The following is a 144,179-nucleotide window of genomic DNA, read 5'->3' as shown; positions in this document are numbered from 1 at the left end:
CAGTGAAGCTGTGATGTTTTAATTTTAATGGTGGAAACCTTTGCAAACAATGTTAACATTTCACCAATTATGTCACGTTTCTACACACCCTTAGTTTGCTTAATATAATTAACATCATTCAGGTCACCCTTCCGCCCTCCCTCTCTTACTCTTTACTCCCTCGTTCCATTCCCAAAGTCCCGAGACATACCCAGAAACTCATCACACATATTCTCAATGCAGCCAGATGTCAAATTGCCCTCCTCTGTAAAAATCCAGATCCACCTCCTCTCTCATCTATCATTAATCACATATGGCAGGTGTATCATGTGGAATATATTACCAGTATCCTCTGCCATACTCCCATTCAATAGTGTCTGGAGTCCCTGGACTGAGTACTACGGGACCTCTCCTCCTCTAGCTTACTGAGGCCCCCTGTCCTTTCCTATTTAATCCATTATACTCTGCTCTCCAGCTCCTTTTCCCTTCTTCTTGCACTACCTTGGCTAGTGACCCCCCCCCTTTCCTTCCCTTCCTTTCCCCCCTCTCTTCTCTTCCTTTCACCCCTCTCTCTTTCTCTTTATACCTCACTTGCATTACAATTAATAGTTCTCAGTTCTATGTTTTTGACACCACTTGAAAACTGATCCTTGCACTAACTCATATGATATATAAGTTTCCCTCTCTTTGTCTTTCTTCTGGAAAAATAATAAAATAATAAAATGTTTTTTTCAAAAAACCCCCAGAAAAATAAGAAAGCGCAGGAATGTAATTGCCTCTTTGTAGAGGGCAACCTTCTACTATGCCAGGTATCTTGGACTTTCTATTATTTCTGGTTAATATCTAATGCTCATAATCAGGGCAGTAACTAGGGCTGTGCAGCAGGGGCGACCGCCCAAGGCGCAGCGCTGAAGGGGGGCGCAATTTAGGAATATTTTAGGTCAGTTTGGTTAAAATTGAGTGCTAGGGGGGCGGCATTTCTCTTTATCGCCCCGGGCGCTAGAATTCTAAGTTACGGCTCCGCTCATAATGTTAAGGTTTATTAAAATGACTATCCTGTGAAACTGTGATGTTTTCATTTTAATGGTGGAAACCATTGCAAACAGTGTTAACATTTCACCAATTATGTCACGTTTCTACACACCCTTAGTTTGCAATTACAGTCCATAAAATTATGATTTCATTTTTGTATATGAGAGTATCAAACTCTATTATAGTATAGAGTTACCGGTAAGCCGGTAATTCTTGTTTAAATTTACTGGGCCCAGACCATTGAACAGAAAAAAATACACCCAAAACATATTTACTTCTGGAAAGTAAAATCTGGAAAATGTTTGACTTTATTGAATAACTTTTCAGATGTTTTCATAACTAGCCCATTAAAATAAACAAAAAAATTGCCTTCACTTAAATGCACCACTTCTGAGATGCGGGTTTATCTAATCTTAAAATGAGATAAATCTAATGTCAAAATGTTGAAAAGCTCCTTGTTTATTGGTATCCATGTGTATAATGCTCAGATTCTGTTGCCAGCTTGAATGTCTAAGGCCGGGTTTCAAATCATCTTTCAACATCCAAGAAGTTCTGCTGTTTTTGGCCCCATATACACAAGATTATTGTTAGGTATAAACTTTTGCCAGGAGAAGTTGACGATGGAATGTCTGGATTATTTAAAAGTTCAGAAATCATACCCTCAAAAAATAAACCAGGTTTCACATGTACTGTATGGAAGGTGGAAACTAGCAATTTAGCATGCTGTGTTATCCTACCTAATCTCAGTAATAAATGTCTTATATTATGGAGGACACTTGCTGTACAGCGTTGCCATTTAATAATTGTAAAGTTACTCTTGAGTTAAACATAATCAGAAAGTCAAGACAACTGTTCATTTCTTCTTTTTATGACAGCTTTTGTAATTACCATTTTTACAGGATTTTCAGTGAGTTAGAGAAAACATGAATATTCTCTGACTGAAAGCAATGCATGTATTATATCAATTATTCATTATTTTAATATGTCTACATGCAGGTTCTATACATTTTAAAATAAATAAAAATTCAAATATTATGACTTTACATTGGGACAAAACGTACAATGGGCGGCTAGGAATGTGCTAGGTGTGTGCTAGGAGTGTGCTAGGTGTATGCTAGGAGTGTGTGCTAGGAGTGTGTGCTAGGAGTGTGCTAGGAGTGTGTGCTAGGGGTGTGCTAGAAGTGTGTGCTAGGAGTGTGCTCTGTGTGTCCTAGGAATGTGTTAGGAGTGTGCTAGGTATGTTTTAGATGTGTGCTAGGATTATGCTAGGTGTATGCTAGGTGTGTGCTAGGTGTGTGCTAGGAGTGTACTAGGTGTGTGCTAGGAGTGTGCTAAGTGTGTGCTAAGAGACACCTGGTTTATGTGTAAATAGCAATTTGTGTCCTTATTTAGAGTTTGATGCATCTTACACCCCCAACATACAAGTAAAAAATGTTTGCGAACTTTCATGCAACTGTTATATGTCTTGAATATCTCCCGATACTTACACTTCTAAACACAGTGGTATTTCTGTGTCAGGCGTATATTTATGGTCAACGATAACATAGAGATGAAGTGTTAGTAGTAAATGCCAACATCACATTACCATATTTGTGATCGGAGTGATCATTTATAATTGGCGGTATGGAAAATGGAAGTGACAGGATTTGATAGTCTTACAATGAATGCAGTATGATAAGTGGCAGTATGACATACCACCACAGCCCTCTTCCACCACTGTGTGTGCACAATATAATGTAATGAAGCATCATATATTCAAGAGAAAATAGTGTATTGACAGTTTTAATAATTATTAATACAGTATTATTAATACAGTATTTATACAATTAATACAGTATTAATAATTGTTAAAGTTGCACTTTCCATATAAAATGTAAATAATTACAAACACCCCCGAATCCATTGTTTACCGCTTTATAAATCAAATGGGAAATTTCTTTACTGCAGTAGTCTAAAAGGAAATAACAAATAGGTAATTCAAATAGGAAGCTGCAACTTGACATCATTTATGCAACACTAGTGCATAGAGTACTATAAGCTGCAGGGGTTAGAATCCAAGCAGACAATCTGGAGTGGTTAGGTAACGCTGCTGGTGTCATCATGTGTATGTGTTTTTACACCAGACCTCTGCCTAAAAGGCATCTCCGGGCTTTCGTCTAATGTTATTATGTCGTATCTCTAGGGGCGTGTTATACTTATGTGCTTGAAAATGCAAATGTACACCATAAACATGGATGTATGTCTAACGCTAAATGAGCCTCTTAATTGATTTGCATTTCAGAGTTCATTAACCATTTTTCATAGATTGGTCTATATTTGTATGTTACCATTTAAAACATTAGTACTACTAATAACAGATATTACTACATTTAATCATGTAAATTATATTGCTTGGACTTTTACTTTCAGTTCTCTGCAGCATGTGGTGATCTTGAAAGAAGATCTTCCGGTTTATCTCTCCCATTCATCACTTACATTAAACTTTCTGACGCCTTTTATCCAGATAATTAGATGTCTGCAAACATTTATACTGTGCTTTAGCTTATCAATTTCAACAGAAAGCACCACATGTTTGCATTGCAACTGGTCTACACAGAAATTAATAATCATTCAGTATTCTCATCAGAGGTTTGCTTCTTTCTGCCCGGAAATTCTAGTCCTGGACATGTGCTGTGAGTAATTGGCTGGATATTGCAACATGTATGCCTTGAAAGTAATAGGCCTATTGACAACAATTGGTCAAATTATATCTTCAGTGTGACAAGTTAACACATTCTATGCAAAAAAGTTGTTCACAGTTTAAAATTATATCTAATATATAAATGCTTAGTGGCGTCTGTGTGTGTGTGAAAAAAAAACACCAAGTTGCAGCCCCACCTGCTGGGCAGAGTTATACACTGAACTACTAAATTCTTAGTGTGTGTGGGAAAAAAAATTCAAAAAGGGCTGAAATTTGGTAGGGCTCAAACTCATTTTCGTGAGGTAATTTTACCTCATGAACACACATGTGTAGAGGCGTGCGTTAGTGTGTGTGTGTGTGTGTGTGTGGAAAAAACTATTTTCTTAGAAAGGGCTCATCCAATTGACCTGAAATTTGGTATACTGACATTATTTGACAAAAAAATTAGAATAGTCAAGTCAGTTAACTTCCATCATCCCCCCTTCCCCCCGTGGGAGGGGTAGTAAAGGCTAAATTTACGAGTTGAGGGGTCAAACTCATTTTCGTGAGGTAATTTTACCTCATGAACACACATTAAAAAGGCCGCTTGCGTCGGGAAGTAACGCTCTTCCCCTGAGGAGGCCTGGGCTAGGCCCAAATGCATGACAAGAAACTTTTTAAGACCTTAAGTAGCTTGATTTGACTAGAATGCATGAGTATCATGCACGGGTTAACTTGTGTATATATATATATATATATATATATATATATATATACATATATTTATATTTAAAAATAGAACCATTGATTATGGAAAAATATATACATCATACACCCGATACATCACATGTATTTGATATTCCAGAAAATGTCAGAAGCTGTTGCCAGTTGGGTGCTTGTTTTGAGAGATACCCAGGAGGTTCAAGAATGCAGTTGCTTGGGTCCCAAGTGTGACCAAGAACTGGGTGAGGTGAGCTGGTTACTGGAGGCAGGTAAGTGTGCTAATGTGACCAGCAGCTGATAGAGGCTGAGGATTGAGATAAAGTGACAGTTCTATATCAGCTGCTAGGGCCAAGTTAAACTACTGCCTATGAACTAACTGCGCTGAACTCTAAAGTTGAAAGACATAAATAAAGATCTACTTTATATATTTTCATCAAATGAGATGACCTGGCAGCCATTCATTGCAACAGCGTTAACGGTACACCGATACAACTGCTGTTTACAGACTTTGCTGCATATGTAGAGGCACCTGTTTGCTGTTCACCCACAGGAGCCTGAGGTGAGAGAGACTGAGTGACAGCAGAGTAGTTGGCCCAAGGGTGCTACAAAGGTATGCATAATTGAAAAAATTGATTTGTGATGTTACCTAGTTACATATTCTGTTGCTGGCTCTGGTTGTTTACAGAGAAACTGCTTTCAGCTGATAACAAAAACACTGTCAGCTGCTACTGCACACAGCAATGATTAAATGAATGATTTGTGTGGTTTTCCTCACTTAGTGCAATGTAACTTTCAGTCTGTGATCTGCTATTTTCACAAAGTTTCCCATGTGATATCACCCTTAAAGTTGATGATATGGGCAAGCACATTTTGCGAGAGTCTCCCGGACTCCCGGACGAGTGTGGCAATCTCCCGAATTCTGCCCACTTCACTAGGAGAATTAGATCCCAAACGCCGCGATTCCAGATGAATCGCGGCGTTTAGCCCCGCCCCCGTCACAGGGGGCGCGTCCGAAATGATGCGATTTTGGCCGCCCCGCCCCCTCACGCCCCCCTCCACTGGCTGGCTCCCGGAAGGGAGCTAAAGAAAGTAGGTAAGTATGGGCAAGCATAGTGCAGATATGCTATATTTACATTTAGGCACCTGCAACTGATGCTCTCTGCTTTGTACAAAGCTCACAGGCAGTCTTATATAATAGGGCAAATCCTTTGTACATTGAACCTGAGTGTGTCTCACGTGTTCAATATGCAAAAGTCATAAGTAAACACAGACAACTTATATATTTAAGTCTCACACCTCTCATTAACAGGCCTGTACTTAATTAATGAACACACAGGACCGAGCCTTGGCTGCCTATTAGTTGCCTACTATCCTGAAAATATTTGCACTCCTCCTGGAATCCCAGGAAGGAATTCTAAACTCTTGGATCCCTGCTGTGCTGCAATAAAATATCCACTACTTTCCGCACACAGATAGAGATGCACTATAGGAAAAAAGCCACCACTCTCCAGCACACAGAGAGAGTTGTGCTACAAGAGGTGCACTAAAAGTGTGTGTGTCTGTCTCTCTATGTCATAGGTGACAATTCTGAGAGACTCCTGATTTTGGAGAGCTCCTGGGAAGGTAGGTTAACCTCCCAAATATCATTTTCATTGGATTCCTTTTTACTAGAGGATCCACAGTGGACATTATATTCAATTGCTGATTGGCTGATTACTTGGCTGTTTTCTTTTTATAAATGTCTTATATATATTTTTTACCTCTTTTACATTCTACTTTGTAATATTATTATATTTTTTCATTTTTATATGTATTTATACCATGTATCTTCTGTGATCAATATGGTATGACTTACATTAATTGTTCCACTGGTCAATGGTAGAACACCATTAGATATACTAGTTAGTGACCATTGGTCATTGTTAGGAATCAACTAGTTTTGTTTTAGTGTTATATAGTATGTGTAATAAAACATTTTAATCAATAGATGAATCAGTATTATTGGTGAACCACATCTGCACTGAGGTCCTTAACTACATTTTGGCATACCTATTTAGGGTTCATCCTATCAGTCAGTGAGCGCCTAATTATTTTTTCTATTGTTAACTTTGAGGGAGGGATACCCTTTCTTAGTGCAGCTCTTGCAACATTAGAAATAGAGCGCAACCCTTTCTTCCCTCTGGTTTCAATTTTATATCCGCTGGGTTTTACTCTTCTAAACTTATCATTATGACATGTAATAGGTATAGTGATCCATTAGGGTTGAGAGCACAACGTGAAATCAGATCCAATTTTACCTTTCCTACATTACAGACCCATAACACATCAGAATTTAAAGGTACCAATTATTGTCTTCTCCTTTTAAACTTTTAAAAATTGGTTTGTAAATAGATGCGCACATGGTGGGATATTTTCAGTATGGAAAAATACCTGGCTGAAAAAATAATCCCTAAAGGATTAAAACTCAAAAAAGTCCCCTCCTGTTATAAGAATAACCAATCATTTATGACCAATTGACAAATCATCTTTGATGATTGCTCTTATAAACTAATGTCCCTACTGATTGCCCAACATAAGCAACATCTAAATCAATTAGAAAGGGAGATTACCCAAATAGACTTTGCGGTAAGCTCCATAAAAGATGAACCAGTTTTTAAGGATTTTATCAAGCTCATGAAGGGTAGGCTAGATAAAAAAGAAGAAGGGATTATACACACAAAATTTTTTAAATACATGCGGGACAAATTTGGTATTAAATGTAGGCCAAATACCACCCAAAAACGCTCAGATACAGTAACAAATCCCCTCACAACCAGGAATTCAAAACTCAATAACGGAAAGACATACAGGAAGCTTGGTTTAATCTACCAGCAATATATGACTTTATTACATCAAAACAAAAAGATTACGCCCACAATTTATTTTGGTACTAATGAGGATACTATAAATACCACAGATACATCATCTCAATTTATAGTGAACAAAGTTCTGATTATCAAAAATTAGCAATACAATCATTTGAAGTTGGTTGGTTACATGACCTAGCTACACATATGAAACGTATCGGTGATACTGTGAATATCCCCAAGACACCAAAACACAAAAAGGATGGACTTAGTTCCCCTAACAAAGATCAAAACAAAACACTATACTCTACGCCATTACCCAAACCAACCACTGGCGAACTTAACTCTGTACCACTCGATCAGAATATTGAGTCTCCTAACTCCATTACAAATATCAGTCATTTTTTGGGCTTAGGCCTGAGATGTCTGGAGACGTACTTACCCACTAAGAGACACACGACCCCAAAAAGAAAGCTAAACCAACTAGAAGAGGGGGAAGGGGAAACCATTGGATCAAATCTAACAAATGTAGAGAGGATATCACCCCAATAGGGATCTTCAATCTCAGTGAACATAACCTTTCACCCAATGACAAAGGATTGAAATTCGCTCCAACCAACACTATTAACAAATTTCAGACATTTCTAGATATTCACCGTTTCATCCGAAAACTGACTTTAAAAAGGTAATACCTCAAATCTCCATATATACATATTTCACTCAAACCCTCATCCCAATTTTACCCTAAACACACCAAAAGCAGCGAATTACCACGTTTGAAAACATTGGTATTCGCTGATCAAGACAGAATAAACCTCCAAAAACATCACCCACGAGTAAATCTAAACAGTGGTGAATTGGAAGCCTTGGAGAGACTCCAATCCCTAGACCATGTTGTAATCAAACCAGCTGATAAGGGAGGTGGCATTGTTCTTTTGAACACAGCTGACTATCTATCTGAAATTGCCAGATTACTATGAGATTCCAGTACTGCATTCTAATCCTACAGAATCTTTCTCCTTAGCAATCACGAACATATTGAAAAAAGGTCATGAGAGGGGAATCATTAATACGAATGAATATAACTATATTCACAACCCACATCCAATTATTCCAGTTATTTATCATCTTCCCAAAATACACAAGAGTCTAGAAAACCACCTGGAAGACCTATCATTTTAGGAATAGGTTCTATTACAGCTAACTTATCACACTATATAGATACATTTTTACAGCATTTTGTCAAACAACAAAAGGCATATCTCCAAGATACCACTCATACCCTACAACTGTTGGAGGAGGCCACTTGGAAATCGGATTTTTGGTTGATAACCTGTGATGTGTCCTCCCTCTACACAGTCCTAAAACAGCACCTTGGATTAGAGAGCACTAGATACTTCTTGGAGAAAGATTCCTTCCTTGCCAATGACCAAATTAAATTTATTCTCACCAATATAGATTTTATCCTAACACATAACTACTTCTGGTTCGAGGATCGTTTCTACCTACAACTGCAGGGCACAGCTATGGGCACCAGGTTTGCAACACTAGCTTCAGATGACAGCTGTTAGAAAACAATTACTGTGTGGATTCGCACTCTAGCTCCAGATGACAGCTGTCATAAAACAAATACTCTGAGGCTTTCCCAACCCTGCAATCAGCCCTACAGTCAGAAGTCAGAACTTTTTCTCTCAGTTCTACTAAACACTTGCAGGTGCAAACTTTTGTTTTGGAATTCTCTGCTTGTGCCATGAAGAAGACTTGCTTAGTTTGACTGTATATCACGATCCTACCTTCTCCAGTCCTCAGCTTCGTCTCCCACTATTCTACCTTCTACTTCAGCTTTCTACCTCACCACCAGTCCTCTCAGGAATAAGTAGCTTGGTTGGACGTGGTTTGTTTCTGGTTGATACTCCAGCCAAATGATACTTTCCTTGAGCTGCCAACACTGTGACAGGATTGACCATGTACTTTTGCAGATAGCTGGTTATCAACCAATCTGCAGCCAGAAAATGGTCTATTTGCATGATTGTGAAGACTATAGATATCAAACACATTGATGTTGGTCTTATTGTATCACTGGAGATGAATAAGACCGGTATACTATAGAGGGACTGGTATTGTCAGATTGTTTTAAGGTTGGAACATCTTCAAACTATTTGTATTAGAAATAACTAGGGGAATGCATCTCTTCTTTCATGTGTCTCATGGCCAATCGCTGTAAATTGATGCAATTGTCTTGAATGCTGGCTTTATATAATTAGATTGCCCAGCCTATTAAAGTTTACACAAAACTTCTCATCCTATGTGTGCTTTGTTACACACATTTGGCCTAAGCGTGAATTCTATATATGGGTGTGTACAAAATGTAGAGGATATTTATTTCAATTAAGAGGCTTACCTGTATTACAACACACAAACAACTTTGCATGCTTGGTTATTCTGCTAAGTGTTAATTAACTAATTGCTGTATACTGTATTACACATGTGGTGTTAAACCTCCCTATCACAATCAGATTTTCATTTTGCATTTCTAGTTCACAGAAAGATAGTTTCCAGCAAGAGCTGGGATTACATTTGTTCTAAACATTAAGTAATAAGTGCAGTAGTAACAGAGAAACACTGGACTACAGCCTGAAAACAAGGTAATAATTAAATCCATATAATTAAACATAAACATATGCAGTGTAGTGTGCTTCTACAAGATTATCAACAAATGCAAATTAACATTTTTACTTACACTTATATATTATGATTTTTCAGATGTCACATTGTATGCAAAATATACAGCTTGCTTTGCTATGAAATAGTTTTAAAAAGTTTAGAGTTTTCACGTGCACTGAATTATAGAATGCAGACATATAAGAGTATGTATTGGGCACTGTCCTTTTCAATACATATATAGGATTCAAATCATTCAAATTGTGGTATTCTGACAACAGTGTGGTGTTAGTGCTTGTTACCTTCAGAGAAAAGAGAGAGGTGACCCTCAGAACAAGAATTACAATAATCCAAGCACACACTACAAAACTCTGCATACCATGGAATACTGCTGATCAACCAGTGCTTTGATTCTGTGCATCAGATGTTTTAAGCTGCTGAGTCCCTTTTGTCTCTTGATGTTTTAACATAGATTTTTTTTTACTATTATATACCTTCAAACATTTCATCAATTAAAAATAAATAAATTATAATGTCAGTTGCACATTTTATACAATTTTAAAATAAATTTGATATAATGCTGGTGTAGTAGCACAGATTAATCCAATTCCCACTGCTAGTTTGTATTTAAAGGATAATTATCTTTTAAGTCACTAATTGAGAATATGTCACTCAACAAATACAAATAAAGGTCAGACTATTTCCATGGAGGAGTCTACCTAAAGGCACCCCTCCTTTAAGTAAGGTATCTTCCTGGTCTTCCAATGCCTAGGGATAGAAAAATTTAATAGATATTTATTAGAGACGTACACTGAACCCCGTGTTTTGCTTCTGGTTTTGGATCTGGATTAACTTCATGTTTTGGTTTAGGTTTTGGCAAAACCGCCGTTGCTTGTTTTGGTTTTGGATCCCTATTGTTTCCTAAAATACCTATTTTTTTTGCTAAAACCACATAATTTTGCTTTTTTTTCCCCTACATTATTATTAACCTTAATAACACAAATTTCAAGTAATTTGCAGTCAATTTTGACCACCTCACGGGTCACAATATTATATATATATATATATATATATATATATATATATATATATATATATATATATATATATATATTTCATATATATATATATATATATATGTATATATATATATATATATATATAATGGCAAGAGCCCGCTACTGGTGAAGCACACGCGAACAACTTCTTCCTTTTTATGGTTCTTTATTGTCAGGATGGTAATAATATTTTGATACCGTATACTTACACAGCAATTATGGAGACCCTATACGCTTACTATGCATAGTCCAGCTCTCTGTCCAGATCAGCCAGCTAGCCCAGCGTTGATCTCCCTGAACAATGAAACAAGCAGGGTTTTATACCTGACACTCCTACCACACCAGTTTGATGGGCAGGTAACACACCCACCTTCCCTTTAAAAGGAAACGCCCATCCCTGGCTCTGTTTAGACTAAGAAACACCCTGTCTGTTTGCTGAGAGGAAGCAGCTTTTAAATCAGGTAAGTTAACACACTCCAAACTACACATATGTTTTTACCTGGTTTAATTTCCACCTAGGTGCATAACTGTGCCAATGTTTTATTCTGTTTGTATACTTTATCTGCCTCTTGTCAGAAAAATGCCTCCCTTTGTTACAATATATATATATATATTATATATATCATAGCACATCTAGGAAACATTGGCACACAGCAGTGGCAGAAAAGAAACGTGGTGCATGATGGAATTGTACTTGGGCCCAACCATATGTAAGCTATTGAAAAGGACATGTACAGTCTAACAAAGCAAGCACTCCAGCGACAAGCAGTGCCACATTTGTGGCTGAAGTGCTTAGTTTGTTTGGGCCTTCACAAAACAAGCTAACAATGGGCTTAAGGCACCTAAGCCTTAAGCTGTTAATGAACTCTACTGTGGCAAGTCATGCACCAGTGGAAGCAGTTCTTGCCAGTGATAAGAAGAAGGCCATTGTCATGCCTGGGCATAAGACCAAAAAATCCACCTTTATGTGTGGAATTATTTTTACACAAATCCTGACAACAGTTGTCTAGCCATTTGTAGCATTGTAAAGCCACAGTCAGTAGAGGTAGGGATCTTAACCATCTAGGAACCTCATCCATGTTACGCCATTTGAAGCGAGTTCAAGGAAAGCTTTTGTGAAAATCAGAAAGTTATGCTAAAAAATAACAACAAGCAGTCCAGCATCAGCTATCTCCCTTCTCTCGGCTAGATCCCAGCACCTGCAATCCACACCCCCAACACCTTAATCATCAATTTCCTCACAAGTGATGGGAATTACTCCTGCATCCAAGTTTCTAAGGTGAATGACTCCTCCCCTATCCAGAACTCCTCAGATGAATCCTTGAGCGTTAGTCCCACTCCTGCTGCTCCTGCTGCTCCTGCTGCTGGGGGTGGATCTTCAACCCAGAAGCAGACCAAGAAGAAGACTACTAGTAGTTTACAACAATTGACTGTTAAAAAAATCCTTTGCAAGAGGAAGCACGTATGAAAGCTGTCACCCAGATGCAAAGTGGATCACAGACGCCATGGCGACTATGCTTTTATTAGATCTGCGTCCAATATCCACTATTAATGCAGCTGGTTTTAGACAGTTACTTGAGGTCTTACCAATTTCCATCACGACACCATTTTACTAGAAAAGCTATTCCTCACCTCTACCAGAAGGTTCGTAAAAATGTAATTATTAGGCTACAAAATGCCATTCTACCCACTATGATATGTGGACAAGTGGAACTGGGCAAACTAAAGATTATATGACTGTGACAGCCCACTGGGTTGGTGATTCGCCTTCACCAGCAGGAACAGCAGCAGCATGTACCCAAGAACGTCACATTTTTTAGAAGCAGGCTACTCTGTGTATTATCTGCTTCACTAAGAGGCTTATTATTATTATTATCATAGATTTGTAAGGCACCACATTGCTCCACAGTGCCATACAGTAGGGAAGACAAGGGCATACAAAAACAGGACATACCTAAAACAAGAACAGACAAGGCAGACAAAATGAATGGAGACATAAAAACAAAGGGTATGGAGGACCCTGCTCATTAGAGAGCTTACATTCTAAAGGAAGAGGGCACAGCTGATAGTTGTAAGGGGGCATTAGTGTGAACAGTGTTATTGAGGATAAGGTCACCTCTAAAAAAGAGATGGGTTTTCAAAGAGCATCTAATGATTTGAAGGCTGTGGGAAAGTCTGATTGAGAATTCAATAAGTGGGGAGCAGCACGGGAGAAGTCTTCAAGGCGGGAGTGAGAGGTGGTTATCAGAGACGAGACAAGGGGCAGGTCAGTGGTAATACCGCTGACAACCAGTTTGAAAAACTAAGGGATGTCATTGAAACATGGCTTATCCTGCTTGGACTCTCCTGAGGATATGTGATTTCTGAAAACGCCACCAATATTGTTAGAGCATTACAGCGGGGGGAATTCCCTTACATTCCCTGTTTTGCTCACACAATCATCTTGGTGGTACAGAACTTTTTATAAAATGACAATGACATGCAGGAAATGCTGTCTATGTTCCGAAATATTTAGGGTCATTTTCGGGATTCTGCAACAGCATGTAGAAGAATGCAGCAGCTGCAAGAAAAATAGTATTTACGGGGAATGTACTTTAGTCCAGCGCAGTGGAGAATACTTTCCGTGTTGTGCAAGGTGCTGAAACCACTCGAAGTAGTCATCTGTGAAGAGAGTGCAGACACTGTTAGCTTGAGTCAAGTGGTTCCCCTAATTAGACTTTTTGAAAAGTAGGCAGAAAAATTGAAGGCGGAAATTAAACAAAGCAATTCCGCTAATTATGTTGGACTTGTAGATTAAGTACTTTATTCGCTTCGCCGGAATCCAAGAGTTATCAACATCTTGAAATCGGATCATTACAATTTGGCAACTGTCCTCGATCCTAGGTTTAAGAGCTATCTGTTCTCTTTCTTTTCAACTGACCCAGATCTCAAGAGATGCAATGAGCTCCTGGTCAGCAAGCTGACAGCTCAAGTGGTACATGACACAATGATGTTTCCTCCTTAAGTTTCTCTGGAAATTGCTGCTAGGAAAAAACTTAGCTTTCCCAATACACCCAGTGGTGATGCAGATAAGTCTGCACAATATTTTGACATTTGGTGTCATCTAAAAGAATTGCTCAAACAGCTCTTCCGTAAAATGAATTACAAATTCCATGTGGAAGGCCATTACCGGCAATTACATCAAAGTACAAAGACTTCTGTGATGGTGGATTCCAGCGGGGATGAATTAGTATTATTTGAGGATGATGTACACACTGATGAGGGTGAATATGATGACAGTGTAGATTGCAGGTGCTGAGATCTAGCTGAGAGAAGGGAGCTAGCTGATGCTGGTATGCTTGGTAATATTTTGGGTAGAATGGCATGTTGGCAATTTTATGTTTTTCTACAGTTAACTTTCAACTTTATTAGAGAGGTGTTTTTTTTTCTTTAAAAAGGTACAAGCTTTTTAGTTTAATTTTGGTTTCACTCACTTAAAACCACTATGCACTTGAACATAGGCTTTAGCACATGATGTAGAGGGATTAGTATCATCATGACTGAAACTGGAGAGTGACAACAACACTGCCACCCCTCCTGTTTCTGTATGAGCTATGGTACAGTAAAATGTGACTGGAGACTTTTAATTTCACTGTCAGCCCGATTATTTTAATTTCTGTTTCAGAACTGAACACTAACACCTCTGCTATTTCTGGGTGAGCTATGGCACAGTACAATGTAACTGCAGATTTAGAAGATCAAGCCTGCCAGCCCTATTATTTCTATTTCAGAAATGACAATTAGCAATGGAGCTCTTCTCTTTGTGTATTACCTATATAAAACAGAACAATATGGCTGCAGATTTAGAACACCAAGCCTGCCAGCCCTATTATTTCTATTTCAGCTATGACAATTAGCAATGGAGCTCTCCTGTTTGCGTGTTAGCTATATGACACCGTACAATTTGACTGCAGATTTAGACCAACCCTGCTAGCCCTATTATTTCTATTTCAGCAATGACAATTAGCAATGGAGCAATGGAACTCTCCTCTTTGTGTGTTAGCTATATAACACAGTACATTATGTGACTGCAGATTTAGAAGACCAAGCCTGCCAGTCCTATTATTTCTATTTCGGCAATGACAATTAGCAATTGAGCAATGGAGTTCTCATGAATGTCACTGGAGACTTTGAAGAACACTGCTACCCCTCCTCTTTCTTTTCTATCTATGACGCTGCCCAACTGCACTAGAGACTGCCAAGAACTGTGCTACCACTTCTGTGTCCCTCTTTGAAATGGCACTGGATCGCCGTGGAGGGCGGTACTCATAGAATCCTAAACTTGCGAGATCTGACAACGTAACAATGACGTTTTGCCTTGTTTTAAATTCTGAGGGCGCGCGAAAGTACCGAGCCGAGGTCGGATCTGCTAAGTTCATGTGTGTTTGGTTCTCGGGGGAACTGAGCCTGAGCAACTCTAATATTTATAGGTTAGGTTTCATCAAATATTTAAACTTAGAGCTACCAAAGATGCCAAACTCATTTTTTATCTATCTCAGCTGCTTTTTCCTCGCCCATACTAACAAACATCTAAATGAGCAGAGTAGACATTCTTGTTGGTTTTTTCTGCTATTAAATTCTATGTTTCCTTGTTAATGGAGGGTGCTGGAAATTACTTAAACAGTTTTACTCTATTTTCTCCATGACCTACACCTCTTCTAGGCATGATAAAACAGTGCCATTGGGAACTGAAACCCAGTAAATAGAAATATACAACAAAGAAATAAGAAAAAACATCTTCCCATATCTCTCTCTGTGACTGCACCAAATACTTCCTGTCTCTACAGGAAATGATACAGAAATTGTATTTTATTTCAAATCAATGGGATTGTGAAAAAAACACGTCATTAGAATCTGTTGGTTTGATGGTTGATTTGACATGTTACATTAACCGTCACTGCTTCTGTCGTCCATTCTGCAGAATTCTGAGTTGACAAATTCTGGATGTTTCATCTCAATGTTTTCAAAAGTAATCCCCCTCTAGATCCATCTATGAAAAACTAGCAAATATTTACTTAATGCCAGGTATAGATGACTTGCATTAGGTAAACACTGCAAGACAATCTATTTTTATTCTCTTTTTTCACAATCTGTATTATCGTTCTACTATTCTATTTCAAGAGACAGATGAAGAACAACGTGACCCATTTAATCAGAATATTAACCGGCATTAATCATCTCTCTATTTAACTTTAGATAAGACCTGCATGTCACAAACCAATCAGCAAGGTACAAGTGCCTGTGCTACAGATTGCAATATCATTTTTTATATTCAAACCTGATCAATTGTTTTTGTTTATTAACAAATTGAGTTGTTTATCAGCTTCTTTGGCTCTTTTCCAAAGTAAGGGAGCAGCTGTTAAAATGTGAGGAAACATTTTATGAAAAGATAATTAATCACATTAAGGCACACAGAGGTTCTGTCAATCTACATTCTGTTCAGGTAATTTGTTTTTTTTTTTCCATATTCTGAAATGATTATTTTGAGCAGCCATGGAAACAATAAATGCTTTGTTTTCTGTCATTTTTATCATGTCCGTTTTTGTTTCATGGTCATTACTAAATATTACTTGATTTTCAGATGCTGTAGAAAGTTTAAGTTTTCAGTGGAATTATGTGAGATAAGTAATAGAAGAATATTTTAGTTACCTGCACTTACCTAGACTCAGGGGCTGGTTGGGCTGGTGGGCATCCGCCCACTTGGGCTGATCCCATAATGGACTAAATTGGGCTGGGTCACTGGGCTATCTGCATTTTGTTTCTTTAAAATTTTCCTTATAGGCTGTTGAGCTGAATCTCGCATTCCGTGCTAAAATTTGTCAACCAGCCCCTGTCTAGACTCTTCCAATAATGTAACCTGGCAGGTAACACGGTGCCTGATCCACTCTCCTGCTGAGGGATAGCTTTTATTACACCATTTAGTGGAATTATCAATGTCTCAGTCAGTAGAGAGGATCCCCTGCTCGCAGAGCCGTAACTAGGGTGGTGCGGGCGGTGCCATCGCCCAGGGCGCAAGCCCAAGGGGGTGCGGCAGTCGCCCGCTACCTGCCTCTGTTTCCTCAGCCTTTTAGTTTTGTATGTGCGTTCCACTAACAGGAAGTCATTTCTCCCAATATCACAATCAACATTGGCAAATCTCAAAGGGTCACAGGTTGCTCAGTCCTCAGGATGTACCTTACACAAAGAAGCAGAAGGCACCAAGCAAAGGTGAGAGAGGGGCAAGGTTTTGTTATGTTGCAATCAGGATTATATTTAAAGTCTCTCTCTCTCATCAAATTAAACAGATATAAACTCACTGAAAGTAACCATGTAACAGATACTTAAGAATAATTTAATCCTAGTTACACCATTTATAACCTGAAAATAGTATGACTTCCAAATGGAAAATATTTGTATATTACTCTAAAGCAAACAGGTATTAAAATATAAGTGAGCAATATATGATGGACTGCTATATGCAATTTTGAAAAGCAAAGAGCAAAAATATCCAATGATCAATAAAAAAAATACATAACAAAAATGATGATAATGATTTAAAAAAAAATAAAAAAATTAATTAATAATCTTGACATATATTTAAACTTTGTTGTGTGGAATGTGACAAAATATTCAAAATGTTTCACTATTTTTTACACTTTGAGGCATTTTGCAATATTATAAATACATTGGGAGGGAATATAAACTAAAAGTTCAGGTAGGGGCAGCAATAACTAATATCAGGGATGGATAAGACAAGTTTACATATTATCTGACATTTCCCCCAGTGAAGAGATGTCAATCAGTATTACTGATAGCAGATAATAGCTGGAGGTGAATGAGGGGGTGGTCGCCTGTGAGACCCATTGTACCGCACCTTACATAGGAGCTTCTTCTTCTCCTCCATGCTTTTGTGTTCATGTTTGGGGTCCGCAGACATGTAACAGAATTCTTTCAGTAAAGTGCTAGCCACACCCCCACATTAGGTTGACCACATTCACTTGGCAAATGTTACTCCCACTTAGATAGGGGGCGCCGGTGCCCTGTCTCGCCCAGGGCACTAAAATGTCTAGTTACGGCACTGCCTGCTCGGACCGATTTTCCAAAATGTTAAAGAGGAAATTTACATTTATATAGTGCATATGATACTGCTTGCAACTGTATTATACAGTATCAATTTTCATTTTTCTGTCTGCGTTACTTAATTAACAATTTCATTTGGATTACTGCAGGAAAGATTCCTCTATATCTGCTCTATGTTGGCCATGAATATACACACGGTTACACCCTAATGTACCTCTAGCGCAAATGCTACTGTTCTAGAATTGAGCGCATTTTGAGGTCTCTCCGGCTCAACATATGCACATAGATACACTTTTTGAACTGCGGATTTTCCTACGTACTTTAGGAGCGCAAATATCTTTAAATTAGCCCCCTTTTACATAAATGCCTGCTTTATATAAATTGAAGAAAATAAATGGCATGTTGCTGATCATTAAGGTGTTCCTACATTAAATGTACTGTAATAAGTTAATTATTGTGGTGGCAAATTATGTTATGCACATTTTAAGGGTCTGTTTCAGGAAACAATAATTTGAACCATAAATGGATTTGAACTATGCATGACATTTAGCAAAGACAAAAAGGTGCATGATTTAGGAGAAAGATGAGATTTATGGGGCATTTCTAAAATTGCATGTGATGCTATCCTGTTTTCATTGATAGAATCTACTATATCCCATCAACGCATGGATTCATTTTAAAGAGCTTTGCTATTATAAAGTTAATAGTTTACTGCTCATGTTCTGCAGATAGACATTTTTATTTTTACAAAACACCCTATTAAATAGATTCAGGACATAAAATGTAGGTCTACATTTAATGAGACTGTCACACAAATTGATGAATGGAGGAGCCTTGCATACAATTATTTTAATGCTTTCCAATAGAAATAGCTAGGCCTGTTTTTTTATTTTTTGAACAGCTATTTAAATTCCAGCTGCATGTTTATATATAACAAAAAAACTGCTAGTGCTTAGGGAGTACTTACCTTGATACATTTAAAAGGCATAGCAATGACTATGTTGAAATTCAGACTGAATTCATTTTTGACTGTCGGGATTGGCTAGATAGGGAAGACTTTGGTGCGAGTTGTCTAGCTTGACATGTATTGCAATATATGGAACTAACATTCCCTGTGTTTAACAGAGAAAATAGCTTGAAGTAGCATTAAAAATTAGTTAGGTGAATGCAGATGATCAATGCTTCCGTTATATATAATAAAGAATGATTAAAGTGAATTAGTTGTGGGGTTGTGGTCACCAATTTCTTTCCACTAGCTATTTATTGTAAAATCGATTTCTGGTGTATATATTTTTATTAGGTTTTGTAACTTTGCAAATTATTGATCTTCAACTATGGGTCTAGTATCTCTTTGCTCTAATTTAGATATTTATTTATCTTGCATCAATTTATTAATGAACTTCATTGATACCATGATATTAATTTATGGACCGGATGGGGTCTATAAGTGATGATCAGTTTTCTCACGCTCTAGCAAATCAGAGGCAAATCTTCCACTTCCACTTTTCTTTTACTCCATTGCAGTTCAGTTAGGAGCATGTTATGCAACGTCCTTCAAGGGTTTTTTTTTTATATTCCTTGGATTTCTTTTGGATTACTACAGGACAGAAGAAAACCTGATCCCTATGGAATTACAGAATTACAGATCTGTACAACAACGTGTGTTTTTATAGGGCTCTATCTGCCATACTGGTGCTTTCAGTCCCACACGCATCAATATGCTCTAGCAATTAATGTAGTTACAGTTGTAGTTTTACACACTTAACAAATGTTTTTCTTACTTTAACATATTACGCTACCCCAGGTTTTACATAGTAGGCCTCACATGTTTTTTTGTGGGCCCCAATCCTTAGGGAAATTAGTCCCATGTTAACAAGGCTTGGGTTGGCTCACATTATGACAGAGAGACCCCATGCTGTGGATCTCCAAGTTATGGTAGCCCAGCACAGCTTTTGTGTTTGTACACCAGTATAAATGGAAACCAGACCAGGCGATAAGCACAGGTCTTCCTTACACATTGTGTAAAAGTGAGGATAATTTTTTTTTTTAGTTATTGATAGAAACCTTTTTTTAGACACACGCTGAAATATCTTTGCAACACGCAACTTTTGGTGCATGTTTTACGACTCCTAATAAGTGTCTCTGGACAGGTTGCCTACTCTGAATAGACCACGTCTCCAGGGGGCATGTCACCAGGGCTGCCAAGAGAAACTGTGGGACCCAGCACATGGAAACAGGCAGGGCCCCAATCAATCTCTCTCCTCAAGGCCCGCTGTATGCAGAGATGTAGCATGGAGGTTGGGTGCCAGGGCAAGCATATGTAAGCATCAGCTGAAAGAAAAGAACATTTTTACTTACACAAAGATTAATGCCTTGGCTCTGGTCTTTGTGTCTCAAGTTGATTTTCACTGTCCTGAAAGTCTGTGGAGAGAGGGTAAGATTCAAGAAGATGAGGAAGAGTGAATGTGGCAAAGAGGAGGGAAGTAAATAGAGGACCAGGGAGAAAATAGTCCACATTTCAGGCTTTACCAATTAATATACCTACCAGGAACTTTGTGACCCTTTAAAGGATGATCACCTCATCCATTTGATTGAATAAGAAGCCGAGAGTAAGGACTCACTGCAGTGTCCAGGACAGTTAGGTGGATAAGGTGTCCTAAATCTCATTAAAAAAAAGTTGTTGCTCAATTAGCTCAGTGCATCCAGTGCCATTCCCCCGCTGGGTCTCGAGTTTGGGTAGATATTGAATCTGTTTCCCTACATACAACATCCACACCTGCAATTCACTGGTCTAATCACTCCAGTTGGACCCCAGAAGCTCACTTTCACCCTACAATTGATCAACAATTTATAACATAACCACTTTGCTATGACCTCTCATTCTACTTTGCTTTGGCACAACCCCAACCTCTCCCCACGCCTTAATCCTGATTCCTGATGCCTTCCACTCTTGGGTGAAGTCAAATATTAGCTTCATTAATGAGTTACCAAAAAGTCCCTACATTAACACCTGTCCAAGAGACATTTTGCCTCCCTTTATACACCTTCCATCAAAACCTACAAATGACACATTTTTACCTTTACCCTTTGGCAAGGATCTCTTTGAGACCCCTAACCACATTTGAAGGACTCTGACTGTTCAATCCCTCATCCCGGGGGCTCTTCTTGTCCCTGTACCATATAGCGCTAAATAAGAGCACAACAGCAAAACCTTCCCATGATAATAATTGGGAGAGTGATCTTTGTAGGGAGCTAGATGAGGAAGTCTGGTCAGACATCTGGCTACAGATAGTCAAATCCTCTATCAATGTTCACATCAAGGAAAATGCATATAATTTGTTATACTGTTGGTAGCTAGTCCCAACCAATCTACAGAAGATTTACCCTAATCCCCCCCTGCTGTCAAGATGCAGGGTTTTTTTGTCAAATGTTCACACTCTTATTATCTCTTTAGCTGATGCTGCATTCATCTGCACCCTAAATATTCTGTACTCTCCTATCCACATCCAGATGCTCCAAAACACGGTAACAAACATGTTAGACACAGTGCTGCCACCTGTCTTACAGCTACTTCCTAGAAGAGGCCAACCCCAGCAAGCATGTCTGCACTCAAGGCAAAAATTTTAGACATATATGAGATGATATTGATTACCAGTGTCCTGAGGAATTTGTCAACGTCATTCTATGGAACTCGGAACCCTTCGATTCAACTCAACAATACCCCCTAAATCAGTGGTATTTATCTTGTTGGTGGATCTAATGATGCTTAAAATACAATATTTGCATTTTAAGGTATGCACAGCTCATATACAATAGTAGTTTGTAGTAGGGGGTGATATCAGTTGCCACCTCAGGCAGCAGGATGGCTAGAGACACCCCAGATTGTAGCGAATGTATCTAGATGTTATGTGTGACAGAACACTTATTTGTAAGTGGGCTCTGTAATTTGTCATTCTCAAACTGCTATGTTTCTGGAAGGAAATAACAAAGTATTCTACGCTGACACAAAGTTGAAAGAAAAAAAAACATTTACCCAATTTTATTTTAGCCTTTTTTTTAAAGAAAATAAATCTGGCTCCATGTCAATAACGATTCAGCTACTTTTCAGCTGCTAGAACAAAATGTACTATATTTGTTAAATGACAGTAGTTCCCGATGAATACTTAGTGTGCTGAGTTAGTGAGGAGGAATAGTTTATGTCAGGCTAGATACAGTTGACTTCAAATAATCTAAAGAAGGAAGCTGATGATAGATGGACAATAGCTTGTTTCCTCCTTTTAATAAAGCATGATCAGGAAATCAGCAAGTAAAACGTTTAAACATCTAAATTTAGCAGAATTCCTCTATAGGGAAATATTGTGTGATTCCAACACCTAAACTTATAAGCCTGTCAGATGAAAGCAACATCGGTGTTCTTCACGTCTGCCGAATAAAAATAGCTAAAAACTCCTGACCCAGACAGGGGTTATTATGGGAGAGGCAGAGATTTCCATCACAGACCGCCAAGTTGTCACAGCAAACTCCATCTTAAATTAGTGCTACATTTCCTGGGTCACAAGTTCCCAGAACAGAGAAATATAGGTAATATAAACATTTTGATTGGTAAATGCAATGTGGAATATTTTTTGTTTGGTACTTAAAACTCTAATGAAAAAAAACCTCTGCTACAATATACATTACCAATGCCTTAATGAACATATTAGACCTTTATTTCTTTCTTGCACATGTTATATAACAATGGAGTGAACTATAGTTAGTTTTCGTCCTCCACTGTACAGGAGACCCAAAATATTACAGCTACAACCAAGTAATTTCAAAGGAAAAGGTGTGATAACAATATCCCTAATTGGTGTGCTAAATGCTATATTAAAATGGCTGTAGAGTGAAACCAACATGACCCAGTTCTGATGACGGGAAATAGCTGGATTGTTAAATTCACAGCTATGTGGGGTGCTTAAAATGAGAGTACCCACAACAAATGGTGTTATGACACCTTAGAGTAGAGTTATCAAACCTTCTAAATAGAAAGAGTGGTGGTATTGACTTTAGTTACCAATCAGATACTAGCTATCATTTTCTAGAATTTACTAGAGAGAAAATAACTACATTCTGATTAGTTACTATGGGCAACAACTCCACTTTTCAATTTTAGAACGTTTGATAAATCTACCCATTGTGTCAATTTTGTATCTGCTTTTGTGAGAATATATTGTAGCATATGAATACGTATGTTTTGTACATGAAGCAATAGATTGTAGATTGTTTTTTTCATTAGAAAATAGAGATATTTTTCTCATTCCCCAGCTGGAGGGAGGCATCATCATTCTTACAATGCAAAGTACAAGAGCTGTTTGTGCACCTTAAACATTCCAGCCGGAGAAAGTTAAATATTCTGTGTCTTAAACAACATGGAGGCCTGGGCATGCAGACAACTATAATATTTTTTGTATGCATTTATTAGGCCAATCTGATGATCAATCAGCTCTTCTTCGTGAGTCATGCTATTGCTTGTGCACTAAGCCTGGAAGACTTATTATGGTGCACTAAGCCATGAACAAAACACAGCCACTAATATGTTTAATTTCATTGCTTCTGCTCGTTTTGATTTTGTTGATATCAATAAATAGAATTTACTTTGACTGTTGGGTGGATACAGTGGATTCCTTGCACATTGATGTGCAAGAAAAAGACTTTCCTACTTCTACCATATCAAGTATCTAACAATCAGGAATATTCCTTATGAACGGCTCTCAGCCAATCATATGCTGCCTCTAAGACACTCTGTAAAAGGATATGTACAATGGTGCTATTTCTGAGAGTCTGCTATTGTTGTCTGTTAGCAGTGAGTCCAATGGGGAGGTAAATATGCTAATATGCTACTTAATACCTACCTTCATTAATTATGACTCAAAGGGTAGTTTCCAGTTTAAACCCAGCTCTATTTCAATATCCGCTCAATTTACTCTGATACACACAGTACAATATGGTAATAATAATATTCATATCAAGAAAGATTTTCCACAAAGTTTCATTTAAGATAATATGTATTCTTATTAACAATAGGTATTTTCAATAACAGTCTTTACACTTATAATAACACAGTGTAGAAAGCATAATATATAAAATATCCTATAAAATACATTGCCTACTTCAACTGTTGTATCATGGATTTCATTACAATTCCCTTGTTATCTAGATTATTTCAGCTCCTATCAGCAAAGCACGTGGCCCACTTTCAGACATCTTTAGCAAAGCACATGGCAAAATAGTGTCCATTTTGTCTACTGTCTGCATATACCATTCAATCCTAATTGCCTGTGTTATACTAATCAAGGTATGTAGATTTAGTACACAGTATTTTAAACGCATGTCTTTTGCAGTAATAATCTATGAAACAAGTACAGTGAAACATTAAACTATCTATACAACTATGTTAATTACAAAGCCAGTATTAGCAATAGTAAAACTAGAACTCCAACAGTAACAGCATACATCAGCGGTGGCCAACCTGTGGCACTAGAGCCACATGTGGCTCTTTGAGCTTTGAAATGTGGCTCCTGGCTGGGAGCATCAACAATATATAGTTGCCCAGGCACTGGTGGGGGCAGGCTGGAAACCATTAAGCTGCTCGACTGATCGAGAGCAACCACGTCTTCTGAACAAGGCAGGGAGGTCCAATCAAGGAAGGAGGAGGAGAGAGTGTAATGGAATGTGGGTAGGTTTTATTGGCATATATGGAGTATATGGGAAGATGTGATGTCATGTGTGGTGGTTGATGGGTATTTAAGGGGTATGAGTGGAGATCTGATAGCATGTATGGCATGTGGGGACGTCTGATGGCATACAGGGAGGCTGAACGGCACGTAAGGTGCATATGGGAATATTTGACAGCATTTCTGGGGCATGTGGATAGATTTGATGGCATGTGGAGAGGTCTGATGTGCATGTGGGCAGGCTGATGTGTATGTAAGGAGTATGTGGGGAGGTCTGATTGCATGTGGGAAGATCCGATGGACATATGGAGAGGTCTGATGGGCATGTGGAGAGGTCTGATGTGTATGTAAGGGGTACGTGGGAAGATTCAAAGGGCATATAAAGAGGTCAGAAGATCACTTTAAGAGATCTGAGGGATTGTGGATACAGTAGCAGTGTGAGCTACTATGAAGACACTAAAGTAACCCTTTGAACTGCTCTCCGATGGACACAGTAGCGAGGTAAGAGCTGAGCAGTGCAGAACTGTGCTAATTTGATGATTATTCTAAACTTTTTTGCAATGTTAGATATTTTATTTTTTGCTTAGCAAGATATTGTAAATTGTTATGATCCTGACGTCAGGTAACTACAAGGACTGGGCTCGATACATACCTGGGAGCCGAAGTTCATATAGTACAGCCAGATACTCCAAAACTCAATGAATTCAAAGATCTGTTTGACTGTGATACCATTGGTAAACTCCCTGAGAAGTTCCATATGTGGGCCACCTGCTCACTGACAAGGGGGCAATCCAGACCCTAACAGATGGCTGCCATTCAGCAAATGCCGTTTCCTGAGGACAAACTCAGTCTTCTGCAATTCCTGGGAATGACAAACTACCTGTCAAAATTTCATCCCAACTGCAGTGAGACAACTACACCACGGTGACAGCTCCTACATGAAGATGCCGATTGGTGCTGACAAGAGCAAACCAGGCTTCAGATATAAAAATAATACACATGTTATCGTGCCCTCCAGTGCTTCAATGTGAAGTTATCAGTGGTGATCTCTGCAGATGCCTGACAACACGCACTGGGTGCTGTTTGCCTCCAAAATAACAGATCCATAGTCTTCTCCTCCAGAGCATTGACTGAGACTAAATCATTTGCACAGATTGGTGTTAGTATTTGCCTGTCACAAGTTCAATGACTTTATATATGGGCGTCCTGTCACTCTTGAGACAGACCACTTATCGCCATACTGAGGAAGCCTTTGCATAATGCTTCTGCCTGCATGCAAAGAATGATGCTCAAGTTGCAGAGATAAAATCTGGATGCCGTATACAAGCATTGCAAAGAATTATGTGTAGCTGGTGCCCTCTCCCGGGCCTACTTACCTCACACCAAGTGCCTACAAGTTGAGGATGAATATAATGTCATGTCTGTGCAAATACTATCCTCCAACTGAAAAGAAGAGCTATAGCATGAAACCTTAGCAGACAATCTGTGCCAACAGCTATCTGAAATCATATTACAGGTTTGGCCCCAGTCCTTTAGGGAGCTCTCACAAGATTTGCGCCCTTTGTTTGTCATGAGAGACAAGCTTACTCTGTCTGATGGAGACAATTCATAATACCATTCACCCTGCAGAAGTACTATATAAAGCAGCTCCACCAGGGGCAAATGGGCCTTGAAGTCACCTAGCGCAGAGCCAGAGAGTCACTATATTGGTCCACCATGTTCAGGGACATTGAAAGAGAAATCTCCATATGAGACCCCTGCAATGCTGTCAAAGCACATCAACCAAAGGGACCTCTGCAACTCCACAAGATTCATGACTTGCCCTGGTCTGTCACTGCTGCAGACATCTTTAAATGGAGAGGAGAGGAACATCAAATTTTGGTGGACTATTTTTCAGGGTGGTTTGAGATTGACTATCTACCCAATCTCACCAGTGCTACTGTTATTGTCAAACTCAAGAGACACTTTGCAAAACATGGCATCCAATAACAACTCATCACTGACAATACCATGCAATTCATGAGTAGAGAATTCAAAAACTTTGCAAATACCTGGGACTTTCAACACTCTACCATCACTGTCCTCAATCAAATGGGCTAGAGGAAAGAGCTGCTCACTCAGCCAAACACCTGCTGGAAAAATGCACACATGATAGTAACGATATCTTTGCAGCATTGCTTGACCTAATGCAATGGTTTACCATCACCTGCCCAGTGGTTATTGACACGCTGCACCAAGACTCTCATCCCAAGTACTAAGCAACAATTGCAACAGCAAGTACAAACATTCGGTACTTACCTCAAACCTGCTGTCCAACAAAAGAAGTTATGATCGAGCAGTACATAATCTTCCTCATCTTGTACCAGATCAAGTTGTGCAACTGTAAACTCCTTTTGGATATGATAGACCTGCCACCAACCTCAGAGAATCTGCTCTTCTACATGGTACAAGCTGAGGGTGCCACATAGGAGCGCAACGTTGCCAACTGCTGAGTGTGCATGAGGAAGATTCTCCAGCCCACAATCCAGCTATGGTTGACCCAGAACTCATTCACACTTTACAGGAGTCAAGATCTGATGGGCCCATGACCATACCTTCAAACTCTAGGCTATCACTTGACCTGCCTGAATACTCAGGTGGGCTTTTAAGAAATAATCAAGTGGTTCTTACTATCATCACAAGGTTTGGTCAGGTGTCCAAGCTTAACCCAAAATTCCAGGACTATGTAACTGAGTGGTAATTCTTTCATGGCCTTTTCTCCCAATATCTTGCCGCCCCATTTTACCCCATTTCCACTTTAAGCCTAACCAAGTATCTGTATCTTGAAGGGAAGGATGTGAATGTATGACCTGCTATAGCCTGGCAGGAAGTGAAGTTGTTGGCTAGGGATGCTGGGAAGTTCCTGTTCTCTGTTCTGCATTCTAGTTAGGCATGTCATGCTGAGTAAACACATTGGGCCTGATTCATTAAGTAAAGTAAGGCAAAAAAAAGAGTAAGTTTTCTCCATGTTTTAATTGAAGGGGTGCAAATTAGTTTTTTATTTTGCACATAAGTGAAATACTGACTGTTTTGTCATGTAGCACACAAATACTTGATAGCTTTATTTTTACACTAAACTTTAAAGTTGATCTAGGACATGCCTTACCCCAACTATAAATCTGCCCCCCCCCCCCAATGCAACATGGTTTTGCCAAGGTGCAAAGTTACTCCTTTTTTTTGCTTTACTTTCCTTAAGGAATCGGGCCCATTATGTTTCACCCCTGAGAGTTGTCACTCCTGTCTTTCTACACCCACATCTACAATAATGTGTATATTTCTATTTCCAGATAGTGAATGAATAGTGACCCACAAATGGCTATTAATTTCCTAAGGGAAGGTGCAATTCGTGTCACTGGAAGTTGGCTCACAGAATTTCATATGTAAAAATAGGCAGGTACATGCTTTTCCAGCCATTGTTTTTAAGCATGTCATATAAGGTGGCATGCTTAAAAAACTCAATATTCATGCTCAATATTCATGCTCTTTCTTTTTCAGACATATCCCAGCTAATTTCATACAAAAAGACAAAAGGAGCTCAGAACTAATAACTATATATTTTATTATTTGCACTCAGATGATTTTATCATATTAAATATACTTATCAGTAATTATGAATTATGTAACACCTCAAGCTCACAAGTATACAGTTGCTGGAATATAGTGGTCAAAGCCTGGATCCCATGTTCATTATAGCGACCGCTATGACCCTCTAATGCTGTGTCCTTACACATCAAGGATAGGGATATTAAAAATGTGCCCCTGGCTTTATAGAATATAGCTACATTTAAAAGTTAGGAAGAAAAACTAGTTTTCTGAACGAAACCCAAAATTTAATTAAGCAAGGTATGAAAGGTTAATGAGTGAACATTTATAAGTATTTTGTAGATTTAGTAAGCTTTCCTGGCTACAGTATAAGGTAATTAAACAGCTTAACGAAGATAGTCATGTGAAAACCCTCTGAGGACAGATGTGGTAAAAGCAATGCACTGGTTTGTAAAAATCATGCAATGTTTTTCTACACTTTTAAATGCAAGACAATTGTAAACTACTGTAATTCTGCTACATTGCAATTTAAAGAGAACATATACCTACAGGATGCTTTAACAATGTTTTCTTGTCAAGGGAAATTTATGGGAAGAATCTCTTGCATTGCATAACTGGTGAATAAATATCAATAATTACACAAGGTTCTTTCCTTGTGCATACACCTGGAAGAATACTACTACTAAAGAAATACCTCCCAACAGTCCTGATAATCACAAGGCAAAAGGAGAATGGCTTCCAGAACAGATGAATGGTCGTGGTGGAAATAGATGAGTAGATCTGGGCATTGTTGGGTCAATCAGGATGCAGCTTATTTTGCTGTGAAGCACGGCCGTTCCTAGGTGCTATAAGAGTGGGCAACAACTCGGGGTGATTCACCCTCCACATTATAGGCCTGTTTTGTGACTTTAAATTTTTCAATATTAAGCTGTGATAACTGTCACACTTCATCAGCTGTGACAAAATGCCCCCTGTTCCTTCGTTACCTCTCCCAACAGCTTCTTGACTTTTAAGAGCAAACTTCATGTTTTGTAATATTTTAAACCTGTAAAATAGGTAACCTTTAGTTCTCCAGTCAAACTGGCAGGCATGTTAAGACTTGTTGTTCCACAACAGCTGGAAAGCCATATTTTATATGTTTATTTGATTACAAAAGTCCATATGTCAAAAAGAAAGATAAATATTAGGAGTGTATAGGTATTCAGTGCCCCCAGTAATATAACAAAGCAACCATACAGCCCCTGTAGTGTACTAAAGTAATCATAGTGCCCCCATATTCTAATAAAGTAATCATAGTGCGCCCAGTAGTATAATAAAGCAACCACACAGCCCCTGTAGTATATTAAAGTAATCATAGTGACCCCATAGTCTAATAAAGTAATCATAGTGCCCATGTAGTATAAAAAAATCAAACATAGTGCTACCGTAGTATAATAAAGCAATCATAGGGCTCCCATAGTATAATAAAGCAATCATAGTGCTCCCGTAGTATAATAAAGCAATCATAGTGCTCCCGTAGTATAATAAAGCAGTCATAGTGCTCCCATTGTATAATAAAGTAATCATAGTGCCCCCAGTAATATAAACAAGTAACCATAGTGTCCATGTAGTATAAAAAAATCAAACATAGGGCTCCCGTAGTATAATAAAGTAATCATAGGGCTCCCTTTGTATAAGAAATGAATAACAGTGTCCTCAGTAGTTTGTCCAAAAATAATAGTGACCCCAGTACTTTTAAAATAAATATTAGTGCCCTTTGATATCAAATAATAAATATTTATGCATTCATTTATAATTATGACCCCCATAATTTATAATTAAATGGTGCCTTCCTAATAAATAATTACCTAATATTTTCTTCCTTTCCTGGTACTCTCCATATGGGTAACAACAAAAAAACCCCTATGGGCTAAATGGACAGCTCACTGAACCTGACACAATAATTAAGCTCATGTCAGCCAATCAGTGTGGGTCTGTCAGTCAGGAGCCGGTCCCTTACAGCACTGACTATTTATTCAACCATACAATGCAAGAAATCAATACAAAGTCAATATTTAACATGTGGATTTTTGGAATGGAAATATATGGAAAATGCAACTAAGGACTTATTACCTGCACAAATTACTTACATATGGCATTTGAGTGTGAAAAGCATAATCAAAACAAAAATATCTGGTCTGTCTAAAAATTACTAAAATCCCCCAAAAACTATTTCACAGTCACTATGAATCACAAAATAATGCTACCACTAAGATTTAGTTCAACATTAACACTCTTGTCTGCAGATATTTCCTGATCAAAATGCAAACCCAACCTAATATAATCAGAATTACTGTTAACCAATTACCTGCATAAATGTAGGGTTATACAATCCAAGCCCATCTGACACTTTAAGAACAAAAAGATAGAACATTATTAAATGGGATTAAAATATCACAATGCTTATTGTTATAGCAAACTGACATAAAGAAATAAATGCAGTGAAGTTTACTCAAATAACTGTCAGGCACTGTCCCTATACCGCACAGGGACGGCCACCTTCTCTCTGCCCGGAAGCCGTGTCTCGTTGCCTAACAACCACACGCATTAATCCCGGCCACCCGGCAGCTCCTCCTGCGCATGTCACATTTCTAGAAAAAGGGACGCTATTCAGAGACCTGGCGGAGGCTGCTTACATTACGGCCTCCAGTAATTACACATCCTCCAGCCCTATTATAATGATTAGGGTGCAGAGTATTAGGTCTGACCAGCTCCAGGCATTTATGTTATCTCCTTTTGTTTGGTCTTATTCCATGGTTCCTGACTCGGCTTGTCCTTGTCAGGATCTGCCCGCAAGCCCCTTGCAGTGCATACTGCTTTGCCTGGCAGCTCCTGCCTCCTGGACTATCAGACTTTATTATTTGTGTTCATTTTATGTGTTAGCAGCAGTACCTCTGATCACCAGAGGTGCTGCTCTTGTGCTTGCTCCTAGTTCCTTAGGAGTTAACACTGCTTCACTCATTATCCCATGCACCTGGGTGTGTTCCATTTATACCTGTCTCTCCCAGCATTCAGGGCTGGTTATTGATGTTACTCTCTGTTGTCTCATCCTGATGTTATACTCTGTGGTCACTTCCCCCTGTTGTGCTCCTGGATTTATGCTGCTTGAGATCTATCTCAACATACATTCTGCTGACCTGTTTCATATGTGAACCTAGGACTTACCTGTGCATTTCCCTGTACATGCTGCCTGGAATCTTTCCTCACCTCCCATTTACCTGCAACTGCTGTATATCTAGTAATTTCTGCAAGCTCATTATTTCATCATCTGTTCATACTCTCCAGCAATAAACATTGTTTGTTTTTTCATCTTATCCATGGCTCCTTAGCTGTATTTCTACATTGATTCGTGACAGTCCTGACACTGCTCCTGGATTCTCCTTTTGGCTCTGCAAGTCCTCTCTGGTATTTGACTCATGCCTGTCAGACTATTCTTCTCGATACTCCTCGTGTACTTCGCAGACCGCTCGGCTTCCCTGACTATCCGCTTACCTCCATCTATCTCCCTGAATGCCCTCCTGGAGAACCGTGACCTGTGCGTCTCTCGCAGCTAAACCTAAACTCCCTTGCGGGGGTTCCTGGTGAAGACAAGCGGCTCGTTAAACTCCGTGCCTCCAGATAAGGCTGTGCCAATATCAGCAGGTAGTTCTACATTCCTGACAATAATGCAGAAATAAAGCCAGGACACTGAAGAACTATGTCCCCTTTCACATAAGCTGTAACCTGCTGAAAGTTTAGAAGGTTTAGATAATTTCTCAGTAGCAGACTTATCCCCAAAAGATGACAGTTTTCTACATATTTCACTGCTTAGTTAAACCTTTTTCTTTCTTGCCCAAAAACTCCTATAAAACAGTCTGACATTTCAATTCTATCTAATATGATTACGTTATATTGATTCTTACGATAGATATATCATGCCTATAGGTTCCTTATGAGGTTTGTGCATATCATTGATACATATCATCTTGTTACTTTCAGAGCTTACAAATATATACAGGGGTATTATTTATAATCATTTGTTATGATAAGTATTCCTTTGATCAGCTATGTTTCTCATGAAGAATATATCACAACTCCCAAATTTGGAATGCCAGGAGACAGGGGGAGGCCACATCGCTATTGGGGGTATGACAACATCCCCTGGTGGCATTTACTACCAAACTTTGGTCTTTTGCAGATGTAAACCAAGCTTGAAATTCTCCTCCATCTGATAACAGGAGATCAAACAAATCAACAACATGACAGAGACAATAAACAGAAAACCACAGTAGTCCCTGGTGGGCCTTTAAGTAACAATTGACAAGAAAAGGACATTGTGGGAAACAATGACATTTTATTTTCATAATGATCCTGATCAGGCTATGATCATGAAACAAGGCACGTTTGCTTAAGCGAAAAAGAAAACCATACTACAGTTCATTATAGCTTTAACTTCAAGTGGTGAAATGCCAACCACATTAAAACAATCATGTACACAAGGACATTACATGTGGGAAAATACTATAGTTACAACAACCTCTTGTTTATTTACATTTCTTTATTGTTTGTTTAAGTTTTTTTCTGTCAGCACACATACGTGTTACACTGGTTGAAAGTTCCTAGGGGGATATAATCTCAGGGTTCTAATCATAGTTGGCACCATAATGAGGAAAAATACAGAGACATAGAATTTATGTCTGTGGAAAAAAACACCTGGATAAGAATTATTGTACTAATAAGTAGAAATATATTGCAAGATAAAGGCTATTGAATAAAAAGAGAAGGGTTTAGATTTGAAATTGAAAATGCTAAATTTACTAATTAATAACAAAAATCCTATTAGCATGAACAGCAATATAATAATCAGTAATAATCAGTAATGACACTTCATTCAACCTGTTTATGGCTTTTGCTTTTGCATGTTACAGTGTGTGTCTGTCCAAAGTGGCAGAATCAAAAGGTTTACTACGAAACATAGCAAAATACAACTGTTTTCGAAATAGATATAACCATTATTCTGCCTCTGTGGAGCTCCCTACTGAATCTGATTAAGTTACAGTTTAAAAAATGTGGCTTCAGCAGTCACTGAGGCTAATTTACAGCTAGGTACAAACTTTGGGTGCAGAACAAGCAATCCATGCTGCATAGCAGGATGTGCACATCATCATCATCTATTTATTTATATATCGCCACTAATTCCGCAGCGCTGTACAGAGAATTCATTCACATCAGTCCCTGCCCCATTGGAGCTAACAATCTAAGTCCCCTAACATACACACACAGAGAGAGAGACTAAGGGCAATTTAGTAGCAGCCAATTAACCTACCAGTATGTTTTTGGAGTGTGGGAGGAAACCGGAGCACCCGGAGGAAACCCATGCAAACACTGGGAGAACATACAAACTCTACACAGATAAGACCATGGTTGGGAATTGAACTCATGACCCCAGTGCTGTGAGGCAGAAGTGCTACCCACTAAGCCACCATATTGTCCACATGCAACTGCATGTTCGTGTGCTGCATACACATAGGAACCATCTCTGTTTTTACACATCTGTTTTCCCCTCACATCTGTAAATCATGTTGTACATTTCACATTTCCCCTTGCACCGTAAAGGCTTTTTTTCAGGTGCAAGTTTTCCAATCAGCACCTGGATTTGCTCCGACCCAGTGGTGGAACTGTCACTACTGCAGGGAGTGTGGCTACTCAGCGGCCTGGAAGTGAGGGCACCCCGGCAGTGCTACTCATCTGAAAATCTTTGGGATGGGATTAGTTAATGTTATGGTCAACCTTAAAAGCCGACATTTCCTGTGTATTTTTAGCTTTCAAATAAAACCTTAAAAACAGTAAAAATGATCATTATACACCTACCTCCCCTAAAGGCAGCAGACTCTAACAAATTTAGACTATATTTACAGCTGGGCCGATCAGGGCCATCTTAACAACATTATGGGCCCCTGGGAAAAGCAGTGCACCGGGGCCCCTACATATATGTATAGAGATACAGATATAGATATAGATATATAGAGAAAGATAGATGTACTTGCTCAGTGACCCTTGAAGGTTTTTTTTGCAGGTTTTTTCTTTTGCAGGATTATTTATTCTAATTAAGAGCCCTGCCTATGGGGCCCTCTTGCCCGTGGGGCCCCCGGGCACCTGCCCATCATGCCCAATGGAAAAGATGGCCCTGGGGCCGATAGCTATTACCAAAAGAGTGACAAAAATGTTGCCCCCTCCACTAAATGTGACCAGTCCCAGCACTGTTGGTTTCCCTAGCCATTCTGGTGAGGTGGTAGGAAAAAATGGAAAGTCCCACCCCCAGAGGTGGCAACTTTGCCTTGAGCAAGGGACCTTGAGATCTATATTATGTGCCATATCTGTGTTTGAATGTTTTTATTAAGTAAATTGAGGTTAGTTTACAAATTAGCTTATCTGCAACTGAAAGGGGCAAAATAAGTCACATTGTATCAAATATAGAACCCGTTCTCTTTGGGAGCATGTGAAATTTGCCCAATTCACACTATGCAAACGGAAGTAAGCTCAACTCATCATCAGGCCCTAAACATGCTTACTCCACCCCTGCTAGCTCATTTAAATAATCCCATCCTGCAAAAATAAACTAATTTTTCCACTTAAGTGCAAAACTTGATACTGTGCAAAACTCCAACCAACATGTAACTTTTAACAATGTCAATCATACACATTTACCATATAGTAAATGGAGATTTATTTTCCAAACCAATTATTATATATAACAGTAACAAAAGCATGGCACATTTGATAATCACCCAAATCTGCATCCTGTACATCTTAATTACACAGTCTACAACACCACTCTCATGGGATAAGTCAAAGTAGTTAAAAAGAAGGACTACCCAAGTAACAGGACAATGTGTAACTTCATGTATTACTGCTGTAGCACTTTGCTGGCTGGATATACTCAGAATGGTAATAAAGAACATGACATTGCCAGTCATCTGTGTGGACATGAGAACACATTTTTGGCTCTAATTAGAAAATGAGAAATTGTTGAAATGAACAGTAGAATTTCAGGAAGCTCAGTGTTAATGATTAGTTGCATTAGTACAGATAGAGGAGGACTGGCACAAAGTGGTTTGCAGCCCAGGCCATGTCCTCTTATAGCAGAATAATACTAGTAGGATACCAATCCACATTATTTGACTTCCAGTCCCCATAGGGAAATGTCACATGAGTGATTAAACACCTTTTTTCAAGCACTGTGCTAAATCCCTAAATTACTTATTCACAACAAAACTTACTTTGTTTATGTAGACTTAACTATCCATTCATTACTATGTACCAGTGCTTAGAAGCTGGTGTCTTAAGTGCTTGAATGACTTTCATTATACTGGCAAGGCTTAAGGTTACCATGTCTTCCTCAACTCAGGCCTTTCAATGTCCCTTTAATCAGAACTGCATGGATATAATCAATAATCCTGTATGTGTTCTTCAGGAAAGCAGCCATAGTGTGAATAAAGAAAAAGTAATAACCTGCCCTTTACCTGATTACCTTAATGTATTATACTAATTTATATGAATAAACTCCTGTCATAGTGAGAACAAATCAAATGAATCCAATATTTATTATCAATCTAGAAAATGTGTTTAAATATATACAAAATAATAATCATGATTTGCAATTCATAAAATACACATAACATTACCAAAAAACATTGTTTCAATATAACAGAGAGATCCTTAACGCTTGTATTAAATGAGAGCTATTTGCATTGATTCTATTACGGAGAACTAACTGAACTATGCAGCAGGACTTGGAGTTCTTTGTGTGGACGAACACAGCTAAATGACTGCTCTGATCAACACCCTTCCAAATTTCGCTGACGTGTGCGGCTAACACCTTTGGATATTACTAGTGACTATATTCAGGAAACTTACTGGGACTGGCAGCTTCGTGGAACATTGTAAAAGCCTAATCCACACTAAATACACAAAAAAAGCCAGATCCACACTAAATGCACATAAACACATCCATACTGTGCCAGACCCACTAAATTCACAAAAACACACTTGGATCTTGCTGGATCCACATTATAGTCATAAAAAACCACCCGTATCCACACTAATTCACAGACACACACATCCAGATCCACTCTTAATTCACAAACATACCTGAATCCATGCAAAAATTCATATCCACACTAAATTCACACAAAACCACCCAGATTCACACTAAATTCACACAAAACTACCTGGATCCACAATAAATTCACACAAAAACACCTGGGTCCACTCTAACTTCACACAAACCCACCCAGAATCACACTAGATTCACACAAATACACCAAGAGTCCCAGGAAATTCACTCAAACACACTGTGGTACAGGTATACAGTGGTTCCACTAATGATTCCTAATAAGTGACCATCTACAAATTAAGGGGCATATTTAAGAAATCACGGTAGTGCACTATCGTGCCCTTACCGTGGAAATCATGTACCGATGTGCCCTCCGCAAATTTATTAAAGGTGGATCGCAGCAGATATTATGGATATCTGCTGCTTTGCACTCCATCATTTTTGCGAGCAGTCACCATTCAACATTATGGTGACTGCTCTGGCCGCGATCTAACAAGTCCCGAAAAAATGTTTTTTTCGGGAACTTGTCATGTTAATGTACTCCAGCTGAAGCTGGCGTACATTATCAAAATTGAAAAAATCCAATGCTGTCAGCTCTGCTCCGAAGAGCAGTTCTTCAAACTGCCCATGCGCAATTGAAGAATGAAGAGGAACGAAGATGACCAGTAGGAGATCCTGAGACAACGCGTCCGAAGACGGGGATAAGTATGATTTTTTTTATCAGAGAAACAGCAGTTTTTCGGAACTGCTGTTTCTGTGATCCGTTTTTAATAAATTTGAGAAATAGTTCAATCCTTATCCATGCGATAAGGATTGATAACTATTTCTCATTTTTGCCGATAAATGACAAATGTGCCCCTTTAACTGTTACATTATTAATATTTTCATTTATACAACTCTCTTCATATCTGCAGTGCATAATATAATAATAATCGAAAAAACGTTCATTAGGAAACATAAGAAGAGACATTGATTGGAATACACTGCAATTGATGCCTGCTTTTAACACTGCCTAAACTGATCCTTTAAACAGCTATTTTAGCAGTTTAAATTATCATAGTTATTGACTTATACGAATGGGAGATTGTGATATTCCTCTTGCTTGGTGCTGCACAGGACACCATGAGCTGCATCTACACCTGCATTAATTGTATGGTATACGTTATCTTATTTGTTGTTATCTAATTATACAAGACACATATTTCTTGTGTAGCTTTTGTTACTAAGTGCTATTGTACCATTTGCTTTTTTGCAAATAGCTACTCTTGGCTACATTCGACTGACAGTTACTGATAGAAGTATTTAAGATCTCACATATCGAAACTCTGCTGTTTTGAATGTTACATGTGTATTTTATGAGAGTCCATCCTTAATTACTAATTTGTTAATCTGATGATAATTTTCTATATGAATAATACACATTGAATTCATTTGTTTTTTTCTGTTTTCACTATCACATGAGCCTATTAATATTAATATAACATAGAGTAATACATTTAAATAATCGGGTAGAGCGCAGAATATTATTTTTTTAAACTAGATCATTTATCTTTAGCCCCATTAAGAGGGATTCTTTTATATTTTATAGGGAGAATAACTATTACACTAGCTCATTGTCTAATATCATTATAAATCCTGCCAACCAGTTTCATCTCTTGTGTTTCATCTAAATTTAATTATTCATACGTTTCACTTTTAACTTGTCCACTATTCACTGAAATCCTGAAGTCATGATACTTAACAGAGATAAAGAACAGCTGCATTCCCTCTTAACAAGGTTCTTTGTTCCACTTGGTATTGCATCCATCCTGTTTTTCAGTTAAGGCAGGGTGGAGTACATATTGTAATTGACCTAGTTTTAACCCTAAAGATATTGTACCTATAACTGTACATAGATAAAAGATGTAGCACACACAAGAACATGTTTTTTGAAGGTTGAAATATCCTTATACGAAATGAAACATTTAATTATCTGCTGTAAGAAACAAATGTTTTAGATTCACTTACTCTCAAATTCGGCTGTACCATCATGACACATTGACAGACAGATGGGCAGATAACATATACGGTGATATAGTAAATCAAAAGATTTACTTAACTTCGATTATAGGTTATCAAACAGATACAAGTGCGTAGAACCAATGATGAAAATTTTAAATTCCAGTCTTGCGTCAATGCCCACAATATGCTCCAAGACCTTTAAAGAGAGATAACTGGGGCACTTATATTTAAGTCTACTGGATAGATTTCAAAGTACTTCAGTTGAGACCTGTCTTTTATACTGATAATCAAACCCCATAAGATTATGCTACTTAAGCATGCACTATATGATCATTACATATAACGATATATGGCAGCAGCATTACATAGCAAAGGTTATTCAAGGGTGCAGTCCTTCTTGAAAATTATTTTGCTCCAATCACATATTATGTGTAATCATATCTACCTTGGTCTTAACATATTTTATAAACTTTTCTCTGGAAATTTCTAACATAGACAATATTAAAGGAGAACAGAATAAAATATCCATACTACTGAAAAGTTCCAACAGTGCAAACCACTCTTTTAATGTTGGAGGGGATGGAGACCTCCAATATACCAGGATCACTGCTTTTGATGCACAGTTGAGGCAATTTAATAAAGTTTTTTTTATACGGGGATAGTGGTAGGTGGTCCTATTAAGGAGCCAAAAGTGCTGGTTATCTGGGTTTTCGCCTCCTAGGATTTATTTTGAGGTAGAAATCACCCCATTCTATCAGGGGAGGGTTTTAGGGCACACCCACCAAATATGGAGAGGTATTACCAGGGTATCGTTGCACCTCCAACAAGTATTAGGGACCCCAGGGAAGTTTCTCGCCAGAGAGTTAGGGCAGCAATACCATCTGGTCACAAATTTATATTGCTTTTGTCCAGTTATTTTCAACATCTGTACAACTCAGATCACATTACTAGTCCTTTATGAATTTTGGAAGAGAGCTAAAGAGGTTCTCTATAAGCAGTTTATAAATTATTGACAGTGAGATGGACATGCAGAAGATGTACCCATAGGCTCAAACACTGTGAGTTCCCCGCTTATAAACTTGTAGGAATAAATTGAAGTCAGGAAATGTTTTATTTAAACATAGTGGAAAATTTCAGAGTTGGGCAACAACTAATAATACCCAAGTATTTTAAAATATTTTTAAATGTTAAATATATTAAATATGCAGCTTCCACTATCATTTTATAAATGTTCGTCATGTGTTTATGTAATTTTGCACAGAAAGTCTTATTTATTTGTATGTTTATTTTATTAAAATGAGCAAAGCTGTTATTTTGCTTTTTTTGGTTATAGATTCAAATGAAACCGTGCCCTGAGCAGACAGATTATCATAGCATATGGTAGATAAATTTACCAAGCAATAATAATGATGGAACCTGTTAGTTGCAGCACATTAGGGCCAATTTGCTAATATCACTTTTAGGTGCAAGTTTTCACTGAACCACAGAAATCAGATTCTTATTTTATTTAATTTTTCATTCTTGGTGAAACTAATTTGCTCATACGGCCTCCAGTACCACCTCTACACAGACAACACACAAATCTACCTCTTCTCCTCTGAATTCCTATCTACTATCTATTGTGAGTATTTGTCTCTCTGCTATTCCACATGGCTGTCCCAAATAATACTGAACATGTCAAAACCAAAGCTTACCATATTCCCTCATCCCAGTGTCACAAACTTCCCTTAAATCTCCTAAAGCGACAAATATGCAATTTCCTCAGACTCCCCAGTCTGCTTCCTTGGTGTTACCTGTGACTCCAACCTCAAACTTACTTGTTACATTCAGTCTTCTCATAGTCCTGTCACCATCATTATTGAAATATTGCCAGAATATGGCTTTTTCTTACCCAAGAACTTACCCAACCAAAACTCTTATTTACTCGGTCATTATCCATCGCCTTAACTATCTGGCATTCCCTTCATCCTTCTGTTTTCACTGCAATCCATCCAAAATGCTGCGGCAAGATAATCTTTTCCTCTCTCCACCCCATACTTGCCAACATTTCATTTTTTTTCCCCGGGAGCTGCTAGTAGGAGGTAGGCGTGTAGGGGGCGGGCCCCCAAAAATCGCGTCATTTTAGCCCCGCCCCCGTTATGTAAGTACGCAAATAGCGATTCCCGATGAATCGCGGCGTTTGAACCGTATTCTGCCCACTTTTGGGCAGATCAGGGAGATTGCCACACTCTCTCGGGAGCCTGGGAGACTCACGCAAAATTCAGGAGTCTCCCGGACGTTCCGGGAGAGTTGGCAAGTATGCTCCACCCCACATCTGCGGCATCACTGTGCAAATCCCTACACTTGTTCTTGGGTTGTTTGGGGGCTATTAATTGAATGTGGGGCTGAGTTTCGGGAGAAGGAGGGCTATTTATTACCTGTAAATACTAATAATATAATGTCTGGGCTGGTTGGTGGGAAATAGGTATATTAAATGTGAATGCTATTAAATTAATGTATGGGTTGATTAGGCGAATTGGCTTTATTTATTAAATGCAAATACTGTTAATCTAATATTGGGGCTGGTTGCAGGGACAAAGGACAATTTATTAAACATGGGTGTTATTGATTTAGAGGTTAACTCATTGCTAGACTTTCCATTTATCATGTACTTATCATTTTTCCAAACAGGACCACAACATTCCAGGACTCAGTCAAGCAACAAATGAGCTTTAGACACCACCAGAGCCGGGTAGCTACAGCAGCAAGAACAGGTAGGAAAGAGCAGGACTGTCTGACAACTGTTCTGATCCTGTTAGGGCAGTCCTAATTTTAGGACTGCCTCTTCAGGATTGCTCAGTCAGGACTTTGTCCCAATCTATGTGGCAGGGCCCAGATTGTGCACGCTTTATATACACTACACTCTTTGTATAATACACAATAGAGTTAGGCACGTCCTCTGTGAGCTGACCACGCCCCCTATAGTAGCTTGCAACACACCCTCTGGTGGTCCTTTACCATGGCATTCCCTGGTGGGCCCTTCATACTCCAGCCCGACACTGGGCACAAGTGAAGCTTATCATGTCATAAAGCAGACAATAAGACTGAACTTGATCTTATTCTTTGTGCAGATGTCAGGCACCGGACCCACTGATTACCGTGGCTTGTGTTGGCGGGTGCCATCTTGCCTGTATGAACTGTGCATGTGCAAAATCAGCCCTTTTCAAAACTTCTTCTATTCTCTTGATTGATTGCCTGTCAACTCTGTCTATTTTAAGCACCTGTTTCCTTAAATGAATGCCAGATCTTCAGGTCTCCTCTATTGTGAAGACGTGTTCCAGTCTGGCTCCTGTTCTCCTGCTGCTGCAGAGTGTTACAACCTACACCTGCTCCCAGCTCTCCGGTGTTTCAGCACTATCCTTCTGCAGAGTATTACCACCTTTACCTCCTCCCAGCTCTCTGGTGTTACAGCATTATCCTGCTACAGAGGATTACCACTTTCAGCTCTCTGGTCTTACAGCATCATCCGGCTGCAGAGTGTTACCACCTACACCTGCTCCCAGCTCTCTGGTGTGTTAGCACCATCCTGCTGCAGAGGATTACCACCAATACCTGTTGTCAGTTCTCCGATGTTACAGCATCATCCGGCTACAGAGTGTTACCACCTACACCTGCTCCCAGCTCTCTGGTGTGTCAGCACTGTCCTACTGCAGAGAATTACCACCAATACCTGTTGTCAGTTCTCCGATGTTACAGCATCATCCTGCTGCAGGGTATTTCTACCAGTCTCCATCTCCAGCACATCGGTGATTCTGTTCTCTATCTGCCTGCAGACCATCCCACTTCCTCATGATCCTGACCCTAGCGGCCTCCTAGCTCCACAAGACCTCTGTGCCTCATCTACCTGCAGAATATACTCATTATTACTCCTATCAGCAACCATCTTACTCATGTGACTTGGTTCTCCTCTCAGTCTCGCTTGTGACCCTCCTTGAGAACCGCGACCTGCTGTTAGGGAGCCGCTAAGTCCAAACTCCCTTGCGGGGTTCCCGGGTGCATACCTCCCTCTCCGTTAGTCTCTGCGCCTCTTGGTGGGTAGCATCAACTCAAGCTGACCATACCGGTTCTTCCAGACCCTAGAGCGTGACACCAGAGCAGACTATTTCCACATCACGTGACCTCCCTCACACATAGGAGGGAAACCATGCAGAGACGGCTGCCCATATCAGATCAGAAGAGGGACATGTAGTCTACACCACCTGGTACTTTACTCCATGGGAAAGAGCTGCTTGATTCCTACTTACTTCATTACAACAAGATAAGACATGTTTAGGCAGCCTCTGTTATGCAGTAATGTGCTTCAAAGTTACTGTCTACCTTGGTTCCACTTACACATATGAACAAACATTTTCTATCATGAGGTACATTGAAAACAACAAATACAACAGTTTAATGAATGGAAACATATCTGCTAAACTGTGTTGTAGCTATTCTAACCTTGCACATAACTTTCAAAAACTGGTAGAAATTCTGGTCACCCAGAAATCACATTGAAATGGCAGATTTGTTTGTTATAGCTTGTAACACTCGCTGACATGTTGTTACAGACTGGTGTCTCTTCGATTAAATGCAGATTTAATTTATTACTGAGAATAAGGGTAATGTGCGGCCCTCCAGTAGGTTGGAGGGTGACACAGACATCACTTGAAGTATATCAGGTTGCCATCACTGCCCTTCACAGATAAGTAATGTTCAGTGTGTTCCTTCCAACATAAAAGCATAAAACCACTTGCAATCCCCCCTTCCCCCTCACCCCTTGTTTCAGGCCACGACATGGATGTAAAATGTAGGTAATGTAAATATGAAATATTAGAGATGACTGCAAAGTGACAGGGTGGTATATGAGAGAGTTATGTAGACCATGGCCTTATCTTTGCGGAGTTTGTATGTTCTCCCCGTGTTTGTGTGGATTTCCTCCGGGTACTCCGGTTTCCTCCCACACTCCAAAAACATACTAGTAGGTTAACTGGCTGCTATCAAATTGACCCTAGTCTGTATCTCTATGTCTGTCTGTCTGTCTGTGTGTGTGTGTGTGTGTGTGTGTGTATGTGTGTGTGTGTGTGTGTGTGTGTGTGTGTGTGTGTTAGGAAATTTAGACTGTAAGCTCTAATGGGGCAGGGACTGATGTGAGTGAGTTCTCTGTACAGCGCTGCGGAATTAGTGGCGCTATATAAATAAATGATGATGATGATGATTATGAGTGGCCAGAACTGGTAAAAGTGAAAATATGGCTTTCTCTTTAGACACCTGCGTGGTGTTGAAATCCCCTAGAATGAAATGTAACCTGAACCAAACAACATTTTACATTTTGATCGAGACAAACCTTCTCGTTAATAAAATATGGGCTATTTATAGAACCATTTTTAATAATAATTTCACAAATAATAGAGCTCGGTAAAGCGTCACACATAATGCAGGGTGTGGAGGAAATATTCATTTCCCATGCCCCCTGTGATTCAGCTCAGAAGTGGCTGAGCATAGTGGGGAAGGAGTGGAGCTTATCAACCGAATCCACAGATCAATATTTACAACAGATTAAAATTGCAACAAAAAAACTAGTGCTTCACCTTCGTCAGCTCAGTCCTGGCACCTGACAAATTGGTGCCATTTGGGAGACGTCTGAAAAAACATTTTTGCTACTTTTCAGATGCTCTTTTTTGCACAGCTTTTCTTATTTAAATAAATTCTCCGACATATTTTTTCGTAGGTAATACCTGGAAGTGACACCAGCAAATCTCTACAGATGCAACAGGAAAATGTTTATTATCAGTTCAAAGGTCACAAAGCGAGAAATATATTAGGATCTCTTTCGAAAAAGCTAGTCAGGGTGGAAGGAGTGGATAATTATGAAACATTATTTTTGACATTCATTTTAAGGGCCCCATTTAGAGAGGAGTACAATTTTGTGGCCGGTGCAGTCAGGTAAAGTGCGAGCCAGAAAATGATGCATTTTGAGCAGCAATATGCACGCCTGCTCAAAATACTGTGTAAAAATGAGGCCGCATGATAATGTAAACATATTTCTTGATACTACTGCATACTAAATATGCCACATTATGTTTGGGACATGGTCAACATGGTGCGTTGATACATACATTATAATAAAACATTACATTTATCAGGCCCTCCCCATCACGCCACCCCCCAGACACATTACGCCAACTCCAGTCAATTGTAGTTATCTATGCTCTGATGCTGCTGACATCCGTCAGGGTGGGAACTTCCTGTAAAGTGAGCAGGGAAGCTCTTTGTCTCATGAGATTTATAAATCTCATGAGACTTAGAGCTCCTCTGCTTGCTCTGCAGGCTGTGTCCAGGACTGGGAGCAACTATCAGATTCCTCCTGCTAACCAGAGCTGAATTAAGACTCGGGGGGCCCAGGGCACTTAAGATAGAGGGGCTTCTATGATGTAATATGGTTATTAGACACATTTTTAACAAATACACAGGTAATACTGTGAGCACTACTGTTAGGTGCACACAGTTCTGCCTTCACAAGCAGCACAATGTGAAGCAGGACATATCTCCCAACTGTCCTTGCAATCAGACCAAATCCTAACTAAGCGGGACAGTCACCCACCAAATTCAGGACAGTTGGCAGACTGCCCTGGTCTCTCCTATCTGTCTTGTCACTTTCACCACTTGTGGCTGCTGGTGCCTTAGATCAGTTGCTGCTTGTCTGGATCCTGGAATGTTGGGGACCCGATTTGGAAAAAAAAAATGAGTACATGAAATTTAGAAAACTCCAACCAGTCCCGGTGTTATATCAATATAGCACCCACGTTTTAAAATTAGGCCTCTCTCCAGCCCCAACATTAATATAATAGTATTCCCATTTAATAAATAAACCTATTTCCCTCCCTCCAAACAACCCAGCAAGAAATTAAATAGCATTTACATTTAATAAATATAACCATTTTCCACAAATTAAAAATCTAATCACCCCATCTTAAATTGATAGCCCTCCACTATTAAATTAAATTACCCCACCATCACCCCACAAATAAAAGAGCACCCATAATTAGCCCCCACTTGCAATTCACCATTAGATTAATAGCCTACATCCCACATTATATTAAGATCCCCCCTTCCCTCACACATTATATTCATATATTGTCCCTCTCACACTCACAAATTATAGTCATCTACTGTCACACACATACACACACACTATAGTCATACACTGGCCTACACACACATACTATAGTTATACCCTGTCACACACAAACTATAGTCATACACTGGCACACAAACACAAACTAACCCCCCCTCCCCTTACCTTGTTTGATCCAAGATGGACTCTGTGGTCTCTCTTCGGCACCTGTCAAGTGGTGCGCGTCCCATGTGACATTGAGCCATTCATAGGGGAGGAAGGGTGGGAAGGGAGACTTCCACCAGGACTGTCATGCCGGAATGCGGCATGACAGTCTGTGCACCGAGTAATGGGGCTGGCCAGTTTATAACCGGCCCATCTAGCCATCGGCCCTTCTGGCATTTGCCAGAACTGCCAGATGGCCAGTCCGGCCCTGCTTGGGGGCTTTAGACTGAATAAATCAGTTGGCAGATCAACATACAGACTGTAGAAAAAGTAGATTCCATCTCACAAAAGTATGTGCGCCTCTGATAAAGGAGGCACTGTGGGTATTTATAGACTGGTAAAACAAACATGGTCAGGAAAATCAGCTGTTGTCTTCATTATATTTTCTGTAAAATGACTTTTGTCTTGTCATAGGTATGTGTAAAATGTCATTTTACCAGTGATGCTGTTTATCAAGTAATTCCTGTGACATATTTGCAGCCCATGTAATAGGTCGTTGTGTGACTTTTATTTAAAGTCTGGTTTGGAACAAGAGCTATTTATACCAATAGTGCAACTAATAAATACTTTAAAACTCACTGAAAAATAAATTAAAAAAAAAACCTCTCCTCACTTATCAGGACAAACTGTAAGTCAGTCGGGACAGCGGGACAGTCCACTGAAATCCGAGACTGTCCCGCTGGAGTTGGGACAGTTTGGAGTTCTGCACCAGCAATCTCACTGTAGAATTTTTTTTCTTAAAAATGCCAGAACTGTGGTTACATTACACCAAGGCCAATCATGTCACATGTCTAGATGAATCTTGCCTAACAAAAAAAGTCCTTAATATTTAAATATTGGCCGCTATCTATGCACCTAACAAATCATCTACACTATATTAACTTTGGGATGGACAAGGTTACAGCCTTTCAGTGTAAGGCACTCACTCTCTTTCACCAGACTCATTTTACGATTGTGGCTAAAGTGATAAATATCTATCTCCTCTGCGAATGACAAATTACACAGCTCCTTACAGTTCTTCTCTTCCAGCGATCTTTAGTTCTGGCACCACCCACCGCTAAGACACCTCTGGGCAATTACCTAAATCTGCCTAGTGGACGCTCAAGCACTGCACACATTACATAATTGCAGCAATTAGAATATCGCCTCCTTCCCTCTGCTGCACAGACACAGGCAGAAGTGACAGCTCTCGGAGGCTGTGGAAAGTGAGGATGTACATACAATACAGCATGTCTTAGGTCACACTTCCAGCTAAACTCTGCGACTGTTCAGATTGACTCATCCTGAGGAGCAGCAAGAGATCACAGATGGCTGACCGGCACTATATAGACGGCTCTGACCTGCAAGGAGATCATGACAAACAGGAGTGGGGCTATGTGGAAGGTTAGTTTATACTTATTTTATCATGCACTTATCCTAAACTGAGTAGAAGTGACAGCCTATCTGATCTACATACTCCAGAAAGTGTGGTTTATACTATGTGATGGAGGGGAAATAGTGTTTATTGGAGTTTTCGAAATTAACACCTGTTGTTCAAAGTTCCTTCTGCGCTACTGTTAAATTGGTATTTCCCAAAAACAAAAAGGGGGGCAATCTAATCAGTTGTCTGCTAAAAATTTATTGGACCTCTTTCGAATTGCTGCAGTTTGACCTTTGTATTTGGATATAAAACACATTGCTAATATTTACAGTGCATCATTAACTAGTTTAGAAGGAGTTAAAAAACCTGTTGTACCACTTTCATATTTAATGACACTATTGTGCTGGAGCAGAAACATACTTTTGTTCTCAAAATAGAAAAATTAAAAATACACAGCAAGCGTTCAGAGCTCTGAGGCTTGTTCTTTCACAATCATCTAACAAGTGATGCTAAAATACAAAACACACTATATATATATATATATATATATATATATATATATATATACACACACACACACAGAGACAATAGTCCATGCTATGCATCATATTGTTTTTAAACAGTGCAGTCAGTTAGTAGAATTAATATTAAGTTAGTTTCATATATAGCTTGACAACACAACCTTCCTTCATTAGTTTTACAGGAGCTTTACATCCTCTTAGACTGTAGCTTTTTCCTTGTATCAATCCCCCTCCTCACATCATGACACTCTCCCTATCCTCACTACCAAAATCACACAGTTCACTGCCTTACAACCATCAGCTAACTAATCTCCTGAAATACTTTTGAGCCCTGTGAAGAAACAAAATATCTGAATAGCTAATGAAGTGAGGACATCCCTAGTGAGAAGGGGATACATTGTGATTATAATCTGGTGCACAAATGTACTTTAAAAAGGAAGACATGGAATAATTTATTTTTAACTAGAATACGTCAAATGATGCAGTAAAGCAATGATTTTCACAATGTGTTCCAGATAAGAAGTGTTAAAGCTTATGATCCTTTCATTAGAATTCGGTTTAAAAAGTTGATGAAGCAGATATTGGTAGTAGTAAAATAAGAATTTTTAGCAAGAGAGTTATTTGTTTGTATAAAATTGTTAAGTTGTGCCAGGTAGTTTTGAATGAGGATCAGGTCTTTTAGAAAGTTTCTGCAAAAGCCTGATATTTTTGCGTGTTTGCTATCTGCAAATCAGTTTGTGAAGATCTCTCAAGATCTGTTGTTTTAAACAAAATTGTCTTTATTAAAATAAATAAATAAATATACATATATGAAAAAACAGATGATGAAGGACTGCGCCTTCAGGTGTAGACATGAAATAAAAAAAAGCAAAATAAATAAACAGTGCAATATAAATTAAATCAGTCTGAACAAAACCAACTCAAACCTTTTATCAAAATACTACACCATATGGTATTTAATATTTATTCTTTCCTATCTGGCAAATGATTGAGATACTGTAAAGAACGATGATGCGAATTGTATTATTATTATAAGAACATACTAAGCGGTGTAGCATCATAGCTCTGCGGACGAAGAAGGCGTTTTAGAGACAGCTGAGCGGCCTTTCGCTAAGACCAAGGAGTCATCATACAGATAAGCTGGTTATATTTTCACTTTTGGTACGCTTGTTATCTTGGAGTAATTTGGACTCCTATCTTGTAATATTCACCACACTGTATGGTGTTCAAGGTCCTTATTGATACACGCTGTTATATGCTGTCACCATTGGACTTCACTACTATTTATTTGTTTATTTATTTATCCATGTATATATTTTGTATACGTGAACTATACGCGGTGTCCCGTTAGAGGCACTATCTAGATATTTACCCTTTGAGTTGGTTTTGTTCAGACTGATTTAATTTATATTGCAGTGTTTATTTATATTGCTTTTCTATCTCATGTCTACACCTGAAGGCGCAGTCCTTCATCATCTGTTTTTTCTTATGTACCCGGACTAACCATCTGTTTCTTGAAATTTGGCTGCCACACATACTTTTGGAGGTGTTGTTTGAATATTACTTTCTCAGGGTTCAGGAAATCCAAACATCAGGTTAAGTGCCACATAGATATCTTGACCCATTAATATATATATATATATGTTAAAATTGAAAAAAAAAATCCCAACAACCTGCCCGATTGTACGTATTTAAATTGTTAGAGATTTATAGACATGAGTGAATCGATTTGTCTGAACTTCATACCCACTGGTAGATAAATTTGCAACTAGGCTCTGATTTATGTAAACTTTGGAGTGTAAAAAAAGTTCATAGTTGTTCTGGAATTTTCATTATTATTTACATTTTTTTAAAATTAATTATCTTGCCCCTATTTTTTTAATATATTCTTTTTCTATTTTTAAAAAATATATTCTTATTTTTTAGCAAACATGGGACTGGAAGCCCAAGTCCAGCTTGATTTCCACTGCACATGCGGGAACCAGCAAGCTGGTTGACTCTTGAGCATAGGCTCCCACACTGGTCTGGCGAAGCAGAAAGATCAGTCTTACTGCTGCCAGTAAGAGCATCACTCAGCTGCAAGGTGAAAATGCATTGGTAAATAGCGTCGAGGAAGATATTCAGTCGTATAATGTCTTCCATATGGCCTTCCACTTTAAACAGACCCCTTATTATTTATAGATAAAATACCTCACTGTATGCTCTGAGTATCTGCCTTGCTAAATGCTTTGTACTCAGTATCTACACTAATTAATTCCCTCCGAAGTAGCACCGGGATAACTATTATAACGTTATTATTATTATAGGGAGCTGCGAGCAAAAAACCTGCGTTTAAACTACCGTAATAACTGTATTTAAGCGCACTATTTTACCGTAATAACGATAATAGTGCGCAGGCCAATTTACTTTTTACAGTAACGCGGCCAATTGAATTCCCTCCAAAGTGTCTGAGTCAAGTTCAAACCCATCAACATAGCCTTGACCTTGCCTAGTAGTTGCCTGGAGATATGCTGAGCTGAGCACTAACAGTAGAGTCCGTGAGAGAGTTGCATTCAGAGAATCACAGGCTAAAGTTCTGAGAGTGGAGTGGAGTTGTATAGACATCAAGTGCATTTAGGGCGTGCTGGCACTGATAATGCGCCAAGTCTGAAACTGTCAAGTCAGTCTGTTTAGTCAGCAAGGAATGTGAACATGCTAATAGAGCCCCGTTACCTGTAACCTGTGTGATGCACCATGTCTAGTGAAGGGATAGCCAGACATTCCTGTGAAGTGACGGACCTGATTTTGAGAGATCAGGTGATCTGCCAGCGAGGACAATTTAGAGCTCAAGGGGCAGATTCATTTGTTCTTATTATGGTAAAAAGTAACACAGATTTTTGCTCACACCTCTATGGGGCGCAAGCAGAAATCAGCGATACTTCAGTAAATAAAATATCGCCATTCCAGAGGCACCTTGTGCGGATTGTTTTGGAGTTGAATCTGCCTCCAAGAGTGAGAGTGACAATCCCCAAAGCATGGAGTGTGAGCTGTTGTGTAAAGCTTTTGAGACACTGTCCATTATATATTTGCAACTACGTGAGTCCTGGAGGAGTTCAGTAGAGCAGTGAACTGTTTTGAGAGATGTTCTGGTGTCCATTATTCAGACAACTGTGATGAGATCTGTGTTGTATGTCTGTAGACCGGTTTTGAAACTTGCATGTGTAAGGGCCCCTTTTCACCCTTCCAGCACACAGAGCCCGTGGACAAGAGAGACTGAGCTAACCAGAGGAAGAGACAACAGACACATACATCACACTTAAGTCAGACCAGAGAAGCATACAGAAACTTACTGCATGACATTATATTTTAACCAGTGAACTGCTACTGTATTCCCATGTGCCAAGTTTTAGATCCTCCCGTCCAGGACATTCCAGAGGGGAGGTCAAGTGAGAAGTGTGGGAGGAGCTTGGTGATGTGATCGCATCACAGTGGCAGAATTGCGCAGTGAGGGGGGAGCCCTCGATGACGCAAATAGTGTCATGAAGCCCCTTCTGCTGGAGGGTTCCTGTTCTTCTGGGAGTCCCGGAGTAGACCAGTATGTTTCAAAGAGAATATCAAGAACCTGTTATATGTACTTTACTAGAGACATGCCTCCCAGTTGTCCTGATTTAGGCAGTACTGTCCCTAATTTAGGGGACTATCCCAGTGTCCTGACAGTCAAATCAAAATTAAAACAAAAGGATAAAGTTTCAATAAGATGCAACTTTCCAAATAAGGACAATGCAATGAGAGATCCATATACTAAGAAAAATGTTTTAAATTGACTGGTGGAACATTTTAAAATGCTACAAAGAGATGAGACAAACAGAAAATCAACCAAAAGGAGGGTAGAATCAAAAGTTGTCAAGCAGCCAAATCAACAGTGTATCCAAACATGGCCACAGCATAAACTGAGTAATGTCCTTTATACGCAAAAATCAAATCTGCATTTCCTGTGCTTTGCAAGTGACAAAAGTAGATTTAACTTTTTTTTTTTAGAGTGATGACCAAATAAAATATCGGAAAATAATGACCGTCTGTTGATTCTCCGAAGCTAGAGTTAGTTGGATCAGCTGTGAAGCATCGTGGACTTTCTCATGCTGCAGTTTAGAAAATGGAGGTGGCAAACTAGAATTTATTGGGGGTTTAATAACACATTAAAGAGTAAGAGAAGCAGAGCAGCCCAGGGCTAGGAGGTGGGGCACCTTTATAATATGTTACTAGGGGGTCTATTTACCAATGACCGCATAATATGAATGAAACTTTTCAATCCTCATCGCATAGATGCTGATTGAAAAGTTTCTCATATGTATTAAAAAATCAACACAGGAACAGCCGTTCCGAAAAACGGCTGCTCCTGTGAAGATTAACACTTACCTGTCACTGAAGTCTTCTCTTCTCCTCACTCTACGGTGCTGCTCGCCCCTCTTTCAATCCCTGTGCGCATGCGTCGACCAGTAAACTCGGGCACGCGCACAGAGATCCCTGTCTGACGGAACCTGAGGCAAGTGTGGAGGGATCACATGATCCCTCCACACATGCGCTGTGCAGCCCTGCTCGTCAGAGCAGCGCTGTTTTCAGTGAAACTTTTCAATTATGGTAATGTACACCAGCTTCAGATGGCGCCAGCTTCAGATGGCGTACATTACCATGATTGAAAACTAAGTATCAGTCATTGATACATAGCGTTACTGAGCACTTCCCATACACTGTTATGGGGAGTGCTCAGTAAACCGATGAGAGAAGCAAAGCAGCAGATATCTGAGATATCTGCTGCGATGCTGCAATAATACATAGTCATTTAGTGGTAAGTCCCCGAAAACTGCTGTTTTCGGGGATTTACCTCTAAATTAGAGGGGAGAGATCTTTGATAAATAGGCCCCTAGGTGATAGAGCAGATTTAAGATAATGTAACGTAGACTGAATACAGTAAGGGTGTGTTTTCATAGTTGTAAACAGATGCAGCCCGAACAGAGATGTAGATACCCATGTTATATGTGCTATAATTGCTGGTGCCTGAGGGGTGGTGCAAATACACCCGGATGCTGATGACAGTTGCTAGCGGATTCTGATCAGCTGATTGCGAATTCAGCCTCTAAAGCTAATAGGCTTTCTCTTTATTGAGCTTTCATCTATTCCAGGATTTTGCTACCTTGATATGCGAGAATGAATATTATATCTGATGTATTATATCAGGCCTAATAGCGAATGTGTTTTTTGCTACTAAAACAAATGATAACATTTTTTTCTTAGCTTGGTTGTGTGTATGCATATGTGGGATACACACAACCAAGTTGGATGTGTGTATGTATAACTGACGCGTATGATACAGGCGCACGCTGAACACATCTTGCGATGGATGTGCCTCAGCATGTAGGTGTAAATAAACCATTTACACTTGCTGTTTTTTTTTAGGGTAAATTACATCCAATATGTTTCCAACTAGGCATCAGGCCCATTATGTTCAGAATAAATGTAACCCTTCCTTGTGGAATGACAATATTCACACTCAGGGCTAATAGATTTACTAAACTGCGGTTTTGGAAAAGTGAAGCTGTTGCCTGTAGCAACCAATCCGATTCTAGTTATTATTTATTTAGTGCATTCTACAAAATGACAGTTAGAATCTGATTGGTTGCTATAGGCAACATCTCCAGTTTTTCAAACCCGCAGTTTAGTAAATATACACCCCAGACTTCATTCTAGGGAGGAAACATATGTTGGAACACGCGGTAACATTTAGCAGATAATGTTGTCTAAATCTTAAGTAACGACAGTGATTTTTTTCATGTTGTTCTCCATGTTATCAGTGACCCTGTTAATTATTTACTATTGAATGCCTGTCTTGTTCATAGACTGCTTCATAGCTACTATCAATATATATCATCCTTTTAAATAAACAAAGGTTAGAAAGAGAAAAACCTGCATGTTGTTATAATCTACATCTACACCCATCTTCTTTTGCAGAAATGCGAAGGTCCCTTTAGTAGCAGTACCTATTCTATGGTCTACATAATCCTCATACATGTGTTTCTGTGGGAGTTATATACATTCCTTATGGTCTAAGGTCCAAAGTGTATGTAAGACTAGCAGAATGTATTGCTTACCATAATGGGTTATGATCGTTGGCAATAGGATTTAAATACATAACAATGTAGATAATACGTTTTTACAATAATTGCTTCTACATATGTACATTTATGTAGAGTAAAAAGTATGCATTTATTGACTGTCATACCATTTTGCATTACAATTTAAGCCCATCTACCAACATTTGTGGGCTAATTTTTAAAACACACTCAATAGTTTTTTAACTTTACAATGTTCAGAGTGTAAAACAGAGGGATCAATTTATCAATCCATTAAGATTTCCTATGGATGCTTATTGACACAATTTGTAAAACAAAAATTTGTCACTAGTGCAGCAGGGTGATGCTCAGCTCCCTGGCGACTGGCTGGCAGCAGTAAGAGGAGTCTTATAGGTCGGCCAGTCTGGTGTCAATCTGCTTTGTGTGAGCCGGCTGGTTAAAAACAAAAAACAGAAAAAAAACCCTGTTTTATCTCCTATTCACTTTTTCACATCTCAAAAACAAGAAACAAATGTCAAAAACCAGTACTGTTTCAAGGAATCCCATAACTGGAGCTTTCTCCTTTTTATGACCAAGCCAATTTTTAAGCTTTCAGAAGCATCTTTTTGATTGGGAATAACTCTATTATTTTTTATAGTTTACTAACGTGAATTTTGTATTGTTTTTCTTGATAAGCATGCTGCCCTGGGTGTAGGTACAATTCTGGACCACCTTAGGGCAAGTACCACGTGTTCAATTTTATATAAATTCTATATAATTTTTTGATGACGCAGAATTTGAAATAGAACATATGATCCCTTCTGGGACCTCCCCGACGCTAACAGTCCTTGGTTGAAATTCTAAAAACAGTGTATAATAAAGGTGACCCTGCAGCTTGAACCAGGGTTCACCAGACCGTTAACAAACCAGAAATGTACAAAAATGTCAAGCGCTTGACATTTTTGTACATTTTTAGAATTTGAAATGACTCATGTTCATTATAGATCTTCCATAAGTTCCACCTTGTATTCAAATTGCTTTGCTTGATTGCATACTCCTAGACTCTTCAGCCAACCACAGCAATACCAGTCTGAGGTAGACCTTTTGAAAAGACTGTACATCTTTTGCTTGAATACCAAAAATATATTGTATGTAATTTAATGTATGTACAAACTGTGAATCATCTGATTGCTCTAGTTTGAAGGCATCTGACCTTGAAACAGGACCTTTAGAATGAGTTTATTTAGGAGGTAACCCACAGCATGAGTTATGGCCTTGTGACCAGCAGGGATATTGTTGGTTATAATATACTGGAGGCATTAGTTACTTACTATGTGTGGGGTCATTTTTAGTGTTCTATATTGGCTGGACTGCTGGTAACATGCGTTGGACATTGAATTACTAACAGCAGGGGATATTGTTTGTGTAATAAATAATGATGTATAGCTCTACAGGTGTATTGTGTGAGGTCAGTGCTGGTATAATATATTGGGGGCATTGCTAGCATAGTATGCTGGGGGACCTGCTAGTATAATGTGTTCCAGGACTGCATGTTTAATTTGTTATTGCTGGTATAATGTGTTTGGTGTACCGCTGGATATAATATGTGATTAATTTCTGGTAGGTATATGTGGTAGTGCTGGTATACTTTGTGTGCAGAGGTGCACTGCTGGCAGAATGTGCTTAGAGCATTGTTGATTATAATTTGTGAACAGGAGCTAATTAGTATATGGCATACATGCCCACATTTAAGGCAAGGGGAGATCCAGGTACAGAGTATGTGTGTGTGTGGGGGGGCGGGAGAGGGGGGGTGACCATGCATATCACATCATTGCGGCTGCACAGTGCCCCAATTCAGTGCATCAGTCTGTGGGGGGCATGTGGTATTCACCAGGGAAGTGGGTGGGATGTGGGAGGGTGCACTGGTCTCCTGGGAGTCTGGTAGAACTGCTAGAAATTTGTGACTCACCCAGACATTCCAGGACAGCAGTTATCTATGGTATATGTGGAATTTAATAGAGTAAGGAATGCCGCTTCACTTAACACAGAATATATCTCAAAGCAATAATATCCTTATTGAAAATTTATTTTTAACACATTAGAAATCCTCTAATTTTTCATATCTTAAAGGGAAAATAATTTAACGTTTAACAGCCTATGCCCTTTTGGAGTATATTTACACACTCAGGGCCTGATAAAACTCTGAATGCAATTTAAACACTACTTGCGATTTAAAAATTGCACGGAACTGGAGAGGTGTTCCAACCATATTCAAAGCGGATCTCAAGATGCATTTTGATTTTGTCTAAATGTAACTTGCTGTATGTAGAGACTGTAGTATACACACAGTATATACACAAGCGTATGTGCAATATAAGGTCACACCAGAACACATACACTAAAAATTATTTTCACAGTATAATTATTAATAAAAATCTGGATTGTTAATTTAACATTAAATACATATATCAAGATTTTAATGCATACTGTACATACAATGCATCTTTATGGCCTATCTTACTTGCATTCACATTTTCTGTGCTAACTAGTCCCATGGATATGTGTAGTTTTTAAAACAAACACTATACCGTGTGTTCCATGACAGTGGCAAATGATATGGCTGAAACGTACTTACGAGAAACTCAGGACTTGAATCTTCCTCATCTGTGATGGAACGCACTCATCATGTCCTTACTGCACATTTCCTATGTTAGTCTGCCCCTTCCCTCTCCCATTACGCCCTTCAAGCCGTAGGCAGTCATCAGTGTCATTTGCGTTTAGACATGAATTGCATGCAATTGCGTTCATTGCTGCAAAGTTCGTGTCTGCACAGAGCTATTTTATTTAAGATACCCCTACGCAAATGGGCGTACGTTTGAACATGAATCAGGCCCTCTTGTGCATACTTGCCTACTCTACCAGAGTGTCTGGGAGGCTCCCAAATTTCGCATTGTTAAACCCTGTCCTTACTAAGCCCCCTCCCACACTTGCCAGCTAACCTCCTATCCTGGATCAGACAGCAGAAGTTGGGAAGTATTGCTCACTGTGTTCAAATCGAGGTGAAAATCAGAAATATTTTTTTCAGGCAGCTGCACAGCCTGAAAAACTCCTTCTTGATGTGATCTTGCACAAAAAAATGCTTTTTTTTTTGTGTGTTTGCAAAAATGCACTCTTAAGTATGTCCAGATTGCAAAAAGCCCGGGAGCTGATTTCATATGTTACGTAAACACAAAGATTCCATTACTATAGTTGTTATAGCTGTAGAAATGTTTGATATTCCTAGCTTTTACTATACTCTTTTTAGATTGTAAACGTTCATGAACATGGTCCTCTCTACCATTGTACCACTTTGTAGATAGTACATGTTCTCCATCACTATTGGTACTACCAACATCTCCTGTTCTCCCCAAGATGAATGCTTGGGTGCCACCTTTGACTCCTCCCTCTTCTTCACCCCCCATATACAATCCCTTGCCCAATCCTGAAGCTTCCATTTCCGTAATACAGTCCGGATCAGACCCTTCCTCTACATTGATGCCTCCAAAACTCTCATCCGCTCTCTGATCATCTCCCACTTTGATTGCTGCAGTCTTTTCCATACTGGCCTCCCCCACATTCATCTCGCTCCTCTTCAGTCCATACTCAATGCTGCAACCCAACTAATTTTCCTCTCTCGCTGGTCTTCATCTGCCTCCCTACTCTGTCAAGCTCTACACTGGCTCCCCCTCTGTTACAGATTCATCTTCAAACTCCTCACCCTCGCCTACAAAGCCGTCTCCACTGCTCCTTACCTCTCCAGCATCTCCATTCATATTCCGTCTCGCTCTCTACGGTCAGCCAACGACTGCTGCCGTCTTCCCATCTGGTCACCACGCCTCACTTCCGCATTCAAGATTTCTCCTGTGCTGCCGCCCGTTTCTGGAGCGATCTACCACTTTCTATCAAGTTATCCCCTAGCCTGCTAAGCTTCAAACGCTCCTTTAAAACCCATCTGTTCAGGGAAGCCTACCTTTCCTCTGTCTAACCTCTCCCCTGCCCTGCGTTTCCCCTCTTCATGATCCTTCTTCACTAACCATTTTATACCTCACTCTCATTCTTCCTCTGCTCCTACTTACTCTTGTTCAGCTCTCCCCTCTGAGTTCTAATCCACCCTATCTCCCCATTCTGTGTCTTCTGTTAGTCTCTCCCTCTCCTCTAGATTGTAAGCTCCCTTGAGCAGGGCCCTCTTATCCTCGTATCTTTTTCCTCCTGTTTACATTTGCCTTCGGCTCCCTGCCCCTGTGTGTCCTCTTATCTCTTGCCTTTGTTACTCCATCATTGCCCTGATCCTGTTAGTGGCGCCCACACTGATGTACCCAGAGTTTGCCTCTGTTATTTCGCTCCCCTCCTCCCTACAGCCCTTTACCATTTATCTTTGTTCTGGAATTCACTTTTAACTCTTTGCACTTTACACCTGTTCTCAGCTGAGTTTGTATTTATTGCACTTTTTTTGTAGTGCCCTGTATGTAGTGTTCTGTTTTGTCACATGCTCTATGTATGTCGCAACGGAACCTTTGTGGCACCTACATAGTAACCTATTTTGGATCTCCTGCGATCCTGCACTTATATTTGAAATTAATCCAGAGTAAGCAACCGCCAATCTGTTTCAATTGTGAAAATCCCCCCAGACTCAATATTGCAGTCCTATTTTTACCCTATATCCACTACTATCCTTCATTTTAAATTAACGGTCTTATCCCTGGATACACCTTTACGCTAAAAATTTGTCTAACCCTTTCTTAAACATATCTATTGAATCTGCCATCACAACCTTCCCTGGCAATGAATTCCATATATTGACTGCCTTTACTGTAAAGAACCCCTTCCTTTGCTGGTTGTTAAATTTCCTCTCTTCTAACCTTAGGGGATGACCACGTGTCCTGTGTATGGTCCTTGGGGTAAAAAGTTCCCATGAAAGCTCTCTGTATTGACCCCTAATGTATTTGTACATAGTGATCATATCTCCCCTTAGACGCCTCTTTTCTAAAGTAAACATGCCTAAACTGTCTAACCTTTTCTCATAACTTAATGACTCTAATGACACCTCATAAATAAAAGATAATAATAATAATAATAATAATAATAACTTTATCTATTATTATTATTATTAATTCACTTCTACAAGTCACTATCTGTAAAACTGAACAGTGCTATGGAATTTGTATGGCACTTTATAAGCAATAATTATAACAACAAGACTGGATTGGGATAAACTAAAGGACAGTGGTGAGTAGAGATGCTTGGATTATTTGAACCAGTTCAAAATATGATCAAATTTGGCCTGTTCGAGGGACTTAAACTTGTTTATAGTATGATTTGGAATTTTGGGTTTGTTTAATTTGGGTTTGCAGTTTAAAGTTAGAATTTGAGGCTCTAAGTTCTAGTTCGCAGTCCTTCGACTTTCCATAAAATGCCACCACATGTCTCTCACTTCAACGTCTAATGTTCTAATAGTGAGATACCTCTGGCTAGTGTAGATAGAGCTGTTAGTGGACCGAATTCAGTCTTTGCATTATCCACAGCTCTATTTGCTGTTTGTTGATGAGCGGAGTGTTGGTATGTGACCTGATGGCCCTGTTGCTGTGTACATTATCAGTAGATAATCTTATCTAGAGGCAGAACGAGTTGGTGAGTGGTTCACTGCTTCTTCCTTACAATCTTCAATTTTCAGTCTGCAATGATATGTTCAAGCATAAATGGCTAAACTGTATAGCAGAGATTGTGTTAAGGCATATACAGGTGCCTATGGTGACTTGCATTTCCCTGGCACTTCTCTAGATCAATCTCACCTGTCATCTGGCAGAAGACATTAGTAACGGCTTCTGATCTTGTGGCTACGAACAGTGATGGGTGATCAGGCTCAAACAGGTTCAAGTCGGCTTTTTCACAAATTTTTAGTTTATCTATCTAAGGTTCTATAATTTATTGCAAATTTTTAATCTTTAAAGCTGATTCAACAAACCAGTTTGAGGACCATTTTGGAACAAATTTGAGCATCTCTATTAGTAAGGACTGATGATCAAAAGGTTCACAGTGTCTGTGAGAAACAAATTGTAAGTTGAAGTATAGGATAGGTAGATACATAATTTTTAATAACTTTATTATTTATCAAATTTAATATAATTTAAATAAAGTGTTTAATATTCACAAATGTTATTCAAGTGTCTTGTTTTTGTATTGCCTTCTTATTTTGTTCAAAGTTGTAATGTGCCTTTTGAGGTAAAATGTATTCCAGGATGTCTGCTTTACAAAATGTTTGAAAACTCCAGTCCTCAAGTACAGGTCATGTTCTGAAGATGACCTCAATCATGGAAAGGTGAGTTAATCTATTTGGCAAGGTCAGAAATGATATCATCTGTTCCCACAGATGGAAATCCTCAAAATATGGCTTTGGGGGTGTTTGAGGATTGAAGTTGAAGAAACACTGCTCAGACAATACACTGATTTAGACAGTACATGTATGTCGTGAACATAGAGAGCTTGCAGTTATTTATAAGGGATAATTCATAACTGCTGTGTAAATAGGTTGTATCAAATGAATCCATTGATAAGTTTAAAGTGTAAAATATAAAGACAGAGAGTCTGATGTAAATGTGTTTGATGGCTTTGCACATCCCAGTGTGAGGAGATAAGCCTGCCACTTTTAGCAGCTTCCAGGATCTCTCACTGTTAGCTTTAGACACTTGAACAGACTTTGTGAGGCCGATCACAGCTGTTTATCCTGGTAGGCAGCATGTGAAAGCCTATACAGGTATATAGAAATATGACCTTCAAAGAAAAATGTTGTCATAGTCAGGGCCTGATTAAGGTAATGGAGGCCCTTGGGCTAAGGGGTCCTCCATTCCCCCGTGAGGCCCCCCCTGTGATCCTCCCCCCTACCCCCCCTCCCCCTGGTGAGCCGAGCCACCCCCAAGGCACTTACCTCCTTCTCCTGGCATTGCAGTCCTTCCCCGGCGTGTTGTACGCTCCTTACTTAGGAGATCTCGTGAGAGTGAGACTCACGAGATCTCCTCAGTAAGGAGACTACAGCGAGCCGGGGAAGGACCGCAGTGAAAGTGCTCAGCAGTATTGATCGCGCCGGGGGTGCCCCCGACCGATCAATACTGCTGCAGAGCACTTTCAAGGGCCCCCTGGATGCCCGAGGCCCCTGGGCTGTAGCCCAGTTAGCCCTAGGGTTAATCCGGCCCTGGTCATAGTTCATATTTTGGGAAATCTGGGTGGTACTCCATACTGAGGAGCAGAAAACACACCAGGGTTGTGAATGGCAAGTATGGGGAATATCTGTGAACAGCTAAAATCACATATCTTTGGAAAAGCTATGTCACATTGTCATAATTCCGTCATGTTTGGTATTTAAATGTGCAGGAGATTATGACCGGTTTATTGAACGGGGAGTTATTTCTCTGGGAAATATCTGTGAAGAATTACCCACAGGTCAAGACTTTGGGAATATTTGTGAGCAAAGTATAGTGACACCCAGGGGACATCCCTGCCCCCTATTAGCATTAAACACTGCCCCTGTGAAGACCATCCCATATCTTGTTGCTTATAAACTGGTGTTCTGAAAGAACAAACTGTCAGAATTTTTGGGAAATCAGATCACATTGATAAGCTGACCATCTTCCTAGCCAAATTTCCCTTGGCCAGAATGCAATTCATGTAAGTGCAAATCTGAATGTAACCCTTTTTATTTTAAACTGTTTTTGCTTGTTATGTCAATTAATTGTTATTCATTATTTTTCTCTATATCTGAATGCCCTGTATTTTTGTATATTAAATCTATAATTTAATAAGTTGAGTCCTTGAAACTCTAACGAATTCATTAGCCTATTAGAAGAAGAGACCACGTTAACCGTTGGAATGCCAGTGTGTGATTTGTTGATACATTTTATTAACAAGCTGAGTGTGCTTGCATTTACATTTGTGTAACAGTCTGCAGGTGTGAAGAGTTAACCCTGTGTGTGCTGGTGTGGGTATTGCTAGTTTGTGGATAGCTAGAAACCTGTGTGACAGTGTGGAACAGTATATTGGGGTCCTATTGCCCGTTTTCAATAGGTGGTAGCAGAACCTGAAGTGTGTGGGGGTGTGAGAGCGCTGTGTTTGGGGGCGATTCTGTAGGTCTAGAACCTGTGTGATAGGTAGTGAGAGACTGCGGGCTGAAATCGTGTGTGACCTCATACAGCGAACACCCCAAAGTCACGGCAGCTGGGAGCATGTTCGTGACAATGTATTGCACTTTATTTCTGGAAACTTAATTTTAATGTTGTTGTCTGATAAGCATCACATATTGAATGGAACTACTATAATCTATGTTATGGTTTTGTAAACTTACTGTGCAGTGTATTGAAGTGATGCCAAAATAGAAGTTAGACAGTCAAACCTAGTAACCGGTCCATTGTCTGCTGTTGAAATCTGATCCCTGCAAATAAGAGGCGACTGTTTAAATGCATTATTATGGTAACTTTTCAGTCTAGGATCTGTGATCTTTTGTTTACCTGCCTTAATAACCATCCAATACAGGCCTAAACTGAATGGCTAGATAATGAAATCCTATCTACTTTGCATTTTCACTGGACTTTCATTTGTAGGAACAAACATTGTCATGACAGAGTCAGATTACGACTGCATGGGGCTCTAGACAAAATACTAGTTTGGTGCCCCCTGCTCTGATCAATCCGTACCACTCTATCTACTTATTATAGACACACCTGATACATATTGATCTCTATACAGGTCAGACCTGATACAAACTAATCACTATACACAGGTCACGCTGACATCACACACACTGATCACTATACAGCGGTCATGCTAATATCACACACTGATCACAATACACGGGTTACACAGATATCGAAGCTAAAATGAACTCCTTACAACAAATCTGGAAAATAGAAAACATATGAACTTTTGCCACAAGAATATCCTGCAATAGGAAGAGGGTTCCCAAGAATCCCTCACTCCACGGACTGGTGAAATGTTCTTTTCAGTAGCAAACTGAATTTATAAAACAATCCACATGACAAGGCTAAACTCTCCAGGGAATTAAATTACCATGTGAGATCTCATACCCTTCTCAGCAGACTGTTCCAAATGTCCCTTTTGATATGTGTTAATTATTGCCAGACTTATACTCAGCGCTTCTCCTTCCTATTTCTTATATATGTTCAAATTGCAGTTCTAGTGGGGAAAGAGCATCTCACAGTTACATCACAAATGTGCAATAATTTTGGCAATAAACTACACCACACACATACTGGCCCACTCTCCCGGAGTGTCCGGGAGACTCCCAAATTCCGGGTAGGTCTCCCGGACTCCCTGGAGAGCAGGCAATTCTTCCGCATACTGCCCACTGCCCAGTGAAGTGGGCAGGAAGGGAGCCTCAGTGACACAACTTGCGGAGAATTGCACCATTTTGGCCCCACCCCGTGCCAAAATGTCAACTATGTCGCGGGAGGGGGAGGGGGGGGGGGGTATTTTGGGGGGCAAAATTACACGATTTGTCGGGACCTGCCCCCTCCGAACTTCCCTGGGGACAAAAACTCAATGTTGGCAAGTATGACATCATCCATGCATTACAACAGTAGTAGACTGTATCTGTTTCTCCCCTGTGACATCATAACCATGCTGCCTGCATCTTCTAATGTTTGAATGCTAAGAGCATTGACGGTATTGCGGTAAGAGCATAGACTTGTATTACCTGCAGAGAGGGTAATAAAAAAGATACTTAGAATTTGAGGGAGAGGACCAGACCATCATAGACTTGCATTATCTATCAACCAAGCTAAATAACATTAGTCCATAGGAGACCCAGCATCGCTGTTTCTTCTAAACTAAAGCTAATGGGTGCCAAGTGGTATTAGGAAATACAGTATGTGCATTTGGGACTGATATATTTAATGAAGCCACTTGTTTGAAAGTGGAATAACCAGAGAAAAACCCTGGTTAAAAAAAGCAACATTCCACCGTCCGACAACATAATTCCATACACGCCCTTCTGTAACTTAAATATATTGCTTCATCTTTCATGAATTTTACTGAAGCCTTTCTGTATAATTTCACATGTTTACATTGCTCTTGGATACAACCTAAGTGTACTATGAATGCAATTGTATGTGTAAACCACAGCTGGGCTGTGTTAAAGTTGCCTGGTAGAAAAACCCTTTCATTTTTCTGATATGTTTAAAATCTTGGTGCAAATTTTATGTGGGCATCATGGTTTCATCTTTTAATCAAATACAAATTGTATTCTTAGAATTTTGGAATAATAGACTGTGACACATTGGCCATCTTTGACTTCTGTTTTATGTCATTGTATGGTATTTGTTTTCATGATCCCCTAAGCAATGCATAATATGTTGGTGCTTTTAGTAACTAAACTTACCAATAATAATTGGTCTGTGATTCAAATGTGGTAAACTCACTCACTTTTAATTGTAAACTTCTCATGACCAAACATCATCAAGTTTGTTGTACACATCCGCATACCTCCCAACTGTCACGATTTAGGCGGGACAGTCCCGATTTGAGAACTGTGTCCCGCCGTGCAGATGGGGACAGCTTTGTACCGATTGGACAAGAATGGTGGGAGGAATGTATAAATCCATTCACTTACTTCCAGCGGTGAACGGGTGTTGTATGAGCGCAACAACTTTGTGGTCTAGCCAGGGGTGGCCAAGTGATTGAAAAACACAATAAATGCCTGGCCACATCCCTCAAATTATATAACCATGCCCCTGTTGTTACATGGCCACGCCCCATCACCCTCTCTGTCCCGATTTGAACAGCCACAATGTTGGGATGTATGCATCCGTCATGTGAAATTTGTTTACTTCGTTGTATATTACTGAATGTAATATAAATGTAATGGTGTAAGAATTAATTGTGAGTGCATTTCAGCAGCATTATCCAAGTATTTTTAGGGTATTTATCTAAAACCAACCTTTACCATCATATTTGACAACCAGGATCTAAAACAATATTTTAAAGACAGAACATCGCACTGCAATACATTTTTTGTTCTTTTAAAAATCCCAAGATTTACTTATTTCTCATTACTTTTTCCCTGACAAAATTTGGCTTGCGACATTGATGTGCATTTAATTCCACTTGGATAATATAATCAGTGCATTTAGCTACAAGGGGATTTCTTGATTTATAAAATAAACAGGTGTAATTTTAGTACACATTTATTTCAGAATTTATGTAGAGAATTACGTTATTCAAAAATGCTAAGTTAAATATTTAGGCTACCCATTGCACTGTCATATTACTTTCTCTGACTAAATCCAATACTCTATGTTATGGCTTCTACTCTGGCGTTGTTACATATTTAATGTTAGAATATGCGGAGCACTTTAGTAGCACAACATGAATGGCAATGTACCTAAACTGATATTGTTTTATTTGCACTTAGGTGTTGAGTGGGGTTTATCATACCCAGAAGCTAATGGACAATACCAGTCTCCAATCAACATAAATTCAAGAGAAGCCCTATATGATCCTTCACTGCTAGAAGTTAAACTATCCCCAAACTATGTTGTCTGTCGTGATTGTGAAGTAATTAATGATGGTCATGTAATTCAAATACTCCTAAAGTCAAAATCAGGTATGTCTTGCAAATACTTTGTGGTAACCAATTACATAGCAATAGAGGTAGCAATGGTATCAATTGAAACGTGCCCAGTGAAATGTGAAAATGGCCTTGGTTCATCATCATTATCATCATCATTTATTTATATAGCACCAGCAATTTCCGTAGCGCTTTACAATTGTGGACCATGGATCAGGGACCTTTAGTCACTTTTTTTGGTGTGACAAATTTCATTTTGGTGTTTTCTAAAGCTTGAATAATCATTCTCTCAATAATATGGAGATAGGTCCCCAATGGTCACAAATATTCTGCTCCAATAGTACATGTAGCCTAGAAACCCTCAAGATAGAAAATAGATCAATGAAAGACTTTTGTTACACTCAAACAGGTGACCAATCTTTCATCAGCCCGTTCCACCCATATTCCATTAATGTTTACAATGTTTAGTTAGCTCTGGCATCGTTAATTGACCTCCAAGCCCGCCTGTAATCATATCAGAAGAATTCAGTGAATGTTGTGCACCACCACAGAGGTAGTCGTTAACAAGCTCAAAGTGGTTCAAATGGAATTTACGGGGTGTTTGATCGAGATGCGTCAAGGAGAAACCTGTCCCAAATATATCAACACCTACAGATAAAAGTTAAAGCCTTCTGTATGAATGAATAAGGACTCAATGGGGCCCAGTACTAATTTATCTGGCAGCCCCCATCCATACATGCCCCCTCCCTCTTTGCTGCACACCTTCTATTTTCTCAGTACATCCCCCCTCTCTCTCATCACAGTACATGGCCCCCCTCCTTCATAACAGTACATGGCCCCCCTCCTTCATCACAGTGCATGGCCCCCCTCCTTCATCACAGTAAATGTTCCCCTCTCCCCCACCTATCCCATCACAGTAAATGTTCCCCTCTCCCCCACCTATCCCATCACAGTAAATGATCCCCTCTCCCCCACCTATCCCATCACAGTAAATGTTCCCCTCTCCCCCACCTATCCCATCACAGTAAATGATCCCCTCTCCCCCACCTATCCCATCACAGTAAATGTTCCCCTCTCCCCCACCTATCTCATCACAGTAAATGTTCCCCTCTCCCCCACCAATCCCATCACAGTAAATGTTCCCCTCTCCCCCACCTATCCCATCACAGTAAATGTTCCCCTCTCCCCCACCTATCCCATCACAGTAAATGTTCCCCTCTCCCCCACCTATCCCATCACAGAAATGTTCCCCTCTCCCCCACCTATCCCATCACAGTAAATGTTCCCCTCTCCCCCACCTATCCCATCACAGTAAATGTTCCCCTCTCCCCCACCTATCCCATCACAGTAAATGTCCCCCTCCCCTTATCATAACATGGTGGCACATCGAAAAATCCCTATCACCAAGCACAATTTACTACTTTAATGCACACTGTCAAAGTAGTAATACCACTCACATTGACATAGTTTATAGTTTACGTCTAGAAATTGTTTTGCATGAATGAAACTCTGCTCCCAGTATCACACATTTGTGGCATATTTTCCACGCTCTGAATAGACTAGTGAAAAAAAAAATGGTGAAAAAACTGGCAGAAAAATCATGTAATTAAAAATTCTGCATAAAATCTACCTGTGAATGCAGAAGAGAAATCCTGCATTGTCGTCCCCCCCCTCCCCCCATCACAGTAAATGTTTCCCTCCCTCCTTTCTAGCATAATAAATGCCTTACCTGGCTTCTTGAAGCGATGCGTTGGCTCCCAGTCACAGATAGACTGTGAGCGCAGTGCACAGTGATAATGTCACAGCGCTGCGTGCTCCCAGCCTATCAGTTTCTTGGAGCTGCTGCATTGCAGAGGCAAGAGGGGGCCAGACAGTTAGACTAAGGGGCCTGGACAGTCCAGGGGGCTGTCCGGGCCCTCAAGTCTGTCAAGGTCACTCACAGGTGTACCAACCGTACCCCCCTGATGGCAGCCCTGCTCGGGAGCTCTAGTGCCATATGGCACTTTCTTGTGTTCTGTTTTTTTACATAAATAGCTCAAACTTCCATGCCAACAACACAAATAATAAGAAGAAAATTTAAGAAAAATGGATATAAACCTGTAAGTTATCCACACTGCCAATGAATCTTTCAATTTTATTCACAATATTTTCTCATTGAACTGTTTCTACACACACAGCTGACATGAAAAACAGGGAAATGCACAGAAAAGAGATCTCTTAATTCTGATAATTTAATCTGCCAACAAACATGTTAAAGTGCTGGTTGATTCAAATTTGGACAGTGATATTTCTGAATTATACTTTCTATTTAAAATCTTTCATATGCTAAACATTTCGTTAATTGTAAGATCTCATCTAATATGATTGTATCATGAGAACATCATTCTTTGATCCAAATGACTTTTTTTTTCCAGCCATGTGTTTGTGAAGCTGGTATATAGGCCTGGAATGTTTACTGAGAAAATTATTTTCTAGTTCTTTGCTTCACATTCTCTCATCAAGCGAAAGCGGGGAAATAAATTCTTAAGTAGCTGCAAAGTCCAGCTTCATCAGCTAAATCAGCTGGATGAATAGAATACTTAGTATTCATATCAACAAACTGCCAGCACTAAACACTCCTTTATTGTGTTACTGAAAATAAGTTATGTGCCAGCTGAAGTACATGGAGACTGGAAAATGTTTGGAGAGAACTATTGTGGGCCTACAACTGCACTTGTGTGTGTTTGTGTGTGTGTATATCTATCTATCTATCTATCTATCTATCTATCTATCTATCTATCTATCTATCTAATATATACACACCTATATATGTTTTGTGCAACTGGCCTCAGCCAGTTTTATTAAACAGAAAAAATTAATAAGGTTATTAAAAACTTAATCAAATTTTATTTGTATAAATTAAAATGATATTACTTGAATATGAGTAGAAGGAGTGAAATATTAAAAACAAGTAAATGACATAATGAACCAAGAGTAGACTCTGTTAAAATCGATAGGTAAACTATCGAAAACGCGCTGTTTCTCCAATAGTATATCTCAATATACTGGAATGGGTGCTGAACGTAAAGAATCTTTGCTGAATTATATTTAATATTTCTTGAGATTACATGTCCACTGAGTCTGGATAATCTATGAGCACGTATCTTCTTAATTACAGATATGATAAATGCAAAAGTGACCCTCTGTTGGATTATGAATGGCAATAGTACTCAAGAGCAATGACGTGTTCTAATAAGTGTGGCTGAGTAATATGTTTCCCCTCAATATTAATCGTATGGGGTTATTTCCCGGATGACATCCACTTGGATTATATACGAGACAAGTATCCCTTTAAGAGTCAGGTGTCACATGTGAAGAGGTAATCCTCTATTAGATTGGGATAATCCTATTTGCAAATTGTAATACTGGTAAATTCCTGTAGGTTGTATACATCCCTCAGTTTACATAAGATAAAATGTAAACTGAAGGTCTAATGTCTCATATTCAACTGTATTGTGCAAATAGAGAGATGCATATTAAACCAGGAATCGCAGTCGTCACTGAAACTGTATCACAGCGGCTGATAAGTCTATAGATAGAAGCCTATGGTAATGGCTAATCTACAAAACAATCCAGGTAACAACCTAACTCAGCCCTACAGCACCCCTAACTATATGATTGTATATTGGAGTAGAGGAGAAACAGCGCGTGTAACGCCAACGCGCGTTTCACTCTGCTAGGCTTTATCAAGGCAACCTGGATTGTTTTAATCCAATTTCCACATCTCTTGAAATTTGAAATCAGAAAATCAGAATGCAATATGAAGAGCTTTTCTGTGCCAAGCCCATGCTCAGCAAACAATGCCCTGAGACGCCAAGCTCCTTTCATAACAAGGAGCAAAATTTTGCACCCCCCTCTGTAACTGCCATCTGGCTAAGTGATGTGGTTTCCTGTATAAGTGGGTACAATCACATAAATATAGGAGTTTGACATAAATAAATGGCATTTTCGTTGTGGATTAAATTTTTGCAGCTTCGTAAATGACAAAATAATAAAAATATAGATGAAGAACTGCAAATCATAAGAATAACTATTTAATTACATAACATTTTTTGAATGGACCATGTATTTCTTTTTCAAATATTTAACTTTTTTGCGATATATTTTATTATTATTTTTTATTATTATTTGAAAGCCAAACTCTCATTAAAGCTGATGTTTGAATACATTATTCAATGAGAAATATTTTAAACTAATGAAGATTGTGTATACTAATTTGTCTTTTTTAAGCTGCCAGGCTACTAATGTTTTTTGTAGAAGAGAAATAGACTCAACCAACAGCTGATGGGATTTTTATTGATTTTACACAAAATATAGATAGAAAATATAGATCGTGTAGACTAAATCAATCGTGCTGTATCCAACTATAATGCGTAGAATATGTTGCACATCACATAAGTCACATTTAGTAGATAACATTGACTTGAGAATAACAGATGGCCACAGAAGTGAATGAACCTGATAATATAGTTGTGACGGGTGACCCCCTTTCTCTGCTCATATGACCCCAACAACATCAAGTGCTTAATCCTGCAGTAGGTCTTGTACCTATTTTTCTGTATGAGAAGAGCTTTGTACATTCTCTTTTTCTGTTAGGGGCACCCCTACTTCCAAATTCATATCTGCAATAATACAGATATGTAAAAGGAACAATTAAAATAAATGTCTGTTTATAAAATGCATAATCATGGTCAAATAAAGTAGGCAGTTGTCATCTGTGACGAAACGAGTTTGGTAACACCTTAACCAGCCCGTTCCTCGTTTCTCACAATATGTGATTATAACATCTATCTGTTATTCATTGTTCTTAAAATAACACTGTGGCTATCAGGTTCCAGAACACAGGTAAAGGGGCTGTAGCTACATTCATTCTCCCCCCTTCTTTCTCTACAGGAAGGATGTCACAGGGTTCCATCACAAAGTAGTGTAAGGGTTTAATTTCAGGAGGGGGTAACTGTTATCTGATATTTGTAGGTGGGGAGGCCAATTTGTATCCATTGTCCTCCTCAGGACTGCCTGAGACATTCTGTCTGAGGAAACGCAGGGGGGCAACTGTGGAATAACAACTCATCTTCACTCCCCCTCCAACCCCCTAGTCCAACACTCACCAGTGTTTAAGAAGGAGAGACCCAGAGGTTTGCCCAGGGAGGAGAAAAACAAAGTGGAATTTTGACCCTAGATGTAAGGTGAGATGTCATTCTAAAAATTGATGGCTGGAAGATGCAGGGTGGCTGGTTTTTGAGTTGCCGGTGAAATACATCGGCAGATCCATAGGTTGTCAAGTTTGGACAGCCAGGTGACTGTAACTCCTTAAGCTAGTGGGGTAAGGGACAGATGATGTGGTATATCTGCCTTACATTTATTTACTGTGTATATATAATATTCTAGTGATTGTTTTTATTACAGTAAATGTATTGTTTTACTATGTAACTGCATTTGCCTGAGTGACTATGAGAACCCTAGGAGATACTGGGTAGACTTCCCTGGCATAGTAAGGCACCTCTGGGTGGCCAGCCAGTGTGAAGTGGATAGCATTGGGCCAGATATACCCGGTATCTTCACATCATCATTTACAATTAATCTTGACATTATAGTGGCATTTTAGTTGCACATATGCACTTCATGTTGGGCATATAGTTCATGTGTTGCTTCACATAGGGCTCAATGTGTTATTTTGTAGTCACAGTGAATAATATATATGTATGTATTCAATTAGGTATTGGAATCTGGAAAGGGGATGGCCGAAAAGAAAAAACGTAGTTTCTATTTCAGACCCTTGTTGTTTTGGGAACACGATAGACTGATTGTCTTCTCTTTCCTCGTGTCATGTGAGTTCCTTGACCAAAATGATAAAACCATCTCCTGGATAAAATAAAAATAATCTAACCTTAACTGCTAAAATGGCCATGCTGGTACTTCAGCAATCTCAATGAGAATAAAAAGAGCCAATCAGTCTTGAACCTGCATCGCATATTGGTGGTGTTGTGGGGAACCCAGAGCCTCTGGTCACCAGTGCAGTTGTTACTGCTGCTACCCCTATTATTATGCAACTGCAAAAATGCCCCTTTGCACCTGTAATATGCGCCTGTAAACATAACAAACCCAAGCCTTATGCTAGTTAAAGTTAAGTACCTAGCTTACAGTAGTACATCATTATGATGAGTCCAAACAGAGGTCTGATCTTGCCTGTTCACATTCTTACAGTGTTCGAAACTCTTGCATATTAAAACCAATATTTATCTAACTTGTACTGATCTGTTTTAGACACTTGATATACTTTTTGGGACGCAGTGATTTGATTTTTGTCCTGGTCCTTCTATTGTCTTAAAGTAGCAAACGACTGCATGTATGGGCACAGAACGATCTCTGCTCCCAAACAACGTGTAATCGGGATCGTCCTGAAAGTTGTACGAGATGCCTGGAACATCTGTTTGAATTATGACTTTCCATATCTGACAGTGTGTATGGTCATTGACCAACTGCGCTAACTGACTTAGCAACACGTTTGTGAATCCTGCAGTACAGGACGCTGACATAGAGCAGTCACTCGTGTTAAGCAGCCAGATCTGTAAGTGCTGTGCACATTTAGTTTCACTAAATGGGTATTAGTGTTAAGTTTGCTGGGTTTTTTTTTTTAATTAACAAGGCTTCACGCTTTATATTTTACTGAGTGATTACATAAAGTTAAAGTCTAATTAGGGTGTATTCTGTCATTAGCCGAATGCTCCTTTTCACACTATAAGCAAAATGCAAGCCAGAGTCTTCTCAAGGAAATGTATCCTCTCAGAAATGACTATATCAGAAGGTCCATAGACTAAATGTTAAGGAAACATTTTGGTTTGTCTTCAAACAATGTTACTTTCTATGTTGGGTTTTGCAATCATTTGGAAATGATGGTTGCCTAAAATAACACTGTGACACTTAATAGGGATCACAGGTGAGGAAGAAAGGAACAATTCATTTCCTTAAAACACCATTGCCACAAAGCCAGAAAATCATCATTTCGCAATGTCCTGTAAATCTGGCAGTGAAAAGCTGAGCTGTGTGTCTTATTCACATAACAATTGATGGCAGCGTTCAAGAAGCACCTAATATACACAAAAAGTCTAATTTGCTTTTTTGTGTCGATATTGACCAAGTAACTGTAAGCAATATAATTTTGAGTGTGTACCGCAACTAATAACAGTAATTTCTACAGGCACTCTTACCCTCTACCGTCCTCTGCTCCTCCATACTTAAAGGTCACAAAATATCTCAGGTAGATACAACTGCCCTGATCTTGTACAATGTATGGGTTAAATGGGTGGGATTAAGACTTGAATTGGACACAGAGAGGTACTACAGCAATAAATGCTGACATAGGGAGCGGTTTGTTTTATCCCATAGCTAGAGAGTACAAATTCATGTCCCTAACATTTCTTCTTGAACCTGCCAAGGATTGATATTGTGACAAAATTCAATTTATACTTGACATAACTTCATAGCAAATATAGCAGTGCAATTTAAAAGACCACTAAATCTAAAATATGACGTCTGTAAAAAAAAATATGTGGTGTCCTGATGGCTTTTTTTTTACAGCAACTTCTCCTCTCTTTTCTCCAGGGACATCATGCCACCAACCCCTATGCAGAGAGAGGTTAAACTGCAAATCAGAGCAATATGTAGGATATTAAGAATTACTTTTATCATGGGGAGCCAGGAAGTGGAATTAGGAATAGTAAACATTGGGATAATTCCGATGGATTACTTACTTATAATATTTAAATTTAACAAATTTCCAGATAAATTTGACAAATTACCAGATACAATATTCTGCCTTCTACTTTACTTACTAATATGTTTAGCTTATTTATTGTCCCTAATTACATACAATTACCATTTACACCAAAAATTCCTATCAATTATCTATGAAAGGCAATAAATATATGTGATCCATATACAATAAATATAATACTAAACTATTCCCTTGTATATACAAACATATACCGTGCTTTTATAATTGACAAAAGTTCTATTGGGAGGATAAGATCAGTTTGATACCGCTCTAAAAGGGGTCATAACCTTCAATGTTCGGTTTCAACTTTTATTTGTACCAGGTGCTTCTCTCCCCTTTTTAACTGTGATCTGGGGTTAGACTAGGACTTCTATGTTTTTATATAAATTTGTGGGTGTTATAATGAGTCATTTACATAGTACCACTTTTATAGGCTTGAAGACTCCGGGATTGGCAAAATAGATGTTGGTTGTTATTATCCTGTTCTGGGTAGACGTGTTCCTGATGGGTAGTAGTTGGGTATCTTTGACCTCCTTTTCGGACAGTTTCTCTGTTCTAACAGAAGTCTGTCCTGTAGTCCTAATAGGTTGCTGTTTTCTGTCCCTCTAATCTCGTCTCTCTCCTCAACTTTCTTCTCTGTTATTTTGCCTGTCACTCCGCTTTCCCTAAATTTGCTCTAGCTAAACTTTTTCTTTACTGTCTATTAATTTGTACTCAAGTAACTTATTTCTTTCTTTCGCTTTTCTCTTTGTGAAATCTCTCTGAGCCCCGACTACTTAATTCTCTCTAAGCACTCTCCTCCTACCAGTTTTCCATCTTTGTTTACTTGAGCATTGCACCTGTAATTTTCCCTTTCTGTCTATCTTTTGTACCCCTTATCTTATACTTCCCCTTCTAATCTCTCTCTTCCTCTCTTTATCTTTTTGCCTCATTCTCTCTCTCTTTCTTCCTCTGTTTTCCTTGCTCTGTTTCTCTCTCTCTCTCGTGCACACTTTCTCACAGACTCTCTTTCTCACTCTTTCTCTGTCTCTCACACATTCTGGGCCTGATTCATTAAGGCTGGAAAACTAATGTAAGTTGCACTTTTTTTTTTCTTTTTAAAATTTCAATTCATGCAAATTGGGCATACGCACGTCCACATTTAACTATGAATGGACTCTTGTTGAATATGGGTCTAGATACGCTCTGCTCTAACAGACAATACACGGCAGGATACGTCCAGAATATATGTGGAATATAAAGTCCCAAAAGAGACATACAGAAAACAATAAAAGTATTCAATTGTTGTCACCTGTTAATAATATAGTCAAAATTGTTATCTATCTATCTATCTATCTATCTATCTATGGTTTGTTGTTTTAAATAAACCAAATGCAAGTTAATAGCTGCCTTTTAAAACCTTGCTCACATGCAACAACTTCACTCTTTTCTGACATGTATATCGAAAGGAAATCTATACATATATATGAGTTTCGACCCCTTCAGCCGCTCTGTCACAACTGATAGGGTCTCAATGGTCAATGGTTTAATTTATATTTATTTTACATTTATTTTTTTAGTTTTATATATATATATATATATATAAAACTCTAAAACATTTATCATGATGTTATTAATGTCCACTGTACTTATAATGCATTTTTACAGTTGCTCCTGATTGCAAACACATGTTCTAACATGCATACACAGCCGTCATCACTAGTAATCGGCACTTACACTCGACCTTGAGCTGGTGTGAGTGATATACGGCATAAAAATACGTAACTGTGATATGCCAGAAGCTTGATTCGGACGTTGCTGCGTGCCCTTAAGCTCGACACGCCCTTATTGTACATTGTACACTCCCCCTTCTCCTCTCCCGATCCGGCCTTGAAATCTTAGGCTGTATTAAGGATCCTTTGCGCTCAAAGATTAATTAGATTTTGCTGTGTTCACTGGTTTATGGTCCAGTTCTGAGCAAGCGCAGAGCAATTTTACACAAAATGCGGCACATATCAGCATTTACATTCCTTAATGAATCAGGTCCTCTATCTATTTTCCCTTTATTAGCTTTGTTTCCCACTCATGAAGATTGTGTGAAGTTCCTTCCTCACCACGCCTCTCTCACAGTTCATTTTTGTTGTTTCTCAGAGATTGGCAGTCTGCCACTAGTCACAATTACACTTTTTAATGTTAATGTTGCCACAATTTTTCACTGAACATCACTTAACAATTGCCATAACTATATACAGTGATCTCTCACATACTTTCATTTTGCAATTCGACTAAACTACCTAAGGCAAATTAGAAATTCCTTGCCAATTGATATGACTGGGATAATGCTCAATTAAATAAAAAAAAAGATGAAATACAATTGTGGTACAAGGGCATTCAAGCCCTGGCAGCCATTGACTGCTTGGACATGCAATTGCCGGTAATTCAGGAACTACAAGCTCCAGCTTGACCCATCTGCCTGGGCATGCTGGAACAGTTCCACAATAGTATTTAATTGCTTTGCTGCTAGCCCCATTGTGCTCAGTCAATCACAAGCAACTAACACGTATACATTGCTTGTGAATGGCCAAGCGTTTCTTATTCATTTTGATGGGCAATTCATTTCAATGGTCTTTCTGCTCCCACTGAAATACACTGCCTTTTCAAATGAATAGGAAGAACTGTGATTTTGATCAGCAGAGTAAAACTTGTCCAAAATTGCCTGATTTTAAAGTGAATCATTTTATAATTGATTGAATAGTTTGGGGAATGAAATAACAGTTTTTTTTTATCTTCTGAACAAAATTGACCATTAATAGGTCTCCTCCTTAATTTTTCTGCATCCCCTCAATGTTACTAGACAATTGGGTTCTCCCACTTCTATTATATTAAATGATTGCTTGTTTCTTTAAGTCTCACCTTAGTAGGGCACTATTGAAAGATCATTTGAGATAAAGTTGAGATCTTGACTTCCTGTCAACCATCATGTGTATGTTTACACACATGTGCTGGTAAAATGGGTAAACATGCATGAACACACTGTATTAGTGATGCATTTTCAGTGTGTTTACCATGTACCTTTCATGTGTTGTGCTTTTACTAACACAACCTATTGAACATATAGTGTGGGTTAAAACATTAAAAAAGGTCTTGCAGCCTTCAAAATGTTTAAATACAGCATTACAATTGTAGAGCACAATGGTTACAATGAGCCCATACGAAGCCATTAATCATATTTTAATGCACTTTTCAGGTGTTTATTAGCAGCGGTGAGTGTGAACTAACGATAAGTGTGAACTAGTCAAGCACACTGCAGTCAGACACTTTTAGCCAGCTCCTGCAGAAAACAATAGATTTTACTCAGCTACAACAGGTAATACAAATATAATATCAAATATTTTCAAGTTCTGTAAAATTTATGGGATCTTTTACTTGTATTATTGTGAATGTTATTTGTAACTACTTTATGGAAATAGCAGTTAACAAGAAAATAGAACACAGGGGACCTTCAATGGTGTTCTATAAAAACATATATGAATATTCTATCTAATTTGAAATTAAATGCATTTTGTATATGAGAGATCACAGCAATTGTGAAATGATTTTGTTGTGAATATATTGGGCATTTAATATTATTATAACAGTCTTACTTTTTAGGAACACATCTGGGCACCAATCAGCTGTTTTTAAATACTCCTGATAGTGGCTGCCTTTCAGGCTAAATTGGGCAAGAAAAAGCAGAAGATTAATGTTTTCAAACCAGAAAGATTGCATACCGGTGTATCAAAGTCTCAATATGGAGAGAGACAAAAACAAGACTTGGAGCACATTGGTGCCGTGATGGAGTATGGCACTTTTCAATATGCTGAGTTGCAAGTTGAGGCTTCTGAAAAAGGGCCAGATACCCATTTATTTAGATTTGGGAAAAAGACTGTGTTACAGTGCCCTAAGGTGAGAGACGTGTGTGATAGACAAAAGTTACCAGTGTTCAGTAGTTGGCCCTTGAGGAGGTCCGTTGACAACAGCAATTCGATATGAGGATGCCTGGAGGCAACAACAGTTGCACATTGACTAGGCCCAGAGGCAACAGCACCAAGACCGCAAGGCCCTAAAACAGGTTGTGCAGACTCTTGCCGCAGTGTCAGGAAATACTTTCCCAGGTAGTAATTAGCTCCAGCACTATACACACTAGTAATCTTCTCCAAAAGATGACGCAGGCCGTGAATATTACCGACCTGTCTCTGCAGCAGTTGAAGGGCTGAGAAGTCCAATGGACCAGGAAATTGAATTCCTGTCCTCATTTATTGCGCCACTGAAAGTACAGATCAAGTATGTGACAGCTGAGGAACCAATGAGTGTACCCCACCAGCCCCTAATTCCGCAACAGGGATCTCCAGTGGCTTCCGCTAAGAGTGTTTCAGGGGAAAATGGTGCTGGGTGGTGGAATGAACTAAAATCTCTAGAGACTGTAGGCTCAGAAACTGAAAATTGACCAGTTATGTCAAAAAGGTTTCGGACTCGTATGAGATTCAATGAAAATGTGGCTAGATGTTTTAGATGTTTTAGATGCAATGCCATATTTATGCTAATTATCCACTTATCTCTGAACCTATGCAATGTGATAATGCTTATGTACATCGCAGAGTATCTTTATGTGCCCAGCTTGCCTGCACCGCAAACCGACAGGCTGAGCCAGACAAACGTGTAATTACTCTAGAAGGTAAATGGGTAAAGGCTCTGCTAGATTCTGGTAGTATGGTTTCAATTGTAAAAGCAGAATTGGTGAGTCCCTTAAAGCATCAAGGGAAGTTTATTGGGATAACCTGTATACATGGGGATACTCAGCATTATGTTACCACTGAAGTGATCATAGAAACAAAATGTGATTCCGCAGTATTCACTGTGGGAATAGTTCCATGTTTGTGGTTTGATGCGATGTTGAGGAGAGACTTTTCCCACTTCTGGATGCTGTGGGAAACCAAGTTGATTACAAAAGTGAGTAACCCAGACCTGTTTGATAATGCTACTGATGCAGTGGGAGTGTGCCCCAAATCTGAAATACTCCTTTTTTCAAATATGATTGGGGAGTCAGAAAATGACAAGGACAAGAGTGAAGTGCAGGATAATGTACCTTCTATTGAAATAGGAAATGTTGTTGATCTTGAAGTAAGAAAATATATTTTTGCCTCTTAACAGTCAAAAGACCCTACTCTGGTAAAGGTTGTTGTATCCATATATGGCAGTCAGGCAAGGGTTGTTGTATCAAATGTACAAAACAGGGAAAAGATATTTTGGAACTGTTGATAGTTCCTAAAGCATATAGAAGTACAGTGTTAGAACTGGCTCGTGGTTGCTTGACTGCAGAGCATTTAGGGGTAGAAAAAACCTCAGAAAGAATCTTGCAGCGTTTTTTTTGTCCAGGGGTTTGTAAAGGTGTAGCTGACCACTGTGCATCCTGCCCTGTCAGTGCCAGGTTCGAAAGCCTCCTTATAAAAGTCTGCTTGTCCGGCTACCCATTGTTAACGTATACCCACCAGGGAAAAGAAAACCTGAGTAGATCTACCATGAAAAGTTTAAAAACTGTTGGTAAGATAGAGCAGCTCTGTCAGTTACCCTTGTCCCTCCAATAACCGCTATTCCTTTGGTTCCAAAAGGAACAGTAGCCAAATCCCTCTCACCCATTCCACAACGTGAGGCTAAAAAAGTTGTTGGTAAGAAATAGAGATGTTTTTCGGAATTATAAGAGCTCCTCCCACAGGTCAAAACAAGAGGGAGGAATATGTGACAGAAGCGCTGGGAAAGTGATAAAGGACAGATATAGGTGCCCCAGGTTTTCTGTCTTATGTGCTTTAAAACCCCAGGAGATTGTTTGTATTTGGAAAAAACCTCCCAGAGATTGCCTTCAGATTTAGGAAAAGCTGATAAGTATGCCTGGGGTTATGAATGGAGTGAGAAGGGTGGACTCCATTCATCAGCCCCATTCCAGGGCTTCCAGGATGTTAGCAAGTTGCTGGCTAATCAGGAATTGCACCTGATGAGGTGCTATTAAAAGGCTGAATTCACTCTATCTCAATCTGGGTAGCAGATCAGATGCCTGCCGAGAGAGAACTTGCAATTTTGACTAGTTAGTGTTGATGTTTTGTGTGTGTGTGACACAAGGTCCTTCACTTGAGAGAGGGTATTCCTGTGTTTTAGTTAGAAGCCAGACAGGCTAGGAATTTTGCTTATGTTTTTGAAGTGAACGGAGTGCAGCCGTCTACCCCAGAAGACGGTAACCCCAATATGATCATGCAAAACAATATATATATAGACATTACATGGGCAAAAATATGTGGACATCCCTTCTAACTGCTCTGCTTGGTCCTTTGAGCCACACCCATTGCTAACACGTGCATAAATTCAAACATTCAGCCATGGAATCTCCATTGTCAAACATTATAGTAGAATGGGTTACTTTCAACTTAACACTGTCATAGAATACTACCTATCCAACAAGTCTGTTCATCAAATTTCTGCCCTGCTAGAGCTACCTCGATCAGATGTAAGTGTCTTTAATGTGAAGTTGAAACATCTAGGAACAACAATAGCTCAGTCACTACCAAGTCCCAAAATGTCTCTGGAAGCAACATGAGCACAAGAATTGTTAGCTGGGAGCTTCATAGATTGTGTTTCCATGACCCAGCAGCCGCTTTACAAGCCTGACAGTGACGAATCACTCTCCACCAGTCTGATGGGTTTTGCCGGATGCAGGAGAATGCTTCCTACCCAAATGTGTGCTGCCAAAAGTAATTTTTATCGGAGAAAGAATAATGATCTGCGGCTGTTTTTCGTGGTTTGGCATGGGCCAGTTAGCATTAAAATTTATCTTCACTGAAACTAACGCATACAGTGATATTCTACATTTGTGGCAACAACTTGGGGTAGAATCTTTTCTATTTAAACATGACAATGCCCCCTGCACAAAGCCAGGTTCATATAAAAATGATTTTCTGAGTTTAATGTGGAAGAACTTGACTGGCCTGCACAGAGCCCTGAGCTCAACCCCATTGGACACTTGTGTAATGAACTGGAATGCAGACTGTGAGCCAGTCCTTATTGCATGGAGTGCATGTGTGATTTATTCTGAGGGCATGTAGTGTCTCCTTCTTTGATTAAATGTATTGTCTTAACGTATTAACTTAATAATGAGATCAAGGGTAATGTGCAGCCCTCTTGATGTTTAGGGCCGCTCATGCAGATCTTAAAGTGTATCTCGTTACCCATTACTGATCATCATCATCATCAATTATATAGTGCCATTAATTCCGCAGCGCTGTACAGAGAACTAACTCACATCAGTCCCTGCCGCATTGGAGCTTACAGTTTAAATTCCCTAACACCTACACACAAACACACACACACACACACACACACACACACACACAGAGACTAGGGTCAATTTGGTAGCTGTCAATTAACCTGCTAATATGTTTTTGGAGTGTGGGAGGAAACACCTGGAGGAACAGTGGCGGATCCAGGGGGGGGGGGGGGCGATCGGGGCGTGTTTTAAACACAATCAGAGCAGCGGGACAGCACACTTTCACTGCTGAACGGACCTGCACATACTGTGCAGCTGCCGGCAGCCTTAGAACACAGAAAGGGGGCGGGACCTAAATCGCGCCCCCCCGCCCCCCCTAAAATCGCCCTGGGTAGGGAAAATGTCTGGGTCCGCCCCTGCAGAGGAAACCCACGCAAACACGGGGAGAACATACAAACTCCACACAGATAAGGCAATGGTCGGGAATCACACTCATGATCCCAGTGCTGTGAGGCAGAAGAGCTACAAAGCCACCGTGTGATATATTATATGTGCAGGTGCGTGTGTGTGTGTGTGTGTGTGTATATATTTGGTGAATGAGATCAAGAACCAACACACAGTCCCATTCATCATGTTTATCTGACATTTTTAGGACATTTTCCATTATTTTATCAAACCATCCCTTAATAAAGTGACAATTAGTGTCCCAATTCATTGCATTAAACACAGAAAAAGGCTGAACTCGTAGAAATGTTTCGTCTTTTTATTTATCTACATTTTTCAGAAGGGTAGTGGTCACAGTGGAACAGGCATCCATACATATGAACCTAAGGATTGCTGGTGAAACTTATTATGTATTGTGAACATGACACTGACATCTCTTTCTCACAGTTCAAGCACTTAGTCTTCGGTCAAGGTAACGGTAACAAACCCTGAACAATGTCATGGAAACTATATTATTCTCCACAAAGCTAATTTACAGTTGCATACATTTTTTTTATGCTTGTACTCTTTTCTCATTAATACTGTACTATTTTGTGACACCTCTTGTCTTTTTATCTTTATCTCTTATTCTATATAAAACAACTTGCATTGTATGTTTAGTGGCCCTATTAGTAACTGTAGACGCCACCTGACACTTGTGATACCCCTGTAATAGTGCAAACCAGCATAGCCTATTTAGCACTGGTGGTGCTTATGGATATAGGGCATACTAAAACTTTTGAATGTATTAAGGGGAGGTGGGCGTGAAATGACGGAGGCGTCAGGGCTCGACAAATTACGTCATTTTGGTCCCGTCCCCAGTGAGGCAATGACACAAACGCCTCATTTTACCACGGGTGGGGGGTAAAATTACACGATTCCCGGACATTTCAGGAGAGTGGGCAAATATGATTTAGGGAGGGAGCTACATTGCCCATTTTTAAAAAAGTTATTTAATTATTTAATACAAATAAATAACATACATGATTTTAAAATATACATTATTTAAATTATCAACTGCCAGAACCTTTGTTCACCATTTTATTAAGTATAAAATAAAATCTTCTTTTCTTCTCTCTTGGTCCTATGTAGTTCGCTTACAGATTACATCATAAACTGTACAGAGCACACCATGGTTCCCAGAAAATTACTTTCATGAACTTGCAAATAAAATATATATTTATTTAAAACAATTGACCCCCGAAAAAGGTGTTTTACTTTACTTTACTTTATGCAGCTTGGTATATTGCATATACCATAATCCATAATCCATCCATATATCCATAAATATTATTTATTAACCAAGTAATGAGCACAGTGACAACTTTTATGACACAGTTGTTCCATGGTTCTGTTATGCTTTCTAAAACTGCATAAAGGTGGTTTTGTGTATTTGTTTTTCTTTTCGTAAAATAACATTTGTCAAATACGTTTGCGTTTTGTACAACGGATCCATCCATTAAAATAAAATCTTAATATATTCTGTTTGCCTTTCATGAAATCTAATTTGCTCTAAGATTACATTCTTGTTTTTAGTGCTATCTGTGCACAGAAGACTTGAGAAATTATATGGCTGAGACTACAATCTTGACACATCAGCTCTGTGAGAAAATCAAATGTATCAGATACATTTCCCAGAGCTGCTCTGTGTACTGAGAAAATAATAGGATTCTATGACACACAAACCTTTGTTATACATTGGTATGAAAGTGAAGGTTTATTAGTGTGGGTCCCAGTGTCCTTGTACGCACTTTATTTTAGAAAACTAAACTGTTACATTTTACTACTGTGTATTTTACAATTAGCCTATATTTTGTGCTGCACATTCTATTTTTTTTTAACAGCTGAACAGTTTAGATGAGCATGAAGTCTTAAAAACGATTGGGAGGTTGTTAAAAATGACCTTGTGATACAAACGGTGATCAGAGAGGTTTTATAGGATATCAGCATGATACAAAAGTTGGCATTGCTGTCTGTTATGGGTTTGATTCCAACCCAGGGTGCTATCGTTGTGCAGTTGGATCGGGTGTCTTGTTAAGAGAACCCACATTGACACTTTTGAGTCTTAACAGTGGTTTAACAAGATGGCAGCTTAACAGCGGTCTAACAAGATGGTGGCTTCTGCTATGTCTCAAGCAACGATTCAGAAGAGACCCCCAACAGACCAGGCTTCCCAATGGGATAAACTCTACTTTTAATGGATTCATTCTTTAATGGTGGCAAGTTTGATTTTAGATACTATAATTCACTATTCTAGTTTCTGGTACCATATAATCAAGGGCTATATTTGCCAAATAGAACTGGTGGACTTTTTAATTAATTTTAGTATATTTGACCTGTACTTCATTTTATATATATATTATAGCACAATATGGGGTACATTTATTAAGAAAATAATAGCTAGAGTCTGATTTGTTTATTTGCTTTTTAAAAAAGCTTGATAAATCTACCCCTAAAAGTTCATATGGCTCTAATTATATGGTTGATTTCAGCTCACTAACAGTCCCTGTCTTAACCAGTAGAGTGGCCATTTGCTTGTTGCAAAAAGCCCAAATTAATTGTCTGTAGCCTTCTGGCAGAAGTAGTAGTAATGGAAGTGACCCTGTTTGTGTTGTTTGAGGAATGGGAAAGATGCAATTTCAGTTCCTGCTTCACAAAGCAGAAAGCCAAGGCTCACCCATTCTCTTAACATGAAGCCAGGTAGTACAAGCAGTGGTTCAGATTACCAGAGACCTCATGGAAGACCTGGACAATCTGCAGATAGTCCATTATTATTTTTTAAGAATGTAGCCCAAACCAATAATGATGGGTTCTTCCTGAGAAGATGTGAAACTCACACTACAGATATTCCTGGTCCTAAGATATAATCTATACTGGTGTACAGGATATAATTTGGTAGTTTTTAGGGTTTTTCCTCATTTGCATCACTGTTATTCTGAAGATTAATGAATTAGAAGCTGATTGTTCCGCTTACAATTAAGAGTTTGTACTCTGGGGGAAATATATTAAGAATAATATTATTTCAGTAAGTAAGTCACCATAAACTAGTGTTTCCTGGTTCATGCTTATGTTTTAGTAACTAACTTTTTTAAATTGATTTTCTCCCGTGCTTTTGCTAGTAACTTCCTTCTTCTATCAGGGATTTTCTATGCAAAGGAGAGAGGAGATTGATTTGGCAAGAATTGTAGTAGCTTTAAGAAATGCCGTTACCACTCCTGTAGCTTTGTGGGGAGGAATGAGAAAGTAATTACAGAAGTTATTTTCCATGCCAGCTACACAGGCATCTCCAAGCCTTATCTTACAGAACCCAGGATACATACTGTATATTATGCATACCTAGTGAATTTGAAATAGTTGCATATGAGCTGGAAGATTTTACCTGTACATTTAGGTTTTAATGTAAGAATTACTTACTGCGATGTTTTCTTTGAAATGTGAATGCCTTGTTAAGAAGAATCTTAGTGAGATTTTTACTATGTCACTTATGCAAATTCCTATTTATATTGTAACTACACCTATGTTGTTTTATATGGAGATGACGGCTGTATGATAAATACGTTGATGAAATAGCAGTTGTCTGGGAAAACTTTCCAGCACAATTGTTAGGACAATTAACTGCAAAGAAATTTAACCATATTTAGATAGACACAGCCAGGTCTGATTCTATGGGGTCTATTCATGAAAAAGCGATGATAAGGATGATTTTATTATTGTGGTGATACAAAGTCTCTTATCAACGTAATTAAGCCAACTCTTCTGGCACGGCGGTTACTCATCTCCCTCGGTAATGCTGGCCTGGAACTGTAAGGGCAGGGGCTGGGGGCAGGGCGGCATCTGCATTTTTTGCCTATTAAAATAGGCTGCTGAGGCGAGTCTTGCCCCCTTGGCTAAAATTTGCCAGCTCTCCCATGAGTAAGGGTTTAACTTCTCACTGGGTCAGTCTCTGCCGTTATAAAATATAAATTAGTAAAAGGTTGAAAAGATACATTTAAATGTTAGTTTAAAAAAATCTTTAAACATTGAAACAATACTTTATTCAGAGAATAGATAAAAAAAAAATCAATGGTTTCCTTCTTTTACCACCAACATAGGATAGAGATAACAGAACAGGTTTTGCAGCGGTACATGCTTGTTAAATAGACCTCCCTATGCTAGCGTCGGCATTAACCATTGCGTAGGGTGAAGCGATAAAAAGCCATATAACACACGTTTTAGCTGGAAAAACATAATTTTTCGTTGGAAATAGGGCTCTTGCCCTTTCATTAGCCCAGACATGGACTTTCAGTTCCATTGTTAAAAACATAGGCATAAAATAAATTGTTAAAAAAATAGATACAATATAAAAATGAAAATGTTAATACTATTAACGATTGAAAAAAATGCTTTATTCAAATGGTAAAGCATTTTTTCATTCATTTTTTTCTGGGATGCTTGTTAGATTAGTCACTCCACTAATTTATTATCTGAATACTGTATTGTGACATTGAGTAAACTTTACCAGTTCAATACATGTAATTTTCATTTTAGTTTTAACTGGCGGTCCCCTGCCTCGAGGTCATGAATATGAGCTGCATGAAGCAAAGTTTCACTGGGGCAAAGAAAACCAGCGAGGTTCAGAGCACACGGTCAACTTCAAAGCTTTCCCAATGGAGGTGAGTTTAAAGTTCATTATCACTGATAAATCTGTTATATGTTGTATTGGCAATGTGATATAATCTGCAGATAATAATTATTTCTACAATAAGAGATTTACAATAACGCTTAGTCTTCTACACAATGAAAATTACACAGATCTCAGTGTTTTAATACCATCTGTTGAATCAGAAAAATATTATGAAATTAGGCTAATTCCTACTTTACCATAAGTGAAATCTGCAAAAAGGACTTCTATATTGAACTCAGTGTGATACATCAGGGCTGTCCAATTTGTGGAGTTTTGGCAGGATCTGCCCTCCAACACCGCAATTCCATCTGCACCAGATTTTGTGACCAATATTCTGCTATTCCTAGATAAAAACACAAGAAGAACAATGCTTCATTATAAGCATTGTGATTTTGTTGGACAATAATTGCCTTGTTCAGTCTATCTGTTATACCACATACTATTCAAACACTTGTTACACACTATCACCACATGGTTATTTCCCTACTGAATTGGATACCCCTTAATAAGGCTTATCATTCCTTGTCATATGTTTGCCTTAAAATTAAAAATATATGGAATCCCATACATGTTTGCAAATATTTGCCTGAATTCAGATACATAATTTGCTAATTGCGCTGATCTAGTTGGAGGATATTTAAGTTTGTATCTATATTTAAACTGCATGTTGCTGTATAGTGCTATTCCCTGTGAGGTGAGCCTATATAGGTTTATTTACATTGTGGGAGAATATGTTGTGTCTTTGTAGCAGTAAATTCTCTTATGGGTAAAGAGACCCTAAACAGTTAGCCCTGCCCACAAACCATTTGCAGCCCCTCCCCCCCCCCCACACACACACATTTAGCTTTAACTGTATTACTGTCACCGGCATAGTGGTAATTGTTGATTCATGTGGTATGGTGCATTGCCAGACAGTCTCTTGCATGTTTCAGTAACCCCCTCTGTTTGCAGTGTTCTCTTTTGGTGATAGTTAATAGTAGTCCATGGGCCTCATGGAATCCCCGTCGGGCTATACATATTAGTCTTGGCACCAGATATAGATAGGTAATGGCGGTATCACAATAAGTTGACTGTGTATTTCCTAGATAGCTATTGATGTATTTTGTGGTGGTCAGTGTGTTGCAGTCAGGGTGTAAAGTGTGTAAGAAAAAAAATGAAAGGACAAAAGATAAGGCAGGCAGTGCTGCACTGATAACACATACAGGGTGAATGGACAACACTACAGGAGTTTACAAACTTCTTCAAAAGCAGGATATCAAACAGCTTGAAATTTGTATATATGTAATTAATGTCCTTCAAAATGTCCCATTTATTGTGTGTGGTGATAATTCCCTGGAGAGCAAGTGGAAAAAAAACCCCTAAAAATAATATAGTAACATAGTTGATGAGGTTGAAAAAAGACACCAGTCCATCAAGTTCAACCTATTTTGGATCTCCTGCGATCCTGCACTTATATTTGAAATTAATCCAGAGTAAGCAACCGCCAATCTGTTTCAATTGTGAAAATCCCCCCAGACTCAATATTGCAGTCCTATTTTTACCCTATACCCACTACTATCCTTCATTTTAAATTAACGGTCGTATCCCTGGATACACCTTTCCGCTAAAAATTTGTCTAACCCTTTCTTAAACATATCTATTGAATCTGCCATCACAACCTTCCCTGGCAATGAATTCCATATCTTGACTGCCCTTACTGTAAAGAACCCCTTCCTTTGCTGGTTGTGAAATTTCCTCTCCTCTAACCTTAGGGGATGACCACGTGTCCTGTGTATGGTCCTTGGGGTAAAAAGTTCCCATGAAAGCTCTCTGTATTGACCCCTAATGTATTTGTACATAGTAATAATCATATCTCCCCTTAGACGCCTCTTTTCTAAAGTAAACATAGAAATGGTGCAGTGAGTAGAGTAAGAGTTATAATAATTCAGCGGAGTGTGTACATGTTGATTTTTCCACCATCCGTAGATCGCCTTCACCCCTTTGTGTATTCACCAGTAGACCTAGAATGAAAGAGATGTTGTCAGTAATGTCCCGTTATTGGTGAGAATTGTAGATTCCTGTAAACTCAATGGAGTTCCACGGTGTGCAATTATAAATGTATTAGCAGGAATTTCCATAAATATTTGCAAGTTGTTTCCTCTGCTGTTAAAATGTTTAATCCAACGATTCTCCTATCCCATTAATTCTTATACTAAATGAAAGGATAAGGAGAAAATGCTCCAATTAGTGTATTATTCCTTTTATTTTGAATTTTAAAAAAAATAGTAAAAACACTTACATTTAATGAACATAGAACATGCACATAAATATATAAAACAATACCCCCTTGTGGAGCACAGGTAGATGATGTTATCTAAGCCTCCAGTTTGAATGTTGGTAAACTCCCGGTAAATGTAAGGTGTTAGCTGTTCAAACAATGAGGTCGCTCCACATCCCCTCTAGTCACCACCTACTTTATTTGTCTTTTGCAGCGTTGTGCTTTGTCACATCATTGAGCATTTGACCATGACCATAGAGGGCCTCAAAGCACGGACCATAAATGCCCCCCACCTACACACCTCCAGGCCCAATATTATATATAGTTATTTTATCCAGCCAAATAAATCCATGAGAACAGTAGTACATGTCAGTAATATGTCCATCAGTAGTAAAATGCAGTATTATATATATCAGTAATAAATCCTTCTAAACATGTACAGCAATAGTAGCAATGACCAGTAATATGCTTATCAGTGATATTATGCTGTAATATGCTCACCAATAGGACAATTCTAATATTATGCTCATCAGTAGTAAAATGCAAGTGAAATTCACTTGCCCATATTATAAGCCTGCACATCTGTAGCCACTCTTTTATTTATTCAGTGTCCTAGCCACCTCTTTCTCTACTTCCCTAGCTGCTGCTGATCTTCTGATGGAAGCAACCTGGTGGTTTTAAGGGTTTGTTTATCAAAGGAAGATAAGCTCTATATTTTAAGAAAATATCAATTAGGGCATATCCCTATTTCCCTAAACACCCTGCCTGTGCAGACCTCCTGCAATGCTTCCCCGTGTAGGGCATGTGGAAACCTAGTTACAAAGGTATTTGTACTGCCGCTGTCCAGATAACTTTTCTTAATTCTGTGTTTTAAACATATATTTTTTCTTTTTTAGCTTTCTTTTATTTTTAAATAGAACATGAAACTGGAAGCCGAAGTCTGGGCTACCAGTTCTAATGCACATGCCCGAGCTGACATGCCGGCTTAAGCATGTTCAAAGAGACCCAGGCCTGCCTTAGCAAGTGGTAAGATTCCTTTCCTAATAAGTTGGCCGAGAAATTTTTTTTGACTGCAGCAATGAGCAATCTTTTTATTGTAGGGGTCTTAGTAAATAGGTAATTCCCAGGTCTGCCCTGAGAAGCCCGCACTATGAATGGTGCGACCTGGGTTTTTCAACCCGGGTCTCACCAGACACAATGTTAAAGTAAAAAAACAAAAATAAACGCAAACATCACAAGGAGAGTCAATCAGAGCTCCTCTTGTGATGTTGCCATGGAGACCCCGGCCAGACCCGTGTTCAGTATGAATGCGGTCTACCCGGGAATTTGACTCCGGGGGAGCCTCTGTCCCCTGGCAAATCCCAGGTTCATATACCCGGGATATTGCCTGGGCGGCAGTATGAAAACGGTATTAGTGAGCAATTAGAAGTTGGTGATTCTCATGTTTATACCATGTGATATGTATTACTGACCTTGACTAGCACTTCAATTGTCCACAATTCCCCCAACCACTCAGAAGTAAAAGCCCGGGCGCTCAAATTCAAAAGCCAAACTGAGAAGAATGCAAAAATCACCACAGTGACAAATGCCTCAGCACAAATAGTGGCAGATCTCTATGGAAAACACTGCCTCTGTGAACTTATTATTTTATACCTATTTAGAGTACATGGTATCCAAAAGAATGAAGTGGAAATTAAAAACAAAACAAGCTACACGTCACCCAAGTGCACTGATTATTCTTTTTCAAATTCTGAGTTCTGAGTAACATTCAATGTTCATTTTATGAGCTTCATCTTATCATATATGGCTGTAATCTCCTACAGTTTACATTGGCTCCTTCCAGAATTCACTGTCTAAGTGGCACTGCGTGTTTGATCAGAATGTAATCCCTTTGTTCTGAGCGTAAGCTATATTATACTTAGCAATATTATATTACATCACGTAGCATGGATTTCATTTTGTGACAAGCGTAACATTTATACACAATGCTTGCAAGACATTTATTGGAATGAATACCTTGGTAAAGGTGAGACTATATGTTTTACCTGGCAGAACATAAAGCAAGAAGTTAATGTAGATAAGACGTTTTGATGTCATGTACCAGGATGCTTTACTCCTTTTACAGTTTATTGGATGCATTAGAAAAGCCTGTTCTCGTAGTTCCTGGAATGTGATGTATTCCTGTTTACAAAATGAATCATACTTGCCCACTCTCCCGGAGTGTCCGGAAGACTCTCGAATTCCGGGTAGGTCTCCCAGACTCCCGGGATAGACTTCCTAGCAAAGTCGGCAGAATGTGAGCCTCAATGATGCAATTCGCGGAGAATTGCATCATCCCACCCCCACCCGCATCAAAATGTTGCTTTTGTCGTGGGGGCGGGTCGTGATTTGCTGTGACCCACCCCCTCCCGTCCTCCCACTGCATGTCCCTCCCGGTGAACAAAAACTCGATGTTGCCAAAAAGGAAATAGATTATTAAAAAATTAATCCAATGTCAAGTTCAAGGATTATTGTTTCCTTTATCCAGTCCTGGTTTGGTGCTTGTACCATTCACAGAAGTATATGGGCAAGTTTCCATACCATTAAAGATATTGAAGCATTACACATTGTATTTACTTTTGCTGCCTCCTAGGTTCTCCAGCTGACTTAAAGACCGTAAGTCTTTTGCACAGGAAAAAAATCTCCCACAATGACAGTTTTTTTCTTTGTTAACAATGAGAGGTCAGGGAGATTTTTAAATGATTTGCTAGTGACTTTAAGTCAATAAGCAACTTCATGATAGTAGGAGCAGTCAATTTGGTTAGCACTATTTAGCTATCCACAAGAAAACTGTAAATCAATCCTGCACTCTACTTCACTGTACTCATTATAGTACAATCTGCAACAGAACCAAGCCAGAGAAAGCCAACACTTTCCTGACCCAACCCACCTGGGTGATCCAAGATCGTATGACTATAAGAAATAGAAGGATCACACAGGAATGCTGAGGTCTCCCAGTGTAGTTCATTTTACATATGACACTACACTATCCAAAGTTATAATCTTTGTTATGTACGCTCCGCCCCTGCATTGTACGGCGCTGCAGACCTGTATGTTGCCTTATAAATACACTATTATAATATGTTGCTACTTAAATTTAAATATTTTCAACTGAATTCACTTCCGGCCCACAGAAAAATTGTATAAACAAATATATGTGTAATATCTATTTACATAAGCAAACTGTGAATCAGACAGCTAACCTACTTGCATTAAAGCTTTGCACATCTTTTTCATTCTCTAGTCTATATTTTGGTTTTAAAATCATCATAGTTACAGATTGTGTACATTTTATTTTACTGGTGTAAATCATACATACTTGCTGAGGTCCACTGACTCTTTTTGTATTCAAATTTTTAGCTTCACCTTATCCATTGGAACTCCACATTATACCGGAATATAGAGGAAGCCGTGGGACAAGTACACGGGATTGTTATTATTTCTTTATTTGTGCAGGTAATAAACTTTTCTTCTTTACAAATAAAGATAATTTTATGTTTATTGAATTTAGTTTTGAGTGACTACCAGTGCCCATGTATTCTGTGACCTGTCCCAGTGTAATGATAAATGAATGGCATAAATTGGGCAGCACAGTGGCCTAGTGGTTAGCACTTCTGCCTCACAGCACTGGGGTCATAAGTTCAATTCCCAACCATGGCCTTATCTGAGTGGAGTTTGTATGTTCTCCCTGTGTTTGCGTGGGTTTCCTCCGGGTGCTCCGGTTTCCTCCCACACTCCAAAAACATACTGCTAGGTTAATTGGCTGCCTTAAAAAATTGACCCTAGTCTGTCTCCCTGTCTGTCTATCTCCCTCTTTGTCTGTGTGAGTTTGTGTCTATATTAGGGAATTTAGACTGTAAGCTCCAATGGGGCAGGGACTGATGTGAATGAGTTCTCTGTACAGCGCTGCGGAATTAGTGGCGCTATATAAATAAATGATGATGATGATAAATTGCCAAATTGCTCTGATCCAGTTGTTCAGGCAGATCCACTTATTATCATAGTTGTGGACTTGGCAGATTGTTTAAAAACATCAAATTGAACACAAAATAGTGCTGTGTGTGCATCTTTATTTTTCCCATTAACGTAAACCTTAAGGGTAATTTATAAACCATAAAAAATGTGTCTGCCTGGTCAGATTTATTCACGTTATAACAAAGCAGAGATTAAGTCAGATTGGTAGCATTCATGTCTGTACTTGTAGCACTGGGAGTTTCCCTAAAGTGCATTTATGGTGTCGCTTTTTGCTCCCATACATCAATGAGCCAAATCTTGTGAGCAGTACTATATAGGTTGCACTTGGTTTGCATGTTGTCGTTTATCAGTTCAAGGAGCGTTTGCACAGTTTTAGCCAAAGCATATTTTGTTTTACTAAATAAACTCTTGAATTAATAAAAGCAGAATCACAGTACTGTAGAAGAATATCTGTGATGCATCTGAATGAGACGAATCAGGGGATGTCTCGCATGTACAGATTAATGTTTACAAACAATATACTTTAGTTGCAATTTGGAATGGAAACAATGTAAAACATTTAAAATCAATCATGATTTCATGAACTAAACAATACACGCTGTAAAACTATTCTATGATATACATAAGTTTTCTCTTGTTTTCTGTTGTTAAATGAATGTGCGTTATATTGCAGCTGGTTTCATCATTGTTCCTGCTATGTCTTGTTTATTTGTCTGTGTTTTAGATAGGAAAAGAACACACAGGGCTCAAAGTCGTAACAGACATTCTTGAGGATATCCAATATAAAGTAAGTCTTTGTTTAACACGTTGCACATGTGCCTCATGGAAGTGAGCAATTACCAGGAGATACTGTACAGCAACATGCATTCTAAAATGACACTATTGTTTTCTTCAGCCATAACTTATACAATATGGTCTTGACACATTATAACAAATGAGGTTGTTTTGCAGCCACTAAGGCATCCAAACTTTCTCTTTTTTCTGCACTTATACTTTGTTCAATATTTGAATAAAAGCAATGGGCCTCATCCATGAAGTGCAAAATTACCGAGGCGCAGTCCCTAATAAGCCTTTGTCCTAGATTAGCGACTAGTTATCTACCAAAGCACATACGTTTATAGATGCTAGGCTCTCACAGTCTTTTCACAGATTTACAGAACTAGTTGGTGGAGGTCTTCACCTTTAGCAGCCGCCTTTCCCATAGAGCTTTATACGCTCACCGGTACTCAGATGCCCCCAGGACCTAACTCCAGACATAGTGCACGTTTATAATACAGAATCATAGCGGCAGGCCAGGAGACAGTGTAGATGGCAGCAGATGGTCAGACGTAAGCTGAGGTCAGAGGTCACTAGCAAGCAGAATGGTCAGATAACACGCCAAAGGTCAGGGTCACAGGCAAGTAGGCAAAGTCTGAAGTACAGGCAGGGGTCATACACAGAAGTCAATCCAAAAGGCAATCACCAAACAGAGCACAGGAGCAGGTTAGCTGACAGCTCCCTGCCGGTTATAATCATTTTTTTTATATTTTGGGATGTGTCTTGAGCAGTGCAGTTTGTCGGCATTCAGACGTTTCCATAACACAAGGGAAAAAAATGTCTGTTTGGATGTAACCTAAAACTTAGCGGTGAGCAGGCCCATACCTTCACAGTTATTTACTGCAAGTAGTACCTGGAAAAAGGATGCTTGAGCTTAGACTGAGTGGACTGGTGTATATTCCCGAGATAAATACATTTGCTTCTTGTGCATCTATACTGCACTTTATGCAGCCTATGATTTCATTGGCTCTTGCAGCAGCTGACTGACGCTACGTACTGCTACTCAGCTTATTGTCTACTAGTTTACTGAAGTCTCATTACACCTCAGATCACCACTATTAAATCCAATTGAATGTGTATGTAGTGCAATTACTGCGGCCTAAATGCGCTTTTTAAAATTGAATATTTATCTGCTGTTTCTCTGCCCAACTCGTAATTTGGCTCAATTCCTTCATTAGTGATTCCATGTTCTGCTCTGTTTTATTAAAGCTTAGTGTCCACCTTATTTCTTTTACCATTTGCAAGATCATTGATAAAAACAAAACTGACAGGACCCAGTACTCATCCCTGAGCCACCCCCCTAATAACCTAAGTCCAATCTGAATATGTTCAGTGTATAACAACCAATCCCTCAGACAGTTTTCTACCCATGTATATATTTTCCCTTATTCCCATTGTTTTGTCTTATGTACCAATCTGTTATATGAATTTATATAGAATATTTCACATTAGCTGCACTACCATAGATCCAGTTATCAATCTACTTCATCAAGAACGTAACAGATAATTTTTTTCCTTTAAAATTTTTTTATTTTCTGCCATCTATTTCTGGGTGTTAAAATGTCTTCACATAGTTTACCCACCTTTGGTTTAAATATCGGTACCACATCTGCCTTCCTCCAGTTTGTGTTACTGATGTAAGAAATATATAAGAAATAATGGTTTATGTATAACTGAATATAGCATCAGTGAGTGACATCTAGGCCAGGTGCTGTATCAATCTTAATGTTGGACTGTAGCTTGTTCACGGATTAGACCATTAATAACTAATGGTGTATGTGGGTTATTGCAGCACAACTTGTTTTCTATCATTTTTTCTTCTTTTGTCAACACAGATGACCAGAACATATTTAATAAGTGTTCTTTTTATGTATCTCTTCCAATAATTCTACCTAGTAGACACGAGGAATACTGTAGCAGACTTTTGCATGAATAGATTTTAATGGTGGAAGAAGACACTCCTCAGATGTGAACGTCCGGTGATCCAGTCTTCTAGTCCCACTTTTGCTTCACCACTCTTCAGAATGTCATTGTACACTATGGGCCTGGTTAGTCTTGGAACTAAATGTGAACGCAACTTGCGTCTTAAAAAATCGGACTTACATGCATGAACGTACGTACGTACGTACGTACGTACGTACGTACGTACGTACGTGGATCTTGGGAAACGTTTCCATTTGAATATGGGTATAAGTACACTCTGGCTATATGTTGCTTGCTGTATGCAGACAGAACGCACTGCAGAATGCGCACATATTATCAGAACGCATGCAACAAAATATTTTTTACAAGTTTACAACTATTACTACTGCAATCATCATTACACATATATGGAAGAGAAAAAACTTTTCAATTTTTTTTAAACATTTAATGCATAAATTAGAATGTTCTTAATGCGTACTATACATAAAATGCATTTTATAACATTTTATAGTTCCTCTTACTTGTTCTTACTTACATGTTCTGGAATACAAACGTGTCAGTCGTCACTATCAGTTGACACATACACCTGCCCTGTAGCTGATGCAAGTGACACGGCTAAAAACACGCACCTAAGAGCTGCCCAGAGCTGGAATCGGAGGAATGTGTGCACACTCATACTGTACATTGCCTATGTGATATCCTTTATCAACTTCACCCTTAAGACAGGACTGTCATTCTCTACTTCACATAACCATACACGCACTATGTCTTGTGAGTAATTACTCCTGGTGGCCCTGTATGTTGTGTTCTCAACATAGAGGTGACTCTATGACTTTCTATATATATATCTCTGACTCCAGAACGTTCACATCTCTGACTCCAGAACGTCGCATGTTCCGATCTCTCCATCTCGACACTCTGCCCTGATTTTGAACTCAAACTCTCAACTTGAAGCTCTTCACTTGCTAGCCAACTAAGTAGCTAATTAATTCTCAGGATTCCATTCCCTTAAAATTGTATCACTTACACTCTCCCTGTCACGCAGGGGGCATTACAGAGTTTTTCCAGATGTGCATACACAATGTATTCTGGGTGAAATTGGCAAGAATGAAAGACAAACTAATAGTTACTATATGGAAATTAACAAAATGATATTTCAGCACAGCTAATATGCCCCAAAAATCATTACATAATAAATATATTCAATTATGTTAAATCTGGTTCAGCAACAGCTATACACAGAGGAAAAAACCAGGTGCAAATGTATATAAATATCAGAACAAAAGTGTATATAAATATCAGATCACAACTCAAACCTCTTGACCCTTAGCAAAACTCCAAGAATAAAGATGTATACCTTATTTTTCTCATTCATCCTAAATTGATTGTATATAAGTCTACTTGCGAAAGCACTTAGGTGTGATAGCACACTTTTATTTCTAGTACACCTTGCAGATAGTTTGCCAACAAGTCATTAGTTTAATGAACCAACTACAATAAACACCTGGGGGGTAAATTTATCAAGCTGCGGGTTTGTAAAAGGGGAGTTGTTGCCTATAGTAACCAGATTCTAGCTGTCATTTATTTAGTACATGCTACAAAATGACAGTTAGAATCTGATTGGTTGCTATAGGCAGTGCTGTTTTTGTAATAAAAAAGGTGCCGGAACTCACATCACGTAGTCAATCACTGTACACACACCCACACACATCAGTTGTGTAGCAAAACATAACGGTCGCCAGTAAGCACTCAGCACGCGACCACATGACCAATCACAAGCTGAGCAGTGCCATCACAACCAGCGTGGACGAAGTACGCATGCATCGGACTCAACACACAAGCAGCCCGCATGCATCGGACTCAACACACAAGCAGCCCGCATGCACCGTTTTAATGATTTTGCCGCCAACCTGCTACGCTCGACAGGGCGATTCAAGTCCACGTGGACCAAACATCAACATCTCTACTTTTTCAAACCCTCAGCATGATAAACTTACTCCCTAGTGTTTTTTTTAACGCTAACTAACACCTTACTACTCTCCTCTCAAATTACTTTGTTTAATGTACTGGGTGACGAGCACAATGTAAATTGCACACTATGCCTCACAGCTAGTTTACAAATAAGTAATGAAATTTGTGTACAGTAATGATCATTAACACAGGAGACTTTCATATAGTTGTTTAGTTAACATGCAAGTCAAAAGCATCTACATTCTGCAAAATGCAAAAATACATAATGTATATAATCGCAATCCCACATATACGTTTTTCCCCCCCTTTAAATAGCAAGTTAAATACCTTTTATTATTATTAGTAGTATTATTATCATTTATTTGTTAGGCACCACAAGGTATCCGCAGCGCCGCACACAGTACTAACAGTAAACTATACAGGGTGAAACCATACAGAACAATGAGCAAAAAGTACCAATACTTCAGAAACTCCGGCCAGTCATATGCAGTAAAGACGGAGAAGAACAGGTATGGAGACAGGAGGGGAGGGGGCCCTGCTCATACGAGCTTACATCCTAAGGGAGGGTAAACAGACCAGGCACAAGAGGAGCCAGTTGAGGCAAGAGGAGAGAAGGGAGGACGAGCAAAGGGAGGAGATGGGGGTTAAGTAGATGGTTGGTAGGCTTTGAGGAAGAGGTGAGTTTTGAGTGCACGTTTGAAGGAGCACAGAGTAGGAGAGAGACGGATGGAACGAGGGAGGTCATTCCAGAGAAGGGGGGCTGCACAGCTTTTAAGCATGCAGCTGATCTAATTTTTCTTAGCTGTCCTTCAGATTAATTTCTCAGGAATAGAAAATTTCTCTGGAGTGAAGATGAGTATGGCTGCTAGTTACACACACATTGTCACAACTCTCAGCATATTATGTGATGGCAGAAGGGGGAGAAGGAGGGTGAGGAATTTACAATGCAGATAGAACTCAAAGCCTCTATGCTCACTACATCATGTGCCATCTGACTGTGGTTGCCATGGTAGTCACATGACACAGTGCAGAACTATACATCGTTAATAGCAGCTTGAAGAAACAAACAAGAAAATTGGTAATTACCAAGATCTTTCTTATAGCCTACCATAGTAATTTTTTGGTAAAAAAAAAAACACATCTTATTTTTCATGTAATTGCTGGTTTAAGTACAAATAATCACAATTGTCTGCTTCCATGTTCTAATACTAACATGGAAAATATCACTGCAATTCTTGATCGCCTGGTTAGACAAATGCTCTAAATATTTATTTTGTTAAATTAATTGTAATCTGATCCAGTACGTTTCAGATTGCTGATAGAGGTTAAAATTTGCTGTTAAATTGCAAACTTATTCACTTAACTGCAGGATAAAAGTTTGAGTTTATTTTAAAGTCTAGTTTCAGAGGCGACAGCAAATGAAATACTTGGTAATAGGCTAGCAGAAAATATTTCAGACCTAAATGATACATCAAAGCGTACATAAAAATTATTATCTATGTAACCCTACAGTTCCTATATAATCCTTCATCATGCAGTAACTCTATACTGTGGTAATAATGCCACTAACGTAGCTACATATTATATGTAATACACATGTTACATGCGTTTAAATTTTTATATCTCCTGGGTAGTCAGTTTGGGGTGCAGTACTGGTTTCCCGACTTAGGGAAAGGGAACTATTGGTTAAAAATGTACTTTTGTTCTGGATGTATGCTCTAAGTATCATTAATAAGCTGCCATAAAACAGGCAACACTCCACCACTTGTACCATGTTCAATAAAAATCACTACTTACTAAATTCCTTTAACATAGTTCCAGGTCTCGCAATCATTCCATATATGCCATCACTGTTCTTTGTGATTGATTTAGTATGTGGCGTATTTTTTTCACAGTAAATAGCAATGTTAATGTATACAATGTTTTTCATATTATACAGATTCAGAGAAGTTTCTTTATTGTCTGTTAGACCATTATTTAACATTCCGCTAACAGGAACACATACCACTTGAAATATGATATGAGATGTGAAGTTTCAGCTCTTTTCATATCTTGTATCCTTGTAGTAAAATAACAAGAAATGAATAATATGGCCTTGCTGTCATGCACGGTGAATTGATAAAAGAGACTACAGATATATAATTATTAAAATTATGAAGATAGTTGTCCTTCAGTCCAAGGACTGCTGACTGCGTTCTCTGATTGGTGAACATACAGAATTTTACACATCTTTTTAACTTAATTTTTATATTTTACAGGGAAAATCAAAATCAATTCCATGTTTTAATCCCAGCACATTATTACCAGGTAAGCCACGTTTATTATTTTGTAGTTTATATGAAAATAATTTAATAGCTCTCAATTATAACTTTCAGATTGAAGTACCTTTAATTTATATCAGCACAATTTACCTGTCTATACACTTTCCTTCTTTTTGTTACACGTTAATGGGATTTTTACAGATTGTTCATCTTATCTCAGAACTGTTAACAGCAGACTGTACAGAAGGCTCAGACCTCAGTGCAAGTTGGTGTGCAGCAGTTTTGACATGGCTGTTGTGTTTGTGCCTTAGCATAGTCACTATGTTGGTGAAACACAGGTCTTACAATCGTATTATTTGTTCTACACCAGATGATGAACATTGTGCTTTGTGTATGTGTCAGCACTTGACCTTTAGTGTTAAGCTATGAGCACACATGGGAGGTCATTTATGAAGTGTACTTGATGCAAACCCTGCAATTCCTTGTTTTGCACTGGTGTACCCCAATGACCAACGCAGTGCAGAGCATGATGCATTCCTACTTTCCACTCTCAGATGCCTTCACAACCTAGAAGTGTGGTTACTAATATACTAATGTGCTTAGCTATAGTGAGGGCTGGTGTGAGTGACCAAACAACACTGGGCCTGATTCATTAAGGATCTTAACTTGAGAAACTTCTTATTTCAGTCTCCTGGACAAAACCACGTTACAATGCAAGGGGTGCAAATTAGTGTTCTGTTTTGCACATAAGTTAATTACTGACTGTTTTTTCATGTAGCACACAAATATTTGATAGCTTATTTGTACACTGAAATTTAAAGTTGATATTTGTGTGCTACATCAAAAAACAGTCAGTATTTAACTTATGTGCAAAACAGAATACTAATTTGCACCCCTTGCATTGTAACATGGTTTTGTCCAGGAGACTGAAATAAGAAGTTTCTCAAGTTAAGATCCTTAGTGAATCAGGCCCAGTCTGCCTTCCATGTAGTCGGACTAGAAAGAGTATACTTAGCTGTTTGGCACTGTGGATTGGTGTGTGTTGTGTCTTGATGTCCTGTAGATAGGTCTTTGTGGTGATGTAGAGCTAGAGTCATGGGTCCATATGGTTGTCATAGGGAGAAGCTAGAATTTAGAGTCACTCGAAGAGAGATAACTAAAAGTGCGTCTAGGCTTCCAGAAAGTAGGAAAATTCTTGAAAGACATTCTGTGCCAAAATGTAACTGACACATTAAGGTCCAACCTGCTACCACTTTACCACCATGTTCTGTAAAATAAAATATTCTGATTTTCTATTTCAATACTGTTCTTTTACGCAGTGGAAATGACCATTGACCCTCTCTAGAGCAAAGAACGTCCCCGAAAATGCTATCTCTCCGCTCCTTTATTTCATTACACTATTCTCGCTCAGCAAAAGGGAAACTCATTTCCACATTGCTCAGGTCACTAGGTTCACCTGTGTGATTGCTTCATACTTTGCAAGCAATCTCCTCCACTTAGCCTATGCCAACTCCTGCTCCACTGCAGGCACTGCCATCTTGCTCCACAAACCTGTGCACTTTGACAAAAATGTAGATGCACTTTTACAGTCATGGTGCATGATGGGTCCAAAGCTAATGCTTGCAACGTGCTGCAGACATTTTTCCCTTCCTAAACTACTATGGAAGTACTGTCAGATTTGCCATTGCATTATTTGATATGTTATTAGCAAACTCAGTGTACACACAAACATGTTGTATATATTGTATTATTCCTGTATTAGTATAGACAACTAATTACATTGTACAATAAATATATAGTGTGAATGCTAGTTGTCGGTACTGCCATCTGGTTGACAAATGGTTTACTAAAGAACTCGAAGGTTATATAGCCCGGACTTTGCACCTCTGCAAAACAGACTGTTCCATGTAAAAAATTCAGTTAGAACGCAATTTTCCTCAACTCCGCTCAGCTGTACCTTATATGGAGCATCTCCTTATTTTATATGGCAAAACAAACTCTACCAGGCATATATTATTTTTAAAATAGGTAGTATTGCATTATAGCGTCCCTGTAATGCTTTATATGTAAATTTTAGCATGTTGCAATTTTGACTACAAGTTGTTCAGATCTTTGCATTTTTACAAATGAATCTAAACCAGCAAGTTTTACTATAAAGGTATTGCTTATTTATGATTTTAATTAACCTTTGGTGTAAAATTCCCTTTATTTTTTTTTACAATAAAACCAGATCCCCTCCTCCGTGATTACTGGGTATATGAAGGCTCCCTTACAATGCCACCATGTAGTGAAGGTGTTACGTGGATATTGTTCCGATATCCCTTGACAGTGTCCCAAACTCAGGTGAGTACTCATTATTGCTGCCAAGTATATAAATAGATTGACGCACAATAAAATTGACCTACTGTATTATGCATTGATTGTATGCACAGACTGTGAACATTTACTATCATTTCTTTAGCATACACTTTACAAGTTATAATTTTTAAATTTGTAACATCTTTTGCTTAACTTTAACGCTTGCAGGATTATTTATTAAAATCAGTTTTAGTCCCCAGTTTTACACATAACTGATTGTCAGGAAGTATACTGGAATTGTACTGGATTCAACAGCGGTTTGGGACTACCTACAACAGAGGCACAGAGTTTAACTAGGGATAGGTATATAGATATAGCGCCACCAATTCCGCAGCGCTGCACAGAAAATATTTGTCATTCACATCAGTCCCTGCCCCAATGGAGCTTACAGTCTAAATTCCCTAACACACACACACACAGACACAAACACACGTGTTAATTTTGTCTGCAGCTAGTTAACCTACCAGTATGTTTTTGGAATGTGGGAGGAAATCCATGCAAAGATTGGGAGAACATACAAACCCCAGACAGATAAGGCCATGGTCGACAATTAAACTCATGACCCCAGAGCTGTGAGGCAGAAGTGCTAACCACTAATCCACCATGCTGCCGTTATTCACCAGGGAACCCTGCAAGTGGTTATGGATTTAGCTGCTCTCTCCCTCCAGTTTGCAGCCCTCCAAGTAGGTATCAGTAGTGACTAGTTAGGCAAAAATATTTTAAGTTGCGCTCTGGTGCTGTCTGTGTAATGAATTGTCCTTTCGGGAGCTGCTGAAATTAGAGTGTCCCAGCTCTGTTAATCCAATCTTGTAACTTGAATTCAGCGCTACACCTATCCTATTTTCTAAGTTTATGTTGCTTCTGATTTTAATTACTTAATTAGTGTTACAAGTTCTGAACTTTCTGCAGTAAAGCCAATTGGTTAGTATCGGTAGTGTGGGCTAAATGGTAGCGGAGCAGAGTGTCTCAGACTCTTTTGGTAATTAGTTCTGATTGCCCTGTTCTTTTTCGTCCCTTCTCAACCTAAACTTTTAGTGGCTGCTGCTGGTATGTTCTTAGAACGATTCCCGATGTACTGCATCCCCGCCGTGGCTTCTACAGTTCCCCACGATGCTGGGTGACTTGCGCATACGCATACGCTGCCAGGATAGATAGAATGAATGAGTGTGCTCAGTATGCTTTTCCGTCTGTCTTGTATAAAACTGCCAAATCAATATCAGTGCTGGTGCTTGTATCTGTCCAACGCATTTCAGCTCTGTGTTTGGAACCTTCCTCTAGGATTTTTATTGCACTAAAATGAATATCCTTCTCAGCAGAATGAAGACATATAAGTGTGATCTCACTGTGTCCCTGTGCTTAATGATATTACTTCTTGTTGCTGCAGGGAAATTATGTTATCTTTCTCTTAAAAGCAACACTCCACGTTCTGCTCCATATGGGCTCCATTGTGCAGCATGTAGGCTGTCACTTCATTGGCCCTAATCCTGACCCCCCACACTGCCATATTACTGCCCATATTGGGCAAGTGGCAATAATCACAGTATGTGACCTGACAACACCCTCTGTGCTCTGGCCCAGAAGTACAATCCCAGCGTGTGGCCAGATTTATAAGATGGTCTTTTATAATCTTTGTGCATTAGCGTTAGATACTTTACTATACTATAATTAATATTGTTGTTATTAATGGAAGCACGCTTCAACAGCATGTCAGGTGCTTCCATTAACAAAAATAGTTCTTTGACTTTACTTAATGCTTTACTTAATGAGGACCCTATCTATAGACTTGGGATAAATTTAACTTTGGAGGCAAACAAATAATTTTTACTAAGGGGCCAATTCATTGAGCCGCAAGGTATTGTAGTGAATTTTTAGCTATGTTACAGGATGATGTTGTAGGTTATGATGTTCGCTCATTTTTGATTGCATATGTGCACTAAAATGTGCACTGTTACTATTCTTTATCTGAAAAAGCCTTTTTGTGTGCAGAAATGAAGTCGCAAGGTTACTACGGAATCTCGCGACTAATTGAATAGGCTTCTTAGAATGTGCTGAGTGAAGTTTATTCAGGACACTGCGTGTGTCGCCACATTGGATCTTGGTTATGTTACTTTAAGCCTCACTCAAATTTACTGAGAAAACAATTAAATATATATTAGAAATGACCACAGTGATTTTTAAAATAAAGAACTAAAGATAAATACATCTAGCAGGGTTAACTGGAGGTATATCATTGGAAGAGTGGCCCAGAGCTACACAAAATGTTATATTATTTGTATGTGATGTGATAAATGTTGGTTGCATACTGTAATTGGTAAAGTTGTTTTTCCATTATAAATTGGACCTGGAGCAAACTGTCTGTGGACATTATTTATTCCATTAGATCACAAGGAACTGTTACTGTGTTTGATGCTAAAATGTCAAAAACTTGCAAAACTGCAGAGAAAACACATTTTGCAGTCTTCAAAGGAATAAGTATTTATAAATGCAAAAGAAAACAACCCATAGTATTTAGAATATTACTTTTGGCAATTAACATGCATGTATCGCCCTAATAAGCATGAAAATTAAATTATTTTACAAAATGTATAATGCTAATGTAAATACTATATTCATTTTCTAAGCTACTCTACATTACACAGAACAATATAAGAATATAAGACATAAGCATTTACATACAGCATCAGCTGACCACAGATTCAATTTTATCAGAAAATGTTCTAGATATTGCTATGTTCCTAGCCCCATAATCATTGTCATACACAACCATTAGCCTCTGAACTTAGATTGGATGATTTATGGGCACACAACAAAATCTGCATATATTCATTGTCTGTGTCTGAGGACATCTGCGGGACACACTAATAACCCCTCACATCTATGTGATCTGGTCAGGTCCCAATAAGTTGTCCACCCAATTTATCCAAATTGTAAATGGATGCTGTGGTTCAGTGCTCCAGTAGAACTGGCCTGTGTGTGGCCAGCATTAGTAATAAAATGTCTTTTTGTATTATACTGTATCTCTTAAGTAGACTTTGTACAACTAAGTAGTATCAATATAACATGGATAACATATTGATATAATAACATAATAATACTATAATAACCAGAATATTGTACAAAACTGGAGCAAAAGCAATAAAATTCCATGTTGATCTGTATCTAACATATGTGAAGAGCTGATTACAGTTGTTGTGATGACAGTTCTCTTATCACCCTGAAGACACAATTGGGGTGTTGGTAAGATAACCCTGCAAGTAGTGGAATACTCACCCCTTGTATATATCCGAGAAGTACTTTTGTTTTCGGTATCTTATTTTGACATGGCCAAATAATATTGTCCTCTCCTTGACTGAGTTATCATATCTCCTACACTTTGGAAGGCTTTATAGATATCCACCTTCTATGTACTGCATGGAAAAGCCAATAAGTATCTTTCATTTTGGCTGGATTCTGAAATAATTAGGTTGTACATTGCTAATTGATTCAGCCAATTTTTAAATTTGGACTGAATTTCAGAGATTCGTCATCTGCATGGAAAGTAGAAACAAACAAATGACACTCATTATTTCTGAGGTGTACTTGCGGAAAACGTCTGTGGGTGCTGTCTGTGACGTTTAGTAGCTCAGACTACCGTACACTCATTTGCTATTTAGTTGTGTAAAGAGTATTGCAACATTGCCTGTGATTATTTTTTTTTTATTGCACATTTTTAACCCTCTTCACCACTGACCATCGCAAATCACAGTTTTTTCTGTAGATGTACTTATTGTCATTGCCTAGGTCAGTGGTTCCCAAAGTGTGCATCGCGGCTCACTGGGGTGCCGCAGCGCTGTCACAGGGGTGCCGTATCCAGGGCTGCTTGTCCACCTGCAAAAGAAAAAAACCCCCAAAACTTACCAATCCAGCGACTCCGTATTATCTTCGTCAATCCTCACTGCTCTTTTCTCACTGTCATCATGTCCGACAGTGTTGGGGGACACAGTAAGTAAAGGAGAGGAAAACAGTGTTGGGGGCACACAGTAAGTAAAGGAGAGGAAAATAGTGTTGGGGCACACAGTAAGTAAAGGAGAGGAAACAGCATTAGGGGACACAGTAAGTAAAGGAGAGGAAAACAGCGCTGAAGGACACAGTAGCCAAAGGAGAGGAAAACAGCGCTGGGGTAACACAGTAAGGAAAGGAAAGGAAAACAGCGCTGGGGGGACATTGTAAGTAAAGGAGAGGAAAACAGGATTGGAGGCACACAGTAAGTAAAGGAGAGGAAAATAGTGTTGGGGCACACAGTAAGTAAAGGAGAGGAAACAGCATTAGGTGACACAGTAAGTAAAGGAGAGGAAAACAGTGCTGAAGGACACAGTAGCCAAAGGAGAGGAAAACAGCGCTGGGGGGACACAATAGGTAAAGGAGAGGAAAACAACGCTGGGGGGACACAGTAATGAAAGGAAAGGAAAACAGCGCTGGGGGGACATTGTAAGTAAAGGAGAGGAAAACAGGATTGGAGGCACACAGTAAGGAAAGGAGAGGAAAACAACATTGGAGGGACACTGTGATCTTGTGAAGGGGAACACAGTGTGACATTGTGAATGGGGCGTATTGTGATATTGTGAAGGGGCATATTGTGATATTGTAAAGGGCATATTGTGATATTGTGAAGGGGCTTAGCGTGATGGTGAAGGGGCACAGTGTGATATGGTGAAGAGGCCTAAATATTTCCTGAGTTATTTTGACCCAACTACTTAAATAACTGGACTACCTGGTAATTATTTTGGCTTAGGAGTGCCTTGGAAAAATTATGGAGACCCTAAGGGTGCTTCAAACTGATAAAGTTTGGGAACCTCTGGCCTAAGTGTAGTCACATACAGGCAATTCATTGCACTCTCATCCACTATTTTTTACATTGCATTAACATTTATTGTGACACTATACACTACAATCAGACAATGGACATACAGCTTGCAAACAATATAACACGTCATGAATAATGAATGAAATAATGAAATTTAGTAAGATTTGCACAAAAATGTCTTCCCAGGGAGTAGGAAATCTATTAAAAATCCCCAAAAATCTTACGATGGGAACAATGCAGAAATTATTATTAAAAGAGAGGATGAAGAGCCACAAATTCCTGCCACTTGTGGAGAGAATATGGTGGAAACGTACCTGAATTGCCTTATAGTATTTCAATATGATTATGATCAATTGGAATATTGACTGTAGCTTGACAAATGGCCTAAATGCCAGACAAGAAGGGGAACCCTTCTACAGTATTGTCTCCTCTGAATAAGGCCTCTGTCTCCTGGATAAGGGGAATCACAACACCACTGGATTTAGCAATCTAGCACAGCGAAAATTCATAGAACCCAACGTCTGTATAAAGAAAAGTGGGCTCATCATCATATAGACTTCTCAATCATGTTTCTATGGAACTGCTCCTCCAGGTAACTGTACTTAGGTGTCACGGGCACTAGGAGTCTTTGCCCAGGATATCACCAGATGATGTACTTACCAGAGTAATATAGCTGGTACTATGGTTCTCTGGTAGCAGGGTGACAACGGAACAGGAGAATCAGCAGATGGTGAGAGAATGCTCAAAGAAAGTCTATGACTAGCAGCAACTGGTAATGAGTAGATGAATGTACACGAGGAACCAGATGGACAAGTAAACGTGAGGAGAGTCAGTGGTCTGCGTACAGCAAGTTGTACCACTGCTATAGTAAGGAGGAATGTCCAGGAGTAGCGAGGAGGTAGTGAGAGTCAGTGGTCTGCGTATAGCAAGTTGTACCACTGTCTATAGTGAAGGAATGGATTCCAGGTGCAAGTAGGTAACGGGGAAGTCAGTGGTCTGCGTATAGCAAGTTGTACCACTGCTTATGTGAGAGGATACTAGAAACTGGTGTCACAGGGAAACAGGAGTCAGTGGTCTGCGTCAGCAAGTTGTACCACTGCTATATATATGTGAGGAGGGACACGAGGAGATGAATGTAATGCAGAGGATACACGGGGCACACGGAACTTGATCTCACGATGATATCCACAATACAATAATAACTGACAAGCGCTGCTTGAAGTATACAAAGTCACTAGAGCGATCCAGGTAATAGGACACAAAGTCAATAGTCACAATAGCTTCAGTAGATAGAAGACTCCGGAGATGAACACAACACAGTCCAGACGGATATGCAATACAAAAGCAAAGTCAATGAAAGGTATGCATACCGCGGTTCAGGAGAGCAGGCTGTCAGTGAGACGTGCAGGGATACCTGAACGGCTGAATGCCGGCAGGAGGAGAAACCACTGGAGGATGGAAGCGGTAATCAGGTTGGTGCAGCGCACGGCTGGTAACCAGTATCAACGGAGCAATACTCAGGAAGCAGTAGTAAGTAAAACTGGAAACATGATGAACACGGGAGAGTTGAGGCTGTCTGGTATCCGGCAGAAGTAGCGGAGGCAGCGGAGGGAAGACACGCTGAACACGGGAGAGTAGAGGCGGTCTGGAATCCGGTAGTAGAAGCAGATAGGAATCAGTGGAGAGCTGACACGATGAACACAGGAGAGTTGAGGCGGACTGGAATCCGGCAGCAGTAGCAGGAAGAAATCAGCTGAGTGCAGGTACGATGAACACAGGAGAGTTGAGGCGGACTGGAATCCGGCAGCAGTAGCAGATAGGAATCAGCTGAGTGCAGGCACGATGAACACAGGAGAGTTGAGGCGGACTGGAATCCAGCAGCAGTAGCAGATAGGAATCAGCTGAGTGCAGGCATGATGAACACAGGAGAGTTGAGGCGGACTGGAATCCGGCAGCAGTAGCAGATAGGAATCAGCTGAGTGCAGGCACGATGAACACAGGAGAGTTGAAGTGGTCTGGAAACCACAAACGTAGTAGACGGGAATCAGCTGGAGCTGAATACACGAGGAAACACAGGAACACCTTCAGAGGCTCATGGGGAATGAGACTCCAAGATCAGGCAACCAGGTAATGATCACAGGTGGTTTAAATAGGGAGGGTTGCCTGATCATCCAATCAATTAAAAGCAACAGGTACTGAAGGTTTAATAAGGGCTGCACATGCGCAGACCCTCAGGATGGCGGACGGCCACGGTTCCTGAACACAGGAGAAATGGAACTCACAGTCCGGTGAGTGACATTAGGTACTGCATAGTGTCTTAATTACTTTTATTTCCTTCTTGTAATGAAGTCTGGTCTTGAGCTGATAATTTATTAATTATATTATTAAATAAATTATAATTATATTTCCATGAGAGTTGATTGTTAGTCCATCATGTGAGTGTATGTAATATATATCAATATACTTTCCTTCCAGTATTGTTGGGAGCAATGCATTTTTGAACTCCCAACTCCCATTTTGTTTATCTTTCTTGTTTTTCCATCCTTCCTCTCATTTTTATCCAGGTAGGTTCCATCTTCTTTCTCCCAATCTTAATGGGAACTCTTCCTCTTTTACTTAGTATGATATCAATCTCCCACATATACAGCAATGTGGTCACAGAGTCTTTGCAGTTTGGGCCTTATGTCTTCAAAATGTGTCTCCCTTAATGTTAAGAACTAATAATAGTTGGGTAGCCTTATAGTCATTTAAAGACTTGAAAACTGATGTGGTTAGCCTTATGAACAACCCTTAATACGTTATGGCCAATTGTGCTACGAAACACAATGATTCAGCTCTTCTTTTTCAAGAATCTACACCTGTTAAGGAAACTAACCAATAATAGATGAAGAGGGAAGATATTTGATATTAATTGATGAACTAGACTCTCAGCTGTTTACTATCGCTATGTTGTACACTCCCAATGTGGGGCAAATCCCTTGTCTACAAACTTTAGCCTAAATGAGTCCCATAAACAAGCATCAGACCCATAAGATCTTAGGAGATTTTAACTTGGACAAAGCACTAGATACATCTTCCCTACCTTGTACCTTAGAACAAATACCTTAGCTGGAATGGATGAAGACTTTGATGTTATGGATATGCTTGAAACCTGGGGGTTAAATATTTTACCCTTTATTCCTCAAATGCACATTTATATACAAGGATAAACCTCATGTTAGTAGACCAATTATATTTACAAAGTCTAAAATCCACCCTACAACCTGGTTGGGCGACACCCTAGTTAGCATGGACAGTCATACAAAACAAATTGTATTTCTACAGCTCTCCAACTATTTATTAACTAATCTTCACACTGCCCCTAAGTTACTCAAAACTTATTTTTATTTTTGGGAAAATTCTTCTCCAGACATTTTAGGGGCTATCGTTTGGTGTGTATTCAGAGGTAAAGCTACCCAGTTGGGGTCTAAACTCAAAAAAGACAGACCAAGGTATTCCTGCTGCTGACACATAAACCAATAAATTAAAATTCTCCAAATGAAACAACTGTACTATACTAAGAGTGACAAGGGGGGTAAACGATTAGCTGCAAAACTAAGAATGCAAGAATACATGTTGTTGAAATACCAAAAGTAATATAATTTGTAAAATAATTTTCAGAATATTATGAAAGCCTCTGTAATATGAAATACCATTGAAATGCTTTTCAACCATGTTTGGAGCAGACACATACATTTATTTTGGTTAAGTGTCTTGCAACTTCTCCAGTCAAATTATTGTACTTTAATGCACCTTGGCCGCTTACATAAAGCATAGCTTCTGTTAGGCCTCTGGCTAAAACTCCAGGCCCAGATGGGATTGCAACAATCCTAAACCAGGGAAGTATCTCGAGGTCTAGGATGCCCACATCCCTTTTAAACACTGATTTGAAGATATGCCAAAATTATAGACAGTAATCTTAATCATATTCTCACAATCATTATTTTTTCTTTTTATTTACCCTGACCATATGGGATTCATTACAGACAGAGAGCCTGATTCCAGGGCCGTCTTAGCAGCATTATAGGCCTCTGGACAAAGCAGAGCACTGGGGACCTACCTACACAACCACTCACCTACTTATGTCCAATTAGAACTTTTATGTATTCATCAGGGTCAAGATATGTATTCGCAACAGCAAGTTCACATGTACAGGTAACTGCTTATACTGAGGTGATTAGTCCACCTAAACATTTTAATAAAGAGAATTTGAAGGTTCTGAATAAATCTCTCAGAATAATATATTGAAAATTTGGCAAGCCTATGGGGCCCCTGTGCTCGTGGGGCCCCAGGGCAACTGCCCAGTGTGCCCATGCATTAAGATGGCTTTGCCTGATTCATCAAGGCATGCATACTGAGCGCAACGTGCCTTTTTTTAATGCACGTAAATCGGCATTGTGCACTCCCAAATTCAACAATGAACGGATCTGAAGATACCTGCACTGATAAATTCGGGTGTAGATCTCCTATGCCCTGCTCTGCTACGCAATACACTGTAGGATACGTCCAATACCTATGTGGATTATAAATGCGCAAATGAACACACAGAAAAAAAAATATTATTGTCATCTGTTAATAGTATAGGTCGGCGGTTCCCAAACTGTGCGCCGCGGCTCCCAGGGGTGCCGCGGCGCTGTCACTGGGGTGCCGCGGGCCAGTCATAAAAAAAAAGAAAGAGCAGATAAACTTACCAATCCGCCGGGCGCCGGGACCCAGCAGCCTCCTCTCTCCCGCAGCTGTCACTGAATATCGACGTCAGTGACAGCTGCGGGAGAGGAGGCTGCTGGGTCCCGGCGCCCGGCGGATTGGTAAGTTTATGTGCTCTTTCTTTTTTTTATGGCTGGGAGAAGCGGAAGAGGAGGAGGACAGAGGGCAGCAGAGGAGGACAGCGGGCAGCAGAGGAGGACAGAGGGCAGCAGAGGAGGACAGAGGGCAGCAGAGGAGGACAGCGGGCAGCAGAGGAGGACAGAGGACAGCGGGCAGCAGAGGAGGACAGAGGACAGCGGGCAGCAGAGGAGGACAGCGGGCAGCAGAGGAGGACAGAGGGCAGCAGAGGAGGACAGAGGGCAGCAGAGGAGGACAGAGGGCAGCAGAGGAGGACATAGAGCAGCAGAGGAGGACATAGGGCAGCAGAGGAGGACATAGGGCAGCAGAGGAGGACAGCGGGCAGCAGAGGAGGACAGCGGGGCAGCAGAGGAGGACAGCGGGGCAGCAGAGGAGGACAGCAGGGAAGCAGAGGGGGGCAGCGTGCAGCAGAGGAGGACAGAGGGCAGCAGAGGAGGACAGAGGGCAGCAGAGGAGGACAGAGGGCAGCGGACAGCAGAGGGGGCAGAGTGCCTGGATGCAGAGGGGGCAGTGTAACAGAGGGCAGAGGAGGGGGGACAGCGTGACAGAGGAGGGGGACAGCGTGACAGAGGGCAGTGAGAGGTGACAGAGGGCAGAGGGGGCAGCGTGAGAGGGGGCAGAGGGGGAAGTGTGACAGAGGGCAGAGGAGGGGGAAAGTGTGACAGAAGAGGGGGACAGTGTGACAGAGGGCAGAGGAGGGGAACAGAGGGCAGATGAGGGGTACAGCGTGACAGAGGGCAGAGGAGGAGGACAGCGTGACAGAGGGCAGAAGAGGAGGACAGCGTGACAGAGGAGGGGGACAGCATGACAGAGGGGGCAGCATCAGAGGGGGCAGCGTGAGAGGGGGCAGAGTGACTGGATGCAGAGGGGGCAGTGTGTCTGGATGTAGAGGGGGCATTTTTGCATACAACTAAATAAGTATTTCTGTCCTGACCTAAATACTTATTACATTTTTTTGAAACAGGACTGCTCAGTAATTATTTTGGAGGGGTGCCTTGAAAAAATTTGGAGACTCTAAGGGTGCCGCGAACTGAAAAAGTTTGGGAACCACTGGTATAGGTATTAATCATAAAACAGTAAAAAAATGTCTTTTTTTCCCCCCATGAAATACATTTATTAGGATGTTCTTAATGTCTACTGAACATAAAATAATTTTTTACAGTTGCTTCATCACTACTGAATAACACTTAGACTAGCCCTGCAGCTGGAGCAAGAGATACAGTAGAAAATGATGCCCAGAGCATCATTTGGATGTGACTGCGTGCACTTGACTTTGGCGTGCTCTTAATGTAAATTGTCTATGGCTGAATGCCCATTCCCCACCCTGTACCCTCCCTGAAATCACGGGCTGTAGTACGTGTCCTTTACTGGCGTATGGTCCGGTTCTAAATTTTCAGCTGAATTCAGATGAACCAGCACAATTAGAATTTCTGGAGTTTCATATATATATATATATATATATATATATATATATATATATATATATGTAACAGCTGTGCTTTACCTCTGTTAATGTCCTTTTATCCTTAGGATTGCCAGTGCTCAATTTGTTGTTTTCAATTTACCTTTGAGGACAATACACAGAGGTCACTTGGTTATGGACGCATACATGCATTTGTGTCTCAAACTATATAAAACCGCTGACAATGGGTTTACTTTCAAACTAAAGAATGATCCTTAACAAGGCTTTAGCTGTCTGAACCCAGGGTGTCCTTTAATGTGACTTTGAAACTTGCTTTCATAAAATGTTGGTTCAAATTATCCCTGAAGTTAAACTGAATCTGTTCTATTTTATCTTTTTAAAGATTCAAGAGTTCAGGCGAATGAGAGTGCATATAAAAGGAGCAGATCTTCAGGATGAAAGTGATGGAATACTGGCTGACAACTTTAGACCAACACAGCCTCTTAGCGACAGGATTATTCGAGCTGCCTTCCAATAAACAGACGGGGCATTGCTAGCAAGTAAGTATGTCATAAAGGGTCTTATATTGTAAATCTCCTTGCCTTTTTACTAAGATTTAACACATTATACATGGCATTCCTCCTCAGTAGTGCTACTGTAGGCAGTATCCATAACCTAAGTGTGATTAGGTGCTGCATCCCTGCATTTGACATGTAAAGAACACCAGACAATGGCAGCGCTGTCTTCTGTAGGTTGAGAAAATCCATAACATACCTAGAGAACGATGCTCTTTTTATTCTATTGCAGATATTATTTATTTTTCCTTTTGAAATTTGATTTTTATAGATGTTTTAAACCTTTATAGATGTATTTTGTTCTAAACACAATTACTGAGGATATACTTATCATTTTTTTTCTAATTTGCTTTACGTATAGGAAGTCTGGGCTTGAAAATCGTCATTGCTGGAATCATAGGTGTCACTGAAATCTGTGTTTAGTCCACATGGAGTGCGCATTAAACCTTTAAACTAGACATGGGAAAAGAGTACAAGTCGGTAAAAGAAAACCGTTCTTGGTTACTTAATTAGATCTATTAAGATTGCGTCCAATCTTACGTTTTGGTATGAGAAGATAGAACCAGACATTACTCAATGTAATATAGATGTTATTGTATTATATGTTGATATGTTTAGGTGCCAACGAAGCTGGTAAACTGACTGATCATACTTGACAATGGGTTTATTTTTTTGTAAATGTCCTATTGAGCAATAATTGTCAATGTGATCTATATGTAGGGCCACTGAGCATAATAAACAAAGGTATTGCGTTATCATTCAAGCATATTGTTACAAATATTGTGTCACAGAGATCTGACTAAAAGAAGCAACTACATTGCCTGTAAATGTATTTTTCTAGATATACCCTCACTCACCTTCATTTTAATTAAATCACCATACATCTCACTATCAGAGAAATCGTTTTCTGCGATGTGAAATGTAGACCAGGATTTCCTCTGCGCAAGTAGGGTATAGGAAAAAATATATAGTGTGTACCATCCTTTAATGAATGTGTAAAGCTCATTATCACCCATAGTGGACTTGATATGTGCTCTTCTATAGTGCTCAATACAGTTTTTGGTGAAGATTATCATGTAATCAAGCTTTGGGTTATTTTGAATTAGTGGTGATATGTGCTCACCTTTTGGTTTGCAAATTTAAACTTTAAAAGAATCTGTGCTGAACTGGAATGTGATCTCCTTCTTCAGGGGATACTTTTGACTCCTCTCCATTATTCCCACATTGCAATGATTATTATTTTATTATTATTATTATTATCTTTGACTTATAAGGCGCCACAAAGGGTCCTCAGCGCCGTCCATTCAGAAAACAGAACCAAGACACAACATGATACAAAAATGTATACAAACACAGGTGACAGGGTAAAGCAAATCAGATTATATCTGGGACAGAAAGTGAAAGGGATGGTAGAAATCAGCGAGAAGGAGGCCAAAGCTTAAAAAGACAGGGAAAATAGGGCTGGTGAACCAGGCCAAGAGGTACAGAGGGTGAAGGAACAGTAGAAGGAGCACACAAGGAAAGAGGTCCCTGCTCATGAGAGCTTACATCCTAAAGGGAAGGAGGAGACACAAATAGGGTGGTACTAACTGGGGGAGAGAGCCAGGACAAGGAAGTTAGGAGGAGGACTGATAGACTTGAACAAAGAAATGAGTCTTAAGGGCACGCTTGAAGCCTTTGAGAGTAGATGCTAGCCTGATGGAACGTGGAAGATTGTTCCACAGCAGGGGAGCAGCCCGGGCAAAGTCCTGAAGACGAGAGTGAGAGGAGGTGATCAGTGAAGTAGTGAGGCGGTGGTCACAGGCAGAGCGGAGGGGGCGGGTAGGAGTGTAGATAGAGATAAGATTGGAGATGTAGGGAGGGGAAGATTGACTAAGAGCTTTAAAAGTGAGGGTGAGGAGTTTAAATTTAATTCTGTAGGGTATGGGGAGCCAATGTAGTGACTGCAGATACAGAGCGGTGGGAGAGAAAAATGAGACGGGCAGTAGCATTGAGGATAGACTTAAGAGGGTCAAGGCAAGAATCCGGTAGGCCAGAGAGAAGGAGGTTACAGTAGTCAAGGCGAGAGATAACAAGCGAGTGAACAAGGGTTTTCATGGCTTCCGTGGTGAGAAAGGGACGTATCTTAGATATATTACGAAGGTAGAAGTAGCAGGATGGGCAAACCTGACATATTTCAAGGGTTTCATGTCTGGCCTTCTAACCTCAAAAGGGCACACATTAACCTTAATATCAATAATTAGAAAATAGCCCCAAAACAACCTCAGCATCCCTATTTCTGATCTCAAAATGCCCCCACATGCCAATGACTTGTACTAAAATTTCACCACATGCCACAAAACTCCCTCACATGACACTCAGAGCTCCCAATATGTACTCAGACCTCCAACCTTGCCCCCCCATGCCACTAAGACTTCCCCCAATGCCATCCACATGCTCTTTAGAAATCCCACATACCACTCAGACCTCCCCGCTTGCCACTCAGACATCCACACAGGCCACTTAGACCTCCACATAGGCCACTCAGACCTCCATACATGCAACCTAGACTTCCCCACTCTCTAGCTAATCTAATATTTAATCAAGATACTTACCTGCATTCTGGAGCCAACAGTCCGCAGCAGAAGGAGGTAGAGCATGTGGTGCAGAATGCAGTGCACTCCCTCCTACAAGTGAATGTGCTGTGTGCAGAGGAGGTCACATAACACAGAAGCTATTCTGACTTCTTCTCTGCTTTCTTATAAAGCAGAGAATAGGACTGAATTGGAGGTTCAGGCTTAGTCTCTGTTTTATAAGAACGCAGAGAACAAACCTACCACTGCGGTATTGGGAATGAGAAGGAAAAAAGCCACATAGGGGCTCATGGTGAGTAGGGCGTATGCCCATTTGCTTAGCGTAAAAGTTAGAATGCCCAGAAAACAATAGTGTATCCCTACTTCTATCTGCAGACCTGACACTTGGGGCTCCCTATGCTTGGAAAGGCAGAACAGGGGATGGAAACAAACACAGGCAGAGTACAGTGATGATGAGTTTGCATAATTGCTCACTGATGAAGACCCACATAGAGAAGCATATAAACGTCTGTTAGTATCCGTATTATTGCGGGTGCCTGAGCACTGATGCAAATACACACTGGTGATAATAGCAGTACTATCCAGCACTAGCCGGACACTTCTCATTGGCTGTTTGTGGATTGACCTCTGAAGCTTTCTTTATTGCTTGGGCCTATATCATATGGTTTTCTGGCCATATTTTACAATTCATTTTTTGCTACTTTCATTCATACACCAGAAGGACGATTATACCTGCTGTATTATAGAGGGGTTTTTTTTTTTATTGAAATCAAACCTAATAGCGAATGTGTTTCTCTCTATCAAAATAAATATTCACAAACTTTTCTTGTATTTATGACCTGGTTGGATGTAAGTGTATATGGGTATAAGTACGCTTGGCGTAAACCTGGCGCAGTGTCCTTGTTCCAGTCTTCCTGCAACAGTAAATCACCACCTTTTACACGTTTTGTAAACACACGGTCTCAGAAAGTGATGATTAAACAAGAGAACTTGTATTTAAAGACTTGTGGGACTACAAGAGCCAGCATGCTCCTTCCACCCAGGCACACTGGAACTGTTCCACTGTACTATTTCCTTGGTTTACTATTTCCATTTTTTTAATGGGGCTAAAGGTCAGTACCTGCTCAGTGAATCACAAGCAGTCAACATTTAAACATTGCCTGTGATTGGCTGAGATTTTCCCAATCCTTTTTATGCCCCATACATTTTAATGGTCTTTCTGCTCCTATTGAAATGCATTGTCTATTCAAATGAATAGGAGAATACAGTGATTTTGTTCAGCAGAATAAAATCGCCTAAACTGAAACTACATTGATTTTTTTTTACAGATTGTAGAATTTAAGGGATTAATTAATGGTTTTTTGGGAGGCAAAAAAATTGTTCTTTGATAGATTTTTTCTTTATAGTAACCTCTCCACCTTAACATGACAGCCCTCTGCGGAGGGGTGAAACAGATAAGATATTGTTTATTTTTAGTTTAATGCTAACAGTATTCTCTGTGACACAATAACTGGTGACTGCATGCAACTACAGATTTATTAAAGTTTATTTTATAGTTAACCTAAGTCTACGCATATCTCCTACACATTTGGGGTTTTTTTTAATACCGAGGAAACTTTGCAGATTATTTTAATACTTTATATTTATGTGGCCTTGTGCATTGTCAAGAATTATTTTGATTCCTTTTTTTCTTAGGTAGATTTTTATGTTGGGCATTTATACATATTAGTATAATGTAACTATTTATTTGTATATTTGTTATTAGAACTGTGTGATAAAAGCCTGTTATGTTTTAATATGTTAGAATATTGATTTCACATGCAAAATAATTGGAATTAATCAGTAGCAATATTTCTGTTTACATTTTCCGTGTTTCTTAATTAAAATAACTTATTTAACAATTATTTCTCTGTGTAGCCTGTTCCTGTAAGTACATTATCATTGTGTTTGTATCACTCATGGCCGCACATGCTGTGATATTGTAGGCAATAAAAGAGATTGGCCTGATATTGCAGCTTACGTGTCCTCAAAATGAAAAATGAGAAATGTCATGATTCTATTAAAATCAATAGGATCATGGTCTATAATGTTGGAACATGCATTGCAACAGTCACCCTTAATAACTCCTAAACTTGCACCCAGGTAATGCTTACATCTTATAACTAACATAGCCTATTTAAAGATATGTGCAACTTTACATAAAACTAATCTCACCTTAACGTGTATCTGCACACCCTTACTCTGCTGATCTCCAAGTGCAAGGGGCCGCAAGAGCAAGATACATGCAACAATTTTCTTCCCAGAAGCATCTTTACATTATGTTAATGTGAGGTATAGCATACTTTAGAATTTCAAATTACAGCTTGGGTTAAAATACAGAGGCTAAAATTTGCAAAAGTAGAGTTAAAACAAAAATAATATTAATTATGCACATCTTTATCTAACCTTTAATTCATAAATGTATAAAATCATTTTTAATACAACTAGATTCAAAATGATAAGTGAAGTTACCTCCAGATTTAATGCCAAAATTGGCAAATGTGGTGTCATATTAACTCCATACAGTAATTAATGATAAATTATTTTATCTTAATATGGATATACTATTTCCAGACTTACAAGAGTAGTCTGCAACATTTGTGAATTTGGCTTTAGAACAGACATTTTAATGCAATATTTAAAGACACATGTACAGCATTTATTGTGAATTTGGCCAATAGCCATTGGTACTCATAGAACAAGAATTTAGATTTGAAATTTTAGGGTCCTCGTAGTTATTCGATCTCACAGTTCCCCTTCAAATAGAAGTTTTTTTTAAACTTGAAGTTCATACTTGAACTATACAGTATTGATACATTTTCACTCTCTTTGCCTTTCCTCTCAATGTAATGGGTACACCAGGGGTTAGGAACTCCTGGAGTTGTTAACGTTTACCAGAAAAGATTACACATACTGTGTAATACAACATTTTATCTTTATACAGCATTTAGATTTTTGGGTTATTCCCAAGAGGAAATTCCCACAGTGCAGGATTTTATCTTTTCCTGTTTTGTACACCCTAGTACAGATAGTCTGGACCTGTTACAGTTTGCTTTAGTGTTAGCATTTTGATTTTAGGTTTGATATTTTTAATGTTTTCATACATTTAAGTGTATAAATACATCTGAGTTAAAAACTTAATACATTGTGAAATGTGACTTTTCTTGTTTTGTAATGATTTCTTAAAATATTAAGGAAACATAGGATTGTAATCCTTCAAGCATTATCTGAAAACCCCCCTCTATGGGCTTATAATATTCCTCAACTACCCTCTTAACCTCCTTAGGGTATATTATTATCACCCTTTACACAGTACACACAATACTACAGCCCTTTGAGCCTTGGCCAACATTGCTGTGTGACTGGAACTTATAGGCCACTAGGCACTCCTTAACTCTGCATTCTGGCTGGACCAATATGCAATGTGTGGAACTTTACCTCATGTATCAGACTCCCATTGTCATATAGATTGTAAGCTTTCAAGCAGGGTCCTCTTACCTCTCTGTCTGTCTGTATTACCAAACATTGTTTTATTGCTGTGTTTGTTCCCAACATTTCTTTGGAGAACGAGATGTTAACTAAAATTGGGAGGAGGCATCCTGCTGACACATGGGAATCCACTGAATACGGTTGGGGCTGAGTTATTTAAAACAAGATATGTGAGTGGGACTGCAAGTGTGGAAATTTGAGGTATAAACCTCCTATAATGTCCAACAAACCTGAGAAATATAATGTCATCCTCATTGGCTTGTTCCAGTTGACCACATGTATCATCATCGTTATCCTCATTTTCATCTCCACAGCACAACAACCATTCCTGTCAAGCTCTACTATAGTAGGAACTTACAAACAAGGATCCCCAATTTCTAAAGTTATCCTCCCATTTACAAATGGTCGAGATTCAAAATCGGGGGAAATTGCTCTACTTTAATCTCAGAAATATCAGATGTCCAACTCGAAAATACCCTTAGACTCTCCTCAGGAATATGAGAAGGCCCAATTCTTCCTCCTGTCTTCAACAACAGCGATTTGCTCTTCCACTGACACAATATTGTTTACTATAACATAAGAAAAATTTCAACTTAGTGATCAATAATAGTCAATACTAGTTAAAATAGTAGTCGTCATGATTTGAATAACATTTTATTGGCTCAGTGAGTACCAGGCATATGATTTTTATGCAAATACATGTTTTTATGGGTTGGTATATTTGAAAATAGGCTTGGAAACATATGCTGGAGGTCAAAGCAAGTTGATAGAAATATATTTAAATTTTCATATTTGCATATTTGGAATGATTTTGATATGTCAAGGCATATCTGCATAGTTTGCCTATTTACAAAATTTATATCATAACAAAAACAGCCAATTTTGTCCTTCACTGGACGCGGATAAGAGAGACAAAAAGGTGCCTGTGTCCAGAAATAAACACCTTAATATCAAAATTGAAAAAGGTGTTTTTGAAGGCCCACACTGAATTAATGTCACGGTTCAAATACAAAGTACAGCTCAGAAGCCAGGAATGAGTTGAAAACACACAATGTTTTTGCAGGAATTACAACCTGATGGTGTAATACTGAGCATACAGGACAATGCAGGAATAAATACCTGGGTAGATGGCTGATGCAGGTAAGCGGTGATATGGAGAGATCCCAGATAGCAGGTAAGCAGTGATATGGAGAGATCCTAGGCAGCTTGAAAACCACAAGCACAGCAGAAGGCAGGAACAACAGAATGAAACAACAATAACCAGCAATGAATGCTGGGAGTGACAAGTATATATAGGGGAATTGAGAACACACCCAGGTGCATGGGATAATTGGTGAACAGGTTGATCCCTAATGCAAACAAGAAAGGCACAATAGCAGCACCTCTGGTGATCAGAGGTTCTTCTGGAAATAGACAATAATAAAGTCTAATAGTCCAGGAGGCAGGAGCTGCCATTACAAAGCAGCAAGCTGCAGGCAGATTGTGACAATTAACCTATACTCCCTGACCTTGCATAGCACCCACAACCTGTGATAATAAGATGGGGGATATGGCTGGAGCTGGGATGTTTCTTACGCTCAACATTTTGAAGGTGTGAAAAAGGTACTTTTGACATAAGTTTCCATTTTAGATCTTTTGAGATAAAAGCAAATGTTTTGAGGTTTTTTTTTATACATCTCAAGTAAAGTAGGCTATAAGTAAAAAAATAAAATCAAAAAGAAATTGTGATTTGATAATCTTTTGCCACTCTTATAGCTAAATATAGCTTTTCACAATTTTTAACAAATTTATTTAGCTTAAGTTACATAGAAATCAGTGCTGCTGAGCACTTTCACCTTCACTTCCTCAGTAAAGAGTGTACAGAGCGCCGGAGAAGGTGGTAAGTGCCGGGGGGGTGTGGGGCAGCTCGGATCATGGGGGGTTACCCTCACGGGGGAATGGAGGCCCCCTTAGCCCAGGGGCCTCCATTCCCTTAATCCGGCCCTGGGTCCATATCTCGGAGACATTATGTGATTGGCTGGTATTTTACAGGGCAAGGACACAGCAGTGAAAAAATGATGAAATTTAAATTTGCGCCATTGACTTCTTGTGATGTGGAGCGCAGCTTTTCTGCATATAAATTCATATTAAGTGATAAGGGGCATAAGCTGAACACTGAAAACTTGGGGAAATGTAGTTTTGTCCTGTAATATAAACTATAAGTAACCAGTATTATTGGTTAAATCTTTTTTGAAGCAATAAATAGTTCTTAATGTTCCCAGAATCATTTTTGTTATGTAACTTTTTTAGTCTCAAATTTAATAGATTTTATTAGGTATTTTAATCAATAAGTGAAATAATCAACTTAAGTTAGGAGAGAGAAAATATAACATTAAAGCGGCAGTAAATTGAATATGCACAATTTTTGCCATTTATTTGTGCATATTTTTACAGTTTGGGCTGCATATTGCATGTTTATTTTGAGCAATATTTGTTGCATAACTTCATATGTCTGGTGATTAGTATTCTCAGGGAATCATAAATTTACTTTAGTGTTTGCTTAACTAATGTTTTATTGTTGCATTAACTATGCTTTAGAGATAAATTTTAATTATTAAAATTAAATTTTGTAGGTTGTTTGACTAAAAAAGTTAAATACAGATTAAACAACCATCGCCATATCTGAAGTATTATTACTGTTTAGCAATGATACCTATAATGGTATCCCTTTTAATTGTACGGTAGAATAAAACCCTAACCCTGAAGAATAATTTGGGTATCTTGATTTAATAATATAGTAGTATATTTTAGTGTGTTGTTTCTGTAGAAAAGTATAAACCCAATAAAATATTGTTTTGGTGATTCCTTAGTAGCCTAGGCAAATGCTGCTATTATGTAGGTGCATTAGTTAATGGTCACAATAACTGTTTGGCCTTATCTAAAACAACCCCACCACTATTGCATCTACATGTGCCTCCAAAATGCAGTCCTCATTCTTGTACTGTATTAACAATAAGTCGAATATTAAAGATAATTTATATTAATGTAGCACCTATCAACTGTGTAGAGTATGAGAAATGAGGAACCAAACTACACTCATGTAACAAAATGATGTTTCTAAAATGTAATACTGTTGTCATGTAGTGATGTTTAAATATAATATTTAGTGTATTTTTTTTCCATTTATTTTAGCAACTGAACTATATAACAAAGTGACAGAGACCCCCCTGACAGTTTTGTTAAATAAAATGATCCAGAAAGTCAAATTGAGAAAAAATAAACGAAAATTGTATCACTAAACTACAGAAAAAAATGCTGATTTTATTACATTATTTTTTTTATTTGTTAAAATTACTTTAGTGTTGTTGTGTTTGTTGTTATTATAAAATAAAACATTTTTTGTTTGTTTTCTTCTTGAAATGTAAACCTTGAGCCCCCCCCCCCCACTAAAGTGCCCAGAGCCCTCCAAAGTCTTAATCCAGCTCTGCTCATCCGTGCAAAGCTTGCCTTGAAATGTGAAGAGGAGAACAAGGCTGAGAAAAGGGTGTGCCTGAGTGGACAAATTACCTGTCCCTGGTGCCCTGAGATTGCACCCTGGAGATAGTTTTCCTGACTAATATGACAGAGATAAATCCTGGCTTTACAGCTTGGCTTTAGAGCATTCACCCGCACCTACCTTTCATGTCTATAAGTGTGGCAGAGAAAAAGTCAATGATTTACAGGTACCAAAACCATATTTCTCCTTTTGCGCCCTCACCAGGGAGAAAAAAAAAATACTTACTTGACGCGTCAGCGTCCAGTGCCCTACTGCCTTCCCACTGAATGCTGGGCGTGATGTCATCATGTCCGACACTTGCAGTGAGCAGTGCACAGAGAGGACCCATGAGAAGAAGAGAAGAAAGCAGAAGAATAAAGAAAACAAGAGAAGAAAGAAGGCAATAGAAAGGTAAGTGAAGGGGAGCAAAAGTAGCACTGAGGGCACAGTGTGAAACGGGAAACAGATGAAGGCAGCAAAAGCAGCATGAAGAGAGCAGTGTGAAACGGGAGACAGGTGAAGGAGAGCAAAAGCAGCATGAAGAGAGCAGTGTGAGACGGGAGACAGATAAAGGGCAGCAAAAGCAGCATGAAGAGAGCAGTGTGAGACGGGAGACAGATAAAGGGCAGCAAAAGCAGCATGAAGAGAGCAGTGTGAGACGGGAGACAGATAAAGGGCAGCAAAAGCAGCATGAAGGGAGCAGTGTGAGACGGGAGACAGGTGAAGGAGAACAAAAGCAGCATGAAGGGAGCAGTGTGAAACGGGAGACAGGTGAAGGAGAACAAAAGCAGCATGAAGGGAGCACTGTCAAACATCGGGAAGAAAACGTTAAACTTTATTTATTTATTTTTTTCTTAATAAATAAATCTTACAAAATTGCATGAGACTTTTTCTTTTTCTTGCAGCACACACAATCTTAGACTTTGATTATTTGGCCCAGTTGGGGTTTTGAGTATGACGTGCCTGCTGTAAGATTAAGAATAAAATATTTTATACAACGTGCCATAATACAAAATACTTTATAGTATATGTATAGTTGGGCAATTATTTTTTTCAGAGTACAATAAATCACTTTTTGATTTAGGGGCCACTTAGTCTTGGGGCCCATCAGTGGATTCTTTGGTAACTTAAGTGGCCACTGTAAGTCTGTTAAGGTGAGAACCAATCACCAACAAACAAACACTCATTAATTTATAGTACTGTTACTTGTGTTTGAACAAATCCTGGTACTGGGCTGTGTTATGTCTGACCTATGCCTGCACCACTCTAAAAATACACTACAGTAAAAAAAAATTGCTGCAATGCCTTCCCACTCCCTTTGCATGTGGAGACTTTTATTGTATCAATGAATGTCAATAATGAAATCTGGCTTGGAATAATTGTTAGTGCGATAAAAATTCCGATTTTACTGCCAAAGTCTGGGGTCATGAGTGAGAACAATTCATTCTCCCCAAATAAACAAAGACTGCAAACTCTTGACCTAGAATTGTTTTCACAAAGCCATTAAATCTGATTGAAACAATGGACTGATGATGTTTTTATAGCTAAAAAGCTTATCATAAACATTGAGCCAACACCCATTCACTTGTCTAGCATCACAAACATATAAAATGGCTACAGAAATATTTAATTAATTTATATATTTTTACCAAGTTCCTGTGATTGACATACGCTGGGTGTAGAAAACTCTAGTTTGCTGCTACCACTATATTTCACCTTATCAGTAAGGAAACAAATGTATACAATTAGTACACAGCTGTGCGTGTTTTGTATCAGTATTTCATTATCTACTCCAAGCTATAGCTATACATTTCATATATACATTTCTTAACAAGTGTATTCATTTTTATCCTGCTTGCCAATGGAAAGTGCATATAGATTGCAAATAGCCACTCTTGCCTAATGTGTGTTTTGTGGCAGTGTCAGATCCGGATTAACACCTCATGGGGCCCTAGGCAAGATATCGGTTTGAGACCCCCCCCCCCATCACACACACAGTGGCCCCTCACACACACAGTGGCCCCTCACACACACATAATACACACACACAGTGGCCCCTCACACACACATAATACACGCACACAGTGGCCCCTCACACACACATAATACACGGACACAGTGGCCCCTCACACACACATAATACACGCACACAGTGGCCCCTCACACACACATAATACACGGACACAGTGGCCCCTCACACACACATAATACACACAGACAGCGGCCCCCTCACACACACATAATACACACATGCAGTGGCCCCTCACACACATAATACACACACTATTAATATACTACCCTACCCCTCCCCCAACTTACCTTTTTCCATCTAGGAGTTGGAGTTCATCCCCTTCACACATGGGACGGCACCTGTCATGTGGTGCACATCCCATGTGACACAGAGGAGACCAACCACCACACTAGCCCCATGTGGCCCCTCCCCCGACTTGCGGCACCCAACCCCCCTCCCCCGACTCGCGGGGGATGTTTTTTTGTTTTTTTTTTAAATTGCTCCTGTCCCCCCAAGCTAGGCCCCCCGAGAGCTGCTATGCCCTAGGCAGGTGCCTAGGTTGCCTAGCGGTAAATCCGGCCCTGGGCAGTGTTCAACCGGATGAGGAGGCCTGGGAGGACATGAGACTGGGGATAGCCAAAAGATCCATATCGACCAAACTAAAAGAAACATACTATAAAATTTATTATCGTTGGTACTATACCCCCACCCGACTTCATACAATGTTTCCCTTCTCGTCACCTGACTGTTGGCGGGGTTGTGGCCAAAGTGGATCAATGCTACACATCTGGTGGACTTGTCCAGTTATTACTCCCTTCTGGGACGCGATCCCACAAAGAGCCTGATTTATTAAGGAAAGCAAAGCAAAAAAAATTTGTAACTTTAAACCTTGGCAAAATCATGTTACAATGCAAGGGGTACAAATTAGGATTGTTTTTTTTGCAGAAAAAATAAATACAGGCTGTTTTTTCATGTAGCACACATATACTTGATAGGTTTATTTTTACACTGACATTTAAAGCTGATCTAGCACATGCCCTACCCCAACTATAAATCTGTCCCCACATTTTTATTTTTTTTTAAATTCTTTATTTTGGTTGGTCAATCAAAAAAAAATGGGTTTACACAGTATGAGGGAAAACGTTTAGAGTGTATACATAGAAGGACATTAACATTGCAGTAGAATCCAGCGAAGATGCCCTTTGACAACTTATAACATAAATTGACCATATTATTATTTTCTTTTGCTTTTGTTTAGGTATATGAGCCATTAATACAAAAGGTATAATGGGTGGGAGGGTAAAGGAGAATTAGAAGGAGAGGGGGGGGGGCACAAAGGCTGATGCAGGATTATGATTGAGAAGAAGGTAAAAAGTAAATGTTAGAAAATCAGAAAGTGGTGGAACAGAAGCAGAGTCCTGATTGCCACACACGGGTCATGTCGAGATCGTTAAGGGTCAGAAGGGAACGAGCACTCTGAGAGCTGCCAAGGGGCCCATACTTGGTTGAAGGCATAACATCTATCATGTAAGTAGTAAGTAATCTGTTCCATGGCAGCCACATGCCAGATTGGCTTTTTAAGGGCGGATAGAGATGGGGAAGAGCTGCGTTTCCATTTAAGGGCTATAAGGGATTTGGCGGCTGTGAGGATGTGTGCTATCAATTTTCTAGAAAATTTATCAGGGTCTGAGGGAGAGTAACAAAGGAGAAAAATCTAAGGGTCCTTCGCCACGGGAGCCTCAAATAGAGTGTTGTTAAAGCCATGGATCGCGTCCCAGAAGGGAGTAATAACTGGACAAGTCCACCAGATGTGTAGCATTGATCCACTTTGGCCACAACCGCCAACAGTCAGGTGACGAGAAGGGAAACATTGTATGAAGTCGGGTGGGGGTATAGTACCAACGATAATAAATTTTATAGTATGTTTCTTTTAGTTTGGTCGATATGGATCTTTTGGCTATCCCCAGTCTCATGTCCTCCCAGGCCTCCTCATCCGGGGAGGGGGCTAAGATCCCTCTCCCAGACGGCTTCATGCAAGAGTTGTGGATGAATAGTGGATTCAAGAAAGATATTATAAAGTTGTGATATCATACCCTTATCCATGGGGTGGAGTTTGCAAAGGTTCTTGAACGGGGTGAGGGGGCGTAGTAAATATTTGGGTGGTAGAGATCGCAAAAAGTGGATGATTTGAAAGAACTCAAAAGGGTAAGCATTCTAGCTGGGGGGCGAGGCTGAAGTTCTGCTAGTGGGAGCCATTGGCCTTGTTTCGAAAAATCTGATGGGAATTTTAGGCCAGGCTGAGTACAAAGGCAGTATCTTACCTTGGAGAGGCCAGGAGGAAATATAGGATTAAACCAAATGGGAGTCAGGGGGAAAAGGGCAGTTGTGAGTTTTAGTTTAAAGGAGTAAGAAACCCAAATCTTGATATCGAATTTAGTGGTAGGGAGTAATTTGGAAGGGGAAGAACGATGTATAGGAGGCAGACTCCATAATGGGGTGGAATCAGGGTGAGCTATATGTGCCGCCTCCAGGTCAAGTCACGAGGTGGAACCCGAGGGGGCATATGATGCAACAATTTGGGATAAATGGGAAGCTAAATAGTATAGCTTGATATCAGGTACTCCCCTGCCGCCACCAGAGATAGGCTTTCTCAGAACATTGAACGAGACCCTTGGGGGTCTGTGATTCCAGATGAAACAAGTCAGAGCTTTCTGGATATTAGATAGGAGGGTGGTTGGGACAGCAACTGGTAGGGTTTGGAAGAGATATAGCCACTTAGGTATGATATTCATTTTGACTGCTATGATCCTGTCCAGCCATGAGATAACAAGACAGTTCCAGGAAGCCAGATCAGATTGTGTTTTGGAGAATAGGGGTAGGAAATTTTCCTGATAAAGGAGGTCATATCGAGATGTAAGATAGACTCCCAAATATTTTATTTTCCTGGTTTGCCATTTGAATTTGAAAGAGGACCGCAACACCTCCCGAGGGGTGACATGGACCAGCATGGCTTCTGATTTTGTGTAGTTTATGTTATAGTTAGATGCCACACTGTAGGTCTGGATAACCTTATAGAGGTTGGGGAGGGAAATGGCAGGCTGAAAAAGCAAAAGCAGGATATCATCCGTAAAGAGCAAAACTTTAGAGTTAATGTCCCCCACCTGTGCGCCCCAAATGTTGGGGTTAGATCGGATTTGAGAGGCCAATGGCTCAATTACTAGAGCGAAAATGAGGGGAGAGAGAGGGAAACCCTGCCTTGTATCATTTTGAATGGGTACCGAGTTTGAAGGTGTACCATTGATGAGGACTTTAGCCAAGGGTGAGGAGTACAGTGCCAGGACGCCAGTGAGAAAGTCACCAGTAAAGCCAAAGGCCTCAATAGCTGCTCTCATAAACCCCCAGGAGATCCTATCAAATGCTTTTTCAGCATCCAGAGAGAGGATTATAGTAGGGGATCTCCTGCTGTTTGCAATATGAAGGACATCAATGGCTCTCCTGGTGTTATCCCTTGCCTGGCATCCCGGGATGAATCCTACCTGGTCGTAGTGAATCAATGATGGGAGGAATTCATTTAAGCAGTTTGCCAGGATTTTAGAGTATATATTTAGGTCCAGGTTAAGGAGAGAGATGGGTCTGTAGCTGGCGCAATGAAGTGGGTCTTTTCCCCACATTTTAAATTTACCTTACCCCTCCAATGCAACATGGTTTTGCCAATGTGCAAAGTTACTCATTTTTTTTTTGCTTTCCTTTCCTTAACGAATCAGCCCAAAGTACATACCCTCCAATAGTTCTGATTGTAGTGGGATGATCCCAATTTGTGGCATCAAAAAGTGGTGGAACTTCTAAATTTAAGGGTGTGTTTTCAGGAGAAAGTTGCGGTGATTTGGTGGTTTTAAGCAAGATCGGATGGAACTGGGAAATTGCCAGGCATATCGGTTGTGACCAAATTGTGTCCCAATGTTTCTGTCTTCAATGTTGAGAGGTATGGAAGTAACTTGGCATGGTGCAATGCTAAACAACTTGCAATGATTGCAGTGTTTTGTAATTTGAATAGAAAAATAATCTCTTGCAGTTTGGTAAAACTTTTGGAGAATCATAAAAGTTTTAAATGGTAAAACAGAACTGTCAATGAAGGGCTAAGCCCTCCCTGCCTTAAATACTTTGATGGGCCAATCAGAAAGGTGGAGGCACAGGGCTGACAATCAGCCTCGGGAGGCTGCTAATTAATTACTAGTTTAGAACTGGCATAAGTAATAACATAACCCAGGAACATGTATAAATATATAAATGAACCAATTTAATTCATAAGAGAACTCCCCTGGAATTGTAGAATGTCCCTACACACTCCTAATTCTGCCACAAAGAAAGCTCCAAACAAAAGGCCACACGTGTAAAATATATAAATAATAATAGTATTATAGTAACTTATGCATGCGCCCGGCTATTAGATCATGCCAGAACGCGGCGCTATTGACGGAAGAAATGACGTCCTAGTTGTCATGGTGATGGCCAGGATGTAGCTGCAAAGTGGGCAGACAGTCGCGCTGACTCAGGGCACCGCTGCGACTCGTGACAGTACCCCCCTCCCTTGAGGAGTGTTACAACTCTGTCTGTCATTTGTACCTAGCAGCAGTACCTCATACCACCAGAGGTGCTGCTGTTCTGCTCCTGAACTCTGCAACATACCTGAAGGAGTTAATTTCCTTACTTGAGACCTGATTGGAGCTGCACCTGTGGCACTGCTTTAAGTACCTGCCTCAAGCTGTGCTCTGAGCAGTTCATCCTTGTTTACCTGGCTGCTGCTTGTGTTCCCGTTTGTTCCTGCTCAGTTCCCCTTCTCTGCCTTTGGATTGATCTTGCTGTGTATGACCTTGGACCGTGTACTGGACTCTGCTGTATTGCTTATGACCTCGATCTCTGCCTGTTCCCTGGATTTGTTGTTTGCCGCCAGCCCTGACCTTTTTGCCTGGACTTCACCACCGCTGTATGCTATTTCACAATATCCCTGGACTCTGTCTGCTTTTCTGAACAGCCTTGTGCCTTCTGGACTGGGGTAAAAACTTATATACCGGTTTATGAAAACCTGCATGTTCCTTGAACTGAATCCCTGTTTATATATTTTGCTGGAATAAAGACATTTGTATTATCCTTCCGTGGCTGATTGCTGAGGTTACTAGGAATCATAACAAGGAGGTGTCAAGGAACTCCGACTCCCAGGTTTCCTAGGGAAGTGTCTTGAACTTTTTTGGAATCCAGAATCTTTTCCACAAGAAACTCTTTCTGACCATCAATGTCAAGAGGGCGAGGTCTCCGTGATTTGAGGGTTTTAAGGTTGCTAGAGAAAACAGCTGGTTTCAAAAGGAAGCAATGGAAGATGTTAGGAATCCTTAAAGAACGAGGGAGTCTTAGCCTGAAGGCAACAGGATTAACCTTTTTAATAATGGTAAAAGGTCCAATGAACCTTGGCCCGAGTTCCTTACAGGGCTGCCTGAGCTTGATGTTCCGGGTGGAGAGCCAAACTTCATCCCCAACCTTAAAAGAGCAAGGTCTACGATAACGATCCGACAAGGACTTGGATCTAAAGGAAGCCTGGAGCAAAATGGAGTGGACCTTTTTCCAGATGGCTCTAAGCCGTGAGGCAGTTAAATGGATTCCCAGCAGACCAGTAGAATTGATGGAGATGAGAGAGTTAGCTCTGGTATGGAAACCGGAAGTGCAAAAGAATGGAGAGAGACACACAGAAGTAAAGATGACCAATTATCATGTAATTTGGATATATACAAGCAAAGGAATTGTTCCAGTGACTGGTTTAACCTTTCCTTCTGCCCATTGGATTGTGGATGGTAAGTAGATGACAGGCTAACCTTAATCTCTAACAAGTTACAGAAAGATCTCCAAAACTGGGCAATGATTTGAGAACTACGGTCAGAGATAATATCTTCAGGTAGACCGTAGAGACGAAAAACATGTTGGACAAACAATGAAGCCAGTGTTTGGGCATTATATAGCTTATGCAAGGGCACAAAGTGGGCCATCATACTGAAACGATCTACAACCACCCAGATAGTATTGTGGCCCGATGACCAAGGTAGATCAACAATGAAGTCCATCGATAGATGTGTCCAAGGTCTAACTGAAGTGGACAAGGGTAATAACTGACCCAAAGGTCGACTTCTGGAGGACTTGCTTTTGGCACATTCATCACAGGAAAGAACATATTCCTTAACATAGGAGGACAGGGTGGACCACCAGACCAAGCGTGAGAGTAACTTGGTGGTCTTAGAGATCCCTGGAAGTCCGGCGAGTTTTGTTTTCATGGCATTGAGCAAGGACCGTTTTCCTAAGATGAACAGAAACAATCTATTTGTAGGAGCACAGAAGGAGCAATTCTTTGAAATTGACGGAGTGTGACCCCAAGGTCTTGAGCCAAACCGGTGTGAATTGAGGAAAAGGAATAATGGGCAGAGGATCAGCAGTAGGAGCGTGGCAGGAAACAAAGTTTCGAGAGAGAACATCGGCTTTAATGTTCTGTGAACCAGGTCTGTAGGAAATAATGAATCTGAAATGAGTGAAAAACAATTCCCAGCGTGACTGTCTGGCATTCAGACGTTTAGCAGACTTAATGAATAACAAATTTTTGTGATCTGTAATGACAGAAATAGTATGCACTGCCCCTTCCAACCAGTGTCGCCACTCTTCGAATGCCCATTTCATCGCCAGAAGTTTGCGGTAACCCATGTCCTAATTAACTTCAGCAGAAGAGAATTTCTGCAAGAAATAGCCACATGGATGCATCTTGCAATCCCGAAGATCCTTCTGAGATAGAACAGCGCCTGCACCCACATTAGTGGCATCCACTTCAACCACGAAGGTAACTCAGGATTAGGATGTCTCAGGACGGGAGCAGAGGCAAACTCTGACTTCAGGACCTCACGTCAGGAGTCCAGTTGGCCGTATCCGCTCCTCTGTGGTTTAGAGTAGTAATTAGAGCTACTAAGTCTGAGAAGGTATGTATAAATCTCCGGTAGTAGTTCCTGAAGCCCAGAAATCTTTGGATGACCTTCAGATTGGTTGGGTGCACCCAAACTAAGATTGCTTGGACTTTGCTAGGATCCATTGAGAACCCATCTGAGGAGATGATGTACCCTAAAAATGAGACCCTCTGGACCTCAAATTCGCACTTCTCCAATTTAAGTTGATGCTCTCGGAGCTTCAAAAGGACTTGTTTAACATTAAGGCAATGCAGATCTAAAGATTATGAATAGATCAGGATGTCAGCCAGATATACCACGACAAAACAGCCTAAAAACTCTCGAAGGACATCATTGATCAGGTCCTGGAAGACCGCGGGAGCATTGCATAAACCAAAGGGCATGACTAAGTACTCATAATGGCCTGAGTGAGTATTAAATGCGGTCTTCCATTCATCACCGGCTCTAATACGTATGAGGTGATAAGCTCCGCGTAAGTCAATCTTGGTAAATATAGAGGCACCACTGAGTTGGTCAAAAATAACTGATATGAGTGGAAGTGGGTAAGTGTTTTTTATGATAATTTTATTTAAGCCACGAAAATCTATGCAGGGTCGAAGAGTCCCTTCCTTCTTGAATCCGGCTCCTACTAGGGACTTAAAGGGCCTAATGAAGCCTTTTTGGAGATTCTCTTTAATATATTCCTCCATGGCTTGAGTCTCTGGTACTGAGAGAGAGTATAATCTTCCCTTGGGTAATTAGGAACCAGGAACTAAGTCTATTGCACAGTTATAATTGCGATGAGGAGGTAACGTACCAGCGGATTTCTTAGAAAATATGTCCTGGAAGTTTTGATATGGCAGAGGTAGTTGATCTGGTGAAGACTGAATAATACGGATCGGAAGAGACAAGCAAGATGAACGGCAAAAGGAGCCCCAACGAGCAATCTCACCCTTGTTCCAATCAATTTCGTGATTATGGAGCTGTAGCCAGGGATGTCCCAAGATTACTGGAACAGAGGGACAGCTGATAAAGAAAAATGCCACCCCCTAAGCCCTCTATTTTAACCAAGTTAGCCTAAAATATTCATAAACTGTGCCCCCTTCAACGTTGTGCCCAGGGCGGTCGCCCCATATTGCACAGCCCTAGTTATGGCAGTCTACTGTACCTATGCTGTCATCAACTGACAGTACTAAATTGCAATATACTATGCATACATTCTGAGACAGGGATGATGATTGACAGTGTGACAGACATTTGTTTTATAACTTTGCAAAAGATTAGTAGTTATCAATATATGTGCTAGCTACTGATAGTCATTTTTCAAAAAAAAACCAATATTAATTGCGGAACATTGAATGAAGATTAATTTTTACGGCTGTACCTATGTTGTCCTGAACTGGCAGTACTGTTGCAGTAGTCTGATAAGTCTAATCAGCAACTTACAAGTGCGACAGACCAAGGACACCCGTTTATTTATATTATTGTTTATATAGCGTCACTCATATTATGCAGCAATGTATAAAGAACACGTAATCATTCACATCAGTCCCTGCCCCATTGAAGCTTGTATTCTCAATTCCAAAGAAAACACAAATGTCTATTTTGTTAGGAACCTATTAACCAACCAGTATATTTTTGGACTGTGGGAGAAAGTCGGAGCACCCGGAGGCAATTCATGCACTGTGAGACAGCAATGCTAACCACTGCCCAGTGCTTCCCCATTATGAATTTATTAAAACAATTATTAAATGTAACAGGGCAGAACAATTCTCCCAGTGATCAATACGAGCATTAACCACTGCTAGCCACAATTGTAAAAATGTATATCCAGTAAAAAGTCTGTTGGTATAGGAAATCAAGAGAAATGTTCTCCCTGTGTTTGCGTGGGTTTCCTCCGGGTGCTCCGGTTTCCTCCCACACTCCAAAAACATACTGGTAGGTTAATTGGCTGCTATCAAAAATTGATCCTAGTCTCTATCTGTATGTCTGTATGTATATGTCTATGTGTGTGAGTGTGTGTCTATATTAGGGAATTTAGACTGTAAGCTCCAATGGGGCAGGGACTGATGTGAATGAGTTCTCTGTACAGCGCTGCCGAATTAGTGGCGCTATATAAATAAATGATGATGATGATGAAATGAATTGTGTGAATTTCAGCTGCGGTATTTAATTCTCTTGCAATGCTTGACTTTGCAATGAAATCCCTACTGCTACCCCAACCACACCACAGAGCAGAATTCATTTATCGCTGTCATCCCAACTCTATTCACAAACTTGAAATTTTGTGAAATTTCATTTTTTGGAATATAGTGAAAAATGTCTGTTCTGCAGAGTGGGGAAGCAAAGCGGAGCTCTAATATTGTATCACAGGCACTTCGGTGAAATGGCCTGGTCCTCTGTGAAATTTAATTGCGAGAAATGTGTTGGTAAAATGTGCCCTTTAGGTTTGGACCCAGAAAGAAAGGAAGCATACTATTGTCCATAAACCATTCGCAAAAAAAAATTATCTATCTATCTATCTATCTCTATAGATATGTTTGCTTTCTTTATTTAGAAATTCTAATTATGTTACGCTCATAGATTAAATAGCATCTTTTAAACTACTGACAATTGCTGAATTACAAAGAAAACATCAATAAGAAAATTGTTCATCATCCAAATTAGTCATTTGTGGCAGCATTCTGTAACAACTTTTCACATTTTCATAATAAACACTGTGTCCAAATACTTACATTTGCATATAATTATGCTCTTAATGCAAAGCTTCCTCATTATGAAGGTTGGCAAAATCCCAATTCAACTTAATTTCTTTGACTTTAATTTCTGGACCAAAACCATTAGCTTGAACATGTGAAAAATTTATAATGGGTTCATTCAATTAGGAAGTAATTAGATATTAAATCAACCATATATCACACTTGGGATTAGAGAAGGAGGGAGAAAGATGTGCCTCATTCTTGAGCATAAAACAATTTCGTTAATTAGTTATTGCTAATTGAGATTGAGAAAGCATCATTATGCCATCATGCAGGTTTGCTTTAGATGTGTTATTTTGTAAGGGGGACATAGGAAATTACTGCAAAACAAGATAACACAAGTATAGAGTTTAACGTGTATAAGGCAAATCACAGCATGTTAATTCAAAGCGAATTTGATTTATAAAAAGACACACGTGATTGCAAATTGAATAAAGTATTTTATTATAAAAATTTATCACGTATAGATAGGCAATTGGTGTAAGAAACAGTTACACTGTGACTATGTCATACTGTTCTTGTACTTTTGGTTTGGATTTATCCAAACAATGGTAATGTTTTATATGCAATTATTTTGCCACATCATTGTTTAAAAGGATAGCATTAACACTGTTATATGTTTAAAATAAGCTAGACGAATACCTAAAATAACTTATTCAGTTGCATATTCTGTGTTAAAAAAGCCTTTTAATGACTCGATCAAATTAACTTTAATTAGAAGTTTGGTACAAGTACACTGGTGTTTGTGGTAAGTAGCATATCTGCATATAACCAAAAGGTGCTCCTGTTATACCTGGACAGTTTCTCCTGGCCTTCAAGGGGTTAAGCCTTCGTCATCTGAGCTGGCTCATGATCACCTGTGTCTGGCCTTTATTAGACTGCCTTTTCCAATAGACTAGTGCCAGTTTGTCTTTGCTGCTGGTGGTCTTTCTTGACTTCTCCCGGGCTTTTGACTCCTGCTTTGTTCCTTCATCCTGCACCATTGCTAGTGACCCAGAACCCGGCAACGTTTGACCTTTCTCCTGTGTACTCCCTGCGTATTGTTGTGGATCTTCCGACTTCTAACCCTGGCTTACCTGACCTTCCTTCTGTCTCATTCTTCCGTGGATCATCCTATTATGCCTGTTCTAGAGCTAATCCTGATAACCAGCATTATCAAATACTTTTGTTCCTGTCTGCAAAATATTTAACCAGCATTATCTAGTGATTTTGTTCTTGTTTGAAAATATATCTTACCAGCATTAGCTATTGAACCTATGGAGTTGTGATAGCTGTATTACCATTGACTGCATTCGGTTATAACCTGTGTGACCGTTATTCAAAATAAAGACACTACGTTTTCACTACCACAACTCTCCCTAGTATTCTTACTGGGAACCCCAACACTATCAAGTAGAAAAAAAACAAAAAACATTTGGCTGCGCTTGAAAAACAATTTATTATAAAGCATAAATAAAATTCAACATGAATATAACCATAATAACAAGCTGGTACTTGAACTAATTATCTGATTGAATGCGTAATATCATAAATTGTATAGCACATATGCAAATGGGATATAGCAAGAATATTGTGACACAATGTTATGTAGCTGTAAATAAAGCTATTAGGACTAGCGCTGTTAGATATTCCAAGTCTATTAGGAGAGTCTAAAAAAGGAAGGCTGTCAATGGTTGTGTTGTATTCTTACAGGGTGTAGTTCCTGTTGCTGAGAGCGTAGCAACAGAGTCTCACCCAGTGTTTCCACCAGTCTCGAAAGGAAAGGCTCCCCAATGTTTCATTAGTGCTTAGCAGAAAAGCAGAAAATATCTACTTTCTCTCTTTTCCGCAGATGGAACCAACAGACTTTGCTTTTTCAGTCTACTGCAGGAAGTTCATTCAAAAAAGGGTTTCGTATTAGTCCCGGCTGGTTTATGATGACAATAATACCTTGACACATTTCTGTGATGGCAAGCACTTTCTTCAGAAGGTGTCCTCATCATCATCATCATTTTTTTATAAAGTGCCAGCAAATTCCATAGCGCTTTGCAATTGCGAGCAAACACAGTAATAAAACAATAATGGGTAATATAAGCAGAGAGGTAAGAGGGTCCTGCACAGAAACCCCAATGCGAGTGTATTCACAACTCCCGCTGCTGTCAATCTCACCGTCAAGTCCTCCACATAAAACCAACACGTTTCAACTTCAGACTGAAGTCTTTATCAAGGTGTGATAAAGCAGCGGGAGTTGTGAAGTCGTGAGAGGGGCTTCCGTTTGCGATTACATGCTGTTTGACACGGTGTTTGACATCTGTCTTCCGGTAAAGTTCCTCTATTTTATTGTTGAGATTCAGCTTATTAAAAGATAAAGCAACAGATTGTTTTTTCTTTTCCTATATCTTCATTACTGGTGACGAGGGAAAGAGAGGTGACAATGGCGAATACACTCGCATTGGGATTTCTGTGTTGATGGAGTTTTTTGATATGAGGAGGCCATCCTAGGATTTCTATATACAGCACTAATTGGAGTTACATCTTGTGAGTTCAAACCCGTAGGGGGAGATACAACGGTGTTCACACGGTGTCTGGATGGTGGATCCCTATACAATTACACACTCATCCCATATTAATTCCCATATAGTCTATATTGTAATACACTATGTGAGGTTGTATTTTTCCATATAGAGATTTCTACAATTGGATAACATCTATGTTTTGTGGGAAAATATCAAGTGCAAAGCAAGGAAGCGCTTCATGTATGTAACCCATTGTATTTTTGTTATCAAGTTTGAAATCTGCCTCCTCTTAAAATCTAATCATATTTGTTAGGCATGACCGGACATTCATGAAACCATTCTAACACTATGCATATTGTTTTCTACAATTTATATCAGAATTGGAACCGTAATAGAATCCCAACCTATGCCAGAAGTCAGGCTTACAGGCCTATAATTTCCTAGTTCTATAGCTCTATAATTTCCTAGTTCTGATTTTGTTTTCTTTTTAAATATTGGTACCACATCTGCTTTCTGCCAATTTTGTGTCACTAACCTGGTTATGAGGGAGTCTGTAAATATAAGAAATATAGATCTATCACTTTCCAAACTTAGTTCCTTTAGCACACATGGGTGGGTTTCATTTGGATGTGCCTCATCTGTCTTACATTTGAGTAGTATGATTAGGCTATTACTACAAAACCAAATTTGCACACATGGATGTTAAATTATTTACATAATGACATATGGAAACTGAATACTTTTTACATATATGTTGTGGCTGTGTGTACTAACTGATCAAAGATCAACATTTCAACATTGTTTTTTCTCTGTTCACTAAAGAGACGTGTTTAAAAATCTCCAAATGCTGAGCTCTAGCCCTTTTAAATTAACGGCAAAGTAACTGGAGAAGAGATTATATTTTTATTTATATAGTACTAGCTTATTCCATAATGCTTTACAATTGGTAGCAAACAGTAATAAAACAAGATTGAGTATTATCAAACAGGCAAAGAAGTAAGATGGCTTACAATCTGTTAAGTGTCAATTATTGCATATTAGTCCGACTAGATTGCAAGGTAAATATCTTTCTAATGCATTCTTCTCTTATACCAAGGCATCCTGTACAAGTTAAATCATAATGATGAAAAATGTAACAATCCATTAATGCTCTTGTTAAAGGAAACCAGATGTTCATCTATAATTTATATAAATTCTAACAAGCTCATTTTAAAGGCCCACATGTTACAGATGTTGTCTCAGCTTAGAAAGTAGGTTGCTGGTATAGCAGGAAGAAAAGATTATTTTCATTACAAAGTGATCATGAAAGATGACACCTATCCCTCCCCCATCTTTTAGCTTTTGCCTTGTTTTTCTGCTTGGGCATAACTGACTTCAGAAGTTAATGCTGAAGAATTTCAGTTATATAATTGCTGCATTCTCTTTTCAGATGGGAGAAGACAATAGCCCTACAGTGCACTCAGATGAGAAATGGAAACTTTGGGATTTCTGATTTAGTTAAGTACAAAGCCTGAATTGTCTTCTTTCATATAGTTTGCCCTTGATTGACAGCTGCAAAAGTTGCCCTGTCCACTAAGTTAAGTCTGAATGCTGGTAGCTATCTGATCATGGGGAAGCATTTTGAAATGTAAAACTATGATTATAATTAATATTTGTATTATTCTGTATTGTATTAATGCTACTTGTATTATGAAAGGGAGAGCAGAAAACACCTAAAACAAGAACATTAAAGGGCCTGATGTGATCATTCATACAATATTTTACAATGAACGGATATTTTAAGCTTTTGATAAGCACTTAACATACTTATTTAATAAGGGTCAATACTATTATGATTTTATCGGTCTGAGACTGCTAAGATGCACATGCAACAGTTCTGTCAACAGAAAAGCATCTATTCAGGCATTCTTTCCCCAGATTATAACAAAAGAACCGGGTTGCATTTGGTAAAAACAATGAAAGTGGTTAGGAGCTTATGCAGGACATAATGCCCTATGCCTCACACACGCCCCTCTCTGCCCAGCACCTTTAGTCAAACATGCCTCCTTTCTGCCAAGCACCTTTAGTCACACATGCCCCCTCTGTGCCCAGCACCTTTTTTCCCACATGCCCCCTCTGCCCAGCACCTTTAGTCAAACATGCTTCTCTATGCCCAGCACCTTTTTTCACACATGCCCCCTCTGTGTCCAGCACCTTTTCCCTCTCTGCCCAGCACCTTTAGTCACACATGTTTCTCTATGCCCAGCACCTTTAGTCACAAATGTTCCCCGTGACTGGATCACTGATAAATAACCTTTTTTTGGCTAGATTATGTGGAAATAATTTTTCAATCAGAGTTGCAGGCACCAATTTGAAATGCACTTATCCTGTTACATTGGGATGTGTTTTGTATGGAAGTGTCAATGTTTTGGTTTGCAAGGTTTCTAGAGGAAATCTCCAATTATGCATATGTGGGGAGGGAGTCTGATAACAGGGAATGCTAAATTTTTTGATGAAGTGTCAAATGCCTGCTTTGGCCAAAGGCCCAGCAGGGGGTCGTTACTGTGCGGCCTTTTGTCCAGAGTGTTCAAACCTTTCTGAACATTGTAAACAGCATGTGATGCAGGAAATCACAGCAAGTTATAGGATATCACAGATAAGTGTAAATATTGTTAGCTTTGAATAGCATGTAAATCCATGTTTAGTTAAACAAATTACATCCTGATTCTAAAAATAACTCAGACCTCAAGGGGGCTGGCTTATCCAGTGAGGCTGCGCTCAAATGTGTATAAAAACATCAGTTTTAAAAGTTGTTCTTCTGATTTCATCTGACCTTAGCACTGGTACCTCCAATCAGTGTGACTGCAAATAAATATCACTTGCTTCAAAGACCTGCTTGAAAATATTTTCCATGCTGAAATTCCTGTGACAGACAGATTAGACCCAAAATCTAATCTGTTCCCGGCTGTTTTTGAGGTTTGGACCCAGCTTTTACGGTACCACCGCACTGCTTGCTACTCTGCAGCTCTGGCCAGTGTGATAGGCCAGGGGGGATCCATCCACAGCAACCATGATCCATAGTAAGAGGTCAAGAGTACCAGCCCAGGTACACCATTAACGGGGTACACTCGCAGAGTCAGTTACCCAGAAGAAACCCTGTACTGGATGTCGGTAGGGAGTCCAGTGGTGGCAGCATTTGTAAGCCCCTCCTACTGCGGCAAGAGGGCGCATTTGGGATAATGAAAGGGAATGGTGGCAAAGTAAGCCCAGTCGGTTCCCAGCAGCAAAAGACAGGGTGGCATAGGCGGTCCATCCTGTCACCCTCCCTATCTTCTCAGCACCTTTAGTCAGATATGCTTCTCTATGCCCAGCACCTCTAGTCACACATGCCCCCTCTCTGCCCAGCACCTTTAGTCACACAAGCCTCTTCCCCATCACATCTTCTTACCTTTTCTGCACTGCATAGCACCGGTCTAGATCTGGCCATGCTGGTACCTGGTCCAAGTCTGCAGACAGCCCCCTACACTCGCGGGTGCGTGTGCGCGCTCTCGCGACTCCTGGGGAAAAAAAAGACTTTAATTTAATTAGTTTTAATTTACATTTTTTTAACTATAGAGCTCCACTGGTTAATTTGTACCCACCTCTCCCTCTCGGCTCCCCTGAGTACACCCTCCCTCGTAACCGTTGTAGTTCTTACCTACTTCTGCCTTCACTGGATCAACCGCTGTTTCACACCAGCTGGTCACTGAAAGTGCTGTTATCTTTTAACGAAATGCACTACACGGCAATATTTATTTAGGTTACCAGTAGAACTATATACTGTGTCTGGCAACTGGCAACAATAAAACATAGCCAGCGATGTAGCGATAGAAAATCAACCTTAGTAGAAATGAGGTGTAACCTAAATCTTTTCTATGGAGGGCCGGACATCCCTCCAGGTATGTCAACAGGTGGCAATATAAAAAAAAACCTTTTGTGATTAACAACTGTTCTAGCTCAGGCAAACAGTTAAAATGAAACGGCAATAAATCTCCTAACAATTGATTTAAATTAAGTTTTACCTGAGTGCCATTATCAAGAGTTATCTTGCCTAACAAATTAAGATATTTGACACTTTTTTAGCGAAGAAAGGTCAAAATATCCTATTAAAGAGGTGGAAAATAAAAGCACGATCAATCAGCCACCAGCCCTTCCAACACCAACATTGTGTCAACCAAAAACATACTCTGACACTTCTAGGCAGTGGAGCCCTGCTCTCTTTTGTTTAGCTCAGTAGCTGGGACCAGTCCAAAAAGGCAGTGCCCCATAACCCCTGAAGGGTGAGTGAGGCTAATGACACTTGTCAAACTCAAATAATTGAATGTATTGGTTTCAAATTCATATCCATCATTTTGGTTGTCTTTGTCTGAAAATATGCGAATAGCACGCTGCGGCATGGAAAGGCGTATTTAACTACAACACATGCGAACACTTCTACACTCATGTACACTTACACATTCACTTGTAAGTAGTTCACCTTAAAAGAGCTCCAACACATAGTCATTTATAACCAAGTTTTTAGTAAATTATAATCATGTTAAATGCACTTTAGTGAGATCTAAGGTTCAGGATACAGGGAACATATCATGTTTGGTATCATTCTAATCCCCTATTTATCCTCAGACATCCGTTCTTATCGGCCAAGAGATCGCACCTTGTGTATGCGTTTTATGGATGATAGGGAATTAATGATCAGAATGGTATTGTGCGTGTAATGCAAATAGACCAGTTTGAAGCAGCTTTTCGGTGGGAAGATAAGTATGCAGCTGTTGGAGAGCTGACCCCCACCCTTGGAGAGCATTGTTTGAACTGACCTATGTCTTGCATTATACCAGACTGTCCTGTAGCCTTAACCAATGGAAACATGCCAAGTCATCTCTACTGTTTTCAATGTAACACCAACTGTATATAAACTGAGCTCTGGGACTATCATACAGTCTTCTTGACCACAGACTTCAGGATTGAATGACTTTATGCTGGATCCAGAGCGCCTGTGTATGTAATCGGCTGTACTTATTTTATTAATTGTTACTCTTTACGCTTCTTGCTATTAAATCACTTTGTGAGTTGGAACCACAATATTCGAATTGGACAATTTTCATTGAATAGCGACTAGACGAACATAGCACACTGCCACCCGAATTTGTCATTTACGGCTGCTGATTGGCATGCCTTGTCTCCAAAGCTAGGTCCTGAATCAAGGAACCGAAGCCCACCACCATCGTGACCACTCAAAGCTTAACAAGTCTCTTAGATAGCTGCTCCACCCAGAAAATGGACCCTTCTTCTGTAAGGTGTACTTAAATTTAATGCCGGGATGAGTCACTAACAACCGCCCTTTACCCAACAAAAACTTGCTGATAGCCAAGCCCATTTTAAAACGGATTTCTCCATCTCCTCCTTGATATAATATCGGATCAAATTAAGTGGATCCCAGGCCAGCAAGCCAGGATCTTATCAAAAAGAGTCTTAACTTGAGCTATAAGCTTCAATCCCTTCAGTTTACCAAGATCATTGACATGCAAATGAACAACTAGCACTTTGGGATGCCAAAATCTTGCCTTCATTCTGGGACAGTGTACTTAACAGTGAAGAGCAACATAGGCCCCAAAATCCCAACCAACAAATGTCCCTAGCCCCCGGGACAATGTCCACACTTCAAACTAAACCACTCCTACTTGCCCAGTATGCAAAGTAATGCCCCACAATCCACATCTTCATGGAGTCCAGTCAACCACCTGAAAAATGGAGGGATGAGAAATTGAAAATGAGCAGCCCATACACGATAACAGCTAACTAATTCCAGAAAATGGAGATCTAAACACAGCAGGCCTAGTCAGGGGAATGGCCGAAACATATGTGGGTAAAGCTGTAAAAAAAAACCTCAAAGGGCCACAAGCCAATCAAACCCTTCATTTAGAGGAAAAGTTAGGCAAATTCCTTGTTATGAAATGTAGTATATCTGAAAACTGTTATTTTCTGTTGAATAACACTGAATATTTTATGCAACCTTTCAAAGTGTATTTGGTTAACTGACCTGAGTCTGACCTAGGCAAGTGCCAATGGGCTTTTGAAAGTAGCAGGCTCAGAGACAGATATCTGAGTAGTTTGTGTATGCAGAGGAGTTAGGTTTAGTCAGGCAGAAAGATCAGAGGTGAGAGATTCTCTGAGGTGCCCAAACATATATCTTAGTGATAGATAATTTACTTCAGGAAAACTCTGTGTCATTTTGGGAATCAATCTGACTTAATTGAAAGTGTAAATTCCTAAGGTGGGGAGTGAAGAGCCTGTAAGAAGGGTTTAAAATCAAATTGTCTATTTCTTTGAGCAGTGTCTACTATGACTGAAATGTGCCATTCATCTCCATGTGTACTCCTCACAAGCCAATTCCTGAACTTGTAAGTAGGGATTCTAATTTTATTTCCTATTTTATTTTCTGAAACTCATCTGTGTAAACCTATTGTATGTATGTTTATTACCTTTTTGTAAATAAGCCTTGGAAACATTTTTCCCATTAAACATATTTTATCTAGCATACTCTCCATGATTCTTTGTGTACTTGCGATGCCCAGGGAGGCTCATGCTACATATGTATGTGATTTTGGTATGAAACATTAATAAGTGGTTCTGGTGAACATAAGGACACCATAATAAATTCTTTGTGGTGGCAGAAAAGGTGTATTCATTGTTAATTAACTAAGGTAACACCAGTCACGGCCAGCTGTTCAGATTGCTGTATCTGGGACAGGCTGGGCGTTCGTGACATCCCTCATCCCTCCATGCCCCCTTGAAATGAGGCAAGCAATACACATCATGGGTCAGTCCAGTAAGAGAGGGGAACGAGTATCAAAGCCTGTTGCTCAGCCTAGTATATTTCCTGTAGCAACTAGGCTTCCATCTACCCAGTTCCATAATGTATTTAACGAAATAACGTTCTTTTGCGGCATCCATGGCAGTGCCTATCCTTAAAGGATGAGTGCCGTAATTTTCCACCCTAAAACCCAGCCTACACAAACATCTATGAAAAATCGCCCGCAACTGGTATTTAGTCAGTGGAAACCCATTAGTACATCTCAAAGATGTACATCCAAATAACTACCAGTCAAATGCATCAGGGAAATCTCTATGCCCTTTTCTGAGCTGCTCAGTTTTTGATCTGTGGATCTTAAAAACCAAACCATACCTGTGAAAAACAACAACAACATTTTTGGAAAGCAAACAAGTACATTGTGAAAACTTAGAGGACGCCACTAATTCACTGACCCAAAATACCCTAAAAAAAGCCATAGAGAAAGCCAAATGAAATAAATAAACTTCTAACGAGTCAGACGCAACCAAAGTGACAGCACCCAGCAT

The 144,179-nt window shown here is 39.4% G+C and overlaps 1 protein-coding gene across 1 annotated transcript; it reads left to right on the top strand.

Moving 5' to 3' along the window:
- The first annotated feature begins 46,842 nt into the window (after positions 1-46,842).
- Positions 46,843-114,235, top strand: CA8 (carbonic anhydrase 8). The gene is made up of 9 exons (XM_075213561.1): positions 46,843-47,226; positions 65,266-65,457; positions 85,515-85,639; positions 91,307-91,402; positions 92,646-92,708; positions 98,890-98,938; positions 101,123-101,235; positions 112,783-112,943; positions 113,320-114,235. The coding sequence occupies exons 1-8, from the start codon at positions 47,151-47,153 to the stop codon at positions 112,915-112,917; spliced, it is 849 nt and encodes a 282-aa protein (XP_075069662.1). The 5' UTR covers positions 46,843-47,150; the 3' UTR covers positions 112,918-112,943; positions 113,320-114,235.
- Positions 114,236-144,179: the final 29,944 nt, after the last annotated feature.

Source organism: Mixophyes fleayi, chromosome 5 (assembly GCF_038048845.1).
Source record: "Mixophyes fleayi isolate aMixFle1 chromosome 5, aMixFle1.hap1, whole genome shotgun sequence".
Lineage (NCBI taxonomy): Eukaryota > Metazoa > Chordata > Amphibia > Anura > Limnodynastidae > Mixophyes > Mixophyes fleayi.
Note: the sequence above shows the minus strand (reverse complement) of the source record. Positions and strands in the feature narration are given on the sequence as shown.

What these genes read in the sequence shown, in the direction of transcription:
- CA8 (XM_075213561.1), top strand. Translation starts at nt 47,151, where the DNA reads ATGGCTGACCGGCACTATATAGACGGCTCTGACCTGCAAGGAGATCAT. An exon ending in GGAGTGGGGCTATGTGGAAG is followed by an intron (nt 47,227 to 65,265) that starts GTTAGTTTATAC and finishes ATTTGCACTTAG; the next exon opens with GTGTTGAGTGGGGTTTATCA. An exon ending in TTATTTCTTTATTTGTGCAG is followed by an intron (nt 91,403 to 92,645) that starts GTAATAAACTTT and finishes TCTGTGTTTTAG; the next exon opens with ATAGGAAAAGAACACACAGG.